The sequence below is a fragment of the Homo sapiens genome, chromosome 6, assembly GCF_000001405.40.
Source record: "Homo sapiens chromosome 6, GRCh38.p14 Primary Assembly".
Lineage (NCBI taxonomy): Eukaryota > Metazoa > Chordata > Mammalia > Primates > Hominidae > Homo > Homo sapiens.
Window position 1 is genome coordinate 86,910,599 of NC_000006.12, and position 144,179 is coordinate 87,054,777.

The 144,179-nt window shown below is 38.8% G+C and overlaps 1 protein-coding gene and 2 pseudogenes across 2 annotated transcripts, besides 4 other annotated features; 2 read left to right on the forward strand and 1 right to left on the reverse strand.

Moving 5' to 3' along the window:
• Window positions 26,714–27,269: an enhancer, noted in NCBI's record as "H3K4me1 hESC enhancer chr6:87647030-87647585 (GRCh37/hg19 assembly coordinates)". NCBI's record gives its function as "activates a minimal SCP1, AML or CMV promoter by ChIP-STARR-seq in primed H9 embryonic stem cells {active_cell/tissue: H9 hESC(primed)}" and the evidence as "EXISTENCE:reporter gene assay evidence [ECO:0000049][PMID:30033119]".
• HTR1E (5-hydroxytryptamine receptor 1E) lies at window positions 26,930–106,081 on the forward strand. Of its 2 annotated transcripts, none has more exons than XM_011535789.3 (2): window positions 26,930–27,286; window positions 104,552–106,081. In XM_011535789.3, exon 2 carries the CDS (start codon window positions 104,737–104,739, stop codon window positions 105,832–105,834), a length of 1,098 nt encoding a protein of 365 aa, XP_011534091.1. In that variant the 5' UTR covers window positions 26,930–27,286; window positions 104,552–104,736; the 3' UTR covers window positions 105,835–106,081. The 2 variants fall into 2 exon arrangements, with proteins under 2 accessions (XP_011534091.1, NP_000856.1); NM_000865.3 differs by having other exon boundaries at window positions 26,930–27,225.
• Window positions 27,270–27,824: an enhancer, noted in NCBI's record as "H3K4me1 hESC enhancer chr6:87647586-87648140 (GRCh37/hg19 assembly coordinates)". NCBI's record gives its function as "activates a minimal SCP1, AML or CMV promoter by ChIP-STARR-seq in primed H9 embryonic stem cells {active_cell/tissue: H9 hESC(primed)}" and the evidence as "EXISTENCE:reporter gene assay evidence [ECO:0000049][PMID:30033119]".
• Window positions 58,698–59,897: an enhancer, noted in NCBI's record as "P300/CBP strongly-dependent group 1 enhancer chr6:87679014-87680213 (GRCh37/hg19 assembly coordinates)". NCBI's record gives its function as "activates an origin of replication core promoter dependent on BRD2, BRD4, P300/CBP, MED14 and CDK7 cofactors, with strong dependence on P300/CBP, by STARR-seq in HCT116 cells {active_cell/tissue: HCT116}" and the evidence as "EXISTENCE:reporter gene assay evidence [ECO:0000049][PMID:35650434]".
• On the forward strand, window positions 59,836–60,660 carry RPL7P29 (ribosomal protein L7 pseudogene 29; annotated as a pseudogene).
• Window positions 89,447–89,693, reverse strand: MTHFD2P2 (methylenetetrahydrofolate dehydrogenase (NADP+ dependent) 2, methenyltetrahydrofolate cyclohydrolase pseudogene 2; annotated as a pseudogene).
• Window positions 127,840–128,364: an enhancer, noted in NCBI's record as "NANOG-H3K4me1 hESC enhancer chr6:87748156-87748680 (GRCh37/hg19 assembly coordinates)". NCBI's record gives its function as "activates a minimal SCP1, AML or CMV promoter by ChIP-STARR-seq in naive H9 embryonic stem cells {active_cell/tissue: H9 hESC(naive)}" and the evidence as "EXISTENCE:reporter gene assay evidence [ECO:0000049][PMID:30033119]".

The following is a 144,179-nucleotide window of genomic DNA, read 5'->3' on the forward strand; positions in this document are numbered from 1 at the left end:
AAAATACAACAACAAAAAAATTAGCCAGGCGTGGTGGTGGGCGCCTGTAGTCCCAGCTACTCAGGAGGCTGAGGCAGGAGAATGGCGCGAACCCAGGAGGCGGAGCTTGCAGTGAGCCAAGATCGCACCACTGCACTCCAGCCTGGGCGACAGAGCGAGACTCCATCTCAAAAAAAACAAACAGGAAAAAAAATTAAAAAACAGGCAAAAGACATGAACAGGTGCTTCTCAAAAGAAGACATGCAAGTGGGCAACAAACGTACAAAAAGATGTTCCACATCACTAATCATCAGAGAAATGCAAATCAAAACCACAGTGAGATACTATCTCACACTAGACAGAATGGCTATTATTAAAAAGTCAACAAATAACAGATGTTGGTGAGGTTGCAGAGAAAAGGGGATGCCTGTACATTGCTGGTGGGACTGTAAATTAGTTCACCCATTGTGGAAATCAGTTGGGCAATTTCTCATAGAAATCAAAGCTGAATTACCACTCAACCTAGCAATCTCATTAGTGGGTCTATAGCCACAGGAAAATAAGTCATTCTACTGTAAAGACACATGCACATGTATGTTCATTATAGCACTATCCGCAATAGCAAAGACATAGAATCAACCTAAATGTCCATCAGTGGTAGGCTGGATAAAGAAAATTTGGTACATATGCCACATGGAATACTGCACAGCTATAAAAAAAGAATGAAATCATGTCTTTTGCAGCAACATTAGAGCTGGAGGCCATTATCCTAAGTAAAGTAACATAGGAACAGAAAACCAAATACCACGTGTCCTCACTTATAAGTAGGAGCTAAATATTGTGTACATGTGGGAGGAAGGGAACCGCAGACACCAGAGTCTGCCTTAGGGTGAAGGGAGGGAGGAGAGTGAGGATCGAAAACCTACCTATCAGGTGCTATGCTTATTACCTGGGTGGTGAAATAATCTGTACACAAAACCACCATAACACATAATTTACCTATATAACAAATCTGCATGTGTACCCCTGAACCTAAAAAAAAAAACTGTTTTTTTAAAAAAGTTTAAAAAAAAACAGTTGCTAGCAAGGCTGTGAAGAAAAGGGAATATTTATACACTGTCAGTGGGGACGTAAATTAGTTCTGCCACAGAGGAAAGCAGTTTGGAGATTTCTCAAAGAACTTAGAACTGCCATTTTACCCAGAAATCCCGTTACTAAGTATATATCCAAAAAAAAGTAAATCATTCTACCAAAAGGACATATGCATTCACATGTTCATCATAGCACTATGCACAATAGCAAATAAATGGAATCAACCCAGGTACCCATCGGTGGTGGAATGAATAAAGAAAATGTACATACACACCATGGAATACTATGAAGCCATAAAAAAAGAATGAAATTGTGTCCTTTGCAGGAACATGAATGCAGCTGAGGGCCTTTATGTTAAGCAAATTTACACAAGAACAGAAAACTGAAACCACAGGTTCTCACCTATAAGTGGGAGCTAAACATAAAGATCAACATAGTAGTCATGGACATAAATATGGCAACAATAGAAATTGGGACTATTAGAATGGGGAGGTGGTGAGAGGGGCAAGGATTGAAAAACTATTGTGCACTATGCTCAGTAACTGAGCAATGGGATCATTCATACCCCAAACCTCAACATCATGCAATATACCCAAATAATAATACTACACATGTACCCCCTGAATCTAAAATAAAAGTTGAAAAGAAAAAGCATCACAGCTAGGCAGAGGCAAACAAGCTCAAAAGCTGGTGACCTTTATAATGGAATAGCACAATACTGGGTCAATACTGCCTCTGCTTTTTGGAAGAATGTCCATGTACTACGAATAGAGGCTCTAGTGTCAGGGAAAATAGCATATTAATAATGGTCAATTTCTTGGCTCTTTCTTGTCACTTTTAGCAAAATCTGTGAGGGAGAAATAAACTTAATAATTATCAAGTCTGCAAACTGAAATTAAAGAGAACACAGCTTTAAATCTGTTCTCTGCCTGTGGGCTGCAATCAAAGTTGAAAGAGAGAACCATTTTGAAGCCTCCAAATTACAACAGCAACCATTGTTTTCATACTTTGGACAAAAGCAGTAATAAGAGGTGTCTGTAAAACGACCAGATCGAGATTATGACTTCCCACTGGAACCATTATTTCAAGTGTCCTCAAGAGATCAGCCTTGAAGCTGAATTAAACCATTGGAGAGAACACCAAAGCCAAAACTTTTTTAAAAATGAGACTTTTCAGGCTTTAGAATTATGTATCTATAGAAAAGCCAGAGTACTATCATCGTTTTTGAAATGCATATAAAGCTACTGCAGCAGCCCAAGACTACAACCTTGAAAAATGTCCCTGCCCCCTTGACTTCTATCTTAGAGAGAAAAAACCAGCTGCTCACTAGCACTCAATAGTCTACCCTAAAGCAGTTATATCAGAAGTGCTGAAAGGGAGGAAATCTGTTGTTGGTTTTCTTTCTCCTTAGGAGGTCTAGCTGCTGTTGGCTAGACTAATGACAAGTTAATTCAATCAGAAGCAGTCTTCTGGGTTACCCTTCTGACCAACATAATGTTACCTCATAACCTTTAATACTTTCTGAGTCAAAATATTTTAATGCTGGTCTTTGATACTTGTCAAGGGAAGAAAAAAATGTAAAATACGTCTATGTCTTTTCAAATAAATTACTTAGGTTAGATAATCACAAAGCTAGAATTCAGAGATAGCTCTTACATACCTCATGAAGGAGGTGAAGCTTGAGGGATAGGTAGAATTTAAATTAACTGAAGATTATTTCAAGCAGTATAAACAGCATACACAAAAGGCTGTGAGAAGTCCTGTGGCCTGTGCATAGAAAGCTGGACTGGTTTCACTGAAGCTTCAGGCATAAATGAAGGGACATGTTGGGTAGGGACTTGAGTACAAAGTAAAAACATTCTAACTTTGTCCTATAAGTAACAAGGGTTCTTAGAGAACAATGGGTGATGTTTGAAAACACTGTTTTAGTAAGAGTTATATAGCAATGCCCCAAACTAAACCAGGGAGTCAGCCAGGACTCAAGAAACAGCACAAGTTCAACTAAGGAGAGTGAATAAGCAAAATGCAGTAAGTTGATGACTAAACTAGCAAGCCCCTTTAGTGCTCACCAGCAGTCAGGGATGGCAGGGGTAAAACGGAGTCAACTCTGCTTGTTTGGAAAAACTCTTCTATTTGTATTTCTACAGAATTAGACTAATACCAATTTGAAGACTTAGGTCACATATGATGGATTATCCTTGCCACTTGAGAACTTTTTAAACCTTTCCTTTTTCCTTTCCCTAATTGTTTCATGGTAGATCATGAATGCATCAAGGAGCAACAAGAGTCAGATCTGTGACTCATCCATCGAGATTAAAATCTGCCCAAATACATAATTAAGTGACTATGAATGTGTTGAAAATGCCAAAATAAACACAGACAGAGGCTCTTCTAAGCTTCCTAAGCAACTTTGAATTTTTTTCATCAATTTGTATAATATACTCTCTGCAAGCTTTAATAGAGACAGGACACAAAACATTGTCTTTACTCATTCTCATTTATGTCCATCAGATTGCGTTACCTTGCCTGGTAATGTACTAGAATTTCCTCTGAATTTTAGACAAGGTGATCGTGAAATGTGGTACAGTCTCAGGTGGTTTAGCAAACAACCTTCCACATCAGTGCAGTTATCTCAGCCTTTAAACCATCAGCTCTGGATTATAAATTTGATCTGCCAGCTTATGAACTTGAGTCAAAGACAAAGAACATTATGCCTTGCTTTGAAAGGGGATTAGAAGCAAAAATGAACTCAAGTGTTAAAAAAAGTACTAAAAAATAATGAAACAAAAAATATATTATCAGTACCTCTCTAAGCAACAGGATATACTAACATGAATACAACAGCAATGTTACTATTTGCTAGGATTTCTCTCTCTCTCTCTCTCTCTCTCTCTCTCTCTCTCTCTCATTCTCTCTGTTTATCTCTTACCTTTCTTTTCTTTGGTACACTATATCCTTTTAAACTATGTTTGCCCAAAGGCAAAGATAGTTTTTGCTGGTATTTTTCTACCTCTGAAGAGAAAACAAGGGTGAGTGTCATTTGAAGATGGACAGTATCTTATTTGTTCTGTTGGAACTCCTGCACACTGCAGAGACTTGGTAAAAGCTTAAAAATAAGGAGGAAACCTTTCAGTGGTACCATCAAGATCAATGTCCAAGGTTATACTAAGAACAAGAATTTTAACTCCACAATTCCTGCATTTGTATTCTCATAGATATAGAAAAACCCTTCTGAACTCAGGCACTTAACCAACCTGGTCCTAGCTTATAAAGAAGATGATAATTCTGATTATCATTTTTCCTCCTTTTTCCTACTCCTAAAAAAAAAAAGCATAGCCCTCAAGCAGAAATTAACTGGACATTTTCTTTTTTAGTTTAAAGATTTATTTGACTAATAACGTTGTCTAAATTATGGGACCGTTTTCTTAGCAGGTTACCATGCTGTGTTAACAAGGAGACAAAGACGATTGTCTGGTGCAGAACCCTAGGAGCTCTTCCTGGGTTGCCAAGTGTTATTGATTGAATTGTGTCCCCTACAAAGATATGTTAAAGTCACAGTGTCTAGCGCCTGTGAGTGTGATCTCATTCAGAAATAAGTTATTTGCTCATGTAATCAAATTAAGATGAGGTCATTAGAGTGGTCCCTAATCCAATATGACTAGTGATCCTACAAGATGAGAAAAATGCCGTGTGAAGACAGAGATACATAGGGAGAATGTCATGTGACAACAGAGGCAGAGATTGGAATGACACAGCTGCAAATCAAAGAATGTCAAGGATTTTTGGCCACCCTACAAGCTAGGAAAAGGCAAGGAAGCTTCTGCCCAAAGTCTCGGAGGAAGCATCATATGAAAATGCCTTGATTTGAACTTCTGGCCTTCAGAACTGTGAGAGAATGAATTTCTGTTGTTTTAAGCCACCCATTGTGTTGCTTTGTTATAGCACCCTGGGAAACTAATACAGTCAGCAATGAGCTAGTTGAAACCAATAGCTTTCCCTTTTTCCAGTCAGAGGAACTGCACCAGAACTTGACTTCTCATGGGACAGATACCCCCAATAGTCTCTAGGTTCTGGGCAGCTGACAATTCCCAACATGCCTTAAACAGCCATTTTTCTCCTATTTTACCAGGCATCTCATACTCTGTCCCCATTAAAACGTAGAGCAATGGGAAGTAGAGATCCCCTGCAGAAGCATAGGCCAAGCACAGAATACTAGAAAAATAAGAGGAGTGTCACAACTGCTGACTTGCCACTCATTAGTGCCACCTGCACCGAGTGACACACTGGAACTTGCCCCATGCCCTTTGCAGCACATATAATGCACTCAATAAAATCTGACATTCCATTTACATATTAAATGACATTTGGAATATGCATAGAGCTCGTATTCTAGAGTCATGATGTCTGGCTTTGAAAGCTGTCTCCTGCACTTACTAGCAATATGACCTTGAGCAATGTATTACCCTTTTTGGCCTTGGTTTCCTTATCATAAAATGAAGTTAATAAAAGATAACAAGAATTTCCTCTGGGTGTCCTTGGAAAAGTTAAATGGAAAAAAAATCCATGTGAAGTGGTGCACACACTTAGAATACAAGTTCTATATAAGTTGCTTTGGTTGGTACTTCTTTTGCCTGCTGTAAGCCTAAAGTAACAGAAAATTTATTTCTCATGACTGATGAAGCATTACCAGTCTCCTAGAGTGCCAGGCCTCTATCTTCTTACAACTATCACACTGACAAATTTCACTGGCTCATCATTTTCTCTTTCATGAAGTCATTCTTGGGTTTCACGTCCTTAAAGACAGCTATGATTCCTGTTTCGATTATTACTTTCCCTAAATCAATAAGCAAAACAACTACTTAAATTTTTGTACTTAAGAACAGATCTGTCTGAAGGCCTCCAGGCCCTATCAGATGCATACAAATGGTGATTGATGAATGTCAGGTATGACCATCACAGTCATTCTGTTGCTTTCTTACTGAACTGAAAACAACTAGCCACCATATCCCAAGAGAGTTTTAAATTGTCTTTAAGTTTTTTCAGATGCATAGTTTGCACTCATCTAGCCATCAAAATGTCTATAATGTAGCAAAAGCTAATGTTTGAACAAGAAAATATTGTGATATTAAATTCATTTTGATCCCTCACTTATTGGGAATAACCACTCTCACAGCATTGAGTTATTTGCAGAGAAAAGCGTTGCACATAACAGCCTAAACCTTTCTTTCTATCTCATTATTAAGATGCAAAACGCCCCCGTCCACACACACACACACACACACACACACACACACACACACACATGCATGCACAAAAATATAAGGGAGTTTTTTTTTAATACAAATGCAAGAATTCCAACATCAATCATGAAAGCCTTTGGGATCCATTTTTAGGTCACAACATATAGTTAAATTTTAGTCAATATTTTAAACCAAGCATAACATAATATGTCATTATAAAATCCATTTCAACAAATCATGCTTTCTTTACATAATTAACTTAAAGAATTAAGTGGTGACTCACTAGCTAAAAGAAAACAAGTCACAACTTGTCCTTATAATGTAAACCTATGTTACGCATTTAATAGCGAAAGAGAGTGGAGGTCTCATTCAATAACCTAAATAAATACATACATGCATAATAAACAATAAATAAAGCAAAAGAAGTCCAGAAGAACAGTCCTTTACTTTTGTGTTCCCACTCGAGGTCCCAGGGAGTATTTGGGAGGCATGCCTCCAAATTACTCAACTTCTCCATTGGAAGCTTCTCCATAGACCTGGTAGGAAGAGGGAGCTTTCAGTTTAGAGCCTCTAAGCCACTTCAAATAGCCAACTTCTTCTCCTCAGTAAGACAACCCATCTGTTTTTGAACTTCTCATTCTTTTCCTCTCCTTTAAATCTCAAAGTCCATTTACCCCCTTTTGCTTACCAACTGTACCAGGTCAAGCCTATTTATACTCTTCTTAGTTTTCAAAGCAGTTTTGCCCATCTCTTTTCTCATCTGCATCTCCAGATATGAGAGAGGTGGGGTGGGATAGGGTGGGAAGAGCTCCATTTAGGGTCTGGCCCAGACTGGGTTATCTATGAGATAAGATGAACCTTCAAACTATTCAAGCAGACCTTCTCTTGACATATCCCATTTATAATTATGCTTCAAAACAAAAGGAAGCCTCTGTCTCTTTTTTTAGCACCTTTTAAATTGCTTTTAAAAGGCCTCCTTAGTTACCCATAATTTGGTATATTTTAAGCTCCTGAAATTGGGTGAGGCACGAGAAGGAGGAACCCAACCCTATGACATGTATATTACGGTTATTATTAAAAAGAAATTCATAAAATAATCTTTAATTATATGCTAATTTTAAAACATTTTACTTGAATTACAAAATGACAACTTTAATTACTAAACAAATTATAAAAGTATATAGGTCTGTGAAACTGTCCAAGAGTCAAAAGGCAGTCGATCTACTCCATTATTCTAGACTACTAGGACTTCTCTGATATGTCCTGCTCAACAATTGATTGTATCACTTTGACACTTTTTAAAGACCACTGATTCTTGATGTTATTGATTTTTAAATTTTCCCTTTGAAAACTTTAAAACAATACTAAGAAAAGAACAAAGTAATGAAGAAAACAGTAATGAAAAAAAGCTAGAAAACACTCTATGTGTATGTGTGTGTCTTATTGTTATTGTTGTCGACAATCTCATTTGTTGACAGCAAGATTGGCTTTGGAGACCACCGTTATAGACTGAATTGTGCATGCCCCCCACCCCAAAATTCATATGGTGAAGCCCTAAGCTCCATGTGACTATATTGGAGATAAGGCCTTTAAGGAGGTGACTAAGGTTAAATGAGGCCATAAAAGTGGATCCCTGTTCCAATAAAACTAGCATCCTTATAACAGAGGAAGAGATACCAGTGAGCTCACTCTCTGCCATGTGAGGACACAGTGAAATGGCAGCTATCTAAAAGCTAGGAAGAGAAGCCCTCACCAGAAACTAAAGCCTCCTGGAACCTTAATCTTGGACTTCCCAGCCTCCAGAATTGTGAGAAAATAAATTTCTTTTGTTGAAGCCACTCATTCAATGATATTTTGCTATGGCAGCCCGAGCACATTAACACAACCACTGAATGTTTGACAGAGTAAAGGAAGGGCTGCATAATATGAACGGTTTGAGAAAACCTGTCCTAAGACAAAATCACCATTTTGAAAACACATTGCATGTGAGTCTTCAGCAATCTTTTGATTTTCTTTTTAACAGATTAAGGAATTATTTGGGCGAGCTTCAAAAACTACAAATTCCTGGGCCACAGTCTCAGGAATTTTGATTCAGTAAGTTTAGGGTGGGCTCTGATTCTGTTTTGTCTCATTTCATTGTTTCATATTCCCCAGATGATTCTGATGCCTAGCCAGGTTTAGAAACCACTGCTCCAGGGTATCCAGAAATAATAGAGGGTAGTAAATGAAATCCCCTCCTCAAGTGTTTTCTCCTCCTCCTCCCAAAGCTGCCTGTTCCCTATCCACCCTTTTTCTTACAAGTAAAATAAATTTAAAGTAGTCAGGCTGTTGAATTGAAATCAGTGTGTGGAAATTTTCTGTTGAAGAACAAGAAACTCCCCCCCACCACCCTCCAGTCAATCAGGTGATATGCACGAGAGCAAGACAAAACCCTTGGTAAGTCACTGCATCCATTCTCAACAGGTCTGTTATAGATCTTCAGGTATTTGTATTCAAACTTTCTTTCTGGATTAATCTATTTACTTTTTTTTTACCTTCACATTTGAAACCCATAGTTTTCATGAGTAACCCAAGTCTCTGAATAGGCCTTTCCTTCATAAGAAAAGAATATGGGAAGGTCACAGCAATCCCATTACTGGGTATATACCCAAAGGATTATAAATCATTCTACTATAAAGACACATGTACGTGTATGTTTATTGCAGCACTATTTACAATAGCAAAGACTTGGAACCAACCCAAATGCCCATCAATGATAGACTGGATAAAGAAAATGTGGCCACAGAATACTATGTAGCCATAAAAAAGAATAAGATCATGTCCTTTGCAGGGACATGGATGAAGCTGTAAGCCATCATCCTCAGCAAACTAACACAGGAACAGAAAACCAAACACTGCACGTTCTCACTCATAATTGAGAGTTGAACAATGAGAACACATGGACACAGGCAGGGGAACATCACACACTGGAGCCTGTCGGGGGTGGGGGCAAGGAGGGGAGAGCATTAGGACAAATACCTAATCCATGCAGGGCTTAAAACCTAGATGATGGGTTGACGGGTGCAGCAAACCACCATGGCACATGTATACCTATGTAACAAACCTGTGCATTCTGCATGTGTATCCTGGAACTTAAAGTATAATTTTTAAAAAATATTTTTAAAATGGAATATGAGAAGGTCAAAACCAAGCCTTGAATTTATGTCTCTGGAGCCTGGGATGTCAAGCAATCGGCTGAAGCTGGGGTGTATGTGGAGCCTGGAGTTTGGGGAGAGGCAGCTCTGCAGCCTTTGTTCCCTACCAGCAATCTCTCCCAATCCTGGGTGGTGTACACACCTCCCTCCATATGCAACACAGCCCTGAGGCTTAAACCATATCCCAAGGCTGGGACCATTTCAGCTATAACACCAGGGACCCTTCTTCACAAGGTGAGGAGAGAGGAAGGAGTCATTAATTCAAAGAGAAAGGTAAAATACTGCAGGATTCCACAAACAGCACTGCAATTATGATCACTGAAGTTCCTAGAGCTAAAATTTTGAGAGAAGCTCTCATGGGAAACTCACTTGATCCATTTTCCTTCCAGAGACTCACTTGAGGAAGTACTTGTTGATAATCGTTTTCAAAAGCTGAAACAGCTAAATTTAAAAACCTCTTTTTTTTTTTTTCAATGCCAAGCCTTTTTGGAAAGATTGTGGCCAATTCCCTCTGTACAGACACAGAATCTATGTGGAATTCTCATACTGGCCCAGTCACCTGTGAATCCAAGGATTTGTTGCAACAGAAGAAAGTTTGGGCCCTGTCACACATGCATTTTTTGCACACCAAGCTCAGAAAAAGCAAGTATATGTCTTTCATGCTTCTTCCCATTTCAGTGCCCTCCCCTCAATACAGGCTCATCCCTTTTCTCTCTCCCAGGATCCTAAATATGCCCATTATATTTGGTATAAATCTTTGTACAAGGTTTTGCATAAATCTTTAAGAAGCAAGCTAATGACAAAAGTACTAACTTTGGAGACAGCAGAACTGGATTCTAATCCAGGCCCTATCAATGACCAGGCATGTGACTCTGGACCATGCTTTTCTCAGTCCATATCTGTTCATAAAGAAGTACACTGTACATTAACCCTCATCTGTACATAAAAAAGCTCTCATCCTTCATCTGTACATAAAGAAGTACATTGTACACTAATGTCTATGGTGTCTAATTTCTCTAAAATTTTCTGGGATCTGATGAATAAATTTAGAAATTTCATTTAGGGAGGGAGCCAAGATGGCCAAATAGGAAGAGCTCCGGTCTACAGCTCCCAGGGTGAGCGACACAGAAGACGGGTGATTTCTGCATTTCCATCTGAGGTACCGGGTTCATCTCACTAGGGAGTGCCAGACAGTGGGTGCAGAACAGTGGGTGCAGCGCACCATACACAAGCCAAAGCAGGGCGAGGCATTGCCTCACTCGGGAACTGCAAGGGGTCAGGGAGTTCCCTTTCCTAGTCAAAGAAAGGGGTGACACACGGCACCTGGAAAATTGGGCCACTCCCACCCCAATACTGCGCTTTTCCAATGGGCTTAAAAAACGGCGCACCACGAGATTATATCCCACACCTGGCTCGGAGGGTCCTACGCCCATGGAGTCTCGCTGATTGCTAGCAGAGCAGTCTGAGATCAAACTGCAAGGCGGCAGCCAGGCTGGGGGAGGGGGGCCCGCCATTGCCCAGGCTTGCTTAGGTTAACAAAGCAGCCGGGAAGCTCCAACTGGGTGGAGCCCACCACAGCTCAAGGAGGCCTGCCTGCCTCTGTAGGCTCCACCTCTGGGGGCAGGGCACAGACAAACAAAAAGACAGCAGTAACCTCTGCAGACTTAAATGTCTCTGTCTAACAGCTTTGAAGAGAGCAGTGGTTCTCCCAGTACGCAGCTGGAGATCTGAGAACGGGCAGACTGCATCCTCAAGTGGGTCCCTGACCCCTGACCCCGGAGCAGCCTAACTGGGAGGCACCCCCCAGTAGGGGCAGACTGACACCTCACACGGCCGGGTACTCCTCTGAGACAAATATTCCAGAGGAACGATCAGACAGCAGCATTCGTGGTTCACAAAAATCCGCTGTCCTGCAGCCACTGCTGCTGGTACCCAGGCAAACAGGGTCTGGAGTGGACCTCTAGCAAACTCCAACAGACCTGCAGCTGAGGGTCCTGTCTGTTAGAAGGAAAACAAACAAACAGAAAGGACATCCACACCAAGAACCCATCTGTACATCACCATCATCAAAGACCAAAAGTAGATAAAACCACAAAGATGAGGAAAAAACAGAACAGAAAAACTGGAAACTCTAAAAAGCAGAGCGCCTCTCCTCCTCCAAAGATACGCAGCTCCTCTCCAGCAACGGAACAAAGCTGGACGGAGAATGACTTTGACGAGTTGAGAGAAGAAGGCTTCAGAAGATCAAACTACTCCAAGCTACAGGAGGAAATTCAAACCAAAGGCAAAGAAGTTGAAAACTTTGAAAAAAATTTAGACGAAGGTATAACTAGAATAACCAATACAGAGAAGTGCCTAAAGGAGCTGATGGAGCTGAAAGCCAAGGCTCGAGAGCTACGTGAAGAATGCAGAAGACTCAGGAGCCGATGAGATCAACTGGAAGAAAGGGTATCAGTGATGAAAGATGAAATGAATGAAATGAAGCAAGAAGGGAAGTTTAGAGAAAAAAGAATAAAAAGAAACGAACAAAGCCTCCAAGAAATATGGGACTATGTGAAAAGATCAAATCTAAGTCTGATTGGTGTACATGAAAGTGACGGGGAGACCGGAACCAAGTTGGAAAACACTCTGCAGGATATTATCCAGGAGAACTTCCCCAATCTAGCAAGGTAGGCCAACGTTCAGATTCAGGAAATACAGAGAACACCACAAAGATACTCCTCAAGAAGAGCAACTCCAAGACACATAATTGTCAGATTCACCAAAGTTGAAATGAAGGAAAAAATGTTAAGGGCAGCCAGAGAGAAAGGTCGGGTTACCCTCAAAGGGAAGCACATCAGACTAACAGCAGATCTCTTGGCAGAAACTCTACAAGCCAGAAGAGAGTGGGGGTCAATATTCAACATTCTTAAAGAAAAGAATTTTCAACCCAGAATTTCATATCCAGCCAAACTAAGCTTCATAAGTGAAGGAGAAATAAAATACTTTACAGACAAGCAAATGCTGAGAGATTTTGTCACCACCAGGCCTGCCCTAAAAGAGCTCCTGAAGGAAGCACTAAACATGGAAAGGAAAAACCGGTACCAGCCACTGCAAAATCATGTCAAATTGTAAAGACCATCAAGGCTAGGAAGAAACTGCATCAACTAATGAGCAAAATAACCAGCTAACATCATAATGACAGGATCAAATTCACACATAACAATATTAACTTTAATGTAAGTGGACTACACACTCCAATTAAAAGACACAGACTGGCAAATTGGATAAACAGTCAAGACCCATCAATGTGCTGTATTCAGGAAACCCATCTTACATGCAGAGACAAACATAGGCTCAAAATAAAAGGATGGAGGAAGATCTACCAAGCAAATGGAAAACAAAAAAGGCAGGGGTTGCAATCCTAGTCTCTGATAAAACAGACTTTAAACCAACAAAGATCAAAAGAGACAAAGAAGGCCATTACATAATGGTAAAGGGATCAATTCACCAAGAAGAGCTAACTATCCTGAATATATATGCACCCAATACAGGAGCACCCAGATTCATTAAGCAAGTCCTGAGTGACCTACAAAGAGACTTAGACTCCCACACCATAATAATGGGAGACTTTAACACCCCACTGTCAACATTAGACAGATCAATGAGACAGAAAGTTAACAAGGATACCCAAGAATTCAACTCAGCTCTGCACCAAGCGGACCTAATAGACATCTACAGAACTCTCCACCCCAAATCAACAGAATATACATTTTTTTCAGCACCATACCACACCTATTCCAAAATTGACCACATAGTTCAAAGTAAAGCTCTCCTCAGCAAATGTAAAAGATCAGAAATTATAACAAACTGTCTCTCAGACCACAGTGCAATCAAACTAGACCTCAGGATTAAGAAACTCACTCAAAACCACTCAACTACGTGGAAACTGAACAACCTGCTCCTGAATAACTACTGGGTACATAACGAAATGAAGGCAGAAATAAAGATGTTCTTTGAAACCAACGAGAACAAAGACACAACATACCAGAATCTCTGGGACACATTCAAAGCAGTGTGTAGAGGGATATTTATAGCACTAAATGCCCACAAGAGAAAGCAGGAGACATCCAAAATTGACACCCTAACATCACAATTAAAAGAACTAGAAAAGCAAGAGCAAACACATTCAAAAGCTAGCAGAAGGCAAGAAATAACTAAAATCAGAGCAGAACTGAAGGAAATAGAGACACAAAAAACCCTTCAAAACATTAATGAATCCAGGAGCTGGTTTTTTGAAAGGATCAACAAAATTGACAGACCGCTAGCAAGACTAATAAAGAAGAAAAGAGAAAAGAAGCAAATAGACACAATAAAAAATGATAAAGGGGATATCACCACTGATCCCACAGAAATACAAACTACCATCAGAGAATACTACAAACACCTCTACACAAATAAACTAAAAAATCTAGAAGAAATGGATAAATTCCTCGACACATACACCCTCCCAAGACTAAACCAGGAAGAAGTTGAATCTCTGAATACACCAATAACAGGCTCTGAAATTGTGGCAATAATCAATAGCTTACCAACAAAAAAGAGTCCAGGACCAGATGGATTCACAGCCGAATTCTACCAGAGGTACAAGGAGGAACTGGTACCATTCCTTCTGAAACTATTCTAATCAATAGAAAAAGAGTAAATCCTCCCTAACTCATTTTATGAGGCCAGCATCATCCTGATATCAAAGCCAGGCAGAGACACAACCAAAAAAGAGAATTTTAGACCAATATCCTTGATGAACATTGATGCAAAAATCCTCAATAAAATACTGGCAAACCAAATCCGGCAGCACATCAAAAAGCTTATCCACCATGATCAAGTGGGCTTCATCCCTGGGATGCAAGGCTGGTTGAATATACACAAATCAATAAATGTAATCCAGCATATAAACAGAACCAAAGACAAAAACCACATGATTATCTCAATAGATGCAGAAAAGGCCTTTGACAAAATTCAACAACCCTTCATGCTAAAAACTCTCAATAAATTAGGTATTGATGGGACATATCTCAAAATAATAAGAGCTATCTATGACAAACCCACAGCCAATATCATACTGAATGGGCAAAAACTGGAAGCATTCCCTTTGAAGACTGGCACAAGACAGGGATGCCCTCTCTCACCACTCCTATTCAACATAGTGTTGGAAGTTCTGGCCAGGGCAATTAGGCAGGAGAAGGAAATAAAGGGTATTCAATTAGGAAAAGAGGAAGTCAAATTGTCCCTGTTTGCAGATGACATGATTGTATATCTAGAAAACCCCATTGTCTCAGCCCAAAATCTCAAGCTGATAAGCAACTTCAGCAAAGTCTCAGGATACAAAATCAATGTACAAAAATCACAAGCATTCTTATACACCAATAACAGACAAACAGAGAGCCAAATCATGAGTGAACTGCCATTCACAATTGCTTCAAAAAGAATAAAATACCTAGGAATCCAACTTACAAGGGACGGGAAGGACCTCTTCAAGGAGAACTACAAACCACTGCTCAATGAAATAAAAGAGGATACAAACAAATGGAAGAACATTCCATGCTCATGGGTAGGAAGAATCAATATCATGAAAATGGCCATACTGCCCAAGGTAATTTACAGATTCAATGCCATCCCCATCAAGCTACCAATGACTTTCTTCACAGAATTGGAAAAAACTACTTTCAAGTTCATATGGAACCAAAAAAGAGCCCACATTGCCAAGTCAATCCTAAGCCAAAAGAACAAAGCTGGAGGCATCACACTACCTGACTTCAAACTATACTACAAGGCTACAGTAACCAAAACAGCATGGTACTGGTACCAAAACAGAGATATAGATCAATGGAACAGAACAGAGCCCTCAGAAATAACGCCACGTACCTACAACTATCTGATCTTTGACAAACCTGAGAAAAACAAGCAATGGGGAAAGGATTCCCTATTTAATAAATGGTGCTGGGAAAACTGGCTAGCCATATGTAGAAAGCTGAAACTGGAGCCCTTCCTTACACCTTATAAAAAATTAATTCAAAATGGATTAAAGACTTAAACGTTAGACCTAAAACCATAAAAATCCTAGAAGAAAACCTAGGTATTACCATTCAGGACATAGGCATGGGCAAGGACTTCATGTCTAAAACACCAAAAGCAATGGCAACAAAAGACAAAATTGACAAATGGGATCTAATTAAACTAAAGAGCTTCTGCACAGCAAAAGAAACTACCATCAGAGTGAACAGGCAACCTACAGAATGGGAGAAAATTTTCGCAACCTACTCATCCGACAAAGGGCTAATATCCAGAATCTACAATGAACTCCAACAAATTTACAAGAAAAAAACAAACAACCCCATCAAAAAGTGGGCGAAGGATATGAACAGACACTTCTCAAAAGAAGACATTTATGCAGCCAAAAAACACATGAAAAAATGCTCACCATCACTGGCCATCAGAGAAATGCAAATCAAAACCACAATGAGATACCATCTCACACCAGTTAGAATGGCAATCATTAAAAAGTCAGGAAACAACAGGTGCTGGAGAGGATGTGGAGAAATAGGAACACTTTTACACTGTTGGTGGGACTGTAAACTAGTTCAAACTTTGTGGAAGTCAGTGTGGAGATTCCTCAGGGATCTAGACCTAGAAATACCATTTGACCCAGCCATCCCATTACTGGGTATATACCCAAAGGACTATAAATCATGCTGCTATAAAGACACATGCACACGTATGTTTATTGCGGCACTATTCACAATAGCAAAGACTTGGAACCAACCCAAATGTCCAACAATGGTAGACTGGATTAAGAAAACGTGGCACATATACACCATGGAATACTATGCAGCCATAAAAAATGATGAGTTCATGTCCTTTGTAGGGACATGGATGAAATTGGAAATCATCATTCTCAGTAAACTATCGCAAGAACAAAAAACCAAACACCGCATATTCTTACTCATAGGTGGGAATTGAACAATGAGAACACATGGACACAGGAGGGGGAACATTACACTCTGGGGACTGTTGTGGGGTAGAGGGAGTGGGGAGGGATAGCTTTAGGAGATATACCTAATGCTACATGACGAGTTAATGGGTGCAGCACACCAGCATGGCACATGTATACATATGTAACTAACCTGCACATTGTGCACATGTACCCTAAAACTTAAAGTATAATAATAATAAAATAAAAATAAAAATAAATAAAATAAAAATAAAAAAATAAAATAAATTAAAAAATAAATTTCATTTACTTATGTATGAAGAGAAAAAGAAAATAAAACCACTTAAAAGGGCTTCAACATGTCATCTTCTAACTTCTCTAGGCCTCGATGCTGGTTCCAGATTGCCTGGTTTCAAACCCCAGTTTGCCACATACTGGCTGCAGATTTGGGAAAGTTACTTAACCTCTTCATAACAGCCTACCAATATAAAAGATGATGACAATAATAGCCTTTTCCCCACAAGGATGATGCAGGGACTAAATGAGCCAATACATGAAACATGTTTATAGCAGTGCTGCAAATAGAAAGAGTTCAATAAATGCCAGGCTCTATTATCATCCTATTGTCATAACGTGAGAATAACAACCTGTCTTCACTTCTTCCCATGGTTCGTGAGGATCAACTAATATAATGAATGTCAAAGTGATATGTAAATTACAAAGTACTATTTAAAGGGAAAGAATTATACAAATGTTCACAAGCAGATGAATGATTTTTAAAAGTATGGCATATCCATAAATGGAAAACATTTTGGCAATTGAAAAAAAGGAACTACTGATACATGGTTCATATGGATGAATCCAAAGACATTTCACTGAGTAAAAGAAGCTAGACGCAAAGACTGAATATTTATATGAAATGCCTAGAAAAGGCAAATTTATAAAACAGAAAACAGGTGGGGCGCGGTGGCTCACACCTATAATCCCAGCACTATGGGAAGCCAAGACAGGCGGATCACCTGAGGTCGGGAGTCTGAGACCAGCCTGACCAACACAGAGAAACCCCATCTCTACTAAAAACACAAAATTAGCCGAGCGTGGTGGTACATGCCTGTAATCCCAGCTACTCGGGAGGCTGAGACGGGAGAATCGCTTGAACCCGGGAGGCAGAGGTTGTGGTGAGCTGAGATCGTGCCATTACACTCCAGCCTGGGCAACAAGAGCAAAATTCTGTCTCAAAATAAATAAACAAACAAACAAATAAATAAATAAAACATACCAGTGGTTGCCTAGGATGGTTTTGGGAGTAGAGAGTCACCAAAAATGGGCATGAGGAAACTTTTTAGAGTGATAGAGACATTCTACAACTAGACTGTGGTGATGGCTGCACAATTCTAGAAATGTACTAAAATCATTGAATTGTACATGCATAATGAGTGAATTTTATGTTATATAAATTATCCCTCAATAAATTATTAAAATAAATAATAAATAACTATAAAGTAACAGTGTTATCATCACCTGATATGTTATTTCATAAACAGTATGTTTCTTAGAAAATGATTTGGAATTGCCAGATTTTATGAAGATAGGGAAAGTGCTTTGAAAATTCTAAGTTTCTATACAAACTAACAATATTATTAATAAAAACAAATAATAAACCCATTTTAAAGAACTCTGTGATTTGTCTACCCCACATGTACTCACCCTGCCAAATACTCCCAGGTCAGGAAGCTGCTCCTTTAGTGACCCTGAGTTCTTCCTTCCTCCCACGTGCAGTCCACTCACTCCCATAACCCAGCTTTCCCTGGAGCTCTATTAGCCCATCCTGGAACACACTGCAATGGGATGGAAAAGAACAGGCCTTAGTACAGACACAGGTTCAAGCCTCAGCTAAGCCACATTCTACCTGTGTGACATCAGGCGAAGTATTTACACCTGCACTCCTCCTTTCCTCTGTCTGTAAAATGGAAATGATAATGTCCATCTCCTAAACTTGTTTTGATTGTGATGATTAAATATAACATATGTAAAGTACCTAGTATTTGCTCAACATGTTTTTTTCTCCTGTAGGAAAAAAAAACTCTACCATGTTTTGTTAATTCTTCAATATTTATTGTGTACCAAATGTGTTGGGGAAGTTTAAAAGAAACAAAGGTTTAAATAATTCTCCAGCAGAAGCCAAGTCTGACAGATAGCAGATGTTTTTCTGGGGCTTTGGTAAGAAAGTGCACTGCACATGGTCATTACAGCTGCTAAATGACAAGGCCTAAAGAGCCAGGCCAGTGGGAGCAGTGTCTTGGCAATACCGAAGTCTCCTTTTTCATACAAGAGGGAAAACTTCCAAGGCCAAGAAAAAGAGTGGAGCATCTTTTTCCCTCATACAGGTCAGCTAGAAAAAGCCACAAGGGATTAAAGATCAAAGGAACATTTTTCTTTCTCTGAGTTGTGAATAGCTTTGGGTGAGTAATAAATTGAAAAGATTTAAGGGCAAACAAGGCCCAAAAAGAAAAATTAAAAATATGTTAAAGAACAACAAAACTCAGAGAGATGAATAAAAGAATATCCTGGGGATAATCATGCTGATATGCAGCTTGAGGAGCTAGACCACAAAATGCACATAAGGGCCAATTCCTAGGGACCCCCCCCCCCGCCAAAAAAAGTTATCTCTAGCTCCAGCTGCTGACCAGATACTATGCTGGGTGGCCTGCAGCATCCTCAAATTTAAGAGGTTCAAAATTTAACTCTAGTACTTCTTCTATCTAGTTGTCTAAATCAGGAATTATACTTAACCTTTTTCATGATCTCTGCTACCATTACTTTAATGCAGCTCTCCATTACTTCATGAATAAAAGAATGAACAAAAGAATAGCTAAAGAATAATACTTGAAAGCCCATTTTTTGGCAGGTGGTTAATTTTATTTTTTAATCAACAAATAATACTTGTACATATTTATGGGGTACATAATGATGTTTTGATACAAACAATGCATAGTGGTCATATCAGGGTAATTAGTATATCCATCATCTCAAATATTTATCATTTATTTGTGGTTGGAAATATTCAGTATCCTCTTTCTAGCTATTTAAAACGATATAATATATTATTGTTACCTCTACTCAAAGGCCAATTTTTTAAAAAATGATTTTAAAATATGGTTGGAAAATTCTCATTCAATAAGTATTTATTGAGCACCTCCTGTATACCAAGCACACTGCCAAACAGTAAAGTGTATAATATAGTGCAGCCTATTGTAGCATATGAATGGAGGGAAAAGTTAGAGGTGACAATGAATAGGTATTTTAGGGCTGAAAGTAATCAGAGAAGAGAAATCTCCAGAATAAGAATCAAGAAAAGGGAAGTGATGTGGCTAGCAGAAGAGAAACAGCATTTTCTACTTTGCCATCCTAGAGAGACAAGGGAAACAAATACAAGCTACACTGGAGCTTTGGAGGAAGAACTTGAGACTAGTATAAAATAACAAAGTATTCTCGTGTGTTTTGCCTTGAGATTATGATGAATATGATTAAAATTCTATAATTCTGGATGCTAAAGGAGAAAGAATTACTGATCCAAATGTCCTTAAATACCAAGCCTAGTGCTTAAAAGTTCTTCCTTATCAAAATATTGGAGAATATATACCCAAATGTTTCTCTATTGTTGTCCTGAATTATTTACATTTAACTATTTCACCCTTTGGATTTTGTTGTAATTTACATATGATGTGAGGATTTTGAATTGTTTTCTTTTTTGTTAATTTCTTTTTTTTATTATTGAAGTTCTGGGGTACATGTGTACAACGTGCAGGTTTGTTACATAGGTATACATGTGCCATGGTGGTTTGCTGCACCCATCAACCCGTCATCTACGTTAGGTATTTCTCCTAATGCTATCCCTCCCCTAGCCCTCCATCCCCCAACAAACCCCAGTGTGTGATGTTCCCCTCCCTGTGTCCATGTGTTCTCATTGTTCAACTCCCACTCATGAGTGAGAACATGCAGTGTTTGGTCTTCTCTTCCTGTGTTAGTTTGCTGAGAATGATGGTTTCCAGCTTCATCCATGTCCCTGCAAAGGACATGAACTCATCCTTTTTATGGCTGCATAGTATTCCATGGTGTATATGTGCCACATTTTCTTTATCCAGTCTATCATTGATGAGCATTTGGGTTGGTTCCAAGTCTTTGCTATTGTGAACAGTGCCACACAATTTATTATTCTTTTCACTGCTTTGTGTTACCTTACTATCCTGGGTTAAGTTTGTCTATATTCAAGACCTCTCTTTGTGCTATCTTTTCTATGCTTTTTAGATGTCTTTTTATGGTAATTTTTTTTTTTTGAGATGGAGTCCCGCTCTGTCGCCCAGGCTGGGGTGCAGTGGTGCGATCTCGGCTCACCACAACCTCTGCCTTCCGGGTTCAAGTGATTCTCATGCCTCAGCCTCCCAAGTGGCTGAGACTATAGGTACACACCACCATGCCTGGCTCATTTTTGTATTTTTTTTTCTTTTAATAGAGATGGGGTTTCACCATGTTGGCCAGGCTGCTCTCAAACTCCTGACCTCAAGTGATCTGCCTGCCTCAGCCTCCCAAAGTGCTGGGATTGCAGGCGTGAGCCACCAAGTCCAGCCAGTATTCCCTTTTAAAAATTACTTTATTCTTATAATAGATTATACTACTTCACCTAAGATAATTATCCTCCAGTTAATTCCTTTTTCAAAGTTTTCTTTACATTTCTACTACATTTATAATGTCAGATAAACATTAGAACCTTCTGTCCAATTCTCTCCACTAAAAAAAAAGGAAGAAGAATGCTTCAGTCTTCTTATCCAGGCACTTACCTCCATTTACTCGTTTGCTTTTTACTCATTATTAGTATTGGCTGGGTCTGCTGAATTTTTGACATTAGAGGTTCTAGGTATAAGCAGCAATACCTAAATTAAACTCAAAGAAAGAAAAGTCAGGAAAGGCAATTGAAACATAATGGTACAAGAGATAGAAATACCAGCAGAGGTGCATTCTACAAAGGTAGAGAGAGTTTAAGAAAGACTTGTGGTAAGCAATGCTAAAACTGATGAAGGGGACAATAACTGAAAATCAACCTCTGAATTTGGGAGTTATTATACAAAGTCACTGATGATTTTCCCAAGAAAAATTTGGTAGCATGACTAAGTCAGAAGCTATATTCAGTTTATTGAGGAACGAGTGAGAGGTAAGGAAGAAGAAATGCTGACCAAGAATTCTTTTTCTTTTCATGACATTAAATGGTAATGGTAAATAGAGGCAAAGATAATATAGATGAGAGAGAGATTCAAGGAAAAGCGGGGAGTAGAGAGGGGTACAGGGAATATTTAGGCTAGAAAAGCTCTATATGCAGGCTGGAAGAAAAGAGCCAGAAACCAGAGGCACAGACATTAAAAATAATCTGAGAAATGAATCTACTTCTTACACAGTAAATAAAAAGGAAAAGATCATAGTAATAGCTAACACCCATTACTTACTGTGTGCCAGCCACTGTGCCATGAACTTTAATGCACTGTCTCATGTGAGAAACCCTCGTACAAGACTTATCATCCCCATTCTAGAGATGTTGCAAACTGAGACAAATGTACAATAAGTTGGCCTAAGGTCACTCTGCTGTAAGTAGTGGAGCTGGTATCTGAACCCTGAAGTTTCACTCTAGAGTCAGAATGCTTGATGAACAGCCTACATATTGTCAAGCAGAACGGTGAAAGCAGGGCGCTGCCCTAACATCGACGAATCACCTCCCAAATCACCAAATGCCACCTATGAACACATAACAAGGACTGACAGCTTTGACTAGGACTCAAGAGTGGCAGAAACAAAGGAGTTCTCCATTACAAGAATGCCTATGCATGAATAGATGTGTCACTTTCAAAAGCAGCCACCCCTGTCCTTCACACCAGTTACCAAACCTTGATCTACACACTGCTTGTTTTTTGTGTCTTCATGGTTTCCACTTGTAAGTTATTTATTTAATAATACAGGAACTTGGGTACAAAAAAACAGAAAGAGTGAATAAGACCTACTATTTGATAGAACAACAGGGTTACTATAGTCAATAATACTTAATTGTACATTTTAAAATAAAGAGTATAATTTAATTGTTTGTAATTCAAAGGATAAATGCTTGAGGGGATGGATACCCCATTCTCCATGATTTGCTTATTTCACATGGCATGCTTGTAGTACTCATGTACTCCAAAAATATATATACCTCCTATATACCCACAAAAATAAAAAATTCATAAAACTGAAAAATAAAAAAGAACACAGGGGCAAAGGGACATAATTGTTTAGCCCACATGGTCATAACACAGGGCTTCTGGCCTGTCCATTTGAGAAAAGGGTTAGGCTGGTGAGTCCCCAGATGCACATGCATGGCACATAGTGATAGCTCCCTGGAGCAAAGAGAAGCATGCACTGGAGGGCAGGAAGACAGAAAAATTAGCCCTACACCAAGAGGGCCTACTCAGACTCTACACATCTTTCCAAAGCCCCAATTCCTCCGTAGAGGCTTCTCTGCTCCTTCAGCTCTTTCATGTAGTCATTCATGTAAATGCCTTCTCCTACCTTGGGTTTTTAGTTCCTTTAGAGAAGGGACCAAGTCCTATATCTCTTTCAAACTTCCAGGTTGGAGGTGTTCAAGAAATAGTTATCGAAAATGTATCAACTATTTCTACTCATGAGTAAGTGAGCTGCTTCTCATGATTACTTTTGATGAAAAAAAATGTGTTGATCATGAACCACTGTCAAGACCACTAGAGCTTGAGGTTTTATTCTACCAAGTCTGCCTTAATTATTTCCTCCTGGGAACAAATATTAGCACATGCCAACAAGGAGTACGAGCCAGTTTTCGGCCAGAGAGTAGAGCTTTTTCTCAGTGCAAGGCCACCTTGCCAACTGTTCCCTGAACAGTTTAGATCTAGATGATGTATTCTAACCAATTAAGCTATATTCTAGTTGATTAAGCTAATAAACCTAAATTCATTATTTTGCTCCCTGTATCGTGAGGTCGGTGAACACAGCGAATAGTATCAACAAATAAAACATTTTATAGTGAAAATGCCTTCATTCAAAAGCATTGCTGGAGATTGTTGTCAATTTAATAATTTATTCACAAAATATTGTGACTCCCAGGCCCATCTTTACAGAAGCCCTCCCTGGAATCCTTCCTAGTGGAGGAAACCTGCTTTTTATTCAGTTGACATCTGGCTTAGCCATATGATTTGGGTTAGCCAATGGAATGTAAGCATAAGTGATTTATCTTATAATTCAGCTGAAGCTTTAAGAACCATTGTGATGTTCCCCCGTTACTCTTCCCTCTACCATAAAAATGGCCTGGCTTCATCAGTCTGGATCCCCAAATGGAGCTGCAGACAATCCACAGCTAATACTTTTATTAGCAAGCCACTAACTTCTACCATAGCAAGCCACTGAGATTTGGGGGTTATGCTTGGTTACTATAGCATAACTTCCTGAAAGCTGACAAATGTTGAAACCTACCTATAAACATTTCATTCTCTCCCTCTAGCCTCTGTCACACCACAGACATAAAATGCAATTTGAAGCTCAGTCTTTGAAATCAACAGTAAAATGAGAGAACCATGTCACAGGGTTGTTGAAATTGTTTAGTGGAATCATGTATGGAGAGCACCTAGGATGGTGTGAGCTCAGAAATGTGAGCTCCCTCGCCACCATAATGCCTTCCCTTCATGTTTCATTCCCACTTCCGTGGTGGAGGTAGGAAATGACAGACAATGTCAACCAGAATCTTGATTCTTCTCTGTAATCGTGTGATGAACAAGTTATAAACAGCTCCTGCCTCACAAAACTTGTAGTCTTACTTCTAGCAGAAAAATGTACCATGTGCATGCTTGCTTCCTCATCTATTAATGTGAAGTTCCAGCATCCAAGTGAAAAATTAACAAATGTAATTAGGATTGTCTTGGAGATAGAGGGAATCCATTGTTCATGATTTTTCCCTCTCCCAACCACTATCAACCACCCCACCATCTATACACATCACCACTGTCAGTACCACTTCCAGAAATTACTCCCTGGTCCTAAAACCTGGATTAGATTGCCCTCCTCTGTGCTCCCATAACATCCTGTACTTACCCCTTCTCCAAACTGTTACTCTGGAATGGATTTACTAGTTTGGGAATTAGTCTTCCCACTGAGAGAATAAACTGTTCCTTCATTATTTTAGTCCTAGAAGTTGCCCCATGCCTCAAACGTGGTAGATATTTACCAACATTTTTTGAATTAATGAATGAGTGGATTTGATAAGTTAATTTCTTCATAGTGACTTTTGAGTTCCCGCTGCAAGTTGATGACTTTTTTATGCCAGATGCCCAGGGCTCCAGGCAATCCTTATAGTTTTTCTAACTGACAAGGAATTCTCTATTATGAAATGGGGATGTGATTTACATATACCTGCAATCTTAAAGCACTCATAGAGGCCACTGGAAACTCAAATGGGTAATACAAATTGAATTAGCAGCTCTTGATTAAGAGAGCATTGATTTTATTAAAACTGGTAGAATATATGCCAGAAGTTAATTAATAGCTTGAAAATAATCAGACACTTCATAAAGCTGAACATCTGCCAAAAAGCGGGTATTCTGAGGTATGTTCAGGAAAGTTTCCAAGTGTATAATATTTGTTTCCATAGTTCCTTATGTTGTAATAACCAAAAAATAGGTAAATCAATTTTAAATAAAGCAATTTAACAAACTCATATTTCCTTTATATTTTGGAGGAACTCCAAACTTGCAAGAGTAGAACAATGTCCTTACTTACTCTCTTGGGATATCTAAAATATCTTCAGTCCTATAAGATTCTTTTTTAAAATGAGGAATGATTCTTGTTCTGCTTATTTTTACATAACACCTTTATCATCAAACAAACTTCAAGATGTGTCATCTTTAGTAGGAAAACATATTTCCACCTCATCCTCCTGTTAGACTTCAGTCTACTTAAGCCTATTCTCAGTTTAATGGGATTAACAGAAGCAAATCACAATTTAAGACTATAGTTTACCAACCTTCCTTTCTCTTGTTCAGTGAAATTCCCCTGATAATCCATCAGTCAACCCCTGCTGGCCTTGAGAGGCGCTCTAGAAGGCAGGAGAAGGGCACACAGGCTCGCTTTTTGAACTGAAGAAGGGTTTCATTTGGTTTAGAATTGTCAAACTTCAAAAAATAAATAAATAACTTAAAGTGTTTTTCAAATCAGCCATAAGGCTACAAACCAGAAAGAAAAGTGTGAGGCAGGTGTTTGGGGCAGCTACCCAAGTTGCCTACATGGTTTCCAAGGTCCTTTCAACTCTAAGGTTTGTGTATCAGGCTGTCTACAGATCATACTGTCTCCATAAGATTGTCTAGTTCATTTTATGGCTAGTTTGAACAATCTGATTTTCTTTTTTACAATGGCAGGGGCTCAATCCATGTTAGGCTTCAATGTTGAGTCACCCAAGTTCTCCACAGAGAATAACCAACCAGCCGTAAGGAAGCTTCTTTTAGCAATGCCAGGATTCTGCAAAGTCCCTCCCAGCTTAACTTTTCTGACCTTGCGGCAGCAGAACAACAAAAAGAACAGCCCCTGGCACCCTCAGAAGAGCACAAAGCCCTCTGACAACCTGAGATGGCGCCCAGGTAGACTTCCCTCAAAAAAAAAAAAAATGGCAAGGCTGCTTCAGCAGGTCTTTCAGCCCCAACCACTCCACTCTCCGTCTCCTTTTCTTCACTGCTTTCCCCACCTCTCTTCCCCCCTTCCACTTTGACCCACCCCAATTTTCGTCCACTTCTCCCTCACCCCTTCCTTGTAATCTCTCTCCTTGAGGCATCCTGTGGATGTTGACTGTAATCTCCCCTGGAGGAGGGCTAAGAAATGCACCTCCAGAGGGTCTGTTTGCCATTGGAACCGCGTAGAGAAAGCGTGCAAACCCGTCAACTGCTCCCGCCGTTCCTCTCCCTCCTCAACCCAGGCTCGCTACAGAAGAAGGGAGTAGGGTCTGCCCCCTTGTTGTATCTATTTTCCCCTTCTCCGCCAGGGCTGTGGCCGGCAAGGGGCTCAGGAGGTGAGTCCCTTGCCCACACCTCCAACCCCGCTGGCCCGGTTTATAACATGGACAGCCCTGCCCTCTAGTGTCTGCAACCGGGAGCCCTAAGGCGCCATCAGCTCCAGAATTTCTCTTTTATAACCTAAGCAAGACCTGGAGTACCTCGGAGCTGCGACCTCCAGTTCACAATACCACCTGCCTCACACCCGGGCTCATCTTTTCATCCCACACCCACCACCCCCCTCTCCGTTCACGGTGTCCCGGGAGGCTGCGACCTGCGTAGATGATTTAGCAGACTGCCCCTGCCCATGCTCCTGCTCCTGCTCCTCCTCCTCCTCTTCCCCGCTCTCTCCCTCTCGCCTCCTCTTCCAGTCCAGGCGCCCAGACTCGGCGAAGCGCAGCGCCTGCCACCAGCGGTGCCTCGGGCTGCCCGGCGCGCCGCGCTCCCAGGTTCTGTCTCGCCGCACCCCGGCGGGCACTGGCGCGGGCAAGGACGCTGGCGGGGAGAACGCCCTGGGCTCAACGTACTCCAGAATCGAATGTTGAGAGAAGCAGTGCTCTGATCCAGCTCAGGAGAAAAAGGAGCGGGTTCCGAGTGAGACTTCTGGAGCCAGCTGGACGTGCCGGTTTGCCCAGTGCGGCGCGGCTGCACGCACCGTCCACAAGGTGAGGGGCGCACACCTTCCGGGACGACCTTGGCTTCCCTTCTTACCCCCACCCACTCCAGGTACTCCAGCTCTGGCTTGGGGATGTTTGCCAGCTTTGAGGCGCAAAGGCGGCGGGAGTTGGGATGCGGGGTGTCGGAGGGAGACTGAGGGTCGCCCGGGCACCGTGCCTGCACCCTGGATTATAGTACAGAGAGCATTTCTTGTTCAAACAATTCCTCAAATGTGTGAACCTGAGAATCAACATTGTGTATAACTGTGGTTTGAGCATTTCATCCTGCTTCCTTGCAAAAGGATTAGAGGCAGCTTAAAGATTAAATAGGTATGGAACGGGTGCTGGGGGGGGCCAGGGAAAACTTGAGTAGAAATCACAGGGAGGTGGTGTGCTCCAGGGACCCCGGAAGAACTGTGTGATTTCAAAGCCAGCTGATTAAAAAACCTTTGATTAGAAAGGACTGCACTGTTGCTCCAGCCCTCAGAAAATAATACTGTGCTCAGTCCTGATAAACAAAATGCCCAGGTGTGGAGGTAATGAGGCAGGCTCATTTTTTTTAAAATACAAAATAAATCTTGGAAGTAAGAGTTAAGATGAGAAGTTTGGTCTTAAGCCATCTCCACCCAATACTGCAAGGTGAGAGGCTGACCCCCTACCTAACGAAAAGGAAAGGAAATTGAGTCTAAAGGGAAGTGATTCCAGCTCCTATCACAGGATCATAGTGGTTTTGCATCTATATGTATATTTCTGCCTGTGCCCAGTTTTGGAAGAAAGGACCTTGTATTCAACCCAACGCTGCTTGTCCTTGAGTTAGAAGGATAAGGCAGATGGTGTCAGCATCCCAAGGTGTTTCTTCCTAACCTTTCTTATTGTCCTTCCTTGCCTCCTGCACCAAATCTCTTGGGGAGGGAGCAGCCCAGGAGGAAATAATAGATCGTCAAATGGGTTGGGGGAGCAGTGTTTTTTCCAAAATAATTTAGGCTCATTTTATCATTCTTATGTTTTCCCTCAAAGCTCTAAGCAGTACATCGTCCTAAGCTGAATTTAACATTGCTCCAGAATATATATTTATCATAGTTGTACATTCAGACACAATATGCATAACCTTAAACAGCCAGGATGCACTTGTGAATCAGGGGCTTCCCTTACTTAATCCTGCGCAAGAGAGGCAAAGCAGGCACGTGGGTCTGATTCCCTGTGCGGTCTCCTTCATGAGGAGCATATGTGAAATACCTTTGAAATACAGAGAAGATTGAGACAGCTTTTCTCTTTCTGGTACAGTTGCTTTCCTGCTGAATTAAATGAGATGACCCTGTCTTCAACAAATAAATGAATGGAGGCATTTGAGGCCCATTTAACAAATGCACAAAATATGCCTGCCTCTGTTTTTCCTCCCTTCAGAGCTTTAGCCTCCAGCCCACGGAGTTGTGATGATGAAGCCCACCTCCTAAGTGGGACTCAGCTCAGTTTCTGTATCATATTTAAAACAGAGTATGTTGCTTATTTCTAAAATTGCATAGCACCTCACCACTAACTATTTTGCTGCATAGAGGTATTTCATCACTAAGAGAGCTATATAGAGAAACTCACTCAAATCCTGATTCATCATTGTTGATAGAACTTAACTATTGTGTCATCATCACCTGACATGGGCTGCAGAAGCTCCAAGGATTGCTATAGATCTCAATTGAGACTTCTAGTAACAGAGCTAGAAAGGAGCCTTTTAAAGTGTAGCCATGACTCTGGTCATTAGGTATATGCATGTTCAAATATTCCCTTACGTGCTTGTTTTCGCTTTCATAACAATTTCCAGGGATGAAAACTTAGCAGATTATTTTTATAATGAAGAGTATTCAAATTAACAATGTGTATCCACCAGCTAACAAGTTTTAAATTCCACAGAAATCAGCATCACAAGCATAGTAAAATCAAGTTTTCATTCTTTCCTCTTCTGCCATAATGACTTCATTCAAGGCCTAGTCCCAGACCAAGTGCATGGAAACGATGGCTCATGTCTCTCAACATTTGCCCAAGGGAATGGTGCCTACCTTGCAACTCAGCGTGATGTCACCTTTATTAGCCATTCTGGTGTCTATACAAAATATTTGCTCCCCATTTCTTCTTATCGATGCCTGGTCAGCAACAATCATGTAAATAAGTTTCCATTCTTTTGAGGAAGATAACGAAGTCAGCGTTTTTCAGAAGTGGTGCCTAGGAAGAGACAAAATCCAGGACACACCTCTAGTTCAGGTAACACTGCAATATATTTCAATTTCCTGCTGCGTGATGGGGTTATTATTGAAGAGGGAAGTAAGGTATATCATTCACAGCACATTGTCCCCACCTGGCTCAAGCACCACCCATTCCCCAGGTGGGCTCAATATGCTACCCCCACCACCACCAAGATACCAAGGCTGCAAATGAAAAGTAGATCTCAGCCAGGCATGATGGGTCACACCTGTAATTCCAACACTTTAGGAGGCCAAGGCAGGAGGATCACATGAGCCCATGAGTTCGAGACCAGCCTGAGCAAAATAATGAGAACTCATCTCTACAAAAAAATTTAAAATGAGCCAAGTATAGTGGTGTGTACCTGTAGTCCCAGCTACTTGGGAGGTTGAAGTGAGAGGATCGCTTGAGCCCAGAAAGCCAAAGTTGCAGTGAGCCAAGTTTGTGCCACGGCACTACAGCCTAGGTGACAGAGCAAGGCCTTGTCTCAAAAAAAGAAAAGAAAAGAAAGAAAAAGAAAGTAGGTCTCTTTGCAGAAAGCCTCAGGCCCTGAACTTTTGTGTCATCTTCTCATTACTCAAGTCTAATTCCCTACATCTCACTTTTACACACAGATCATTTTTTTCATGTTTGTTTTGATTGCCCACCCTGGAATTCTATTTCTGCACTACCCTTTAAAAGTGAAAGATCAAATCTAACGCTCTAATGTGGGAAAGCATTCCCTCTATTTCTACAAGCTTATTTACACAAAAAAATAAGCTTGAGACTGATCAAAAGCTGAATTTCTACCAAATAGGAACTTACTTTTTATGCCGTAAATTATCAAGGCCATCTCAAGGCAGAGGTGAGTTTAGCATCTCATGCTTTATGCTCCTTTCTTCTGCACCTACCAGATTTTTATTACATGTGAAATTATATGAACATAAACCCCAGGGAAACATTGAAGATGAGTGTGCCGTCACAAGTGACGAGGGGACAGATGAACAGGGAAGAGAAATGGGGCAGCAGCACTTTAGAGTGACTTACTTCTCTCTTGTTTTCTCCTCCCTGAATCATTTTCTAGAACCAGTATTGTGGCCCCTAAAATTTGGGGCTTAGGTCAGTCAACTTACCAAAGTTCATCTTCCTGGTGATGAAAGGACTTTCATCAAAATCCCAGCTACTTTTTATTCGTTCCCACATTTTGTGGATTAAGAAACTGAGAACCAGAATTTATAGAGATCACTCAATCAATTGGCATATTCCCGGATCACAACAAATTGATAAAATTCTTGAGAACCCTCTTTCTAATACAGATTGACTATAATTTTGTCTTTCATTTTTAGTTCTCTTATTTTGTCTCATGCACTGTGGATTATCTGGTTTACTGCAGTCCTTACCTGAATAGATGTCAGTGTTTTGATCCCATTGTTGTATTCCCCTAAAACACGTCAAATGAAAAACTGGACACTTTAATAGGTTTATTGTTAGCACTCTCTCATGCTGATCAATTCTCAACACATGCAGTTGTAGGATTAGGAAGACAAAATCCTTTAGAAGAAGCTATGAAACCTAATCCTTCTGCATCTGGATCATTTTAAACTACAAGTTGTAAGAGGAATGAGCATCTCTGGATTCTAGTTATCAGTGCAGACCAGATGGAAGGTCTTTATGAAATCTGGTATGAGAAGGAAAGCATTTTATAGCAAGAAGAAAATATTTTGAGAAATAGCTACCAGCAGCAGCAGCTAGCAGTTCTAAAACTCTCAGATCCTCCTAATGACCCCATTAGGGAGGGAGGAAGGGAGCAAGGAAGGAAGGAATGAAGGAAGGAAAGAAGAAAGGAAGGAAGGAAGGAAGGAAGGGAAGGAGGGAAGGAGGGAAGTGTTATAAATATTGGTCAGGGAAAAGTTTTATTATTAATGACAGATTAAATAATTAGCTACTAGGAAAATTCAAGGGGATACATAAAAATGCCATTAGAAAGAATAAGAGAACCCAGTAAGGTGGCTAGCTACAATAGCTTGCCTGGTTAGCGACAATATAATCATAGGGATTTATATTACGCTTGTACACTGTTGGGCAGAAAACATGCCTGAGAGGTATAAAAGATGCTGTTAGCATCCAAGAAAAATGGGAAAGGAAAGCCCACCTCATCTGAGGAAGATGGAGGAAGAAGAACCTACAGAAAAGGATTCCACATTCCAAACTCATCCCTCTGAATTCAGTAATATTTATCCTTATATGATTTCTGACAGTGTAGTTTGTCATTGTAATTAATTCTTTCCTGTAAGTAAACAAGAATTGTATACTTACTTAAGTACCTTACATTTTAAACTTTATTACATAGTCCTAATTTTAATGTTGAACTCTGCCCTAGTCAAGGAAGTATTTGTTACCTAACACAAGAATTTGATATACAGTCATCCATAAACACTATCCTACCATATAGTTCATCATAATTTAACATTCAAAGAAAGAAGCATGATTTCCTCTTTTATTATGCTTTCATTTGAGCCATTTTAACTTTCTTACCATTCTTTCCTTCTGAACCTAATTCAATTCCTTACACAATGCTCTAAAAAATCAAGGATTAAATATGTAACTTAATTTATAATTAGCAAATACATCATTTACAAGATGCATTCATATTGGCAAGCATATTTTATTTCATAGATTGTAAACTGGTAAAACAATGTAATCTCCTCACCCTCTCTGCAATACAGTAAGCCTGTTTCTAAGACCATCAAGGTTTTACTTTATGTCCGAGGCATTGGAGAACCAGACTGTACTGACCCCAGGGTTTGGTGACTTACATATAAATGAAGCATCTTACCAAGAAGGGATGAAAAATGACTTTAGAGGAAGCAAAAGTCTCAAAGCTCACAAGACTTGATTACTTTCAGCTTGGTGACAGAGGCAATGCTCTTGTGATGCAGATGGAGTAATTTCTCCAGCACAAAAGATGTCCAGCCGGGTCCCATTGGCTTTGAGATAATCTCTCACATTGCATTAAGTGTACTGAGTACCCTTTCTCAGACTTATGTACCATTAGCATGCATTTAATTAACAGTTAATGATTACATAGTATTGTTACTATTACCACATAGTCCTGTTATATTAAAATACATGAAATTTGTAGCTATGTTTTGCCTGTTTAGTAAAATGAGTCTGAATCTAAGGGTGAGAGGGTCTACACACAGCCAAGAGGATGGGGTATTAACCCAGGCCTGTGTGAAGATATTTGCATCTCATGGAATGCTCTCCAGAGAACAAACTGACCTACCCTGTGCATGTCAGCTAAGCTCCCGCCAGCTTCCTCAGGGCTTGCTGAATGTACAGTGAGTGCCACAGTGCCAGCGTGGCAGTGAAGCACAGGCCCAACTCTACGGACCTGGGGTCAGAAGGCCTGGGTTAATACCCCATTCTCTTGGCTGTATGAGCTGCATGGTCTGTCATCGTTACAATGGGGACAATAATACATGCCCTGTCTACCTCAGCCTCCTTTCAGGGAAGTTTCTCAAAACAGAATATGCTATTGTGATTCATTGTCACCTGTGATGTCAAACTGCACCTTGTGTTATACTACTAGGGGGTAACACAGCATGGGGCTCAAGCCCAAGCTCTCGAGTCCAGAAAGCCAGGTTCATATCCCAGCTCTGCCATTCATTAACTGCTTTCACATCTCTAAACCTCAGTTTCCTCATTTGTTGGGGCTCACATAACAGTACTATGTCATAGGGCTATTTATGAGGATTAAATGTGTGTATTCATTATTGCTAAATAATAAATTACCCCAAAACCTAATGGCTTAAAGCAACAGATTTTTATTATCTCTATGATCATAGTTCCATGGGTTGGGAATCTGGGTATGGCTTAGCTAGGTCCTCTGGCTCAGGTCTGTCACTCACAGGCTGCAAAGTTTCAGCCGAGACTGCAGACATCTCAAGGCTCAACTGGGGAAAGGTAACGCTTCCAAGCTCGCTCACGTGGCTGTTGACAAGCCTCAGGTCCCAGCTGGCTGCTGGCTGGAGACGTTCTTTTGCTACCACATGGACCTCTCTATAGGGCTACTAACAAAACAGAGTGCTTCATGCAGATGTTGCAGCTTGCTGTCCTTGGAGCAAGGGCTAAGATTGAAAGATAGCAAAATAGAAGCCAAGGTCTTTTTGTAACCTGATATCAGAAGTGATATCCCATGGCTTCTGCTGTGTTCCTCATTAGAGACAAGTCACTAGTTTCAGCCTAATTCAAGGGGAAGGGATTACACAGTGGGAGGAATACCTACAGGAACCAAATCATTGAGAGCCACCTGAGATACTGCCTGCCACAATATAAGACATCAGAAGCTGTTTGATAAAGACTCAATTCAGTATCACCTCGTGGTTTTATCTCATAGTAATGTTCTCAGACTGAAATTAGATAATCTGTCAAAGAATTTGTAAAATATAAAGCTCTATACAATATCAAGATTTTATTAGTTTTATTAATGCTGAGAATCCAGTTCCACTTTATAGATAGTGATATAAGAACAGCAAATCAATGATTAAGAGATGTGAATTTTACACCTTGCTGTGTGTGTGACCTTGGAAAAGCCATTTATTTGTTTCATACCTTAGTTCTCTCATGAAAGTGATGATAATAACAGACTTACCAGGATAAAATAGATAATAGACAGCCATGCAGCACATTGACAATATTTTGGTCACCCACAAACCACATATATGACAGTGGTCCCACAAATTATAATGGAGCTGAAAAATTCCTACAGCCTAGTGACATCATCGCTATTGCAATGTTGTTGTAGCACAATGTATCGCTCATGTGCTTGTGATGAGGCTGGTGTAAGCAAACCTGTGCTGCCAGTTGTATAAAAGTATAGCACATACAATTATGTATAGTATATAATACTTGATAATAAACAACTGTTACTGGTTTATACATTTACTGTACTATACTTTTTATCATTATTTTGGGGTGTGTTCCTACTTAATTAAAAAAAAAAAGTGAAAAGAAGTTTAACTGTAAAACAGCCTCAGGCAGGTCCTTCAGAAGGTATCCCAGAAAACAGCATTGTTATTACAGGAGATGACAGCTCCATGCATGTTATTGCCCCGAAGGACCTTCCAACGGACAGGATGTGTAAATAGATACAGTGATACTGATAATCCTGAGCCTGTGTAGGCTAAGGCTAATGTGTCTGTATCTTAGTTTTGTTTGTTTGTTTGTTTGTTTGTTTGAGACAGAGTCTCAGTCGCCCAGGCTGGAGTGCAGCAGCACAATCTCACCTCATTGCAACCTCCGCCTCCCAGGTTCAAGCAATTCTCCCACCTCAGCTTCCTAGTAGCTGGGATTACAGGCACTCACCACCATGCCCAGCTAATTTTTTGAATTTTTAGTAGAGACGGGATTTCACCATATTGGCCATGCTGGTCTTGAACCCCCGACCTCAAATGATTCGCCCGCCTCAGCCTCCCAAAGTGCTGGGATTACAGGCGTGAGTATCTTAGTTTTTAACAAAAAAGTGTGAAAAGGAAAGAAAAAATTTAAAGTTTTAAAAATAGAAAAAAGTTTATAAAATAATGTTATAAATAATGAGAATATTTTTGTATAGCTATACAATGTGTTTTAAGCTAAGTGCTATTACAAAAAGAGTCAAAAAGGTTTTTTTAATTTAAAAGTTTGGGGGTTTTTTGTTTTGTTTTTGTTTTTGTTTTTGTTTTTTTGAGATGACGTTTCTTTCTTGCCTCCCAGACTGGAGTGCAGTGGCGTGGTGATCCCAGTTCACTGCAACGTCCGCCTCCCCAGTTTCAAGCAATTCTCCTGCCTCAGCCTCCCAAGTAACTGGGATTACAGGCATGTGCCACCATGCCCAGCTAAATTTTGTATTTTTAGTAGAGATGGGGATTCACTATGTTGGCCAGGCTGGTCTCAATCTCCTGACCTCAGGTGGTTTACCTGCCTCGGCCTCCCAAAGTGCTGGTATTACAGGCATGAGCCACCACACCCGGCCTAATTAAAAAGTTTATAAAGTAAAAAAGTTATAGTAAGATAAGGTTAACTTATTATTGGAGAGAGAAAAAATGGTTTTTACAAATTAGGTATAGCTTAAGTGTACAGTGTTTTTAAAGTCTACAGTAGTGTACAGTAATGTACTAGGCCTTCATATTCGCTCAACACTGACTCACTGACTCACCCAGAGCAGCTTCTAATCCTGCAAACTCCATTCATGATAAGTTCCCTACACAAGTATCCCATTTTTTATCTTTATACCATATTTTCACTGTACCCTTTCTACGTTTAGATACACAAATACTATTGTGTTACATTTGCCTACAGTATTCAATACAGTAACATGCTGTCTGGCTTTGTAGCCTAGAAGCAATAGGCTATGCCACATAGCCTAGGTGTGCAGTAGGCTACACCATCTAGGTTTGTGGAAGTACACATCTTGATGTTCACACAATGATGAAATGGCCTAACAATGCATTTCTCAGAATGTATGATGCATGGCTATATATAAAATTATGCTGAAATCTAAAAAAATGAGATGATGGTCATAATGACAATGATGAAGATGACTATATGTTTCAGCTTCTACTCCATGGTCCTTTGAGGACAACTGAAGTAACTAGATATGATTTTTGTCAGTTGTGTTTTAAGTGTATGTATCAAATCCAGCTACCCCAAGTTTTACAATAACTTTATATGGTTTAATCTTATCTTGCTGAACACATTAGATATGCTGCCCTGAAAAGTGGCTTGCAAACAGAATTTTTAGAAACTGAACCATAATTAAAATGCACAGAGGCCGGGCACGGTGGCTCACACCTGTAATCCCAGTACTTTGGGAAGCCAAGACAGGCGGATCACCTGAGGTCAGGAGTTTGAGACCAGCCTGACCAACATGAAGAAACCCTGTCTCTACTAAAAATACAAAATTAGCCATGCGTGGTGGCACATGGCTGTAATCCCAGCTACTCAGGAAGCTGAGGCAGGAGAATCGCTTGAACCCAGGAGGCGGAGGTTGTGGTGAGCCGAGATCGCGCCATTGCACTCCAGCCTGGGCAACAAGAGCGAAACTCTGTCTCAAAAAAAAAATGCACAGAGAAGGTTTCCATGTATCTAGTGGAATTGTACAATGCTTATGTGATCTTGTGATATCATTAATATTTTGTAATATAAATAATTATCCTCATTATTTTAATTTTCTGGCATTGTAGCAACACCTGTATAAATATTTATAGTTACTTAAGAACTCACAAAACAACCTTTTGAAGTAGGCAAATAAAACCAACTCTTGGTTATCTCAAAGAGTTCTTTTTGTTTGATTCTTGTGTTATCTACATTTCTTCTCTCACTGTAAATTGGCATAAATTTGGCAGATACAAAACAAGTAAAGTTCAAACTCCTCCACTCAACCACTTTAAGGGATTTTTTTTCCTGCTTATAAGTATATCACATGTTCATTGTAGAAAATTTGGAAATGCAGAAAAGTATAAAAAATGTAGTTAAAGTTACTCTTATTGCCACCACCAAGAGGCAGCCACTATTGATACTTTGATGAATTTCTGCCTTAGTGCTTTCCCTCTCTATAGGGAGAAAAGAGTGGTTTCTTTTTCAATGAAATCAGGAGTATGTTATATACTTTTCTTGTGTTCTGCTTTCTCTAATTAACATTATTTTTTAAATGATATTTCCATTTATTGATTCAACAACATAAATTAGTAAATATTGACTATATCCAAAGTGGAATTTGGATGAACTGTAAGAAATATAGTTAATAATTGAATTCAGATTTTTTAAATCAATTCCAACAATTGTGAAGTAGTTTCTTTTCCTTTTTTTAAAAAATTTTACTTTAAGTTTGGTGATACATACGCAGAATGTGCAGGTTTGTTACATAGGTGTACATGTGCCACGGTGGTTCACTGCACCTATCAACCTGTCATCTAGGTTTTAAGCCCTGCATGCGTTAGGTATTTGTCCTAATGCTCACCCTCCCTTTACCCTCCACCCCGCGACAGGCCCCAGTGTGTGATGTTCCCCTCCTTGTGTTCATGTGTTCTCATTGTTCAACTCCCACTTATGAGTGAGAACACGTGGTGTTTGGTTTTCTGTTCCTGTGTTAGTTTGCCGAGAATGATGGCTTCCAGCTTCATCCATGTCCCTGCAAAGGACATGAACTCATTCTTTTTTATGGCTGCAAACATTATCTATTTAATAAGTTTCACATGTAATTATTATTTGAAAACATCATTTCTAATAAGTATATAATATTGTTGTATGGATATACTATATCTTATTTAACCAGTCATTACTATTGGACTTTTAGGTGGTTGTCAGTTTTTATACTGTAAAATTATAGCATGAAAAGAAAATTTTTACATAAGTCTTTGTCATTCATTATTCTAGTTATCTTAGTAAAAGTAGCAAAGGAGTCCTTGAAGTCACTAGGGGGAAATGAGGTTTGGTAATCCAAGTATAAATATATACACCACAGTCTTCTCTTCCCTCTTCCCTACCACTTCCTCTCACCTCCCACTGGCAGAAATTTGCAGGCTTTTAATGCTGGAAATTGCTGAAGTAACAATCTAATTGGGGTGGCCATCTGTCGTTTTTGGCCCATATCGTTCAGGTCACACTGAATGCACCCTTGGCTCCAAGAGTGACATGGGACCCAGGCCCATCCAAACATCTTGTTCTCCAGGGCACTGTGATTGGTTCAGGGATAGGCCGTGATCCAAGCAGACCAATTGGAATCAATGAGGCTCAGTTGAGAGGTGTTCAGGTGCCATCACCTACATTGGATTTGGAGATTTAAGGATACATGCCAGGAACTGCAGGGACCCAACATAAGGGGAGTGCCTCCTGAGGATAAAACTTTACATGGAGGAAGGAAGAGCCCAGAGATGGAGAAAGATTCTTGGGTATATTATTTAAGTTTCTGGATCCACCTGTGCCTGATCTACACTTGACACTGAAGTTTCATGAGCAAGTAAAGTCTCCTTCTCACTTATGCCAATTTAAGAAGATTTCTGTCATTTGTCTTTTAAAAGGTCTTTAATAATCCAGAGATTTTTACCCTCTCAATTGATGAAAATGAGTTGTAGTTAAGACAGATTCTGGAACTGAATCCTAGTTCCATCACTGACAGTGTAACGAGGGAAGGTTATATGACCTTTCCCCAGTCAGCTTCCCTACCTATAAAATGAAAATAATGCTAATACTTATCACCTCAGAGAGGTTTTTGCAGGGTTAAGTAAGTTAATATGTGAAAAAGTGCTTAAAACAGTATCTGGTATATTTTAATTACTACGTAAGTGTGTCCCTGCTGCTGCTGCTGCTGTTGTTATTTTGAAGGCAGAAAGAAAATGCAGGAGAGTAAATGACCTATTTCACTCATGCAGAGATTTAGCAGCCAAGCTAAAATTCAAATTTAGGTCTTCTCTTTTCTCTGCTTGTTGTTCTTTCTCAAGAGCTAAGCCTATCGTCATCTTTATGATATATTTGAGTATTAAGCTTTCAGAAGTTTCCATCCACATAATTGAACATTTCTATCAAAAGTTTTGAGGTAGACCAGGAGGCCAGAAAATAGATTTAAGTTACTAGCAATAACCAGATGCTACTGTAGGATTATAGGTTATCACAACTTGTAACTAAAAATTATGATTTTTATTATAATAAGTTTAATTACATTTATTTAATTTTAATTAAAATTAAAATACATTTTATTATTATAATTTCTACTTTAACAAGTAACTATACCTTTCACTGTGTTTTATTTAGCACCTTTCACAGTGTTGTTGTCTTTTTTAATATACCTTCCTATTAAACCAGTTGCTCTTTGCAGAATGCTTGAATCATTTGGCTCTTGGTTAGTAGGCTCCCGTTACCTAACCAAGCACTGAGTGAACGTATTTACTGGGGAGGCAGCTGGTCTCTCCCAAATGTAAATCAGATTTCATCATGTCTGGCTTGGAGAGAACGTGGCATATGGCAAATGAAGACACAGCTGCATAGTGAAATTTTCCATCACAAGTTAGTCTAATACCTGAATGCAGAGTGAATAAAACATTTTCTAAACAAGAATATTATGTTCAAATTCATAATCATTGTTAAATATTAAGAGTCAGGTTATTTCCCTTGAATTATACAAAATTTCACTATTCTTGAAAAAGTACATGTTATCTTATATTTAATGTCATACTATTCACATCCAGGCTGCCTTTCAACTTCTATTATTTAAAAATATTTTCAGATATCTACATTGCCTGTTATTAAAATGCAAACTGTTCTTTGAGTAGAGAACCTTTGTGTAAGGCCTTACAAAGTTCTGATAGAGATGAAGTGCACGGAAGGAATGACAGTGTGGTGGGAAGGTCCATGGCCTTAGGGGAATGGGTGGGAGCCTAAGCTTTGGAGCAGTTAGGTTGGAATTCAGACAAAGCCCTGCCACTTCTAGGCTGCAAAGGTATTGAACAAGGTACTTAACTACCCTCTGCCTCAGTTTCCTTATCTGTGATAAGAATAATATCATGTAATGATAATACAAACATCATAGGATTGTCAGAATCAAAATGAGAAAATGTATGCAATATTCTTAGCATAGTACCTGCCACATAATAAGCACTCAAAAATAATAAGACCTGCTTCATCACTGGCTCTAAAGTTGTGTCCAATTGGTTTCATAACCCTAAGAAGGCTATCAAATCTTCCTGGGCCTCAGTTTTGTCATTAGATGAGTAAATTGGACCAAATTCTATAAAAAGTGCCTTTGGGGGTTAAAATGCTATGACAATGCCCATACACATTGGGGTAAACCAAAAATCTATAACAGGGGCAAACTTGGGAAGATTTTTTCAAATCTGTTTTTCTACACTGAAATTGAGCTGCATCCCTTCTCCAAAGGTGATCATCTTCTCTAATAATAAAGCAAGGTTTGTCTATTTTTAACTTTTTATTGATCCAGTGCTCAGATTTTTCAGCACCATTTGGGGAGGAGTGTTCAATGCCTCATTGCAGAACCTTCCTTGTCATGATGATTTTGATAATATTATTGACATTCTTTCAGATTCCATAGTGAGTCTTTGTCATGATCAAAGGGCTCATGATGCTGATAACACAAACAAGAGTAACCAGTTCAAGAATTAATTTGGTTAATGAGGATCACTAATACGGATAATTTCTTCCTAACTGTTTTGGCGGGATGCATTATTTGGTTGAGTGTATTATCTTGTCTACACTGATCAAGCTAGCTTGAAACTCTTCTTATCAGCCTTTAACTACGTACTTTACCAACACAGCCTTTGAAATATTTGTTTTCTTTTCATGAAGAGCTTTTAAATTTTTTGCCTAGATTCCAAAGTAAGAAATCAATTTAAATGGCATAACTTTCAAACTAGACTTCTGAAAGACTTTATGCATCATCAGTAAATCTAAATTGATATTTTTCTTTAAAAGATGCAACTTTTCTATTTCCTATGTAAATAACTGTGACTCTATTGATTTATAAACTCCAAGAACAATTACCACTAGGGAAAAAGACAGGATAAAGGAGCATTTGTTGTCAAGCAGATATAATATTTTGAACTGATGATAATGTTTCCCTTACAAAACATGCTTGTATTAACTGATATTTATACTCATTTTTGAAAACTGAATTACAGATTTATGAAGGATATATTCGAAACTTAATTCACTAAAAGAAAAAAATATATATGTCTATTGAAATATCCCCTAAGAAGCAGAAAAATATTTTTGTTCTAGTAGTATAAATGAATAATGCAAATAAGAATGTCACCTGAATTTTAAGTAACACACAGTATATTTGGACCCCAGATTGACAATTGGCAACAGTACCAGAAAATAAACTAGAAGCTAGATGCAGCCAGGCCTTGGCAAATATATTTTTATACTGTTGTTAAGAAACTCATAATAACTGCTTCCTCACTGATGTGAACTTTCCTTAGTTGACACTCTCTTGATTACAAGTACACGATGCCTACTTTAAATTATCCTTAATCATGAAGGGAATTTGTTAGAAGATGCCAGGATATTTGGTGAAACTCAAGAGCTAGAGTTAGCTACTAGGAAATTATCAGGAATCTAGAACCTTATTTTTCTCTTCCCTTTTTTCTCTCCAAGACTGGCTTTGAATATTTCTACACACATGTGGCTAAATGTGGGTGTCCCATAGCTCCTTAGTTTCAATTTCGAGATTCAAACAACTCACAGAGAAAACCAACAAGCATCTCTCACTCACAGTTCAAATTCCTAGAAAAAAAGGGAGTTTGGCCCAGCTATAGTTAGCTGTCTATCCCTAGCCCATCAACAATGGTGCAAACATAGGTGCTGGGAATCTAGTCTTAGCAGGAGGGGAACAGTATGCAGAAAAAGGGGGATCTGTGTTGTACAGACACCCCAAAAAAGTTGTCTTTTCTTCCTTTTGGCTTACACATACACACACACAGACACACACACACACACACACACACCCCTACCATTCTTCCCATTTATTAAAAGGTCTCCCTGCCATATATGACTTAACCATCTTACACTGAACTACACTCTCATTCACCCCCTTCCTAAAGGGGATAATCCAATCAATCATATCTAGCAACTGAATCCTAAAATGTCATCAATGGGCCCCTCTTCTCAAAGTGAATGATCCCCAGAATAGTCCATCTTTTCTGTAGATTAGGCTTCATTTTGTTCAGAAAAATAGCTTTCTCTTTTTATTCTGCAACATAATGATTGAATGGTAAAATTAGAAAGTTATCAGTAAAACCACAAACATTCCCACTCAAAAAATGATTACAAGAAGCAAAAATCTTCACAGCAACATCATACATTGGTTACCAGACCAGAGAATATATTGCATCCTGCAAGACAAGGATTGCAAGAAAGGTGAAGAGTAGGATAAATAGGTTTTATGGGCTTCCATTATTGTTGGGATGGGTTCCTTCCTAAATCAAGTACTTCACTACAATATAATGCAAATAAAGTGAACCTCTCTGCATGCTGCCTTGACTGACTCAGCCAACCAGTTTCATATTCTTTACATAGCTTTGTTAACTGTAGCTCTCTCTATTGATGCAATTTCTCTCTTAGTCGAGATCCTTTTGGTTGTGAGTAAAAACATACACAGATACAAAACCACAGACTTTAAGTTAGCTTAAGGAAAAAATATGTTGGGAGGAGTTTACTGGAAGGGTTCCAGGATACATTAATTCATAACAAATGACCCCAAAACTTAATGGCATAAAATGGCACTCTTTATTTAAGTCAGTTTTGGAGATTATCTGGGTAGTTTTCTCTTTATTTAAGTCAATTTTGGAGATTGTCTGGGTAGTTTTCTCTGCTGAGATTTTTCCTGCCTCTGCATGAGCTGGCAGGTCAGTTACAAGCCAGATGATCTACTGTGTTCTCACATTTCTAAGGGTCGGCAGGCTGTCAGCTAGTGCAAAGGAATCAGTGGTTAGAAGGGACTAGGCCATGTGGCTCTCAACATCCGGGATGCTACACTAGGCATCTTCACAGGGTTCCTAAAAGTACAGTGAAGAAAGCAGCAAAGTCCTTGAGACTCAAACTCAAAACTCACATGATTCCATTTCTGTCACATTCTATTAGTCAAAATAATTCATAAGGTCAGCCCAGACTCAAGGAACAGAAAACAGATTGTATTAGTCTGTTCTCACATTGCTATAAAGAACTACCTGAGACTGGGTAATATATAAAGAAAAGATGCTTGATTGACTCACAGTTCCATAGTCTGTACAGAAAGATTGGCTGGGGAGTCCTCAGGAAACTTGCAATTATAGCAGAAGCAAAGGGGAAACAGGCACATCTTACATGGCTGGAGAAAAAGCAAGAAAGTGAAGGGGGAGGTGCTGCACACTTAAACAACCAGATCTCGTGAGAACTCACTCACTACCATGAGAACAGCAGAGGGAAATCCACCCCCATGATTCAATTACCTCCAACAAAGCCCCTCCTCCAACATTGGGAATTACAATTCAATATGAGATTTGGGTGGGGACACAAATACAAACCATATCATAGATTCACCTCTTGATGGCAGGAGCTGTAGTAGGGACATTTTTGCAGTCTACAACAAGGGATATTATGAAGAAGTCAAAGATAATTTGTATAGCCAGACACCACAAGGGGCTAGAACTGTGAACTGTAAAGCTGGCAGAGCCTGAGATATTTCCATTTTTATTCAGGCTGTCTGTCTGCCTCTCATCATATGGCCTCTTACTCTGCTTCTCTCACTAAGACATCTTACTTTATTCAATTACTTTATTCAACTTACTTTATTCAAGGTATGTATATAAGACCCTAGAGGCCTGCCCCACAAATCCCCAGTGTGCATGTCTTCAGTTCAAGTGATCTGCTCAGACAGCTGAATAGTATCTCTTAGCACCAATTTCAATTCCCAAAACAGAGGATTTGATTGTCCCAGATTTGGGGCAGTGATTCATCCCAATTCATCCACTATTTCTGGATGGGGAGCCACAGAATAGATACGTGGTTACTGTGAGGCCCCTCTGCAGAAGAGAGCGGTGTGGGACCCTTCTCAGAGGATGAGAGACTCAGGAGATGCTTTCTATCACAGAATGTAATGGCAAAGCCCGTATGCCCTGAAAAATTCAACTCTCCAAATGAAGTCAGTATTCTGTTACCAAGTCAGTGCCAGGAAAATGCAAGAAAAATTGAAAACAAGCTTGTCATTTTCTTCTATTTTTTTCTGAGTCTGAAGTGCCCGTAGATACTCTTAATTCTTCTAGAAAGCTTGAAAGCAATATTTAATGGAAGTCAAATTTGGTCTGCAGCAGATTTCTTTCTCATTTGATTTTCTCCTTCTTATCTTGGAAACAACCTCTAATGAGAGAAATATTCCAGAGCACCATCTCAAGATGTATCTGGGAAAAGAACCCATTGTACCCCAGAGCAAATCGACCCTCTGCTCCCTGACAATATGCTTGGTTTTCAACAGCTTCCCTGATCCCAGTTCTTATGACTTTACCACACTTTTCTACACTTCCCAGAGGTTCAGCAAGGCTTCCGTCTCCCTGCCGGTCTTGTCAGGGCAATCTCTTCACTGGCACCATGGCTTATTTTCTACAGAACCATTGAAAGCAGACATGGTTCCCATGCAGATTATCTTCCCATTTGCACTTACCAATCATGTGAACTCAGGCAGGTCCACCTCCCTGTCAGCTTGTCTCCTGCAAAATTTAGACTTCATGTATTTTCTGTCACTGCTATTCTGTATGTTTGTTATCAGATCAAATGAGACGCCTGCATGCGGTAGCACCTTAAAAACGTTAGAATGCTCTGTACATGTAGAGAAATGGAACTTCTCTCACAGATACTTGATAGTGAGATAAAGTGGCACGGGTCATTTCATGTCCAGTGTCATCATACAGATGTAAAATCCCACCTTGGAAATGTAGGTGACCACATGTAGAATTTTACCTCTGCCTGCTCATGAGACCCTGTGCAAAGGACTCAGCTAAGTCATGCTCAGGCTTCTGATCCACAGAAGCTGTGAGATAATAAATTTATGTTGTTTAAAGCTGCTAAATTTGTGGTAATTTGTTACACAGCAATAGACAACTAATACAGTGTTCAATCTCAAATGTAAAATAACATTTTACATAACAGAATGCTATGTGTAGGCTTGAGTGAGTGAGAGAGAGTGTGTGTGTGTGTATGTATGTGTGTTCCAAAGGAAACGTATTTTAAAATGAAATACATTTTAACATATGGTTTTCAAAAAGCTGAGAAACTGATGATAAATTTACACTTGTTGCTGCAACATCTCAATATTGTAAACCAAAAATAAAATTCTAAGACCCCCCCAACCAATTGACTGAAACCCCCTCTCAGTCAAGGGCATTCCAAAGTAAACCTGAAAAACTAGTTCAGGCCATGATGGGAATGGGGGATTAGACACACCTCATTATACCCTTCTCTCTTTGGAATTGGGGCACAATGGACCAGCATTAACACTACAACAGAGATCTCAAGACTGACCAAAGAGATTCTTTGTGGCAATAAGGTATATCACAAAATCATAGATAGCAGGCCCTAAAAGAAATAGAAAGTATTTTACCCTGAAATATATTTCTTTGATGTATTTTAAAATGGCCCTGCAAAGCTGTCTCTTGTGGGAGAAATCTACATTCTATAAAGAATCCTCTTCCCTTTCCAGGTCTTTTTCTGATCCCAGAAAGACTAACTAAAAGTCTGGAACCTTTAAAAGTCTGATAAGAAATATTTACCATCTAATCTCTCTGAAGCCTGCTACTTGGAGGATTCATCTGCATAATAAGAACCCTGGTCTCCACAACCCCTTATCTTCATTCAGACATTCCTTTCTATATTGATTCCAGTTCTTTAGATAATAACTTAACACTTTCAACCAATTGCCAATCAGAAAATCTTTAAATCCACCTATAACTGGAAGCTGCCCTGCCACCATCACTGCTTTGAGTTGTTCTGCCTTTCTGGACCAAACCAATGTACACCTTATATGTATCAATTGATGTCTGCTTGTAACTTCTGACCCCCTAAAATGTATAAGACCAAGCTGTAACCCAACCATCTGCGTACATGTTCTCCGACCCTCCTGAAGCTGTGTCATTGGCATGCCCTTATTCTTGACAAAATAAACTTCTAAATTGATTGAGAAAAAAAATTTAAAAAAATAAAAACCTGATTTTCTTGGTCAGAGCTGGGCTACTACTTGCTTGCCATATGATCTTGCACACATTATTTATGGAGTTTTTTATGTTTCACTTTCTGTTTTTTAAATAAGAACAACTCCACTAACTTCAGAGTCTTATGAGAATAAAATGATAAAAGGTATGTGAATATGCTTAGCATACTATTTGGCCATGCTAGAAGACTATAAGGTTAGGTTTTGTTTATTTGTTTGTTTGCTCCTTTCTTGGTGTTCACTGGGTTCAATGGCTAAGTTCTATTACATGTTAACCTTGTCGTTTAGTATAGAAAACAATGTGAGATTTAGCATGATTATTGAAACAGCAAATCTTCAGAAATCCAACAAACCTATGGCACTCAAACAGCTTAGTAAAACCTACCCAACAAAATTTAAGAAGTCTTGGAAGCAGATGGTTTGGGGCATCTAGGCTCCAGCCCAGGGGCATTTTTGCTGGCATTTGTGAGACTTTTCAAAAACAATAAGCAGTCAACATTGTTCAAGGCTCATTTTTTCCCTGCCTTCTGAGGTGACTACTTGAGCAACATCTTTCAGATAATTCTAATCTAAGAAGAATTTTTTATTTTAACCTTTTAAAAAGGCAATAAAATAAGACATCTATTTTTTCTCCAAATAGCTTTGTACGATAACCTCTATTTATTAGGACATTTGAAAGTTTCTTACCATATATTCTAGCCAAGGCCATCTTTTTTTTATGAAACATTGTTAGAATTAAATCCCAGAATTTCAGATGAGCTTTCCCTTACACTGTCATATTTCACCTTACCTCTTAACTTTTAAGGGACTGTCCATGAATACCTGAGCCCCAACATCTCAGTCACTTGGCACTGGAGAAAAATCATAGTGCCACCCACCTATCTTCTGAATCAATGTATCTGAATGTTTAATATTTTCCATTTGTTTTACAATTTCTTACAAAATAAATTATTTTCCCATTGAGGAAAAGAAAGATTTTTATGCATTTGCATGAAAAGGTTTCAAAGATATTGTTAAATGGAAAAAAAGGGCACAGTAAAGTAAAAAATAGCTTGCATATCGAGATCTCATGTGCATGGAAATGCATGGGCAAAAGCCTACAGGAGCACAGTGGTGGATGCTGGTAACCTATGGAAGGTGAGTGGAGTGTGAGCAGAGAGGGGGCCTGTCACCTTTAGTCATATATACTTCCATAATAGTAAAATTTTTTAAACTCAGGCTATATCCCCACACTATTTAATTTTTAAAATTGTTTTTAACTGGGCGTGGGCAGGAGGCATGCATTCCTTGACCAATAGAGGCATTTTTTTTTTTTTTTTTTTGAGACAGAGTCTCGCTCTGTCGCCCAGGCTGGAGTGCAATGGTGCGATCTCGGCTCACTGCCAGCTCCGCCTCCTGGGTTGACACCATTCTCCTGCCTCAGCCTCCCAAGTAACTGGGACTACAGGTGCCCGCCACCATGCCCAGCTAATTTTTTGTATTTTTAGTAGAGACGAGGTTTCACTGTGTTAGCCAGGATGGTCTCGATATCCTGACCTCGTGATCTGCCCACCTTGGCCTCAATAGAGGCATTTTTAATTTACGAGCCCATGGGAGAAGCCCATGTGCCTATACTCAAATGCCAGCTCCTCACAATGACCCCAAACATTCTGTCTAAAGTGCCCTCTCATCTTCCAGTCTGTTCCTGTTTCTGTTTTTTCCCTCATGATACTTGCTACGATCCAAAATTAATAAGTATCTGTTGGCCTCTGTTTTCTCCCAGCTAGAATACAGGCATTATGAGGGCAGGAGTCTCATCAATCTTGTTCAGTTTTCATCTCCAGTGTCTAGAGGAGAATCGAGCATTGAGTAGATGCTCAACAAATATTTGAATAAATATAAGAATGAATGAGACAAATGCCCTTGTGCCATTATTGTCTGCTATAAAACTCTGAAGGAGCAGGGGCTGCAAGCAAAAATGGCAGTGGGCCCAAGTTTTACATCTGCTTCCAAAGTACTATTTCTTATTTGTTAGAGAAGACATTTGTTTCAAGAGATCTAAGAGAAAATTTGCCTGGTGGAAGATCCTAGCAGCCCCAGACTCTGAACAGGAAGTGTCTACCAACCAGATATTGGCCCAGCTCCCACACAGCATAAGACAATGTATTAATCAGGGCTCTCCAGAGAAACAGAACCAATTGCACGTGTGTGTGTGTGTGTGTGTGTGTGTGTGTGTGTGTGTGTGTGTGTACAGAAAGAGAGAGATTGATGTTAAGAAATTGGCTCACACAGTTGTGGAGCCTGGCAAGTTCAAAATCTGCAGGGTAGGCAGGTAGGCTGGAGACCCAGGGCAGAGCTGATATTGCAACTCAAGTCTGAAGACGGTCTAGAGGCAGAATTCCCTCTTCCTTGGGGAAACTCAGTCTTTTTTCTCTTGAGGCCTTCAACTGATTGGATGAGGCCTACCACATTGTGGAGGATAATCTGCTTTACCTGAAGTCCACTTTGAATTTAAGTGTTAATCTCATCTTAAAAAAAGAAAAAAAGAAGAAGAAAAAACACTCAGCTGAGCACTGTGACTCACACCTGTAACTGCAGCACTCTGGGAGGCCAAGGCAGGTGGATCACCTGAGCTCAGAGTTCGAGACCAGCCTGGGCAACATGATGAAACCCTGTCTCTACAAAAAAAAATGCAAACGTTAGCCAGGCGCCATGGCACCTGTATGTAATCCCCAGCTATTCAGGAGGCAGAGGCATGAGAAATGCTTGAACCCAGATGGTCAAGGCTACAGTGAGTGGAGATCCTGCCACTGCACTCCAGCGACTAGTGTTTTGACTAATCTGGGTACCATTGCCTAGCCAGGTTGAAACACAAAATTCATCATCATGGGCAGGATGACGGAACCTCAGCTGGAGCCTTAGCTGTGTAGGTAACACAGAGAGTATCCTGTGGTGAAAAAATTAGAAACAGACATTGTGTGAGAAAGAAGGGGCAAGTTTTGTGTAACATCCTGACAAATTTTGAATCTCTGTTAATCCTCTTTTATGCAAGTATCAGAAGATCACTTCATGTTCAGCCATAGGAGCCCTTTCCTCATAGCCCCATATCAGCCAAGCGCATATAGATAAAGCTGCAGGCAAAGATAAGGCGTCTCTGAATCCCCAGCTGTGTCTGTAGGGACACTCTTCCTTAGTGCCACTATATTCCTCATACTAGTAAGGAAGTCAGCCAATTCTACTCAATGTACAAGTAAGTACATTGAAATGCAGACTATCTAAATAAGCAAACTGAAGAGGCACACTGGGAAAGTTATCCAGATAATTCAGGATAAAATTCAGCAGGTGTCTTGGTCTGTTTTGTGCTGCTTTAACAGAATAGTGAAGACTGGATGATTTATAAAGAATAGAAATGTATGTCCCACAGTTCTAGAAGCTGGGTAACCAAGATCAAGGTGCCAGCATGTAGTGACTAGTGAGGGCCTTCTTGCTGCACCATCCCAAGGCAAAAAGTGGAAGGACAGAAGGGGGATGAATGCTGTGTCCTCACTTGGCGGAAGTGCAGAAAAGAGCAAACCCACTCCCATAACCCTTTTTATACTGACATTAATCCATTCATAAAGGCAGACCCCTCCTGACCTAAACACCTCTCCAAGGCCCTACCACCCAACACTGTTGCATTGGGGATTAAATTTCCAACATATGAATTTTGGGGACACATTCAAACCAGGCAAGTTTGAAAAGCTTATATTTGGGGTTTACATTATTCCACCTGGTGAACTTCACCAGTTAGACTCCATTTATGACACAGCTCAGGTGAATGTTCTGTTATCCCGGTTGTTCAATCAAGATCCATTGAGCTGTAGTGGGTGGGGGAAGTGAATCAGGAGCAAACACTTCAGGAAAGTGAGGTTAAATGAAAGAAAGGCTGAGCTAGGCACGGAGAACCTGAATTCTAGATTTTAACACCTCTCTTGATCATTTGGGACAAGTCACGTAACCCTAAGCCTCAGTTTCCTCTCTGATTCTCCTTTAGCCCTATAGTTTCATGGGATGTCTAATCTCAGACACTCTGCTGGCCATGTGGCCTCAGATCCCTCTCCTAATGCCTAATATGTGTTAGCACCCTTGTGCTTTCAAATATCTGCTACTACTGCTAGTTTTATTTCTACCACTTAAAGAATGGAAAACCCATATTTAAAAAAAATTGATTTCCCCCACAATAGTGTGTCTGAATACAGATTCTGAATTGCTTTACACATATACTGTATGTTTATCTAATTATAAGTAGAAAATAATATTGTGCCAGTGATAAAAATGAAGCTAGGAACTATCAAGAGAGCCTGGTCCTATTTCCAAATACCATTATATGCTTTAGTATTTTGGTTTCAAATCAGCTTCCAATATTTGGGGAGTCAGTTTTTCTTTTTTGATATTTTTTCTGCTCAACTGTTTCAGAAAATCTCTTGTTGCTATGGAAGTCAAATGGGATTTTTCATCTGTTTTAAAATCATCTCCTCATGCCTTTACAATTAAAAGTCATAGCTAATTATAATGCTTACCTACTGAATGTGGATCCCATATTAAACAAAAGAAAATATATGTTCATAATGTCAGGTTCGTAAGAAAAAGAATTTTTTTAATTTAATTATTTTACCAGACTTTAAGTCTTTCCCATTCTTACACATCCCATTTGAATGACACTAAAATGTATAAAATCAATTATATGAGTTTAATTTGCCCAAGCTTGGTATAAAATTTTATTATTCCCTTCCTGAGTATCCGGCTATTCTAATTAATTTTCTCCTCCTTATCAGCGGATTTAATGATTCACTTCCATGCCCCTCTTTTGCCAAGTGCGTCAGCGTGTATTGTTAGCCAGAGGTGTCTCCATGGCTGTTAAGAAGCTCTGACTCGGTGAAGAAACAGAAGCAGTGTGCTGAGCAGGAGAAGAGGGATGAGGTCATGCCTTTGAGCACCGACTATAACCTTTATGTTGCTCTTGGTTTTTGTAATGCACACATATGCACATGCAAATATACATGTGCACACAAAAATGCATGCCTAGCTATATGAATTCTCATGTCAGAAATGAGTGGCGAGTGAAGATCAGAACAGATTTCACATTTTTAACCTAGTCTAAATTCAGCTCCTTTGCAGAACTTCATCTGAGTAATCCCTTTTAAATCTGAGCCCTCCAGTTACTCCAGATTTTCTTAGCACTTAGTTAGTTACGTGCATGCCTCTGCTGTCATAGCAAAGTCACAGGCTGACATCCACAGCAGGGAAGATAAGTAACAAATGCATGAACTTGTGGCACAAGATCAAGCACTGGGTGTACAGCTCATGACTGGCATTGAGGAACATGGTAAAAAAGGAAGGGAAATAAAGCAAGTAAGATTTTTGTTTGAACATTAAGGAGAATTTTTTGGTTAGGTACAGTGGAACAGTTTATAAAATGTGGTAGTATGATCCCCAATCCTGGAGCACATAAAGAAGAAAATAAAAAAACATTTTCCTGGAGTTGCTTGGGTCAGAAATGTCAGAGATGCAGTGCAAATCATCTTATCAGCTATTTGAGAATGGTCAGATGTAGACATGAAGAGATTAACATAATTATTCATTCTATAAATACAGTCATACACCACATAATAATGTTTTGGTCAACAACAGACCACATATACAATGGTGGTCCCATAAGATGGAGCTGGAAAATTCCTATTACCTAGTGCCATCCTAACATCATGGCACAATGCATTACTCATGTGTTTGTGGTGATTTGGTGTAAACCTACTGGGCTGCCAGTCATATGAAAGCATATCACAGGCTGGGTGCTGTGGCTCACACCTGTAGTCCCAACACTTTGGGAGGCTGAGGTGGGCAGATCACTTGAGGCCAGGAGTCTGAGACCAACCTGCCCAACATGGTGAAATCCTGTCCCTACTAAAAATACAAAAGTTAGCCGGGTGTAGTGGTGCATGCCTATAGTCCCAGCTTCTCAGGAGGCTGAGGTGGGAGAATCACTTGAACCTGGAAGGCAGAGATTGCAGTGAACCAAGATTGTGCCACTGCACTCCAGCCTGGGTGACAGAGCGAGACCCTGTCTCCAAAAATAAGATAAAAAATAAAATAAAAATAAAAGCATACCACATACAATTATGTATAGTACATAATACGTGATCTCTGTTACTGGTTTATGTATTTACTACACTATACTTTTATTGTTATTTTAGTGTGCTCCTTCTACTCATTAAAAAAATGTTAACTGACAAACAGCGTTAGGCAGGTCCTTCGAGAGGTATTCCAGAAGAAGGCATTACTATTATAGGAGATGACAGCACCATGCATGTTACTGCCCCAAAGACCTTCCTGTGGGACAAGATGTGGAGGTAGAAGACAGTGATATTGATCATTCTGACCTTGTGTAGTCCAAGGCTAATGTGTATATTTTTGTCTTAATTTTTAACAGAAAAATTTAAAAAATAAACAAAAAAATTTACATAGGAAAAAGCTTATAAAATAAGGATATAAAAAAAGAAAATATTTTTGTACAGCTGTACAATGTACACCACTGCACCTGGCTAACTTTTGTATTTTTAGTAGGGACAGGATTTCACCATGTTGGTGTTTTTTTATCAAGAAGTTAAAAAAATTTAAATACTTATAAAGTAAAAATGTTACAATGAGCTAAGTTTAATTTATAATTGAAGAAAAGAAAATATTGTTTATAAATTTAATGTAGCCTTAGTGTACAGTGTTTAGAAAGTCTACAGTAGTGTACAGTAATGTTCTAGGCCTTCATACTCATCCACCACTCACTCGCTGACTCACCCAGAGTAACTTTCAGTCCCACAAGCTCCATTCATGGTAAATGCCCTATACAGATGTACCATTTTTTTATCTTGCATACTGTATTTTTACTGTACTTTTTTATGTTTAAATACACAAATATCATTGTGTTACAATTGCCTACATTATTTGGTACAGTAACATGCTATACAGGTTTGTAGCGTAGGAGCAATAGGCTATATCACATGGTCTAGGTATGTAGTAGGCTATACCATCTAGATCTGTAAGTACACTGTGATGTTCACACAGGGACAAAATTGCCTAACGACACATTTCTTAGAATATGTCCCTGATGTTAAGCAATGCAGGACTATACTTATTAAGCACCTATTATATGCCCAACTCTCTGTTAGGCCCTGGAGACACAATAAACAGACTCTATTTTCAAAGCCCCCATGGTCTTAGGGGTAGGACAAACAGACAAGCAAAAATTACTCTACAGTTCAGGACATCATTCTAGAAAACCCTAGAAGAGAAGTTGCACTGGGTGCTATGGAGAAGAAGAGAGGCACCTTCCCTGGAGCAACGGTATGCTAGGGAAGTCTTCCTGACAATATCCAGTCTTCTAGTTTGAAAAACAAAATCATCATGTGACCGTGAAGAAAGCTCATATAGCCATTTGCATGACTGAAAAAATATGCGTTGGAATCGTATCTGGGGGCATGGGGCAGATTGCATTACTAACACATAAGACAAATCAGGAATATTTACAATTATCCTTAAAAATCCTACATATTGCTCATAAAGTACTAAGTGCATGAATATGTGCATAGTTTTATGTTGTGGCTATATTTAGTAAGTAATATATATGCCTAAATATGCCATCCATGCAATAAATGTAAGAATCACACTCTGTGGCAAGATGCTCTCAGTGTGAGACACAAGGAAAATGTGATAGCAGGTGATATACTCATTTAGTGATATAGCAGAACTGTCTGCAGTACTTAAATTCTTTCTCTCTTTCTCTGCCTTTATATTTTCTTTCAAGCATGGGTGGTTACATTTGTCTAAGTTAAACCTCTCTTTATAACAGTAAAGTTGTAAACTTTGTCTAAGCTGTAAACTTCTCCTTACAACAGAAATAAGTTACAGTTTGAACAAAGTTTTTGAAAATTTTTTAAATCATCTTAAAATAATGATCCACAGTACTGAAGAACTCAATGAAAGAGTAATTACAAATTGCTAATGTTTATTAATTCTTAAGGTTCCTTATATTTTAATGCCTTGCAATAATGAATTATTTAAATCATAGGAATTATAACTTGCACATAAAATTATAGTCAATAATTTTAAATTAATAAATGAAACAACATAGTACTAGTAAAAGAAAGAAAAAGGAACATATTTAGAGATATATTCTTCAAATTTATTGAACTTCATTCACCCACAGATTTTGTTGTTCGAGCTGTTGCTTCAGAACCAAATCTGCTCAATGAATATCACCTTCTGCCTCATTTCCCTCATCTTTATAGGTCAAATTCCCTATCACTGCCTCCACTCCATGCCATATGTGGGCTTCCAGACCAAATCTGACTTGAGGGACTCAGCATCCCGGGGCTTTCCACCTCCTTCACTGAAGCCACCTGAGGGGCTCCTCCGTCCATCCTGGGCATGCTCACTGCTCCTCTGACAGAGCAAGCCATTGACTTGAAGCAGTTCTCAGAGTCTCACCGTCTCTGCAGGAGTGTTCCTACCTGATAATGAGGCTCTCACTCCTGGCATGGAATCTATCCCACTCCCCCGACTTTCTATGAGTTCCAGTTCAGAGGTTCTCAATGATTCTCAACTGAGAACACTAGAACTTCTTAGTACAGTGGTTCTCAAATTTGGTTTCACGTTTTATTCATCTGGGAAGTTCTGTATTTTTTTTTAATACCGGTGCCTAGCCATCACCCACATAAATTCTGATTTAATCGTTCTGGAATAGGTTTGAGTCATCAAGAGTTTGTAGAAATTTCCCAGGTGGTTCTAATGTGCAGTCAGGGCTGAAGACCACTATCTTTGCAGGCTTCTTGCAGGCCTCACCTTCCCAGTCAATGCCAAGAGCCAAACCAGTCCATCCAGGGGTCTACATACACACACACAGACACACACCAAACTTGCTATAAGTAAATAGCTCAAGGAATGATAGCAAATATATGGTCTTCCTTATTCTAAGTGAAGTAACTCAGGAATGTAAAACCAAACACTGTACGTCCTCACTCATAAGTGGAAGCTAAGCTATAAGGATGCAAAGGCATAAGAATGATACAATGGACTCTGGGGACTCGGGGGAAAGGGTAGGAGGGGGCTGAGGGATAAAAGAATGCAAATTGGTTATAGTGTATACTTCTCAGGTGATGGATGCATCAAAATGTCAGAAATCACTACTAAAGAACTTATTCATATAACCAAACACCACCTGTTCCCCAAAAACCTATGGAAATAAAAAAGAAATAGGAATTCTCTAACACCCACAAAAAAAAATAGATGGTCTTCCCCTATATCTAAGTTGTTCTAGTTGATCCAGTCTTTCTTGGAGGGTGGTATAAAATGAAAGGATGGGTGGTTTCAAATTTTTCAGACTCCGAAAAAAAAATGAATACAGGATCTGGGTGGGAAATAATATTACTAAGAAGAGGGAAGAAGGAAAACAGCTGAAAATAAAGTCAGGTTAAGTGATTGAGTCCAAGGTAAAATGTTATAACATAAGAAGAAAGAGAAAAGTAAGAAGGAAATAATTGAGATATTTTAGGAAAGTTAATGTTATTTAAATGAACAGACTTACAAATAAGGAAACTCTCCATCCAGTTATTAGCATCATCCAATGACTGAGGCACTGTGGATAATGCAAAGTATACAGGTCCTGAGCCAAAGTGGACAGATGGAATCTCATCTCTACCTCTTTCCAGCTCTGGAATCTTGGGCAATTGTGGGAGACTTTCCAAGATTCCCACAGCAAGATCTTTTCTCACACATTATCTTCTTACAATATGAGATTGAATCTCCTCCTGTTTTGAGGTAGGATCTGTCCTTCCCATCCCTTGAGTCTAGGAGGTAAGTACAGGGGTGTGTAAGACGGTGTGGGAGCTGAGAAGGAACTTGCTGACATGTGTTTGTTGGGGACTGATTCAGAAAAGAGGTGATGCTCAGTCTGAGTATGGAATGCTGAGATGGAGTTTGCCAGGCAGAGAAAAGGTATTTCAAGTAAGGATAACCAACATATCTGAAGGCTTGAAGATACAAATGTGCGTTTTCATTACACCAGGGCTTCTGAAACTCAGCTGCATGGACATATTCTTAAAAGATTTAAAGAATTTTTATTATTTTAAAGGGTTAATATTTTATTCAAGTTTATTGAACAGATATAATTCTTCATAACCAGAGACAATACAAGGCACATAAAATGCACATATTTTCTAGAGAAACACAGAGCTTCTGAATTGAAGGGGACCTCGGGATCTTTTATCTCAGCCCCCATGTACCCATGTGCCATGGCTGAGTGATATAGTATAATAAGCAGAAAGACTGTGAAACCAGACACATAGCTAAAGAGCAAGTGCAATTAAAGGTTAAAATTAGATTATTATTCCTTTTGATGCCCTTCCCCCATGGCATATCACAAAACATAAAAGCAAAGGCAAGGGAAAAAAACAGCAACTGGGAAGACTATACCCTCTAGCCAACCTATCACAATTATAATGTGGTATTTGAAAGAAGAAAAGACATTTCAAAAGGGCACCATTATTAATGCCACCAAGAAGGGATTGGAAAGTTGCAGTTTAAATCATTGATTTTGTGCCAGTTCTCTTGTTTATATAAATATCAATTCTCACTGTGAATTATTGCACCTTTATTTAGTTAGGAATACATTTTTAAAATGCCTTGCTAAAAGGTGTGATTCAATGGAGAGAAAGTATTATCAAGTAGTGCAATGATCCATAAATAGCTATTATTATTATTATTTAACATTCGTTAAACACCCACAGTGAGCTAAGCACTGTACCAAACTTTGGGAGGATGTGTTTCTTACTCTGACGAGGACAGATTAAATATGCGAAAGAGAGGAAAGCTTAGGATCAGGGAAATTTATTTTTCTACTCCAACATTTCCATGTCAAATTTCCACTTGTCAAATTAACAAAATTCAAGATATTATAATAGTATTAATAATAGTTATTTCTTGTGTTCAGTGTTTTTTACATTACGAAGTGTTTTATAAACCTATCTCATTATATAACTTGGCATATAGTCTCTGGAAGATGTGAGAATAAGAGAGGTAATTTTATTTCAAGAGAAGCATCAGCTGATTTGTTGGAGCATGAAAGGGCAGTCATACTGAAGGAGAGGGGAGAGTTTTTTTGGATAGGTAGTATATGCAAAAAAGAATTGTTCCTCTCACCTGGCTTTCAGCTATCAGTTTCCCTCCCTGAAAGCAGTCACTGTAATCATGTTTTTGCATATCAATCGAGATAATAAATGAGTTTACTAACATACAGTTTACACATGTGGTATCACACTATGTTCACTGTTCTGCACCCTATTTTCTCTTACATTTTGGAGATTATTTCATGCTACATTATTATTTTTAATGGTTGCATCCTATTCCATATATAAGTGTACCACAATTTATTTAACTGGTCTGTTATTAAAGCATATTTATAGAAATTTTGTCACAATTTTTGTTTCTGAAAAATTCTGCTATTACAAACAATAATTAAATAAGTAGCTTTGTAGAAACACCTCTGCAAGTATATATGTAAGATAATTTCCTATAAGTGGAATTGCTGAGCCAAAGTGTATGTGCCTTGGTAATTTGGTAGTTGCTGCTAAATTCCCTCTGGAAAATGTATACTGGCTGCAATTCCTAGCAGCAATGTATGAGTGCCTGTTTCCCCACACTGTCACCAACACAATGTGTTATCAAAATTTGAGATATTTCATAATCTGATGAGTGAATAGCAGAATCTCATGGTAGTTTCATTTGCATTCCTTCTAAGTATAAGATTGCTTAAGCATTAGTTCATAGTTTAACAAAAACATTAGTGGTTCCTTTTCTGTGAACTCTATTTATATTTTCAGTTCTTTTATAGGTGGGTGTTCTTTTTTGAATTGGTTTTTGGCAACTCCTTTAATATTGATGAAATTAGTCCTTAATACATAATCTGAATTGCAAATATTTTTCCTAGTGTGGCATTCGTTTTCATTAATGGTATTTTTACGTTACAGAGTTATCTAGTTTTAATAACTTAGTGTATTAATCAATCTTTTGTGGCCTCTAAGTTTTGTTTCATGTTCATAAACATCTCTATTAACACAAGATTATTTTTTAAAAAGAAACTTCCTAGTTTTCACTTATGATTTTTTATGTAAATTGTTAATACCTTTGGTATTTATTTTATTATGAGGTAGGGATCTAACTTTATTTTTTTAATAGATGACTATTAAGTGGTCCCAACTCTATTCATGAATAATTCAACTTTCTTCCATGAGTTTGAAATACTTCTGTCATATACTAAATTCCCTTGTAGGGGAAGTGCTTTGTAAATGCCATCATTATTCAGTTTAGAAACGCAGACATTCCCCTAGGTTAATTCACTAGAGTTGATGGTTGATAATAACCTACTGAATCCAAGCAGATGTGTGGGGCAAGAAACACAGAAACAGCAATATGCAGGAAGCAGGAGGGGTGCCTAGTTGGAATTAAGAGAGCAAATAGGAACAGAGGAAAAATAAGATTAAAATGTCAGAGAAAAAGTAGGGACAACTCCAAAACAAATACTTTCATGATATAAAAGGTAATGAGAGGACACCTACTCCAACTGCCCTCCTGATAAAGTTCAAGCTGCATCACATGAACTCCAGGACTTTTCTGGTCTGGTCTCTACCTACCTCTCTAGCCCAGCGTAGATTTCTCACTAATTATCTTTCAGGTTTCAGCTTGAACATTATTTTCCGCCATGTACTTCCAAGACTTGGCAAAGAATGAATCAAGTGTTCCTTTTTTGGTCCCTGCAGCATTCTGTGCATTGTATTGTCTGGTCTCTTTCACCTCTGTTGTGGACATTTTTCTTCACTCCCAGCTTTTAGTCATCTCTGTCAGTTACCAAGTTTCTCTCTGGATGACTTCTTCTCTTACACTAAGCCCACGTGCTTCTGATGGCACTGACTTGACCCCATCCCTGAGGTCCCACACGTGACCTAGGCAAAGCTGCTTGATACGAGTCACTCTCCACACCCCAGCCACACCCCAGTGAGTGGTTCAGGGATTGGCATGTGCCCAAGGAGAGCTAATGTGACACAGTGGAACTTGGCCTGGGGAGCCTGAATGAAAACTCAAACCAGAAGTCATCTTACAACAACGGGGGTCTACAGAGTGGACCAAAAATGAAGTAGAACCAAGAAATGGAGGGACAGGGAAAGCCATCTGAAGCCCTGGATCAAACTGGAAACCAATATCATCCCTGGATTATTTCATTACTAATAAATTCCTTGGTTTTCTTCACATTGTTTTAAGCTCAATTTTCTGTCACTTCTAGAAAACGACTGCAACTTCTTAACAGCTCCTGAAGGTTGTTTCTTAAGGGAAGAAACTGTGTCTTAATGCTATTGTATTCCCAGGGCTCCATTCCTGGAGCACAGCAACATTCAATAAATATACAGGGAAGAAAAAGGAATAAATAATACGACAAAGTTCTTTTAAATCCTAAAGTAACAACTGCTTCCAGGTATGGATATTCTACTTATGGAAGATCACTGAGTTGACTGATGGCAGAATCTGGATTCAAATCTAGGCTGACCCGGGCCCAAATCCTTGGTTTGCTCACCTGTAAAATGGCAACGCTTTGTGGTTTGATATTAAAATGGTGATGATACCCTCTTTTATTGCCGGAACCAAGGAGTGTGCCAAAGAGAAGAAGGTTCCTGCTTTGCCAAAAACCCTCAAGAAAAAGCAAAGAAGTTTTGCAGAGCTGAAGATCAAGCACCTGAGAAAGAAGTTTGCCCAAAAGGTGCTTGTAAAGGCAAGGAGAAAGCTTATCTGTGAAAAACTGAAGCACTTTCACAAGAAATATACACAGATGGACAGAATGGAGATTCGAATGGCCAGAATGGCAAGAAAAGCTGGCAACCTCTATATACCTGCAGAATCCAAACTGGCATTTGTCATCAGGATCAGAAGTTCCAATGGTGTGCACACAAAGGTGTTCTGAAAGGTATTATTGCAGCTTCTTCACCTTTGTCGGATCTTCAGTGGAACCTTTGTGAAGCTCAACAAGCCTTCAGTTAACATACTGAGGCTTGTAGAGCCACATATTGCATCAGGGTACCCAAACCTGAAGTCAGTAAATGAGCTAATCTACAACAGTGGTTATGGCAAAGTCAATAAATTAATCGCCTTGACAGATAACACTTTGCTCAATCTCTTGGCAAATATGGCATCATCTGCTTGGAGGATCTGATTCATGAGATCTATACTGTTGGAAAACACTTCAAAGAAGCAAATAACTTCCTGTGGCCCTCCAAATTATCCTCTCCATGAGGAGGAATGAAGAAAAGACCACTCATTTTGTAGAAGGTGGAGATGCTGGCAACAGAGAAGACCAGATCAACAGGCCTATTATGGGAATGAACTAAGGTGTCTACCATGATTATTTTTATAATCTAATCCATTAGTAAACAGTAACTGTTTTCAAATTGAAAAAAGTAAAATGATAATAATATAACAGCACATATCAAATACTTATTCTCTGTTAGAACTGATTATTTCACACCTTTTCTCCTGTAGCCTCACTGTTCTTCAGAAACTTTATGGATTATAAAAACCATGAACTCTCTAAACTCTAAAAGAAAGGCATCATGGATATGAGCAATTACTCTGATTTCCGCAAATAAAATTGTTTCATTTAGCTTCCAATTGCCTCTGCTAATGAGAGAACGTAAAATTGTGGATAATCAAAAGTCATTGATATGTGTTTGGAGACCTTGTTGTATGATGAGTTCAGCAGTAAATTTTCCTTGCTAATTTCATTTTGCCTCCAGTGGCAAAAAAAAAAAAAAATGAGTTTGGATTGTCTGAGCATATGTTAACTGGGTGATGAAAAAGATAATTATTGTGCTGGACATGAACAGAAATCATTTTATTTTTTAATTTTATTTTATTTTAGATTCAGAGGGGATGTGCAGGTTTTGACATGGGAATATTGCATGATGCTGAGATTTAGACTCTAGAGATTCCATCGCCCAAGTAGCGAACACAGGTAGTCTTTTGGAATCCCCAGTGTCTATTACTTCCATCTTTGTATCCATGTATACCCAATGTTTAGCTCCCACTTATAAGTAAGAACATACAGTATCTGGTTTTCTAGAAACCATTTTTAAATGTCCTTAAAATTTACTTAGTGTAATCTACAAGGCAGATAACCCACAAGCAGATAATTGAGGGGTGAATGTCAACTGAATATAAGAAAATGTTTGTTCTATTGCATTATTATGATTTTAAACAGAGCATTATAATTTTTTATTTTGCAATAATTAAAAGCAATCTTACCTACTTTAGTTGGTGGGATTTTCATTAAGTGTAAAATTTTATATCACTTGAATATTCTCATGTTTCAATTGCCATCTTAAAATAGCACAAATAATGGCTGAAACATTATTCATTCTATTCATAAGTTAATGCTGCTTAAATTCTGTCAGTAAAATGTATTAAAAATTCTTTATGCATTTTTTCATCCCTTACATTCTTAGCTATGCAGGGGTTAAAGGTCATGCAGAATACTTCAAGGTATTGTTTGGGTATTTTCAGGGGAAAAAAAAGGTTACCTAAACTGAGTGAAGTAACCAACTTTTACAAGGCTCTTCTCATCTCATTACAACTGGTGGTTGTACACATTGAAATATTGTTGTATGGGGCAGTTTTCCAAGTTGTATGAAAAGCCTTGAAATATTTAGCATTTTACTCTATTACAATTTGAGAAATTATATTAAAAAATAAAGAAACAAAACGATATATGTCATTGCAGCACTATTTATTACAGGTGGAAAAATTCTAAATTTCTAATAATAATGGCATATCTGTGACTTTAAAAATAATATTTCAAAGATTATTTCATAGCCAAACAAGCTAATTATAATATAATTGTTTTTAAGTCTTAAAAAAGGCAGGGAATTATCCCAGATATCTGTATGAGTGTGTATGCGAGTTGGGGGAACTCTGGAAGAAAATCTGCCAGTGATTACTGGGGTTATGCCATATAGATGATTTTTACTTCTCATTTTCAACCTGCCAAATCATAATGAGTTTCTGTAATAAATCTGTATAACTTTTATCAGAACAAATTCTGTTTTCATAACTAGATCCTAGTTCCCAGAGCAGGCAGATTAGGTAAACAGCCCTCTTTACAAGATGGTTTCTAAAAAGAGGCTTGAACACAGAAGCACGTTCTACCACTGCTGTTTCTAGTTAGCTAGTTCTTTATTACAGTTGTATTTCACAGCTTAGTCTATAATATAGAAATTCTCTAGCAAGGTTGGATACCTCCTTACTATTTAGTAGGAGGATTTACTTTCCTGGGGGGTAAAAACTGTATCTTCATTCTACCCTCCACCTTCTCCTTTTAAATCCTTGGCTTTTAACTCCACTGTAGGTTCTATGCTCCTTGTCTGGAAGCTGGAAGACCTATTAGGAGGCTGTTGCAATAGTCTGAGCAAGAAATAATGAGCCAGAACAAAGGCAGTGGCTGTGTGTGTGTGTGTGTGTGTGTGTGTGTGTGTCTGTGTGTGTGTCTGTGTGTGTAGCTGAGTGGGAAATTCAGTAAGTCTGAGGCTGACAGGGAACGCAGGAGAGGGGATCTCTCCCCACTGCTGTGCTGATTACAGCTATACCCCGCTCCATAACCTTGCAGCCACCAACTCTCATAAAATCTACCAATCAGACCTAAAAGAGATAGAGCACTGTAACCACAAATGTCCTGGCCATCAGCATAGAGACTTTCCAAAAGACCCGCCCCAAATACATATGTTCTGTAGGGTCTTAGCTCACCCTAACTTAACATTTGCTTCATTTTAATAGTAAAAATCACAGCCCAGGAAGGAGATTTAAGATACTAATGAGACATAGGACATATAAAGAAGCATGACAAGAGACCGCACAGGTGCAGCCAACAGACCACTGCAAACATGCAATAATGTTACCTGGAAGAGAGCTTAGAAAGAATACAAGTTCAAGCTAACCCACTTTCAGGCAGCCAACAGCAGATCTCTTTCTGCTGTAGTTTCCCTTTCTGCTCCAGGTGAAAGCCGCAATAAACTGCCTTGCTGAAGCCCATCTTAGACTCTCCATCAGTTTCTATTTTCTGAGGGTAGAGAACCGACTGGCCAGTCACAAGTCCACACGGCCCATGTGTATTCTCTGCCTAGAATAAGTCTCCTTCACCTCTGGTTGACCAGATCCTTCTATCCTTCAAGTTCCCATTCAAACATCTCCTTCTCCACAAAACCCTTCTATACCCACAGCTGGAAGTAATTTTCCCTCCTTTGATTTTTATGTTTTTACCTTTTTCATGTATGTATATATTTTTTTATTTTGAAACAATCAAAATTGCAATACAGAGAACTTTTTTAAACCACTTGAGAGTAAATTGCCAGCCTAATGCTCCATCACAGCTGAATACTTTTGTGTGTATTTCCTGCAAGAAATGAGACATTCTTTACATAACTACAGTACAAACTTCAAAATCAGAAAATTAATATTGAAATATTAATGCCATCTGTTCCTCAGTCCAGTAATGTTCTTTATAGCAAAAGAATCCTGTTCAGAATCAAGTGTTGCATTTAATTATCATCTCTTTAATCTCATTCAATCTGGAATGGGGTCTCAGTCTTAAATTTCATGACCTTGACAATTTAGAAAATACAGACTAACAGAGTACTCATCAATTTGGGTTTTCTAGTGTCTCCTCATGACTAGATCCAGTTTATGCACCTTCAGTAGAAATATCACAGAAGTGATGATTTGTTCTTATTAAATGGTGCATGATTGCAATTTGTTCTATTATTAGTTATGCTCACTTTGATTGCTTGATTAAGATGATTTCTTCCAGTCTTCTCAACTTTGAAGTTATTCTTTTCCCCTGGGTAATTAATGATATTTTGTAGAGATATATTTTGAAACTTTTAACTTATTCATTCACTTATCTTTTGTCAGTATGGACTCACTGTTTATTTTATTCTATAAGCTCTAATCCATTACTATCATTATTTATTTTTAACCTGAAATTGACAAGATTTGGCCAGCAGAAACCCCTTCAAAGTGGTTCCTGTGTACTTTGATACATCCTCACCATTCTTTGAGCATTTCTTTGCTTTATGTTACAAGATGTTCCAAGATCATTCGCATTTTCTCTTCCCCCAACCTGGACTCATCCATAGTTCTACAAGGACTCCTGGTTCCCTGAAGAATGGTATTTAGAAACCAAGGTCTGAGTCCTAGGAGTTTTTATTGCATTTGGGGTGGTACTGCTCCGAAGACTGCTCAGTGCACAAAACTTAAAATCATGGGAATGTATGGAAGTGCACACATGTATAAATCCACACGTTTACATCAATAGTTATTATCTACCTGTAGATACTGAAAATCATGAGTTCACACTCAAAGGTTCCAACTCCATTGAGTTTATTCCAGCTTTCTCCCTTTCCATATATGCAATTCCTATTTCCAATAGTGAAAAACCTGGCTCCCATTATCCTTAACATAGTTACTTACTTAAACACTTCCATATATGTCTCCCATCTTTGGAACTATCAACTTCTCACATAAATATCCTCCTTATTCCACTCAGGTCATGATTGCACATGGACATCCTCTCCTGTATGTTCAGTCTCTGAAACCCATGTTCAAGTCACTCTCCCCTACCGCTCCATCTATATATTCTCCTAAGCCTGTGCATTCCCTGAAAATTCCATGCCAGGCCACCCACCCCCTGTGATATCCTTGTCACCCTGCTTGGGCTCTGTTACCCACTTTGGACTATCCTATATGTGTACCCTCCTCACTCTACCAGGATGCCCGTACATGGACATCCTCTCACTCTGATTACAAATAATAAAATTTTTTAGTTAAAGAAAAAAGAGATACTGGTAGGATTTTTAGTCTAGGAACATCCTAATACCTTAAGGTCCTTGGCCAAACCTTAATTTATTAGCATACGTGAAACACACTCATGGAAAAGTGATTCCTTTCCTTCTTTTCTGCCTGTGAGACCAGACCAGTCATCAATATAATCATTGTTTAAGGGAAAAAGTGTATTAGTTTTTTTATTAAATCTCACCTTCTCTCTTTCTCTCTCTCTCTCTCTCTGAGACACACACACACACACACACACACACACACTCTCTCTCTCTCTCCCATTCCTTTACCATGAAAGCTTATTTCACTGTTGCTCAATCCTCTGTGGATCAAAATCGGCAAAGGATACTAAAAGTACTAATATTTTTCATGGAAAACACCGCCTATTGTATTCTGTTGCTGGAAAGATTCTTCCACAAGACTGATGACAGAAACAAAGGAAATACAAGGAAGAGGTTATGGAAAACAGGAGGGAGAGGGATGAGTAAATAAGAAAAAGAAAAGGTGGGAATGAGGAAAGTAGCAAGAAGGGAAATGGAAAGAGGTGATCTGGGAGAGAAAAACCACAGGTGGGATGCTAAATGGGAGAAATGTGAAAAGAAAGTAGTGGGAGTGGCATTCAGGAGAGTCTGACTTAGCCACCAAATCCCATGGCAAAGAGTGCCAACTTTATTATCAGCCCCAAAGCAGTGCTACTGTCAAAATAAAAAATAAAGTTACCTACTCCAAAATCACTGACATGTCTAAGCAAGTAATGGAGAAACTGTTGGTTCATACACTTTTTGAGAACCAAACTTCTGAATTTTTGTCTACATACTTGTTTCCTGACATCTTTAAAGAATTGCTGTTTGGAGCATCAGTTTTGGACACCACACATCAACATCTCCAAGATGGTGAAAGAGTTCTTGGTTGACCAAAACTTTGTTGAAGAAAAATATTGATATGTGTATAAATGGAACGCCTGCACTATTAGCATCACATCTGATTTTGCTGCTTTTATAAAGAAAGAAACTACACATTTCATCACGTCAATGTGTCTGACTCAATCCCCTACCAACGATCCAGAAAAATGTCTTGTCTAATGCTAGGATCTTGTCAAATCCAGGTTATGAAATCATTGCCTTTTTATCACTTTGAATTCAAAAACATACTTTAATATGAAGTTATTCTCTTCGTATTCTTCATTATAGACCTAAGTTTGCTGGATTTCCAAAAAGTAGTTTTTGAAACACAATAAAACTTAAGGGAAAATTTTGCTCCTTTTACAGAAAAAGAATATCACTTCTTAGAACAATTTTTTTAAGATGCTCTATTAACTACCTTTATTGTGACACTTTTTAATACTGTATGAAAACCTCGGTATGGTGCCAATTTCTTTTTTTCCCTCTTAACTTTTATTATAGGTGTGGGGTATACATCTGCAGGTTTGTTACATGGGTATGTTACACTCAGGGAGTAAGCTTAGTACCCAACAGGTAGTTTTTCAGCCCATGCCCCCTTCCCCCTCTCCCTCCTCTGGTAGTTCACAGTGTCTGTTGTTCCCACGTTTGTGTCCGTGGGTACTCAGTGTTTAGCTTCCACTTATAAGTGAGAACATATGGATTTGGTTTTATGTTCCTGCATTAATTTGCTTAGGATTATGGCCCCCAGCTCCATCCATGTTGCTACAAAGGATATTATTTCATTCTTTTTATGGTTGCATAGTATTCCCTGTATATGTAACACATTTTCTTTACCCAATCCACAATTGATGGGCACCTAAGGATGATTCCATGTCTTTGTTATTGTGAATAGTGAGGAAATGAACATATGAGTGCATGCATCTTTTTGGTATAGTGATCTATTTTCCTTTGGTTTTATACCTAATAATGGGATTGCTGGGTCTAATGGTAGCTCTAAGTTCTCTGAGAAATCTCCAAACTGCCTTCCACAGTGGCTGAACTAATTTACATTCCCACCAACAGTGTGTAAGCGTTCCCTTTTCTCCACAGCCTCACCAGCATATGTTGTTTTTTGACTTTTTAATATAATAGCCATTCTGAATGAATGGCTGAAATGGTGTCTCAGAATGGTGAGATGGTATCATATTGTGATTATCATTTCGATTTGCATTTCTCTGATGATTAGTGATGTGGAGCATTTTTCCCTATGTTTGTTGGCTGCTTGTATCACTCCCTTTAAGAAGTGTCTGTTAATATCCTTTGCCCATTTTTTAATGGGGTTATTTGTTTTTTGCTTCTTGATTTGCTTAAATTCCTTTATCAGATGCGTAATTTACAAATATTTTTTCCCATTCTGTAGGTTGACTGTTTACTCTGTTGATAGTGTCTTTTACTCACAGAACAATTTGATGAAGATTTATTCCATGATTAGTTTAATTAGCAGATCTTTTTTGCTGAAGTAAATCATTCTATATGCTTCCTACAGATGTTATTATAGATACTACTGAAAATATCAGTAGGGCACATTAGTTACTTTCCCAACATTCATTTCACTTTATTCCTTCCTAATGAAATCCTGATTTTAGTTTGTACATTATTTCCCCCACTCACCAAATGACTGAGGAAAACAAATCTCATTGCCAAATTGTCCCTCCTTAGTTGAAACCAGTCAGCACATGACACTGTTCTGGCTACTGTTATATAGGTAGAGGAGAAATTACATGGCCTGCATCGGTCCAATCATAGTTAGGGGAAGAACTCTCTTTTACAATGTTAAGAACATACGTTACATCAGATTCTCCTGGTAGGTGACTTGTAACCATAGGAGAACCAGTCTGAATTCCAGGCTGTCTAATGGAGCAGAAATATGGAAAGCATTTATGTCTTGATAACATTATGGATCACTGAGTCACCACCCTGACCAAAGCTGACTCTACTTCTGGACTCTCTGTTATGTGAGATAATAAATTTCTTTACTGTATAATTTGTCATTGACTTGGGCTTTTGTACTTGCAGCCAGAAATATCCTAATTGATCAAATCAAGTCCAACCTCCTGTCTGAAAACTGAAATTGCAAGCAGACATGCATGCCAACTTTGAGGTGCTGGTGAAAGTGTTTCTGCAGGTTAGGCCTTCACAGCTTCCCTGCAGAAAGAAATCTGAAAACACTGAATAGTTCCCATGCAGGTTTCTTCTGCTCAGATAATTTTAAAGCTTAAACATGACCTCATAATCCTTTCCTTCCTGGCATAGAGAGAATTGGTAATGCCAGCTTTGCAAGGTAACCTCATTGATTTGAAGAAAAAGGAAATGATGCTACACAAATTAAACCCAAGAGAGTCTTGGAGAATTCTGATGTTCTTTGACAGCAATGTACCTTTGAGTCACGGGTTTTAGTACCAGCTGCCATCAAAATAAAAATGTCAAAATCAATTGAGTGTCCAAGATAATTTTCACATTGCTATGTCAGTCTCTTTTTCAAGTTTAACATCAGATGGCTTAATTTGTACAGAGTTAATGTTTACTCTTAGGATTTTATTTTGATTTTTTTGCACAGTTTAGATTCATCTTGATTATTTCCTGAAAATCACCACTAAATTTACATGGCTTTTCCCATGAAGAAAATATTCTTTGAACAAAATCAACTTCCAGTTCAATAGGAGAAACCATAATCATATGCAAATTTGTTATGTATGTGTATATACTTTTCTGAAAAGGGGAATTATATTTTCATCTGATTCACAAAGGAGTCCATGACTCAAAAACTATTTCTGAAGGCCAAATAGTAACTATAGATGGTCAGAGAAATTACCGTGAAAGAGGAAAAGAGAAGAAATGAAATAAGACGTATTTTTTAAGTTTTGGCCTGGTTGAGAGGACAGATATAAGGTGACTGCCTCTTGGATATGGCAAAGTGGTGGTATATATATTTGAGTCTATTACAGTATAGTTGGAAAACATAACAAGTAAATAAGAAGTCCCTGGAGACTTTAAGACATGTAATGACAATATATTGCTGTGTGGGTACAAATTAGGTGCATGCCTGGATCAATCAAAGTACTTGTAGGAAACTTAAGACACAATCCAAAAAAAAGGTAATTGAAGAGATTTTAATGAAAGTACTATTTACAAAAGAGTAAAAGATGGGATTAAGGGAAGCCACAGGGATGGTGAAAGAGCCTAGGATTGACAACAGGAGAAGCCATTACCGCTTCTATGCCGAAGCTAGCCTATTGAGAGTCATGGTGGTAGAAGGATGCCTGACAGGAGCTATGATCATAGGTGGAAGGTTACAGAAACGGTCCACCTGCAGCACCACAGGAAAGGAGCCCCGGAAATAAATACCCCATTCTCACTCTCTCCCCATAATCTGACCGCCTGCCAAAGCCTCTCACTGACCAAATCCAAACAAGAGCTGAGGGGGTGGAAGCTGGATTATCTTAGCTGACAAGATCAGTCCTTTAGAATCAAAACAGGGTCGGCCAGGCGCGGTGGCTCACGCCTGTAATCCCAGCACTTTGGGAGGCCGAGGCGGGCGGATCATGAGGTCATGAGATGGAGACCATCCTGGCTAACAGGGTGAAACCCTGTCTCTACTAAAAATAGAAAAAAATAGCCGGGCATGGTGGCGGGCGCCTGTAGTCCCAGCTACTCGGGAGGCTGAGGCAGGAGAATGGTGTGAACCCGGGAGGCGGAGCTTGCAGTGAGCCAAGATCGAGCCACTGCACTCCAGCCTGGGCAACAGAGCGAGACTCTGTCTCAAAAAAAAAAAAAAGAAAAAAAGAGAAGAATCAAAACAGGGTCATGGATGAAGAGGGACGTGACAAGGCAAACAGGCACCACCCAACTCAGACACGGCCCATATAACAGTACAGGAGGGACTCTCAATAAGAAATAGAGATATTTAGTTCCACAGTAGCTCTGATACACATTTTTGGCAAAGATGTGTATTTCAGAATCCTTTCCGTTTAGTTAATGCTAGTTTTTAGTCATCATACTCTATGTTGACAACTTTACGGATATAAACAAATACTTATTTTATAATCATTAAGTTTCTGATAGTAAAGCTAATTTTTCCCCTCAGGCAAAAATATTCTTCTAGTTTCATAGCTTTGGCAGTACTTTATTCCTCTTAAAGAGTAAAGTGTTTATGTAAACTGGAAACAATTGTTTTGATTCCATCTCCAAATTATACTAATTCCTATGAGATTCACAGTTCCCTTTTGAGTTGTTATGAACCTAAACTGTGTCCAGGAGTATGTGTGGGTGGGTGTGTATAATGTACTGAACTGATCAATTGACAGTCCGTGTGTACATGCACCTGGAAGGCCACCACTAGCTCATCATGTCTGTGTCTTTTCAGGGATGGACTGCATAGGTTGTCTGGTGCAGTGGAAAGAGTTCTGAAGACACTGGTCATGATCTGTCTTTTCACTAAGCAGCTGTAGGTCTTTTGGCAAGTCCCTCACCCCTCCAACTACTCTTCAAAGGAGTAATGGGTTGAGGCAACAGAGGCTCAGATATCCACCGACTTTAAGTTCTGTGGTTCCCATGCCTGTGCCTGATCAGCATAGCTAATGGGAACATCCACTTTGCTGCTTACTGACTGCTCTGGTTTGAAAAGAGCTTTGTTTTAAACTTATCTAGAGTGCTAACTACTCTACTTTAAATTAAATATTAGATAAGGAAAGCAACAGATGACATTAAAATACAACAAATCCTCAGTGACTTTCTGTGGGTCTAAGAGTTACAGCCTCACATGAACCTTAGGATTTCCGTGAATTGCATAAATTATGCTTACCATTTCGCAGGTAAATATTTACATGTCCAAGTAATGACTCCACAAAGCTGTGAGAAAGGAAGAAGATAATTCATGCCCTAGAATAGATCTGTACATTGTAATTCAGGTCCACTGGAGAAACTCTATTTACTATCATCTTCAATGTCCTGGAATGGAGGAAGGAGCTATGGAGCCACTGCTGAGGCCAAGGTATTCCATGCCAGCTGTCACATGGGTATTTGTACAACATTCTTGCATCATACAAATAAATAATTAGCTACGTATTTAATACCTACTGCACACTGTGTATTACATATATTGTTTAATTCTCATAACTGTCCTTTGATATTATCTCCAATTTACTGGTCTCAAAGAAATCAAGTAAATTAACCAAAGACACTACCTAGGAAGGGAAAGAGTCAGGATTTCAACCTAAGATTCTAAAGCTGATGCCTCTATCCTTGTTACCCTAGTGTCTCCAGCAACTCTGGCCAGACATATTCACTATCTCTCAAACACTTCCATTGGTTTTTCACAGAAAATGAAGCTGTTCACTTAACTTTGATTTCTCCCTTGAGTGATGTATCTGAACCCTTAGCCCTCCACATGTGCCTCTAGCAATATCTACTATTCCCTGGAGAATAAGAACCAGGTGGGCTGGGCCTGGCCTCAATTGCCAGTATTCTCCAGCTCCATAGCAGGGCAAGCAACACATCCATGTGACCTGTCTTTACGCACTAGAACTTCTATCTCTTGTCTTTCTTCTAAATTATAGACCATATTTTCCTGTAGGCATCTACCTCCTCTTCCCTTCCACCATAATTACCCAATTATCTAAACACCCTACTCCCTACTTCAACTGTCTCTAGAGAACATTCACCTTCTAAATGTGCTTTAGATAATTTTATACCTTTACTGGGCTTTGAGAATTTTTTTAAGGGGAGGCACTGCCCTAACCCACTCTCCTTTTGTCTTAGGTTGGGTTTCTTGGAAATAGATTCTAAGATGGAGAATTGTGTGCAGAATTTTGGTTGTGATGTGCTCTCAGGCGATACACCTGCAAGGAAGTGACAGAAGAATGCCTGAGGAGGAGTGAGAATCCAGGAATGGGTCAGCCCTGAAGAGGGGTCTGGGGCAGGCACTGTGGTGTGCACTGTACCTGCTCAGATTGGTGGGCCTGACTTGTGTCTTCAGCTTAAATTACCTATTCCTCTTCCAGACAAAAGATCTTTAAGGTCCTAAACACCAGTCTGGAATCTGACTATGCAAAAATGAAAAGATCCTGAGCTCCCTCTCCAGAGGAACTAAGTGAAACAAAGAACGATTATAAAGTAGGAAAGTTCTAAAAATAGTAAGATGAGACTGGGTAATTTGAATGAAAGCCAGTCAAGTCTATGTGGAATATAGCATCTTACTGATTCATTATCAGCCCATATAATTTAATTACATTCTACTTACCATGCAATTTTCACATCCTAAACCATCCAGCGTGAAGTCTATGTTATCTGATTAAAGAAAGAGGAAAGGGAGAGAAGGGAGTGAGAGAAAAAGAGAGCTCCTGAAGCCATGCAAAAGAGGAGCTTCCTTAAGGATGGCAGAATGCATTGCAAATTCAGAAACATATTTAACATATAAAAGAAATAATGTAAATTTATCTCTTGTTTTCTATAAATAAGCCAGGTTTGATTATCTTAAGCTATTAATACAAATATTCTTCTCTTTGTCTTTCTTAACTTGAGCCATTTACAATTTGTAACACAGAGAATCATTTTTCAGATCTAACTTAACATGTAACTCTTCATTGTTTCAACTGAAATTAGCAAATCCCAGAAAGAAAATTCTTCCCTAAGAAATCATTTCTTCAAAGTGATTATTTAAGAGTTGCTAAGTTAGAAACATACATATCACTATCACTATCTTCTGATCATGGTATCACTATCTTCTGATCAAAATTTAAAGATATTCATTTGAAGAACATTTATACCTCAAGTTCTAGGAAAAGGAGGTTTTAGTGACTGAAAGATGTTGAGGAAAATGTGAAGCTCTTAATTAAAATTATTGAGTCACGTGAATATACTGAATAAAATGGTGGTTCCCAGAAGCTGGGACAAGTAATGAGAAAGGGGAAATGACGAGGGGTTGGTTAATGGGTACAAAAATACAGTTAGTAGAAATAACTTCTAGAGCTTGATACCACAATAGGGTGACTATAGTTAATAATTTTTATTGTACGTTTCAAAATAGCTAGAAGAGAAGATTTGGAATGTTTCCAACACAAAGAAATTATAAATGTTGAAGGTGATGGATATCCCAATCACCCAGATTTGATCATTATACATCATATGCATGTATCAAAACATCACATGTACCCCATAAATATGTACAACTTATTCAGATCTTTTTTTCTATTTATAACTGATTGAATAAACCTATTCATTTTACTAAACAATTAGTTTTCAAAAATAACCAATATATAAAACTGAAGAAAGTCAAAGACCATATCCTGAATTACAAAAATAATATTTTAAAATATATATACTCCTAGAATTATTTGACTTTCACTTAACTAATACTCTTTGTGATCAATCCCCCTGATTAAATTCAAATTTATGTTAACCTATATTTACATTTATTTTTGGAGGTACTCTAGAAAAGTTTTCCAAACTGCATCCTAGTTGCTGTGGCCTTTGGTTTGATGGCTTTCACTTTTGAGTTCAAACCTCATTTCCCAAATACATTCTACAACTAGGCATATTTATTTAGAACTCAAAAGGCCACCATCTTCAGACTTAAGAAACAAAAGCAGCAGTGGTTTCATTATATTTCATATATTTCATTATATTTTACCTGTGTGTAAAATATAATACTGTCTTCTTGGGCGAAAGGTCATATAATTCTACTCTCATGTGGATGTTTTCCACAAAATGAATACATAGATTTAAACTGATCAATCCACATTCTTTCAATTGACCTCTCTTAAAAACCAAAGCACAGCCATTTGAGCTTCAGTGCTTAGAGCAACTCTTTCTGGCCTGTGTAAGGAATTTACCCATGACTTGGGTTTTAATACTGTACTCTAACCAGCAGCAAGAGAGAGCCACCAACAAGAAAAAACAGGGATGCTGATTTTAAGAACTTAATTACAAGAATTTATCAGTTAGAATAACCCTAAGTACTGTAACAAATAAACCCTGAAATGTCAGAGGCTTGACAGAGCAGAAGGTTATTTCTTACTCAGATAATGGCCCAACTCTGGAACTCCTAATTGGGAGGTAGCTTTTCTCTACATGGTGATTTGGGAAACAGACTCCTTGCCTCTTGTGGTCCCACAGGGTCTCATAATCTTCTGCATTTTGCCAGTGGAAGAAGAAAGCATGGAGAAACATCCTGTTTCTTAAAAACTGTGGCCCAGAGGTAACACACATCACTTTTGCTCACATTTCATTGATGTGAAATAATCATAAAATCAAACTAAGATGCAAGGTGGTGGGAGGGGGAGTGTGTAGAAAATATACTTAAACCTAAACTATGGGACAAGGAGCACAAGTTTTGGTCTACAACTATTCATCACAACCACAAACACCATCAAGCAAGAATTTATCAACACCTATTTTATTCTGGATGCTGTGGTAATAATCAAAGACAGCATAGGCCAAGTGACAATAAAGAACTATAATGTATTCACGCTGTCATTCAGCAAATGCTTACTAAACATCTACCGGCTGGCACTTGCTGGGCCGTAAACTAAGGAAATGAAGATGGTGCTCTCAATCCCATATAGGAGACAGGCCTGAGCAGTGCTGGGTTACCTCAAAGCAAATCAAGTATATTTTTAGGATTCCAATGTAGGAGCGCCAAAACTAGAGACAGAAAAAAAAAGAAAGTTTTTGAAACAATTTGATCCCTGATGTGTCCTTAAATAGCATTAAAATGTTCATCAAAATAAAGGTAAGAACTTTGTAGGATTTCTTTATACTTATGATTAACATTTTTTAATTATGTGTATAGGGAACATCAAAATATTTTTATAATATCCTAGCCCTTTAAGGTATCAACTTGGTCCAGATATTTAATTAAGTGTAAGGAATGTCCCAAAAGACCTCACAAATGGGATGGAATTTGAGTGCCTTAGAAAAAAAAGCAAGGCTCAGATAAGCAGAAGATATGAGGGAAGGTGTTCCAAATCAAAGGAACTAGGATAGCGCTAGTCAGCAGAGACAGCATCAGGACAACCACTATGGCTGTGAAAGATAAATTAACTGGGTGATGGGTCCTCTTAACAGCCCAGCTTCACTCAGATCTGCCTTCCCTGTTGAATGTGAGCACCTCAAGGGCAAGGACCATGGCCATCCTTTAGCCCCAATTACCAGTATCTACCCAGGTTTGGAGAACTGAATAAAATTCAATGTGTGCATCAACTTGCTTCTTTTAAATGCTGCAGGATACATTGCAACAAGGTGAAATTTTTAAAGCATATCTTGACTCTGGAAACCATATGTTGTCAGGTCAAGATGGGAGGCATGCAGTGCTCTTATCTGTCTCATATTTGAATGCTTCTGACTTTTATCACAGATTAAATTTACTGGAATTCATTTATTTCTATACATTTCTCCTTCTGTCATCCCCTCTTACTTTGTGTAGTAAATATGAGATATTTTTCTCCACAGACTCTTCACCTCAGAAAACTGTCATTATCTATTCTGTCAGTCCTAAACATCTGGAGAATTGGCAAAACTATTAGTTCAAAATTTATGATGGCATTCTTCACATTTTACAGAACAAATTCTGGTAATGTTTACTATTTCCAATATCTGGAGGACTGTTATTTACTATATATGCTTTTTTTCACAGGAGAAAAGTTTATATCACTACCTTGCTATGCTTCTTAGAAACATTTTTAAAGTATTATATAGGGTCACAATTCTATCAGTGTTTTTGTAAGAGCTTGAATTCATACTCATGGTGTTTGAAAGAATTTGTTTTTCTCTAGGCAGAGCTAAGATTGAAATTAGATTTCACGAAGATGACAGTTTTCAAGACATTTGAAGGCAGTCTTTTTAAATTCTAGGAAAATAAAATATCTTAGTTCTGACATTCAGATATCAATGTAGGCTAGTTGCTAGTGAGTGAGCACTAATCAGTCGTAACTTTCTTCTGCTGAATCTGAACACCACCTCCAAATACTCAGCCCAGCACTCCATCAGTAAGCACCCATGAGTTGAAGTTTATATGAGGTGAGACTATTCGCATTTCCCATTATATCTGAAGTACCTCACTTGTAGCAGTTAAGAAAAATAAATATAATCCTATAATATTTACAGAGATATTAGTACCCTATCAAATTCTGCTTAGTGCTACTAATCCCCATAGACCCTTTCAACACTTTGTTAAGAAATAGTGAAATTTGATTAACCCTATTCTAGAAGGGATTGTAGTTAATGAGAGCTTAGCAACTAAGAAAGTTCACGGGGGGTAAGAAGAAACATAGCAAAGTCCCCTTGGCCTCTTTCATAACCATACTATTGAGGAAGGAAAAAGAAAAGGAGGCAAAAATTGACAAAGTAAATATTGGAAACTTGGAAGTCAGAAAATATGTTTATACAAAGGGAAAGCAAAACACATTTACTGTTGAGGCAAGACAACCAAATACAAAGTAAATAAACACATATAGAACAAATATGGCAAATATATAGAATGCATGCTCCCCAACCCCTTTCCACAGCCATGGCAAATACCAATTATCAATTCACAGCAATTCTCATGCTGAGCCCATGTGCAATCTTAGCCCAACACAGTGTCAGTATAATCACTGAAACATGAGATGAGATAAGGCTTAGTTGTCATTCCCAGTCTTGCATCTGTTGCTAAAGCTTTCTTAGGTTTTTTACTATACTGTATATAAAAAGCTAGGGCTCTCCAAGGCACACAAGTCTTAAAACTTGCCACAAGTTAGCAGTGAGGCAGATAAGCTGATCTCATCCAACCTCCCTTCAATAGCAAAGGAAAAAGAAAACTAACTTATATTTCTCTAATGCTCCGTAATGTATAAGGAGCTTTATCAGCACTACCCAACAGAATTTTGAGCAATAATAGAAACATATATATATATATATGTTCAATCCAATATGGCAGCCACTAATCACATGTGCCTATTGAGCATTTGAAAATTAGCACTAGTATAACTGAGGAACTGATTTTTACTATAATTAAGTTTAACTGGCCATGTGTCTTAGTCATTTTGTGCTGCTACAACAAAATAGCAAGATGGGTAATTTATAAAGAACAGAAATTTATTTTCTCATAGTTCTGGAGCCTGAGAATTCCAAAATCAAGACATTAGCAGGTTTGGTTGTCTGGTGAGAGCTACATCCTCCACAGGGTAAGAATACAGTGTCCTCACATGGCAGAAGGCAGAGAGGCAAGCTCACCAAATGTGTGAAACCTTTTATAAGGGTCTTAATCTCATTCATGAAGGAGGAGCCTTCACGGCCCTATCACCTCTTAAAGGCTCCACCTTTTAGTACTAACACATTGGCAACACCTGACTTTCGGAGAGGACATAGTTAAACCATAGCACTATATATGGCTGCTATATTGAATAGCACAGGTATCCATATTATCTAATTTGATCTTCACAATAACTTTGTCAAGTAGGTCATCTCCATTAAAAAGAGAAGGTAAAGAGACACAGAAATATTGACTTGCCAACATTACAAAGCTAGAGAGTGACCAAATGTATACTTGAATCTCATTCTTTCAGAATCTAAGTTATCAGACCCTTCTTTGGTACCACATCAAACTTGAGGTAGGTATGGATCAAAAGAGGACCATGCCCTGAAACTAGTGGTTCTATGCAGCCCACTATGAGTTTACCACGGGAAGTACACTGCAAAGAACTAACTCTGAAAATCTGAGATTTTACCCTATTTGTAAGCTAACAAATTAGCATGCCAATTTCATGAAAGCCAGCAGAACACAGAAGACTCCTGGATCAGAGTAAAAGGACTTTATTACTCACAGTAATAGCAGTAGACAGGGTATGAACATTTTCTTACAGCAACTTCCCAAGCCCGAATTCCCACAGAATGATGGATGCAGAGGGCCGGATGACTCTTGTGCATGCAGTGGGTTGCATTACAGTTTGCAAACTTACCTTAGAAAACCTAAATCATTTATAGTAGGCAGAAAGCATGCCTACTCCTTATTCCAAAGCGGAGTATTATCTTTATCATAATAAACAGTAAGCATGACTCCCTTTCTCTATATCTATCCTCCAAGGATGCTGTCTATACAAGCATCCTTGAAATGATAACCTGAAATGAAGGAAGTCCCAAAACATGCATAAATGTGAGAAACCACACACCACTTCTTCTCCTGTTTGGTGAAAAACTATTTTCTCCTGTTTTGTCACCAAAGAGTAGAAAATAAGCCAAGAAAAGAGAAAGATGACTAAATATCAACATAAGAGCCAAGTTGAGGTGTAAGTGTGTATGTTTGATAGAAAGACTACGTGTTCAAAGTTAAAACCAGGAATTAATGTTAAGCCAGGAAATTAAAGTGAAAGTAAATTTGGGAAATAATAGTGCCATATAAGTGTGATGAATCACTGACATTTTTATTGGGCATTAACAACACGTTTTTAAATATAATTTCCCCCAAACTAGAGGCTACTTCTTTCTTGGAACTGAATGATAAATACATGCACATACCCCTTACCCAAGGCAGCCATCTGTTCTAAGGGATCCTCCAGGTTACTGTCCCTACCCCGACACCACACTGCCTCCCAGATGTCCTTCTCCCTGAAGCCAGCCCCAGATCTTCTCTCCCCAAGCAGCTCTCCTTTTTGCCTGTCTTCCTGAGTACCGGTCCCCAAATCACCAAATTCTACCTTGAACATATTGAATGAAAGTGTGCAGTGCCTTATGCCCTGATGAGAAGTGGTCTTGGAAGATGTTTTCTGCACCAACTTAAGAAGCTATCACAAAATCATGATAAAAAAAATGATGAGCTATTTATACTTTGCAGACATAGGTGGTTGTTGGAAGAAAAGAGTGCCTTAGGAATCAAATAACTGGTATTGGAGGATTCCTGTGACTTTGTAAAATTCAATTAAATATCCAGGGGAAAATAATAGACAACATTGTCACCTGAGGATACATTATTGGTCCTTGTTGAAAAAGCAGTAGTTTCTAACCAGTTCCTTCCTAACCTATTTGCCATTAATTTCTGGAAGTTACAAACTGTAATAACAATTACCATAACACTGACTGTAGCATAAAAACCATAGGATGTTAGCCCCAAAAGATGGTCAGAAATAATGAGGTGCTAATTTTACAGATAGGGAAACAGAGACCTGAAGCAAGGAGTGTCTTTTTCAGAGTCACACAACCAATCATTAATGTATCTAAGACACATTTGCAGGAGGATTCTGTTCTTCACTCCTCCATTTTTATACAACATACTATCTCTTGCTTTTCAACCTACAGTAAGTTGAGCCAAAAAAAAAAGATACCTACAAATCTCCTTCTTGAACATGCCCTTTGAGGTGGCTGGAACAGTATCAAGTGGTCTGAGATAGCAATGCACTAGGTGGAAGCTTAGATAGATGGCACTAAGTGGAAGCCTAGTAGGAAACCTCAGCCCTGCAGGCAGCTTCCATGTGTATTCCCTTGGGTCTGCCACAAAAGCATGTTGCACTACAAAAGATTCAAAAGGCAAATGTGTGCACAGCACAGGAGGGAGCCCAGTTCTTCTCTGAGGAGTTTCCTACTTCAGTGGTGTTATTAAGCTGGGTCAAAAGAAAGTCATTTCATTTTTTTAAAATATGCTAATACAACCTCAAGCACCAGCTAGCTTAAATGATAGGCATTTCATAAAGTTCATTTTTATTATTCTCAGCTGAAAAGTAAATAACACCCTACAGGTGTCCTTCATATAAAAATGATGTATTTGCCTTCAATGGAGACTCTGTATTGACTAAAACCTTATCTGTATTTCACAAGACAGATCATTTTTCCCCATCACCTTTCAAAGAGGTGTTGTTGCCAGTCTATACAGGACAAACGAAAACAGTCTAATAAAAGAAATGGTTCAGCAGGAACTAACTGAAAGAGTTCCCAGTGACCAAAACTGGAACAACTTGAGCAATAAAATAAATAACCTAGTATTGGATTATAACCCAAAGAATAAAATAAATAGCCATGAGTTCATACTTATATAAATAAACATAAATAGGCATCAATAGTGTATTTATAAAATAATTTCCCCAGAACTAAAGGCTACTGCCCCCTTGGGACTGAATCATAAATATATGCACAGTAAATATCAATATAAATAAATGACTGAACAAATAAAGTAGGGGAGAAGAGATAAATCTTCCTTTCAGAATTCCATATAATGTATGTTCATATTCTCCCTCTCCAAAAGGCAGAGCTTAATTCCTCAGTTTTGGAGGTAGACTAGACTTAGTGATTCACTTCTTAAAAAATAGAGCAGGGAAAGGGAAAAATAGTAACTTTATAGTGGAGAATCATGGCAAATGCTACCTTAACCAAATGATGACAGTTAACACCACCAGTAATGTCAAGTGAATATCATGTTCTCTAATATGATCTAATGAGAAGGGCTTGACTTCTGAGATACTCTTCACCAAAACTTATAACCCCAGTCTAAACATGAGGGAAAACATCAGATAAACTGAGATCAGGGGGACATTTTTTTCTACAGAATACCTGGCCAGTATTCCTTAAGACAGTCAGTCATGAGAAACAAGCAAAGATTAGAAAGTCACAGACCAGAAGAGACTGGGGAGATAAGAAAAATTAAATACAATGTGGTGTCCTGAATTGGAACAGAAAGAAGACATTAATGCAAAAACTATTAAATCCAAATAAAATCTGAAGTTTAGTTAATAGTAACGAGCCAATGTCTTTTTCTTAATTTTGAAAAATGTACCATGGTAATACAAGAAGTTAACAATGGGTAAAACTGAATGAGGGGTATATATGAACTCTCTGTACTTTCTTTACAGCTCTTCTATAAATATAAATTTCTACCAAAATAAAAAGTTTATTTCTTAAAATAGATGGTGCAAATGTATCTTATTGCATGCTCTTCCCTGGAGCATGGTAGAGTTTTATAGTGAATGCATTGCCAAATCCAAGGAAGACAGAAGACTTGAGAAAACTAAATACTTTCAGCAGCCAGGGGTGGAGTGGTGACAACAAGCTGTAGAATAAAAGGAAAAGTGATGTTTGTTCAGTGAAGAACAAACTAAGTCTTATTTGTGTAGTGGTCTCAGAAGCAGAATATGTTCTAAACAAAGAGTTAAGGAAGGTAAAAGCTCAAACCAACAAGTAAACCAGATTTCACAGAAACACAAATGTGTAGCGGCTGTCCAATAATGATTATGTTTAATAGTAGAATAGACTCCAGTTGCAAACATATGTTTTATACAAACTCTTCAAATTGGAGACATTTCTCTAAATTTTCCTTGTAAATTGTGCAGGATATTACATCTGACTTTCATATTATCATCTCAAAAGTGGTGAAACCATTTTGCCAATCACTTGCATCACCTTTCTGCCACCCTGCCTTCTAAATTACTTCCTTTTCCCACTCAGGCCATCCTCTACTTTCAATTCCAAAGGTTTCAGTTCCTACCCAAACTGTCCCCCTCTACCCATCCCACTTACAACCCTTAGTCTCATTAGAAAAATCTCAACCACCCGCTTGCCTTTAACACCTTTTTCTGGATTTGCCTTCTAAACAATAATCCCTTCGAAATGACTTTGTGAATGAATGCAACTGATTTAAAGGGTAAAGAGAAATGTATCTGCTTTCTACAAAAGCTTTATGTAGATAGGGAAAATTACTTGTATAACTTGCCCTTTTTCTCCTCATCTTTCTATAGAAACATAGAGTTGTGTTTCCAAAAATTCCAAGGAAGGCCTGGGCATAGCTTGTAATACATGTGGTATGGAGGTTATTAAAAACAGTTTTTCAATTCAAGTTCTCAAGCCTACTATGAATGTTTACCAAAGAACGACGTGAACTGGACTGACAAATGCATTATACTTTGGTCAATATATATTAGGTTCACATTTTGTTTTATCACCTTGATGGCTGAAGAATAAATTTAAAAGGGATGGACTAAACATTCAAAGACGCAAACACGAGTAAATACTTCAGAGTTCAATATGTAGATAACAAATCCATCAGCATATAAACATGTTCAGCAAACAACAGACTGAACAAATGTTTATTGAGTATCTCTTAGGTGTCAGGAAATGTGCAAGCACTTTGGCAAATGCTGTCCCATTTAATTCTCTCTATAAATGTGTAAGGTAGGTATAATTATCCTCATTTTTCAAATTGTAAAACCAAGCTTCCAAAGATTAAGTAACTTACCCAAGGAGAATTGATGTGTTACTTAAGTAATATTAGTTCCAAAATATCAGTGGCTTAACACAATAAAATATTGAAATGTTTCTCACTCATATCACCATTCAATGCAAGTCAGTGGTGGGTGTGGCTAAGAATATTCTATCCCACTCGTCCATTCAGGGACCCAAAATACTTTCATCCCATGTCTCTGCCCTCCCCTAGGTCCCCAGAGACCTCTCCATCCAATAGCTAGATGGAGATTAAGAGCACATTAAAGGTTTTTTTGTGCAAGACCTGGAAGTAGCACATACCACTTATGCTCAAAGTTCATTCTCCAAAAGAAGAACCAGAAAAGGAACAGCCAAGCAAGAAGAAAACTTTCAGACAATGGGTAAAACTGGGTGACAGTATATAAGAACTCTCTGTACTATCTTTACACTTTTCTATAAATATAAAATTTTACCAAAATAAAAAGTTTATTTAAAAAAAAAAAGATGGTATAAATGTATCTCATTGCAAGCTCCTGCCTGGAGAATGGTGGGGTTTTATAACCAATGCATTGTGAAATCCAAGGAGGACAGTTAAAGAAACCTTGGGAAAACTAAATGCCTTCAGCAGCCAGGTGTGGAGTGGTGACAACAGGCTGCAGAATGAGAGGAAAAACGATGTTTGCTCTTCACAGAGCAAGTGAACTATTATTCGTGTAGGAGTCTGAGAAGCAGAATATGTTCTAAATTTTACTAACTGTAGCCACTATATTTCTACCAAGCACTACCCAAAAAAAAAAAAAAAGTGACTCTATCTCCTCCCCTGCCAGAAAAGGCCAAATTTGCTTTCCTTCTACCACTGCATGGCAGCAATCATCCAGCACTCCTCTTCTCTCCCTGGAGCAACGTCAGAGGAAGACTGCTACAACAGAAGATTCAAAGAAGATCCAGAGTCTCATAATATAATACCCAAAATGTCCAGGTTGTAATAAAAAGTCAGTCATCATATCAAAGACCAGGAAAATTTAACTTAAATGAGAAAAAAAAAATCTGCAGACGAAAAGGATTTTTGAAGCCCATAGCAAAAACATCTCAGTGAAGAATTATGAGCACACTTGAAACAAATAAAATAACAGAAAATCTTGTCAAAGAAATAGAAGACATAAAGAAGAACCAAGTTGACATTTTACAATGGAAAAAAATACAATAACTGAAATTAAAGAGCTCAGTTTATGGACTCAAGAGCAGCATGGAAAACAGAGGAAAAGATCGGTGAACTTAAAGATAGAAAAATGGAAATTACCTAATCTAATGACAGAAATAAAATAAACAGAAGAAAATCAACAGAGTATTGGGGACTTGTGAGATGTAACAGAAGATCTAACATCCATGTCAGTGGAGTCTCATAAGGGAGAAAGAAGACGGGGCTGAAAAAGTATTTTTTAAAATAATGGCTAAAAATGTCCCATTTTGGCAAAAGATAGAGAAAAAGATTCAAAGAGTTGAGCAAACCACAAATATAATAAGTCAAAAAAATCACACCAGACATATCGCAGTTAAATTTCTGAAAATTAAAGACAAACAAAAAATCTTGCAGCTGTGAAAGAGAAATGACACCATACCTATCAGGAGAAAAAAAAATTGAATGACAAGGTTTTTCAGCAGAAACCATGGAGACCAGAAAATCCTGGCACAACATTTTTCAAGTGCTCACAGAAAAGAACTGTCAACCCAGAATTCTACATGCAAAGAAAATATCCTTCACTAATGAAGGATTCAATACAGTCTTAGGTGAAGGGAAACTAAGGGAATTTGCCTGAAGATCTACACTAAAAGAATAGCTAAAGAAAGTTCTCTAGACAGAAATGATAAGGAGAAATCTTAGACCATCAGGAAAAAAGGAAAAAAACAGAAAGAGTGAAAATATGAATCAATGAAATATGCTTTCATTTTCCTCTTGTTTTCTAAATTATGTTTGATAGTTAAAGCAAAATTGTAACAGTCTGATGTGGTTCTCAGTGGATGTAGAGGAAATATTTAAGATAATTTTATTATAAATGGAAAGAGGGTAAAATTATATAAAGGAAGTAAGGTTTCTATACTGCACTTGAACTGGAAACTGGTAACACCAACAGATGGGATAAGTTGTGTATATATCATATAATATCTAGAGCAACTACTAAAAGAGCTCTACAAAGAGGTAAATCCAAAAACACTAAAAGTAAATTATGATGAATTCCCTTTAAAATGTCCCCAAGTAACCCACAGGAGCTGAGAGAAATAAACAGAAAAACATAAACAGTGAAAACAAATGAAAACCAAAAAATAAAATGGCATACTTAAGGATTAACATATCAATAATTACATTGAATTTTAAAAGGTCTACATACCGACCCGGAGCCGTGGCTCACACCTATAATCCCAGCACTTTGGGAGGCCGAGGCAGGAGGATCACTTGAGCTCAAGACTTTGAGACCAGTCTGGGCAACATAGCAAGACCTCATCTCTATAATATAATAAATAAATAAATAAATAAATAAATAAATAAAGGTCTACATACGAATGAAAGACAAAGATTGGAAGAGTGGATTAAGAGAACATGACCCGGCCAGACACAGTGGCTCAAGCCTGTAATCCCAGCACTTTGGGAGGTCGAGGTGGGCGGATCACCTGAGGTCAGGAGTTCAAGACCAGCCTGGCCAATATGGTGAAACCCCATCTTTACTAAAAATACAAAAATTAGCCAGGCGTGGTGACAGGCACCTGTAATCCCAGCTACTCGGAAGGCTGAGGCAGAAGAAACGCTTGAACCTGGGAGGCGGAGGTTGCAGTGAGCCAAGATCACACCACTGCACTCCAGCCTGGGTGACAGAGTGAGACTCCATCTCAAAAAAAAAAAAAAAAAAAAAAGAAAAAAAAAAAAAAAAGAAAACATGACCCAACTATATGCTGTCTGCAAAAAACTCTAAATGTAACTAGGTAGGTTGAAAGTAAAAGAGTAGAAAAAGATATGCCATGAAAAGATTAATCAAAGGCAGTAGGAGTGTCTATATTAATATCAGATAAAATGGACTTCAGAGTAAAGAAAATTACCACAGAAAGAGAATGACATTACATAATGATAAAAAGCTCACTCCACCAAGAAGACATAGCAATTCTAAATGTTCATAAACAAAATAGCACCTGCAAAATACGTGAAGCAAAATTTAACAGAACTGCAAAGAGAAACTGGCAAATCCACAACTAGAACTGGAGACTTCCATACCCCACTCAAAAACTGACAGAACAAAATGACAGAAAATCAAAAGGAGTATAAAGGAAACCAAAAATACCATCAACCAACAAGATCTAATCAATATTTATAAAACACTTCAAACAACAGCAGAATAATCATTCTTTTCAAGGCCCCATGATAAACCTTATCTTGGACCATAAAATAGACCTCAGAAAACTCAAAAGAACTAAATTAACACAAAGTATGTCCTCTGACCACAATGGAACCCAACTAGAAATCAACAACAGAAGTATAACAGGAAAATCTCTAAACAGAAACTAAACAACACACTTCTAAATAATTAATATGCCAAAGAAGCAACTCAGGAGAAATCTTTAAATACTTTAAATTTTTATAGAGAAAATCAATGAAAGGTTGTTTTTCTTTAAAAGATCAATAAAATTGACAAACCTTATAACTGACATAGAAAAATAAAAGATTGTTATTTTGTTATCAAATTATTGATATCAGTAATATCAGTAAAATGTTATCAAATTATTGGTATCAGTAATGAATCAGGGAATATCATTACAGGCCTGCAAATATGAAAGAGATAAGAGAATACTAAGGACAATTCTGTACATGTAAATATAACAACTTAAATGAAATTGATCAATACCTCAAAAAGCGTGAACTATTACAATTCACCCAAACAGTTTAAATAGGCCTATAACTACTAAGAAAATTGTATTAATAATCTTAAAACTCCTGAAAAAGTAATCTCCAGGCCTAGATTGTTTCTCTAGAGAATTCTATCAAAAGATTAAAGAATTAACACCAGTTACACAATCTCTTGCAGAAAATAGAAAAGGAACACTTTCCAACTCATTTTATGAAGCCGGTATACCAAGCAAAGGCAGTAAAAAAAAAGTTAGAGATCAATATCTTCCATGAATATAGACATTCAAGTCCTTAACAAAATATTATCAAAAGAATTCAGCAATATATAAAAAGAATTATACAGCACAAACAAGCGAGATTTATTCTAGAAATGCAAGGCTGTATAATCCACCAGATTAACAAGCTATAGAAGAAAAATCACATGATGATATCAATCAACACAGAAAAATTATTTGACAAATTTTAACATTCATTCATTATAAAAAAGATTCACATAAAAGTAGTAGTAGAGGAATACTTCCTTAACTTGATAAAGAACATTGACATGAAACCTAAAGTTAACATGATTCTTAATAGAGAATAACTAAATGCTTTCTCTCTAAGATAGGGAATAAGATAAAAATGTCTGCTCTTACTACTAATATTCAACATAGTACTGGTAGATCTAACCGCTAAAATAAGACGAGAATAAAAAAGAGAAGACATACATATGAGAAAGAAGAAATAAAAATGTTCATATTTCAAATGACATAATCATTTATGAAGAAAATTTCAAATAATCTACAAAAAAACTCATATCTAATAAGTTAGTTCAGCAAGGTAGCATAATACAAGATCAATACCCAAAATAAAAGATATTTTTATATCCTAAAAATATATATGTGAAAACCGAAATTTCAAACACAATGCCATTTGCAATTATTCTAAAATAAAATAAAATACTTAGGTGTAAATCTAACATAACATATGCAGGACTTGTATGCTAAAAATTACAAAATGCTAATGAAATGAATCAAAAAAGGCTTGGACAAATAGAAAATAAGTTAAAAGATGGTAGACTTAAACCAAAGCATACCAATAATTACACTAAGTGTAAATAATGTAAACATCCCAATTAACAAGCAGAGGATGTCAGACTGGATAAAAATGCGAGATTCAATTACAGGCTATCTATAAGAAACCTACTTAATATAAAGATATAAATAGGTTAGAAATAAAAGGATTAAAAAAGGCATGTCATGCAAACATTAATCAAAAGAAAGTTGGAATGGCTATATTAATATTATACAAACTAAACATCAGAACAGAGAATATTATCAGGGATAAATGGAGATTTACATAATGTTATAAGAACTATTCATCAAAAAAAATCTTAAATGTGTATGTATATATCTAATGACAGAACTTCAAAATACATGACTCAAAAATTGACAGAACTAAAGGGAGAAATTGACATACCCACAATTATAGTTGGAGATTTTAACACAATTTCCTCAATAATTGACAGAACAAGCTGACAAAACACTGATAGATGTATATAAGATTTGAACAAAACTATCAAGCAAATTATCTTATAGAACATTGTGTGGAACAATCACAGAATACACATTATTTTGAAACATAAGCATAATATCACCAAGATAGACTACAAGCTGAGCCATAAAATAAGTCTCAGCAAACTTCAAAAGATTAAAATCATGCAGAATATATTCTATGAGCCTGAGTACAATAGAACTAAAAATAAGTTTTGAAAGAATCTATAAAATCTCTAAAAATTTTAAGTTAATAAATGCCCTCCTAAATATTGTGTAAGTCAAATAAGGAATCATGAAATTAGAAAACATTTCTTACTAACAACGAAAATACAACATACTGAAATTTGTAGGATATAGCTAAAATAACGCTTAGAGCAAATGGATAATTCTAGGTGCTTATATTGTTACTGACAAAATGTTTTAAACTAATTATCTTAGCTTTTACATTAAGAGACCAGGAAAAGGGTGGTGAATTAAACCAAAGTAAGTAAAAGGAAGGAAATAATAAATATAAAGACTGAAAGGAATAAAATAATAGGTAATAATAGAAGAAATTAAGTCATTCGAAAGCTGGTTCTTTAAAAAGATCAATAAAATTGAAAAATTATTACTTAGACTGATCAAGAAAAAAGAGGAAAAAACTGAAATTACCAAGATTAAGAATGAAAGAAGGAATATTACTATAGATAGTATAGGCTAAAAGGATATGAAAGGAATATTGTTTTGGGGGGGTTGTTTTTTTGTTTTGTTTTCACTTATTTGTTTATTTTCAAACAGAGTCTCGCCCTGTCACCCAGGCGGGAGTGCAGTAGCGTGATCTCAGCTCACTACAACCTCTGCCTCTTGGGTTCAAACGATTCTCATACCTCAGCCTCCCGAGTAGCTGGGATTACAGGAACAGGCAACAACGCCAGGCTAATTTTTTTTATTTTTAAGTAGAAACGGGGATTCGCCATGTTAGTCAGTCTAGTCTCCAATTCCTGGCTTCAAGTGATCTGCCCACCTCGGCCTCCCAAAGTGCTGGTATTACAGGCATGAGCCACCATGCCGGGCCAGTTTTGGGGTTTTTTTGTTTTGTTTTTCAAAAATAGGTTTTAAGATATACCAAATAAACTATACAGATATCCTCTAACAATACAAAAAAATTAAAAATGAGGTTAAAGTATATAGCAAAAGCCAAATATGACAATACACATGAATAATTTATAAAACAAGGCTTTTAATCCTAAATAACTAAAATGGGGAGACCTCACTGAGGGCTAACATACATAAAATGAGGACTAATAGCAAGGAACAATCCTAAACATTTTCCCATGTGACTGACTAAGCCACAAAAAGCACCTTAGAAAAACTATTAGAGTAATTTTTTTCTACTCAGTTACCACCATCTTTTCCTTTTCACCTTTTCCCTGATTTTCTCTACCAATGGTTTTTCTTTGGTTTGATCAGTTGAACCCAAAAGATTTGGAACCTAAAATGAGTATCAACTCTTATTGGAATAGCGCTTGGGAAATGCAATCCTAGAAAAGGCAAATTTTTACCTGAGGTAGCTTGAGAAAGTTCAGCATCCATTCTCAGTGTGAGAGCATCTCCCATGTTAATCACTAGGTTAATAGCTGTGCTTGGCTAGATTACATGACCCTGCATGATACTGGAGTGCTCCCTGGTGAGGTGCTACTATCTACACAAACACCTGCCCATTAAGCCTTCAATAAATACAAAGCACCATTTTAAACCATTTCACTAGAATAAATTTTTAAAATATATCATTTCTTCTGGCCTAACTTGCTTCTTCAGATGGGCTGGGGTGCTGCTCATGACACGGAAGACATAACAGCTAATGTGTGGCTATTTCAAGCTCTTTAGACTTCAGCACTTCCCACTTATCAAGCCTCAGTACTTTTTTGCAGCAATAATGGTATTTTCCATTAACATTCCCTCTGTCATGGGACCAACACCCCCAGTAACAGGAATGATGTAACTGGCTTTTTTCCTGACTCCTTAAAATTCCACATCTCCAACCAACTTGAGTTTGCCAGTTATGGGACCTTGACCTCTCTTTTTTCCCAGATCAATGACTGCTGAAAAAGGGGTCAATTCAGCTAGAAGATAAAACAATTGTAATATAAAATTATTTTTAAAAAGAACTTCCAAAACCTAGAGTAATAAATCAATATTCAAGTACAAGAAGACGATTAAACACCAAGCAGGTTTAACCCAAATAAGACCACCTCAAAACATTTAATAATCAAACTCCCAAAGGATAAAGATTTTTGAAAGGACTCTAAAAGCAGGAAGAGAAAAGAAACAACAAACAATGGAGCTCCAATATCTCCAGCAGCAGACTTTTCAGTGGAAACCTTAGAGGCCAGGAGAGAGTGGCATGACATATGTAAAATGCTGAAAGAAAATAACTTTTATCCTAAAATAGTATATCTAGCAAAAATATCCTTCAAACATGAAAGAGAAATAAAGACTTTCTCAGACAAACAATAGCTGAGGGATTTCATCAACACCAGACCTGTCCTGCAAGAAATGCAAAGGAAGTTCTTCAATCTGAAAGGGGGACATTAATGAGCAATAATAAATCATCTGAATGTACAAAATGCACTGGAAATAGTACACAAACAAACACAATATTATAACCCTATAATTGTGGTGTGTAAACTATTCATATCTTGAGTAGAAAGATTAAGAGATAATCTATCAGAAATAATAACTACAACAACTTTGCAAAACAGACAGTTAATAAGCTATGAATAGAAACAACAAAAAGTTTAAAAGTAGGGGGATAAAGCTAACGTGTAGCATTTTTATTAGTTTTCTCTTTGCTTATTAGTTTATTATTTATGAAATTAGTCTGTTTTAAGTTATCATCAGCTTAAAATAATGGGCTGTAAGGGATTATTTGCCAGCCTCATGGTAACCAAAAATCAAAAAATATATAACAAAGACACAAAAAAGAAAACACATAAAATTAAAACATACCACCTGAGGAAATCACGTTTGCCAAAAGGAAGACAGAAAGAAAAGAAGGAAGGAAAAGAAGACCAGAAAGCAACCCAAAACAAATCAAAAAATGGCAAGAGTAAGTCCTTACTTACGGATAGTAACACTAAATGTAAATGGACTAAACTCTCTACTCAAAAGACATAGAGTAGGTGAACGGATTTAAAAAACAAGACCCAACAATCTGGTGCCTACAAGAAACACACTTTGTTACTGAAACACCAGGGCTTCTGTCTAGGTCCTGCTGCTTGCCACAGAGAAAGTCAATCACTGAGACCATGAGTATTGCCAAGGAAGAAGATTTTAATTGGGTGCTGCAGCCAAGGAGATGAGAGCTCAGTCTCAAATCCATCTCTCTGACTGACTGAAACTAGGGGTTTATATAGCAAGGAAGAAATGTAACAATGTGTAAGAAAGCAAGAATTAGAGAGGGGCAAGGAAGCAATCATGACAAATGAAGCATCTGGCATCTTATTGTCTGGATGTAGTGATCTGGTGAGTTTCAGTTCTTTAATACTTTTTGTGAGAGGCCTGAAGGTCATTTCCTGAGGAAGGAACTCAGACAAAAATAAATACAAGTTTCAAGCTTTAAGACCAGAAGGATCAATTTTTATGTCTATCAAAAAAGAACTATCTATGAGACTATTGGGTCAGTTTCAACTTCATCTATAAGGATGCATACACACTGACAATAAAGGGATGGAAAAAGATATTCAATGCCAATGGAAACCAAAAAAGATGAGGAGTCACTATAGTTATATCAGACAAAATAGATTTCAAAACAGAAACTATAAGAAGAGACAAAGAAGGTCATTATATAATGATTAAAGGGGTCAATTCAGCAAGAGGATATAACAATTGTAAATATATATGCACCCAACACTGGAGTGTGTTCGGAATTTATTCCTTCCGGTAGGTTCTTGGTCTCCCTGACTTCAGGAATGAAGCCATGGACCTTCACAGTGAGTGTTACAGTTCTTAAAGATGGTGTGTCCGGAGTTTGTTACTTCAGATGTTCAGATGTGTCTGGAGTTTCTTACTTCTGGTGGGTTCGTGGTCTTGCTGACTTCAGGAGCGAAGCCATGGACTTGGTGGCGAGTGTTACAGCTCTTAATGGTGGTGTGGACCCAAAGAGTGAGCAACAGCAAGATTTATTGTGAAGAGCAAAAGAACAAAGTGTCCACAGTATGGAAGGGGACCCGAGGAGGTTGCCACTGCTGGCTCGGGTGGCCAGCTTTTATTCCCTTATTTGTCCGCACCCACATCCTGCTGACTGGTACATTTTACAGAGTGCTGATTGGTCCATTTTACAGGGTGCTGATTGGTGTGTTTACAATCCTTTAGCTAGACACATAGTGCTGACTGGTGCATTTTTACAGAGTGCTGATAGTGCTAATTGGTGTGTTTACAATCCTTTAGCTAGACACAGAGTGCTGATCGGTGCATTTTTACAGAGTGCTGATTGGTGTGTTTACAATCCTTTAGCTAGACACAGAGTGCTGATTGGTGGGTTTATAATCCTCTAGCTAGGCAGAAAAGTTCTCCAAGTACCCACCTGACCCAGAAGCCCAGCTGGCTTCACCTCTCAGGAGCACACAGATATATAAAACAAATATTATTACAGCTAAGGAGAGAGATAGACCTCAATACAGTAATAGCTGGAGACTTCAACACCCCACTTTCAGCATTGGACAGATCATCCAGACAGAAAATCAACAAAGAAACATCAGATTTAATCTGCACTATAGACCAAATGGACCTAATAGATATTTACAGCACATTTCCTCCAATGGCTGCAGAATACGTATTCTTCTCTTCAGCACATGGATCATTCTCAAGGATAGACCATATGTTAGACAACAAAAAAGCCTTAAAACATTCAAAAAAATTGAAATGATATCAAATATCTTCTCTGGCTAAAATGGAATAAAACCACAAATCAATAACAAAAGGAATTCTAAAGACCATACAAACACATGGAAATTAAACATGTTTCTGAATGACCAGTGGGCCAATGAAGGGCCTAAGAAGGAAATTGAGGCCAGGCACAGTGGCTCAAGCCTGTAATTCTAGCACTTTGGGAGGCCAAGGCTGGTGGATCACCTGAGGTCAGGAGTTCAAGACCAGACTGGCCAACATGGCAAAACCCCATCTCTACTTAAAAATAAAAAAATTAGCTGGCCATGGTAGCATGCACCTGTAGCCCCAGCTACTTGAGAGGCTAAGGCAGGAGAATTGCTTGAACCTGGGATGCAGAGGTTGCAGTGAGCTGAGACTGCGCCATTGCACTCCAGCCTGGGCAACAGAGAGAGACTCCATCTCAAAAAAAAAAAAAGAAAAAAGAAAGAAATTGAAAAGTTTCTTGAACAAATGAAAATAGAAACACAACATATCAAAACCTGTGGGATACAGCAAAAGGTTACAGGAATAAGTGCCTACAAGAAAAAAGTAGAAAAACCTCAAATAAACAACCTAATAATATGTCTTATACAACTAGAAAAGCAAAAGCAAACCAAACTCAAAATTATTAGGAAAAAAAGGAAATAATAAAGATCAGAGCAGAAATAAGTGAAATTGAAACAAAAAATACAAAAAAACAAAGAAACAAACAGTTGGTTTTTTAAAAAGATTAACAAAATAGACAAACTATTAGTCAAACTAAGAAAAGGGAGAGAAGATCCAAATAACATCAGAGATGAAAAAGGAGACATTACAACTGATGTCAGAGAAATTCAAAAGATCGTTAGAGGCTACTGTGTGCAATTATATGCCAATAAACTGGAAAACCTAGAAGAAATTGATAAATCCCTAACCACATACAACCTACCAAGATTGAACCAAGCATAAATCCAAAACCTGATCAGACTAATAACAAGTAATGAGATAAAACCTGTAATAAAAATTCTCCCAGCAAAGGAAAATCCAGGATGTGATGACTTCACTGCTCGATTTTACCAAACATTTAAAGAAGAACTAATACCAATTCTAGTTAAACTATACCAAAATATAGAGGAGGAGGAAATACTTCCACATTTATTCTGTGAAGCCAGTATTACCCCCCAGACAAAGATATCAAAAATAGAAGACTACAGACCAATATCCCTAATGAACATTGATGGAAAAGTCCTCAGCAAAATACTAGCAAGCCACATTCAAGAACACAATAAAGATTACTCATCATGACTAAGTGGGATTTATCCCTGGGATGCTAGAATGGCTCAACATTATGCAAATCAATGAATAGGGTACATTATGTCAACAGAATAAAGGACAAAAACCATATGGTCACTTCAGTTGATGCTGAAAAGCACTTGATAAAATTCAACATCCCTTCATGATTGATAACCCTAAAAAAAATGGGTATAGAAGTACATACCTCAACACAATAAAAGCCACATGACAGACCCACAGCTAGTATCATAATGAGTGGGGAAAAACTGAAAGTCTTTCCTCTAAGATCTTGAACCCAACAAGGATACCCACTTTCACCAATGTTATTTAACATAGTGCTGGAAGTCCTAGCTAGAGCAATCAGACAAAAGAAAGAAAGAAAGGGCACTCAAATCAGAAAAGAAGTCACATTATCCTTGTTTATAGATAATATGATCTTATATTTGGAATAACCTGAATACTGCACCAAAAAACTATTAGAACTGATACACAAATACAATCAAGTCAAGGATACAAAATCAACAAATAAAAATCAGTAGCATTTCTATATGCCATCAGTGAACAATCAGAAAAAGACATTAAGAAAGTAATTCTATTAACAATTGCTACAAATAAAATAAAATACCTAGGAATAAACTTAACCAAAGAAATAAAAGATCTCTACAGTGAAAACTATAAAACATGATGCAAGACATTGAAGAGGACACAAAAAAGTGAAAAGATATTCCATGTTTATGGATTGGAAGAATAAATATTGTTAAAATATCCATACTACACAAAGCAATCTATGGCTATAAGGCAATCCCTATCAAAATACCAATGACATTGTGCACAGAAATGGAAAAAATAATCTTAAAATTTACATGGAACCACAAAAGACCTAGAGTAGTCAAAGCCATTCTGAGCAATAAGAACAAAACTGGACGAATAACATTACTTGATTTCAAGTTATATTACAGAACTATAGTAACCAAAACAGCATGGTGCTGGCATAAAAACAGACACATAGACCAATGAAACAAAATAGAAAACCCAGAAATAAATCCGTACGTCTACCATGAACTTATTTTTGACAAAAGTGCTGAGAACATACATGAGGAAAGAACAATATCTTCAATAAATGCTGCCGGGAGAACTGGCAGCATTCCATATGCAGAAGAATGAAATAGACCCCTATGTATCACCATATACAAAAGTCAAATGAAAGTGGATTAAAGACTTAAATCTAAGACCTCAAACTATGAAACTACAACAAGAAAACATTGGGGAAACTCTCCAAGACATTAGTCTGGACAAAGATTTCTTGAGAAATACTCCACAAGCACAGGCAACCAAAAGTGAACAAATTGGATCTTGTCACATTAAAAAGCTTCTTCACAGCAAAGGAAACAATCAACAAAGTGAAGAGATAACCCACAGAATGGGTGAAAATATTTGCAAACTACTCATCTGACAATAGAATAATAACCAGAATATATAAGGAGCTCAAACAACTCTATTGGAAAAAAATCTAATAATCTGATTTTAAAACAGGCAAAAGATTTGAATACACATTTCTCAAAAGAAGACATAAAAATGGTATATGAAAAGGTCTTCAATATCACTGATCATCAGATAAGTGCAAATCAAAACTACAATGAGATATCATCTTACCCAAGTTAAAATGGCATTTATCCAAAAGATAGGCAATAACAAATGCTGGTGAAGAATTGGAGAAAATGGAATCCTTGTACACTGTTGGTGGGAATGTAAGTTAGTACAACCACTATGGAGAACAGTTTGGAGGTTCCTCAGAAAACTGAAAATAGAACTATTATATGATTCAGCAATCCCTCTGCTAAGTATATACTCAAAGGAAAGAAAATCAATATATTGAAGAGACATCTGCACTCCCATGTTTATTGCAGCACAATTATAGCTAAGATTTGGAAGCAACCTAAGTGTTCATCAACAAATGAATTGATAAGGAAAATGTGGTAGCAAAGAGATACCATCTCACACCAGTCAGAACAGTGATTATTAAAAAGTCAAGAAACAACAGATGCTGGCGAGGATGTGGAGAAATAGGAATGCTTTTACACTGTTAGTGGGAATGTAAATTACTTTAACATTGTGGAATATGGTGTGGCAATTCCTCAAAGATCGAGAAGCAGAAATACCATTTGACCCAGCAATCCCATTACTGGGTATATACCCAAAGCAATCTAAATTATCCTATTATAAAGATACATGCATGTGTATGTTCACTGCAGCACTATTCACAACAGCAAAAACATGAAATCAACCCAAATCCCCATCAATGATACACTGGTAAAGAAAACGTGGTACATATAACCATGGAATACTATGCAGCCATAAAAAAGGAATGAGATCATGTCCTTTGCAGGGACATGGATGGAGCTGGAAGCCATTATCCTCAGCAAATGAACCCAGGAACAGAAAACCAAACACCACATGCTCTCACTTATAAGTGGTAGCTGAACAATAGAACACATGGACACAGGGAGAGTAACAACACACACTGGGGCCTGCGGGGGGAGTGGAAGGAGGCAGGAAGAGCATTAGAAAAAAATAGCTAATGCTTGCGGAGCTTAATAACTAGGTGATGGCTTGATAGGTGCAGCAAATCACCATGGCACACGTTTACCTATGTAACAAACCTGCACATCCTGCACATGTACCCTGGAACTTAAAATAAAAATAAAAATTAAAAGAAAATGTAGTGCATATGTACAATCAAGTACTGTTCAACCATAAAAAAGAATGAGATCCTGTCATTTTCAACAACATGAATGGAACTGGAGATCATTATGTTAAGTGAAATAAGCCAGGCACAGGAAGACAAACTTCACACAGTCTCACTTATTTGTAGGAGCTAAAATTTAAAACAATGAATTCATGGAGGTAGAGAGTAGAATGATGGCTACCAGAGGCTGGGAAGGGTAGTTGCAGGGGGTGGAGAGAATGGGGATGGTTAATGGGTACAAAAGTATAGTTAGATAGAAAAAATAAGATATTGCATTTGATATCACAACAGGGTGACTATAGTCAACAATAATTTATTCTAAATTTTAAAATAACAGAGTACAATTGGACTTTTTGTAACACAAAGAAAGAATAAATGCTGAGGTATTAAATACTCCATTACCTTGATGTGATGATTACTTGTTGTATGCCTGTATCAAAATATCTCATATACCCCCTAAATATATGCATCTACTATGTACCCACAAAAAATTTAAAATTTTTAAAAATTAAACTCTTCTGGCTGGGCATGGTGGCTCACACTTGTTATCCCAGCACTGTGGGAGGCCGAGGTGGTGGATCACTTGAGCTCAAGAGTTCAAAACCAGCCTGGGCAACACGGTGAAACCCTGTCTCTATAATAAATACAAAAATTAGCCAAAGGGGTGGCACATGTCTGTGGTCCCAGCTGCTCAAAAGGCTGAGGCAGAAGGATCGCTTGACACTGGAAGGCGGAGGTTGCAGTGAGCCAAGATCATGCCACTACACTCCAGCCTGTGTGAAAGAGTGAGATTCTGTCTCAAAAAAAAAATTAAACTCTTCTACTTGTCAAAAAGCAACATTAAAAAATACAAAGGCAAACCACAGAATGGAAGAAATGTTCACAAAACATTGTGACAACAAAAGACTTGTATCCAGAGTATATAAACATCTCCTAAAACTCTATGCACTGTTTTGAGATTATAAAATGGTAATGTTTTCTTGTTATTATGAATATAATAACCTTGTAATAATCACATGTCATATTCCAATCACAATTTAAATAAATAAAAAAAGAAAAAGAGAATAAAGAATCCCACGCTGCAGTATCTCCTCTACATCCTCCCACTGCTTCTACTGAAGATCTAATTGGGAAACAGAGTATCCACCCTTCCTTTTCCCTGGAGAGGCAAAGAAAAGTATTTTCAAAGACTGAGAAAGTAAATTTAACAAACAGAAAGATAAAATTACTAATATGAGGGCAAGTTGACATTCCTGAAATAATAAAAAAAAGAAGAAATTGGTACATGGTACATATTGAAGACTTCTTTAAATAATTGGAAGTAATTTGGGCAAAATGAGAACAATCAAAGAAGAGACGAAAGAATATTTATGGTGAATTAACAATTATTGAAAACCAATAGATTAGCTAAATTGGTGAAATTAAAAATGAACTGAGCATGCCATGTACATCAATGTCCAAAAGCAGCCATTCTCTGTGGGGAAAGGTGAGTGTTGGCTCTTCCTAGAGACAAGAGGTCCTTCATAATTAGGTTCACAGGCACTAATTTTAGAGTATAAAATGCAGCTTGCTGATTAACACATGAAACAGAATTCCAGGCTGAATTATTATTTACATTTAAAAGCACCTTTTTAAACCTCTTAAATTAAAATAAATGTATAGTTTATTAAAATATTATAAGATGATCACCCCTGCAAACCACTACCCAGATCAAGAAGTATAACTTGACAAAACACAGAAGCTGTGTCTCAATCACAATCGTGTCTCCTCCTCTAAAAATAACCACTCTCCTTATGTTTAAGCTTCCTTGAAAGTTACATCACTCAAATATATACCCCTGATAATGATAGTTTTGGTTTGCTTGTTTTTATTTTTATGTGTCTTTTGAGTCCCTTTTAGTCTATACGCCACACTTCTTTTTATTTTTTTTTTTTAATTTATTTTTTTATTGATAATTCTTGGGTGTTTCTCACAGAGGGGGATTTGGCAGGGTCATGGGACAATAGTGGAGGGAAGGTCAGCAGATAAACAAGTGAACAAAGGTCTCTGGTTTTCCTAGGCAGAGGACCCTGCGGCCTTCCGCAGTGTTTGTGTCCCTGATTACTTGAGATTAGGGATTGGTGATGACTCTTAACGAGCATGCTGCCTTCAAGCATCTGTTTAACAAAGCACATCTTGCACCGCCCTTAATCCGTTTAACCCTGAGTGGACACAGCACATGTTTCAGAGAGCACAGGGTTGGGGGCAAGGTCACAGATCAACAGGATCCCACGGCAGAGGAATTTTTCTTAGTGCAGAACAAAATGAAAAGTCTCCCATGTCTACTTCTCTCCACACAGACACGGCAACCATCCGATTTCTCAATCTTTTCCCCACCTTTCCCGCCTTTCTATTCCACAAAGCCGCCATTGTCATCCTGGCCCGTTCTCAATGAGCTGTTGGGCACACCTCCCAGACGGGGTGGTGGCCGGGCAGAGGGGCTCCTCACTTCCCAGTAGGGGCGGCCGGGCAGAGGCGCCCCTCACCTCCCGGACGGGGCGGCTGGCCGGGCGGGGGGCCGACCCCCCAACCTCCCTCCCGGACAGGGCGGCTGGCCGGGCAGAGGGGCTCCTCACTTCCCAGTAGGGGCGGCTGGCCGGGCAGGGGGGCTGACCTCCCCCACCTCCCTCCCGGACGGGGCGGCTGGCCGGGCGGGGGGACTGACCCCCCCCCACCTCCCTCCCGGACGGGGCGGCTGGCCGGGCGGGGGGCCGACCTCCCCACCTCCCTCCCGGACGGGGCGGCTGGCCGGGCAGAGGGGCTCCTCACTTCCCAGTAGGGGCGGCCGGGCAGAGGCGCCCCTCACCTCCCAGACGGGGTGGCTGGCCGGGCGGAGGGCTGACCCCCCCACCTCCCTCCCGGACGGGGTGGCTGGCCAGGCGGGGGGCTGACCCCCCCACCTCCCTCCCGGACGGGGTGGCTGGCCGGGCTGAGGGGCTCCTCACTTCCCAGTAGGGGCGGCCGGGCAGAGGCGCCCCTCACCTCCCGGACGGGGCGGCTGGCCGGGCGGGGGGCCGACCCCCCCACCTCCCTCCCGGATGGGGTGGCTGGCCGGGCTGAGGGGCTCCTCACTTCTCAGTAGGGGCGGCCGGGCAGAGGTGCCCCTCACCTCCCGGACGGGGCGGCTGGCCGGGCGGGGGGGCTGACCCCCCCCACCTCCCTCCCGGACGGGGCGGCTGGCCGGGCGGGGGGCTGACCCCCCCATCTCCCTCCCGGACGGGGTGGCTGGCCGGGCTGAGGGGCTCCTCACTTCCCAGTAGGGGCGACCGGGCAGAGACGCTCCTCACCTCCCAGACGGGGTCTCGGCCGGGCAGAGGCGCTCCTCACATCCCAGATGGGGCGGCGGGGCAGAGGCGCTCCCCACATCTCAGACGATGGGCGGCCGGGCAGAGACGCTCCTCACTTCCTAGATGTGATGGCGGCTGGGAAGAGGCGCTCCTCACTTCCTAGATGGGATGGCGGCCGGGCGGAGACGCTCCTCACTTTCCAGACTGGGCAGCCAGGCAGAGGGGCTCCTCACATCCCAGACGATGGGCGGCCAGGCAGAGACACTCCTCACTTCCCAGACGGGGTGGCGGCCGGGCAGAGGCTGCAATCTCGGCACTTTGGGAGGCCAAGGCAGGCGGCTGCTCCTTGCCCTCGGGCCCCGCGGGGCCCGTCCGCTCCTCCAGCCGCTGCCTCCCGGGCGGCGCTCGCCGGCCTATACGCCACACTTCTTATCGCCCTCCTTGTCTGCAATTTATTTAAGAAACTGGGTGATTTAACCCGTGAATTTTTTTACAGTTTGGATTCCAATGATTGCATAATCAAAAGGTAGTTTAACATGTTTCTTGATTCTCTGTGGTTTCTTTAAAGTAGTTATTGGTCTAAGATGCTTAAACTTTTAATACATTGACTTTAGACAGCTTCAACTCCATTTGCAATAGCTACTATGTGACCTCTGAATTTTTGGTAGGCAAGAGGTAAAGCAATTGCAGCCCAGAACATCATGTGGAGCCAGGAAATGCTGCTAGGAGAGAGGGTGGCTAAGCTGACAGAGTTGAGGGCAGTTTTCCTGGATCAGTTTAGAGGCCATGTGCAAAACAGAAACCTTGCAGCAGGAGGGAATGACTTATCAAAGGGAAGTGGTATCTGGAAGTGTCTAGGAATGGACAGAAGTCAGTACTTAACACAGGTTGACTGGGAAAATGCTGGGAAGTAAATAGAGAAAGGCAAGTATACCCTGGGTTCCTTCAAAGCAGTTCAGGAAAATATTCTCTAAATGATGGTGGTTACATGCAACGTAAATGAGTTGATCAGGAATGCTCCAGGTCCACCAGCATGTTAAACTTTTAATGGTTGAGACGTTATATAATATTTTCTGGTAATTCAAAGTCTTAGCAAAACTTTGTGGTAAGGATATTTGTCCCATATTTCAGATAACTCTAAGAATGCTAGGAAAGGGGAATATGTCAACAAGAAATGTTACATGTATGGCTGGATGCTATTTTCTATTTTTTCCCTTTCCTTCAGTCAAGCATGTGGCCTGGTTTATGCTTCCTTACCTCACAGATATTTCAGAAAGCGGAAGTATCAGACAGTAATCCCTATTTATGTTCTCAAAAGCCAAGCCCATAGGAGATTTATTAATAAAAGATTTGTAAATAAGTAAAAAAGGAAAAGAGAGCTTTTAATAGGTGGCTGAAAGGGTTAGAAAAAAAAATGAAGGAAGAAAGGAATTTCTCCAATGGTCTACATACCTTTCCCGCGCAAAATGGAGGAACAGAAAAGATCCTGGGGGTCTAAGACTTGGGCCAGAAGTTCTGGAAGTGCCTTGAAGAGTCTATAATATTTTAAAAAGGGATACATGCATGGTGTGGCTAGGGACTTAGGGGCTAGGCATGGGGTTCCCAACCTTAGGACATTTCCTAAGCGTGTTACGGAAGCAGTCTGGGGATCTGAAAGAACTGTAGGAGTGGGGGACAGTAAATATCTTACCAGGGACTTTCTCTGTGCATGCAACATCTGAAACCCCTCTCCCCAACCAAACCTCAATGCCTTGGCCCTAAATAATCCTCCAGAGACTTGGGGGTGTGGTTGGGGTTAGAGAAAGTCTCAAGCATGAGAAGTGAGAAGCTTAGAAGCAGCAATTAGGTTGACACATGTTCTCACTTATAACCGGGAGCTAAATATTGAATAACACATGAACACAAAGAAGGGAGCAATAGATACCAGAGCCTACATGAGGGTAGAGGGTGAGTGGAGGGTGAGATTTGAAAAACTACCTTTTGGGTACTATGCTTATTACCTAGGTGGTGAAATAAGCTGTACACCAAACCCTGCAACACACAGTTTACCCATGAAACAAATCTGCACTTGTACCCTCAAAACCTAAAATAAAAGTTGGAAAGAAAAAAAAGAAAGAACAAAATTAAGTTGACTTATTTTTAATAGGCTTTTATTACACATCAGAGTTTGTGGGATGAAATCTGTCTCCATTACCCAATGCAAAAATCACTGGGAAAATTAGTATAACAAATGACCGCAAACACTTACATAGTACTTACTATGTATTAGGCGTTGTTCTCAGCTTCTACGTGTATTAACACATTTGATCTTCACACTACTTACTTTAGAGAAAGATGTCATTATTCCTGATTTAAAGAGGAGGAAATTGAAGCAGGCTAACGTTAAAGAACATGCTTAGGATTACACTGCAGCTGACAAGTGGCAGGGTCAGCATTCAGAGTCCATGTGGGTAGTCACCACTCCAAGCTTTCTCTCCAAAACCGCTGACTCAGGCACACTTTTTAGGTTAAAGTAAATCAGGACTTATGAAGTGAAATGTCAGTTTTCTAATGGAGGAACCAGATCCAAAATATAAAACCCTCTTTAAGATAATTTTTAAGATGAGCAGGTGCCAGCTGACTCCTCCTTCTTGATAATGCTTAGGTGCTTTGGAAACTCTTCCTGGATGAGAAAGAGATTCTTGTCCCTCTTCATCTGCTGCAAAGGACAAAGCCCCAGAAGAATAATATGCCAAAGTCGGCCTTAACATCTATCATCCCTATAACCTCATCTCCCTGGTGCTCTGACCTTCACTGGGATGGTATAAAGCAGAGGCTCTAGAGTATCCCTGGAAATGAGGAGCAGCGTACACTAACCAGTTTGGTTTAGAGTAATTCTCTCCTATTTGTAATTTTTATGAAAAACAATTTAAATATGGCCTTGGACTCATGATATTTTTTATGTCACAATAAAGTGGAAATTTAAAGTTACAAATCCCCAAAAAGGTCCTCCATCAACTCCTCATAGGATGTATCCATTTTTAGCTCTGATTATTGCAGTTAACTTTCCAAAGTGCTGGGATTACAGGTGTGAGCCACCACGCCAGCATATTTACTGTGAAAGTTTAAAATCTGATTTGAAAGCTGCTTATTATAAGCAATATAATTTTTTCTTTAACGGCCCCAGAATGTTTAATGTTACATAATATGAATATATATTTTCAAATGTAAAAAAAAGCCTTTTTATATATAAACATGTATAAAAGAATAAATATAAATAAGAAATTAATTGGGGTGGCAAAGTACATTTAAAATTTTGTGATGTTTTTGTCAAAAACGATTTGAACAAATTTATAGGAAAAAAACAAACAACCCCATCAAAAAGTGGGCGAAGGATATGAACAGCCACTTCTCAAAAGAAAACATTTATGCAACCAACAAACATATGAAAAAAAGCTCATCATCACTGTCATTAGAGAAATGCAAATCAAAACCACAATGAGATACCATTTCACGCCAGTTAGAATGGTGATCATTAAAAAGCCATCATTCTGAGCAAACTATCGCAAGGACAGAAAACCAGACACCACATGTTCTCACTCATAGGTGGGAATTGAACAATGAGAACACCTGGACACAGGGCAGGGAACACCACACACCCGGGCCTGTCGTGGGGTCGGGGGACGGGGGAGTGATAGCATTAGGAGAAATACCTAATGTAAATGACGAGTTAAAGGATGCAGCAAACCAACACGGCACATGTATACATATGTAACAAACCTGCATGTTGTGCACCTGTACCCTAGAACTTAAAGTATAATAATAATAATAATAATAATAATAATAATAATAATAAGGCAGGAAGCAACAGATGCTGGAAAGGATGTGAAGAAATAGGAATGCTTTTACACTGTTGGTGGGAGTGTAAATTAGATCAACCATTGTGGAAGACAGTATGGCGATTCCTCAAGGTTCCAGAACCAGAAATAACATTTGACTCAGCAATCCTATTACTGGGTATATACCCAAAGGATTTTAAATTATTCTACTCTAAAGACACATGGACATGTATGTTTATTGCAGCACTATTCACAATAGCAAAGACTTGGAACCAACCCAAATGCCCATCAGTGATAGACTGGATAAAGAAAATGTGGCACATATACATCATGGAATACTATGCAGCCATAAAAAAGGATGAGTTCATGTCCTTTGCAGGGACATGGATGAGTTGGAAACCATATTCTCAACAAACTAACACAGGAACAGAAAACCAAACACCACATGCTCTCACTCACGAGTGGGAGTTGAACAATGAGAACACATGGGCACAGGGCCGGGAACATGACACACCAGGGCCTGTTGGGGGGTGGAGGGCTAGGGGAGGGATGGCATTAGGAGAAGTACCTAATGTAGATGATTGGTTGTTGGGTGCAGCAAACCACCATGGCACATGTATACCTATGTAGCAAACCTGCAAGTTCTGCACATGTATCCCAGAACTTAAAGTATAATTTAAAAAAAAACAGTTTGAAAACTTCCCTGAAGTAAAAAAAGTATCCTTTGAGGAACAATGTAACGATGAGCTCAAGTTCCACAGGAAAGAGAAAATTAAAATTTATAAAGAATTTATAAATATCAAACTATTTTCATGTTTTCCAGGAAAAGTGTGGCTTTCTCATTCATTAACCAATAGCATAATATTTTCCAGGAACCTTCACTCAGAAGAAATGCTGTGGCCCTTCCCTTTACCAACAGAAAATGGAACACAAGAGACCACATAGCTGAACAAATTATAGCCTCCTTACAAGTGAGAAACCTTCGAGGCTACATAGTTTTCAGCCAAAGGAAAATAACCAACAGCTTCTCCACAGTGTAGACTGAAACAAGGGAAACATGAACATCACAAACTGTACCACAGAGGCCAGCATGGCTATAAGACCCAAGACCATCACTGAGAAGATGCTCATTTGCATGACTCTGGTGGTCATCACCACCCTCACCACGTTGCTGAACTTGGCTGTGATCATGGCTATTGGCACCACCAAGAAGCTCCACCAGCCTGCCAACTACCTAATCTGTTCTCTGGCCGTGACGGACCTCCTGGTGGCAGTGCTCGTCATGCCCCTGAGCATCATCTACATTGTCATGGATCGCTGGAAGCTTGGGTACTTCCTCTGTGAGGTGTGGCTGAGTGTGGACATGACCTGCTGCACCTGCTCCATCCTCCACCTCTGTGTCATTGCCCTGGACAGGTACTGGGCCATCACCAATGCTATTGAATACGCCAGGAAGAGGACGGCCAAGAGGGCCGCGCTGATGATCCTTACCGTCTGGACCATCTCCATTTTCATCTCCATGCCCCCTCTGTTCTGGAGAAGCCACCGCCGCCTAAGCCCTCCCCCTAGTCAGTGCACCATCCAGCACGACCATGTTATCTACACCATTTACTCCACGCTGGGTGCGTTTTATATCCCCTTGACTTTGATACTGATTCTCTATTACCGGATTTACCACGCGGCCAAGAGCCTTTACCAGAAAAGGGGATCAAGTCGGCACTTAAGCAACAGAAGCACAGATAGCCAGAATTCTTTTGCAAGTTGTAAACTTACACAGACTTTCTGTGTGTCTGACTTCTCCACCTCAGACCCTACCACAGAGTTTGAAAAGTTCCATGCCTCCATCAGGATCCCCCCCTTCGACAATGATCTAGATCACCCAGGAGAACGTCAGCAGATCTCTAGCACCAGGGAACGGAAGGCAGCACGCATCCTGGGGCTGATTCTGGGTGCATTCATTTTATCCTGGCTGCCATTTTTCATCAAAGAGTTGATTGTGGGTCTGAGCATCTACACCGTGTCCTCGGAAGTGGCCGACTTTCTGACGTGGCTCGGTTATGTGAATTCTCTGATCAACCCTCTGCTCTATACGAGTTTTAATGAAGACTTTAAGCTGGCTTTTAAAAAGCTCATTAGATGCCGAGAGCATACTTAGACTGTAAAAAGCTAAAAGGCACGACTTTTTCCAGAGCCTCATGAGTGGATGGGGGTAAGGGGTGCAACTTATTAATTCTTGAACATACTTGGTTCAGGAGAGTTTGTAAGTATGTGTGGTCTTGTTTCCTTGTTTGTTTGTTTGTTTTGTTCTGTTTTGTTTGAGGATTGTTATTTGGCGTGCTGTTTTCTACCTCTGGTCTTATCTGTGATACATAATTTCAAATAAACATTATCATACAAAAACAGAAATTTTGTAGAAGTAATAATAAGATGAAATACTAAATACCTTTTATGGGTTTTTTTTTTTTAGCCATTTCAGTTACCCTGCAATTAAAGAATGCCAAAAATATCTTTATTTGCAGAATTTCTTATTACTTATAAATTAAATACCTGATAATGCCCTCCATGGCATTAAATCTGAGATTATGGCTCTATCTGCGTACATATTCCAGTGGGAATTGCATGACTACATAAAGAATTAAAAGAAAGTGATGTGCTGTCATCTACTGCTTGCAGACCTGAGCTAAAGTCGTTTGCTGTAGCACTGTGACTACATAGCCTATTCATTTCAGGTAAAAATAGTACAGCTGGCTTGTCCTTTTTAGTTCATGATTAAATAAACTTCCTCTTTTTCTAAAATGGAAATACCTGGAATAAATGCACTGGCACTTTTCTATGTCTTTTACTATGAATATAAAACATAAAGCAAATAACAAGTCATCTAAATCTACTTTGGTCAGTGTGTTGCAATATTACCTGACAGACACATTGGGCCTCCTCCAATTCTAAAATCTATCCCAGCTAAGCCACCCATATACACTTTCACTGTAGCAGGACAAAGGTAGGAGTACATGTCAAATTTGGGAAACTTTTTAAGAAGCTTAATGAGGTGCAGTGATCAAATGACAGAATATATTATCTGAAGAACTTCATTGGAGACTATTACTCATTAAATTACCAGTTGCAGCCGGGCGTGGTGGCTCACGCCTGTAATCCCAGCACTTCGGGAGGCCAAGGCAGGTGCATCACCTGAGGTCAGGAGTTCGAGACCAAGCTGGCCAACATGGTGAAGCCCCATTTCTGCTAAAAGGGCAAAAATTAGCCAGGCATGGTGGCACGTGCCTGTAATCCCAGCTACTCAGGAGGCTGAGGCAGGAAAATGACTTGAACCTGGGAGGCAGAGGTTGCACTGAGAAGAGATCATGCCACTGCACTCCAGCCTAGGCAACAGAATGAGACCCTGTCTCAAAAAAAAAAAAAAAATTACCAGTTGTGCTCTTGGGGAAAAAAAGTAAAAGTTGAAAAACTGTGTTTACACCAAAGGCCACTCATCAGGATATGAGAATGAAATTGCGTCTCCCAGAATCCCTGTGGCTTCTGTGCCAGACTGTACCCTGGGGCCAGGAGGCTGCAGGTGGGACCTGAAGCCCTGGGTGTGGCCTGAGAAGGAGTGATTGCTCTAGTCACATGGAGGAGTACACCATTACAAAATCAAGAGTGATGGTAGGAGGACTGAAAGTTTGTACATTCTTGCATACTCCTAAGTAGGTGACCGTTCTCAACCTCTGCTCCTAGTCTGTCATCCACAGCCTCTCCCCATCTCTTCACTCTTCTTTGTAGGGAGAAGACATTGATTTGCCTCCTTTCCACCTCCGTGTTTTTAGTCCTTCAATCTAACCCCTCTCAACGTTTCTAGAATCTTGCTTCTTACACCCAACCTCCCTCTGCAACTTCCTTTCTCCCTCCCCATCCCAACACTTTTCCTCCTCATTCCTCTTTAATCTCACCTATTACTTTGCTCAAGTCCCTTGGACACAAAAATCAACTTCCTCTGGCCCTACTTCCCCATCAAGCTCCTACTTCATCTCTCCCTTAACTCCCTTACCTGGGTTTCTCCAATCATTAATCCACTCATTCTGCCTCCACTTTTCACCTTCCACTGACTTTTCTATCCTTTTCCATCTGAGTATGCCCTAGTTCTCCCCAAACTTATCTCCCAAAGGTCATTGGAGACTTGCCCATAGTCCTTCTCTGCATCTCTACCTGTCATTTTCTCATGAGTTACAACAGCTAACCATCCCTTTCATGTTTAAGCCCATACCTTCCAGGATATTTTGCTCTCCTGGTTCTCCAACTAACTCCTCATCTATTCTTTGTCTCCTTTCCTTCCTCCTGAGGTTTTGTCCTCAGCAATCACCTCCTATATCTCCATATTCCATCCCAACTTCGGCCATTTCAACAATTAGTTTCATGCCTGTGGCTCCTAAATTTGTGACTTTAGTCCTGATCTTTCTCTTTCTCAAACTGCAGACCCATGAGTTACATCTGGTGAGCCTCTCCCTATGAATATTTCTTTAGTACCTCAAACACAGCCTTTCTATACTGAACTCAAGATAATTTTCCCACACTCAAGCCTTCTCCTCTTTCTACCTTCTCAGTCTCAGATAACAGAATTACCATGCTTTTTATCATTCCTATTAGATGAATGTAATTCTCTCTCTTTGCCTCAGGTCTCCAACATCCAGATAGTCCTGAAGTCTTGTCCATTTACCTCACAGAAACATGTGTTTAGGCCACTTGCTCTCCAATAAGTTGGTCCTCTCCCCTAGATCAAATGTTATTTGATCCACCTGCCTCTGGATTCTCCCACCTGCAACTCGGCCCCCACACATCTCCCAGTGTGAGTTTCTCACTGAGGCATCTCCAGACTAGCAGCATTAGCAGCACCTGAGAATTTGTTAGAAATGCAAAGTCAAGGGCCCCATTCAAGACCTACTGAATCAAAAACTAAGAGTGGAGCCCATTAATCTCTGTTTTAAGAAGCCATCCAGGAGATTCTGATACAAGCTAAAGTTTGAGTCACTATTTTAGAGCATACAGTAGATTTTTAATTGCATTGTTCAAAATCCTTTACTCTTTCCCTATCAATATAAAATAAATTAATAGTCCATAGTATAGCATTCAAGGCCTCTTACTTTGTGGCCCCAAACTATCTTTGCAGAGTTATATCTCACCACTTCTTTTCACCTACTTCATGCTCCAGAAAAATGTGAGTATTACCTGTGCTTTCTAAACTCCCCTAACATTTGATCCCATTGCTTCAGAAACCTGGCCTCCATGGCTTCACATCTTTCTTCCACCAAATCTTCATATGCAGCTCAAATGCAGTCTCTTCTAAAAAGTCTTCCTGAGATACTTCTTCCTTCCCTGTCCCTATGGAAGTCTTCTCTCCCAGCTCTATGCTCCCATATAACTTCACTTGTATCTCTAATACTATATGCATCCTATCTTCTAGTGCATTTGTTTGTGTATTTGTGCTGTCTTCCCTAGTAGATTGTGAGCTCCTTGAGGGCAGGGACTGTGTCTGTTTCCTCTCTGTATCTCTAGGGACTCATACCATGTTTTACACACAGTCGGCACTCAGTGTCTGTTAATGTGAATGGAATTAAGTCCCTGGAGGAGAAAATATAAATGTGTCATCTTTTCTCAGTGAGAAAACAAAACTTCCAAAGTCCATGATGCAATACTGACCTTTTTTTTTTTCCAAATCTTACCCTGACATTCCAGGTTTGTTTCGAAAAATTCTGGGAAAAACTTATGTATGGAAAGAAAATAAATTTCTCATTGAATATAAGTGAATATTCTTTATTAATTAGGATTCCAGATAAGCTGTTCTCAAAAGAGGGAAAGGAAAAAGGAGAGATTCGATACAAGGAGACAAAGAATAATCTCTGCCACAAGGGGATATTGGTTTCTGTATGAGCAACTCAAATATTACTGGGAAAGTCACATGGCTGCCCAGCTAAGGGTGATCTGTGTACAAGGATGTTGGCATCTAAATTACAGGTGATTTTACCAAGATTGTGCCTATGCTCAAAATTCAGTATTTATTATGACTGCAATATCTAGAAAGTATATGAGCCACTCACACTGCTTTCCCATCATCCTCCAGATGTTATCTTTGAAAATTCTTGGCAATTATAAGAGTTTTAAAGTTTTAAGAGTCTAAGTAAATAAAAAGCAAAAAGCAGATACATAATAATTTTTACTTGCTTATTTTCATTAACTCATTTCCTAATCACTAGGTAAATCCTAATTAAATACATTTATCTCACAGCTGCCTCTGCCCTTAGCAAAGAAGTTGCATATATTTCCTGGTATAAACCAAACCTGTTGAAAAATAATCTATTGTTTGCTTTGCTTATTGAGCCAATAGTGCCAGCTGCCACTGACTACTATTGTCCCCTTTAAACTAAAACTTGAATGAAGTAATAGTACCTTTTAATAAGATCAGTGTTTCTCATGCAAACATTAGTATGCTAAAAGTAAACCCTAGGGATGGCATTTTGATTGCCTCCATTAGAAATTAGGACTTCTTAGCTTTCTATTCTTGGTGAAAGAATTCTTGAATATAAGTCACTCCCTGGTAGAGCTGACAGGTCCTTTAGTTACAACAGGTGGCAGTAAGAACCCCCATCAGCATTGCTACCATGGTCTGCTTTGGGTAACACTACAGGCCTCCTATACTTTCGGACTTCAGTTTTCAAACTCTGATAATTACGTATGAGGTAAGTTCCTAAACAAGTTCCAGCAATTGCACTGGCTTCCAGCACAACGCATTTTAGCTTCAACCATCACACTGGTCTTGGTCTACTAATGTGTGTGTGTTGCCTTTGCTTAGTTTTTAAGGTCTTCTACACACAACTTTTAACTCCATTATGCACAGCATTTGCAAAAGCAGTGATAGCATTCAAAAAATTAGTGAAAAGAAGCATATGACTATGACAAGAATACAAATAAAGATAATTTTTTAAGTAAAAGTGCTGAGAAAATGACAACCATCGTATATGAGAATGGGATCAAATCTTGCTCGGTTTTCAAGGACTGCCACACATAACAGGTGAAGACCTCTGTGCCTAAGTATGGACTATAATTAAGGAGAAAAGAAGGAAAAGTGGTTAGAGATATAAAAGTGTCTGAGCACCACACAGTAGTTTTAAAGGGAGTTTGGGAATGTGTGTAGATATTATCAGTTGTCTCCATAGAGAATAGTAATGGCATTTTCGTGGTAGCATTCAGTAAGTCTAAACCCTGCAGTAGATAAATCAGTCCCACTCAATAAAGGATTGTCTCACCCAAAATACCAATATCACCACCTGCTGAGAAATTCAGGAGTATCAGCATCAATATGGGATGCTCAGAAGTCTAAGGTTAATTTAGAAGTTGACTAGGAGTTGTTTGAGAACTTAAAGGTGAAGCATGGTGAACGTTGCTTACAAAATTTCATTAAGAGCAATGAAAGGTTTCAAAGTTTCAAAGCCAATTTGAATTTACTCAACATTAAAGTGAGGGTCAAGCCAGCAAATGAAAACACCACAATGATTAAAGAGTTTCCCATGACACTGACAGAAGTAACTAAGAAAGGGGCCCAATAAAATGCCTATCAGCAAAGAGGAGTGTGTGCATGGTATTAATGCTTCAGAGGATTGACTCACATCCTTATTTGATGGAAAACCTTACAAAGACTATAAGTATAGTCTCTCCTAAGCCACCTCAGATTTAGAATTAAAAAGAATTGATGGACAACCTTCAGACCTTAACTAGTTTATACATTGGAGAGCTTCTCTTAAATTGGAGAGAAAGCAAGAATGTTATCCACTTCACATGTCCTCAAGTAATGGTGTTGAGGTGGAATCTCAGGCACTGGTCCATAAGAGAAGGAGACATTTCAAATGGTAGGAAGGAGAAACTGGATATTCTTGGGACCCTAAAATTATCCAAGGACATTTAACCCTAAAATTATGCAAGGACATAGGGAATAATTTTAGGGTTTCAGTAATATCCAATGTACCCGTAGAGGGATCCTCTAGGACCACACCCTAGAGAATATACAGTGGTTTTCAGCCTTACCACAAAAATGGTTTTAAATTATTTTCTTCAGAATAAATAGGGATCACTCTGAGGGGAAATTCCTTCAGTAAAGTCATCTTTTGGCTGCCTAGAAGCACCTAGCACAGAGCATGGTGGCATATAATTTATATAATATATCTATTGGATGAACTTAATTGGAACGGATACACTGATTATAGATTTCAAGAAGTTTAGAAGGAGGCTAGGCTCAGTGGCTCATGCCTATAATCCCAGCACTTTGGGAGGCCAAGGCGGGCAGGTCACCTGAAGACAAGAGTTCAAGACCAGCTTGGCCAACATGGGGAAACCTCATCTCTACTAAAAATACAAAAATTAGCCAGTTGTGGTGATGCACACCTGTAATCCCAGCTATGCGGGAGGCTGAGGCAGGAGAACCACTTGAACCTGAGAGTCAGAGGTTGCAGTGATCCGAGACTGCACCACTGCACTCTAGTCTGGGTGAAGGAGTGAGACTCTGCCAAAGAAAAAAAAAGGGAAGGAAGGAAGGAAGGAAGGCAGAGAGGGAGGGAGGGGAGGGAAGGGGAGGGGAGGGGGGAGGAAGGAAGGAAGGAAGAAAGGAAGGAAGGAAGTGGGGGAGGGAGGGGGAGGGAGGAAGGAAGGAAGGAAATAAATAAATTTAGAAGGAGAACTATGTAATGGGTAAGGAGGGCACCTTCTCATATGGAAGTGGAATTGTCAAATACCTACAATTTTTTAAAGGAAAGGGAGTATCCAGGACAATGATAATGATACGAAAGAAACAGCAAAGGGAGGGGCTGAGAGATGGCATCAGCAGAATTTTAGGTAATCGAAACACACTGAACACCTGCTGTAAGTTTAAGTACATTGTGAAATTTTTTAATTGAAAAAGAAAAATAGGAATAAAAGCAATAATATGAAGCAAGAGAGAACACAGCAACAGAAAGAGCAGAGGTTAGAATATATTAATAATATCAATTGTCGTTTGTTGTTAAAAATGTTAATTTAGCCTATGCTATGACTTTAGCATCATACTAGGCGCTGGGATCTCTGTAAGGAGATAAAAAAAAGTGGGAGTGGTGCAGCAGATGATCCAAGTGGAAAACCATGAGACCCAGATCTTACGAACAGATTTGTAGAAAGCTGATTATATTTATTTTCTGTATAAAATGGTATTTTAGAGAGAATTATAAGGGGGTGGGAGGGAAAGGAGGCATAGGAGAACATTTTGCACATACGAATCTTGGGGAAAATGAAAATGATCCTGGAAACTCTGGAGAATAGAGAAGGGATGGTTGTTCAAAGAAAATATATAAAGAATATCTATAAGCAGGAATACATATTCCTGTATTTTTAGATACAAGAAATAAGGTCATATGGGCTATCATATTTTTCCAACTTGTCTAGTATCCAACAATCATACATCAAGTAAAGACTCAAGAAAGCTAATATATGAAGACATCCAAAAGAAAGATGTTGGAAACAGATTACTGAGAAAAATTTAGACTTGTATGCAGTCTAATAATAAGCAGACCAGTAACCTCAAGTGTTTCCAGTTCATAAACACTCAATAAGAGATTGGCAAATGAATAAATCAGTTGCTCAGTTAAGAAATCAAGCCTGAGCTGGAAGTTGGATAACAAAGGAGAACAATTTGGCAATCTAGCAAAAGTATTTAGGTAAGTTAGTAAGAAAGATGCTAATAAAATATGCATTCAGAGGTATGAATTAGTCATATGAAAAAGCTGAGGCTGCAAGCTGAACATTTAGCCATCCTTTCTTCTTGTACTTTGGAGGGTGGGAGAAGTGTTTTATAGAGAACAATAATAATACTCAAAATGTAAATTGTTTTGACAAATACTATAAAAATGTTGAGGCAGCATGCAGGTTTTTACCTGATAGCTTTACCTGATTATTTCTCATTTATCACTTTTTTACTAATAAAAACTAAGACCTGACTTCCCATTCGAATCACACACACACACACACACAGAACCAAAAACAGTGTCCTCCACCTCAGTAAGGAAAGCAAAGATCAGGTTGATACAGGCAAGTGTCATCGGCTAAATGGTTAGGAGAGTGCAATTAGGAATGTAATATCGAAGCATAATATCAGATGTACTACATACATATTATTCTATGTATGATTGCTGGATGCTATACAAACTGTAATAGGAGAAAATGAGATATCAGCCTCAATAATCATGCTGAAGATAAATCATAATCAGAGTCTCCAAAATGTTTTCTATATTGAAAAGATCTTGCCATAGAATGCATGCCCTGACCACAAACTTCTTCTAAATGGATGATCAGGTACAGCTTCCATGAGAAAAGCAACCTTAGGTGGTTTCTTAAGCACAAAGCACCATGTAGCACTATGTGACACCTCCTGCCCCCACCCTTATTCTCTGCCTGCAGATGATTTTTTCGGGGGAGTTGAGCACCTGGCCCAAGGATGGCCATGTTCTATGACTTGGTCTGATACAAAAGGCTTCCCCCAAACACAAGGTGATTCGTTGAGATGGTGACATTCTTATTCTCTCAAGAATTTGAACTAAAAATATACAAAGGACATACCACTGTCAATGGATCAGAAGGAGAAAGATAAGCAAATAGAGGCTGAATAAAACCCCAGCTTACTCACATTCAATGCACAGGACAAGAAGGAACTCAGTTAATTCCTGCTGCTGAGAAACTAACAATTTCACTTAACCCCTAGAGATGCCTCTTCCAACACCAAACAGCCTTCCAGGTCCCAAACTATTCCCAGATCCTTAAGGTTTAGCTGTAAGAGTAGTCCAGAGATTCCTTTTACTCTTATTGCAACAGTTACCATTACAATAAACCAGAACAATAAGTGCAACTGGGCCAGATTCAAGTCATGATTTTCATTTCTATTGACCTTTCCATTGTGGAAATGTACAGAGTTTCTGTTACTCCCTGATACACTTCACTTCCCTCCATGAAATTAAATTCCTCCATTTACTTTTTACTACCTGTATTTCAATTCTATTTATTATTATTTGTTGTTGCTGCTTTCCTTTTTTTGTTATTTTTGCTTTGGCTCCTAGGATGAAGTGATGTAAGGAACAACTGACTTTTCTTAAGTTTTGGCCTTGAGAGTGAGAAAGAGCAGTGAAGGAAGGATGGGAGGGGTAGTGGGCCGAGAGATGAAAGTACTTAGAGGATCTGAACAAGGTTTGTGGACCAGGCTTCACCAGCCCCATTAGCATCCTCTGGGTTTTTCAAGGGATTTGGAGAGCACAGCCATGATATTAACCACCACCATGTGCTCAGCCAGGCTTAGCCCAGTCACAACCATCCTAGGGGACAGAATCAACTCCTCTTATCTTATAAATAGATGTTATATGCTATAGATCTATATGTTACAGATCTGAATATACTCCAGCAAATAAAGTGGACATATAGTTAGGGAAGTCTTTTCTGAAAAGAAATAACCAAGAAAAATTACTAAAATCCAGTGCGGGGAGGAGAGGATTCAGTCTACTAGAGAATAATTTGAAGATAAAGTTCAATCAACAAACATTTGTTGACTCTGTGTGTAAAGCTTTGCAACACATTGTGTTGTCAATAGGCACAGCCCCAGCCCTTAAGGAACATATGGTCTATTGGAAGAGAAAGCCGAGTAAATAAGTGATTGCAATAGAGTGTGACACATTTTATAATAGAGATATGTACAATGCATTATGTGAGCACAGAAGCCTAAATAAAAATTTCTGTGAGACATAGGAAAAAGGAGCCTGGAATAATCACATTTTAAGCTGGAACATGATATGAGTTTGCTAGGCTGACAATTTATTCAGATAAACAGCATGAACAAAGGCATGTAGATGCTGAGATATAAATGGTGTTCAGGGAATGAAAAGTGGCCTGTGGTGGCCAGAGTATGGGGTAAAAAGAGGAATGGCAGGAGAAGAGGCTGGCAGGGAGGAGTGTCCATGAACGGCCTCAAATGCCTTGCTAAGGACAATAGATTTATCCTGCAGACAGCAGAAAGTCACCCAAGGTTTTCTAACCAAAGGAGAACAAGATGAGGCCTGCAGTTTTGAAAGCATTCTTGAATGAAAGACAGAAGATGGAAGAATGAAGACCAGGTAAACAGGTGTTGGAAAAGCCAATGAGAAATAAGGGGGAGTCTATATTAAAGAAGAAGAAGAAAGTGAGGGGAGGGGGAAGGTGGGGAGATGCTAGAGAAATTTCAGAAATAAAATTGAAGGATGAAAGACAAGTAGATTTAACTAGAAGATAAACTCTTTAAATTGAAAGAGAGCAAAGTTTCAGATTGCAAAAAGGACCATGTAGTAATTTCAGAAGCAGAACATAAATCTCACAATCTGATAATATAGTAGAACAGAGCAAGTCACTATTGCCAAATGGATGAATTCTTTTTCTACTTTGCAGATTGTCCATCCTTGCTTAATCATAGTCAACTAGGCAGAAAATCTTTCTGTGAAGTAACAATATAATCAGAGGTGTTAATTACATACCTCATTTTCTCCACTTTTAGCACTACTCTTTCATTGAGTCTTTCTAAACACATTGGTTACTTAACAACATGGTTAAGCAAACATCCCTCACACCAGCAGATATCCATTCATGTATCATTCGACAAGCATTTACTGAGCACCTACTATGTCCCAGGAATTATGCTAGGTCCTAGATATCTAGTGGTGAACTAGACAATTGAGATCCCTTCCCTGACTGAGATTTCACTGTAATGAAAGTGAGAAGCAATTTAAGTAGCATTTTCAATACAGTGTGTTAAAGTGCAGTAAAGGGAAGTATTTCCTTTACGGTCTAGAGCAGTACCTGAGAGAGTGCATTTCTAAAAATCCCCAAGTAATGTTGATGTTTCTAGTCTAGGGACCACACGTTAAATGGCATAGATTCCCATAACCTAGTGTTAGTCATTCTCACTCAAAGTCACTTGAAGAGAAATTGGCAGGAGAATGAAATCTGCATTTCCTGCATATCATGATTTCAGCAATAGCAATTAAGAACAGAGAAAGAATGAACAAGCAAATACAGGCATACTTGCAGGACTCTGATGGAACTACAGCAGAAAATCCAACTGACCTTTGAGCAAGTTGGTTCAGAAAGACAGTGGAGATGAGTGTCCACACTTGGGACCTCAAGCAGATGTGTAGAACCAGAGCCATGAAGGTAGAAAACTAGGTCCAGGACAGAGTTCTCATTGCATCACTCATTTTGCCCACAGCCCAGTGCAGAGGGATTAGCATTTAATACCTGACCCAAAATTAAGTTATAATAATACTGCTTAAATAATTTGCTATGTGCATTTATGCTTCAAATTAAATATTTTATAAATGTCTTTCATCCTATGGGTTCATATATTTTCAACTAATTATTTTGTTGTCCTAACAAAGTTTCTGGATCTTAAACATCCTTTTCAGGCAAGATTAAAGAGAGTAACTGAGCTAGGAGAATTTAGCTGACTGGGATCCTGAGACCATCTACCTTGTCTTTCAAAGCAATTAAAAGGCCAAGAGAAGCAGAAAGGAAATGGGAAAGAGAGGAATCTGCTTCTGTTTATTTAGTTAGCCTCTGTCACACCTGAATTATAGGATACTGCAAATCCAGAGTCCTAACAGCTGCAACAGCAAGACACACAAACATAAAACAAGCAATAAAGAAACATCAATAAAAGACCCTTTCCCAACAAAATGTTCTTTACTTTGCATTTAATACAATATAATCTAAAATGTGTGCTTAAATTTCAGGATGTGGGTCTATACCATTAACACAAGATATTTAAATATGCACCTAAGTCAGCATCTGAAAAATGGCTCACCTAGCTTCCAGAGTTCCACCTGACTATATTCTGTGAGCTTTACACCTTGTTCCCCTTCAGGAAGCTAGAATTTTCAGGCCTGTGTGTCCTGATAAAAGCCTCAATACAGAAAGTCATCCCAGGTGAGGAGGCACATCACACCTCCTCATTTTGAGGATGGGCCCTACACTATCAAGAAAAGCCAGGAATCATAGTTTTGCTTTCCTTGGCTCTTGTTATATTGACAATCAAAAACTACCTTACAGGGTATTTCTGAAGTTTAACCCTTAACACTGTTATACTCTTTGGGCCTTTCCTACACTTGTTCTTGCTTGCATTCAGCCAGGACTGGATGCCAGTAAAGGAATTAAATAAGTGAAATTTGTTTTCTGTGCTCTTTACTCTTCTGATAACCATCAGACACCAGGGTCCTCCTGTTGCTCCCAGCTGCCCACAGACCTCTGTAGCACCCACCCTGGACCAATAGCCCATGGTCAGAAAACATTTTCTTCCTTTGGAAACAGCTCCGACAACAGCTTAGGAAATTTCCCCCCATCCCCATTTCATATGGCTCCAAGGAGGCTTTCCATCACAGAATGCCACTCCCAGCAAGGAGTGGGCACGTGACCAAGGTCTGCTCAATCCAGGTCCTTTCCTGGGACTATGGCTGGTGCCTAAGAATTATTAAAATGGGAGCCCAGAGCTGCCAGTGGCCATATTCTCTATTTGAAGGCACCAAAGCTAACGAGACCAACACAGAGACAGAAGATAAAACCAGAGTTGGAGATACAGAGGAAGCCATAGCATTTTTGCTAATGAGAAATCAGAACAGTTAATTCCACCAACTCTTATGCTTCTTGAAAATATATGCAATAATAATCATAGTTTACTAGGTTACTTCTCTCAAGTAATATATTTGAAATTAACTTGAGACACTCTGGTAGACTGAAAAGAATATTGAATATGCTGTAAGACAACCTATGTTTAAATTTCAATTCCAAAATTATTAGCTGAATGGTATCAGGAAAGTTTCTTCGTCTATAAAATATGGGTAAAAATACTTCCCAGATTGTTGTGAGAGTTAAATTATGTAATACTCGAAAAGTGCTTTCGTTAACTATAAAGCCAGAGAGAAAAATAGAAAGACAGAAAAAGAGATTGAAGGGGATGGGAATTAAAGTCAGAAAATCTTTAAAATTGCCTAAGATAATGCAATGATATTAAAAGGATTCTAATTTGATAAATAATGCTAAGAAGTCAGACATTTGATGTCTATCTGGAAACTGCCCAGCACTTTTAACCCAAGTTCTGATTTGATCTCAGAGCCCTCCAGTGTTTGATACACGATGCACCTAAATCCTCCTGTTTTCAGTGCTGTTCCCAGAAAAACAAATAAAAAATTATTGTCATATTATACTGAAACTAGACCTTGGAGAGCGTATATTCAATTCCCACATTTATGAGATGAGGAAGGGGCTATATATACAAACAGTATTTCAGAAGCCGAAATCATACTATTTATTTTGAAATTTCACCCTTTATATTTTTCCTGAGTGTCAAAATTCAGCAATTACCATTTTGATATAAATAAGATCCACTCTTATTTAAAATGTATAATTAAGGTGTATCTATACTGATTGGGACCAAATTATCACTCGGTAATGTAAACATGATGCTTTAAATATACATTTACATCTTGGAATTATTTTAGAACAGATGCTTTGGCAATTAAAATGCAAGTATTTTTTAATCAAAGCCTGTACTTATGACAATTCCTTGATGCCCCCTACTGGCCATAACATTATCATCCAGTGTACATATGAATTCTTTCTGCATGACCTTCTAATCTGCTTCATAATATGCCTGAACACTGGGAAGGCTGACTTGGGGAATAAAATAAGTAAATAAAGGGCTACACAAAATACAAAAATGCATCAAAAACATTAAGCCAATAATATAAACCCAAAACAAATCATTACTGGGTAAATTTTCAAATCATTACTGGGTAAACCAGTTTCACTTAATATTTAATTTACGAAGCATAATAATCATGAAGTGAATTTTGTTCTTATTTTTAAATTTTCCGATTGCATCAGACTCTATAAGAATGGTCTATTGAGAAGTGCAGGCAACATAAAAATATGAGTAAATGCCCTAACCAGTCAGATAACTTTAAGACCCAAGTGAACTTAACTAAAATACATTCCTAGTTCCCATACAATTTTATACACACACGTACTCATGCACACACACTGAACACCCTGCATGGCATAAATATCATACTTTTGACCCAAAGAAAAATCATGACCCCTACAATAAACCAAATTATGGTTAGCCTAATGCTATAACCAATTAAATCCCTGATAGCCCTCCATGACCAACTCCCACCACCACCAACACATCATCTCTGGAGCCCCTGGGTTTCCCAGCCTCTCATAGACAAGTTTATCAAAACATTCCCCATATGAAGACCCACCAGGCCCTACTTCCCAAACAACCACTTTTGAGACCCACCATCTACTCATGTTGAACACCCTAAAGGGCGTTCCTGAGCCATCTTTGCTGCCAGTCAGATCTGAGACCTTATGCTCCCTGTATCACACCTCTTCCTATCCCCGAGGACCCTGGCTCCTAGTCCCAGAGTTCTCTTTTGATTTCTGCACCCCCCACCCTTTTTCTACCTGTCCCTCACATCCCAGCCCAATGGCTGTATTCATTTCTAGGGCTACCATAACAAAATGCCATGGTCTGGTGGCTTAAATGATGGAAATGTATTTTCTTACAATCCTGGAGGCCAGAAGTTCAAGATCAGGATGTCAGCAGGTTTGGTTTCTCCCAAGGCCTCTCTCCTTGGCTTACAGATGGCTTCTGTCTCACTGCATCTTCATATGGTCTTTCCTCTGTGCACGCACAACTCTGGTGTCTCCCTGTGTGTCCAAATTTGCTCTTCCTGTAGGGACACCAGTCAGATCAGATAGGGCCGACCCTACCAGCCTCATTTAACTTAATCACCTCTTTAAGGACCTTTTCTCCAAATTCAGTCACTTTCTGAGGTGTGAGGCCTTATGGTTTTAACACATGAATTTGGAGATGCGGGGGCCACAATGTAGCTCATAATACCAATAGACACCTAATAACAGGCCTCATGGTGTAGAACCTCGTGTCCATGTGGTAAGCGTGGAGCCCCTTCCCCACTGCCCTGCCCATAGATTGAGTGCCTCCTATCTGGGATGAAAGCTGAGGTTGGTTGGTTGGTTGGTTGGTTGGTCGGTCGGTCGGTCGGTCGGTCGGTCGGTTGGTTGGTTTTAGAGACAGGAGTCTCGCTCTGTCACCCATGCTGGAGTGCAGTGGCATGATCATAGCTTACTGTAGTCTCAAACACCTGGACTCAGGTGATCCTCCCACCTCAGCCCCCTGAGTAGCTGGGACTACAGGCATACGCCACCTCGCCTGGCTAATTTTTTTTTTCTAGAGACAGGGTCTCACTATATTGCTCAGACTGGTCCAAATTCCTGGCATCAAACGATCCTCCCATCTTAGGCTCCCAAGGTGCTAGAATTACAGGCATGAGCCACCACACCTGGCTGAAAGCTGACGTTCTGATTGTTGCTTGGCTCTATTCAAAGTTTCCCCTTCCCCGAATGCAGAATCTTTTCAGCCTGGAAAATGTCCCCACAGTTAATGTAGACCATTAAATATATCCATTCCTCTGGTCTACTGGATGTGTCTCAGGCTGAATCACAGGTTCATCTACCTCACCTACACCATGTTGACAAAATATTACCACTAATTATAATAACGGTGTTAAAACCTTTATTGAGTTCTAACCACGTCCCAGACACTTTGACAAGCACTTCTCATGCATAATCGTCACTATAATCCTGTAGATTTGATGCATAATAGATGATCAATAATTATATGAAGAAATTAATGAATGAATGCTATCACTGTGCTTATTTTATGGTTGAGGATATATAGACTCATAGAAACTAAGTAGCTTGCTCATGGTCCTGTAGCCAGTAAATGGCAGAGCTGGTTCTCTTCACCATGCCTCATGCACTGCCATGCCTTGTGCACATCCCCAGAGTTGCAGCAGCCAAGCCATCTAGTGCCTTGTCTCCTTAGGACTCAATCTTGAATATTAGCTCATGCTTCAAAGATACGGGACAAGTAAAAATTGTTCTATGACATTCAAAATCAAAACTCAAGTGCTAGACAGGCACACTTACATAGACAGGGTAAGAGATATATTTAAGATTGAAAGCGTTTTATTGCTTTGGCAGTTTTAAAACATAGCTCTAAACTATATGATACTACTCCCATCTTGAGGTGAGAGCTATGTCTCTTTTCTTTGAATCTAGATGAGTTTATGATTGACTAGACCAATAAAATAAAACAAAATTATACTTTGACATCTGAGGCTAGGTCAGAAAAGACCATCAATTTTCCATCTGGTCTTCGAATGCTTGCTCTGGAAGAAGCCACCACCGTGTAAGTTGACCTACCCTGAGACCACCATCCTGGAGAGCCCAGGTGTAAATGCTCTGATTGACAGTTCCAAGTGAGTTCCCAGCTGACAGCCAGCATCTACTTCCATGGGAATAAGCCATCTTGTAAGCCAAAGTGAGCCTTCGGAGGACTGCAGACCTAACTGACATCTGATAGCAAATGTGTGAGGCATCCTAAGCAAAAACTGCCTACCCAAACTCTTCTTGATTGCTAACAATTTTGTGGGCAAATAAATGGTGGTTGTGAGCCAGTACATTTTGGAGTAATTTCTTATACAGCAATAGTAATCAGAGTATTCCCCCACCAAATATTTATTTTTCTTGTTACCCTAAGCTCCTGAACAGTATCCTAAACACCGGAGAACCCTAACAATCATATCCAACTGTGCTTTGGATGTTTGTTAGATAAGTTTCCAACAAAGGCACATAGAAAACAAAAAAATTCATGAAACTGAAACAGAAGTACATAGACACATTTCTGAAAATTTAGGTTGATTGATTTTTACTTTTTAAAAAGCAATAAATAAAATATTGTTGTTTGGAATGAACACACGGAAAGCATAAATGGACTCAGGGCAAATGCACTCCAGAAAAACATGGAAGAGAGCCCTTATCCTCAGACCATTCTCATTTTTCAGACTATATGGATGACTTAAAGATGTCTTGATCGGCTGTCTCTGTATTTCCCTGATGCCAAATTCTGCTGCGGAGAATTCTCCTGAGGTACCTAGTCCCCTACACTTTAAATAGAGTACCCACCCAGGTATCCCAAAGCTCCTGTCCCTACTAGGGTGCTACCCACAAGGAGGACACAAGACTCTAACACTCATGAAAACAATCATCTCTATACCCTCCGTCTCAGGAAACTCAATGCCTAAAGGTTAGAATGCATGCCACTTCTCCTCAAGGCAAAAGTCTCCACCCCTCATCCAGAAAAATCTGTCCTCATTGACTTGAAAGTCCTCAGCCTTTGAAACTTAAAACCTCTCTCAGATTGTGCTTTCCAGGTATTAGTGTTTTTGGAAATTTCTTCATTAATCTCTGGCCCAAACAGACAGATGCATATACACAACCCACAATTGTTATTGTTTACTTTTTCCTGATAGTATAGAAATTCCAAAGTTTAAAAATACAACTAGTCACCAGTAACAGTGAGCACACTCAGTGCTCAGATCTTGGTTCCTAACACCATCCTCCAATAAAGGGAACTGGGGTGCCTTTAAGAAATGGCTGGTTCTACGGCTGGGGAAGGGAATATATAAAAAGAGTCTGAAGCATCTTGTAGTTCCAGAAAACAAAATGTGCCAAAAAACACAATGATAGGTGTATGTCGATGGGATACTGGAGCTGCCAATGGCCAAACCTAGACCAGTTTAAGCAACAAAGAAAATAACATAGTATTGGATTATAGCCAAAGTATAAAATAACTATCATGAGTCCATAAATATATAAATAAATGATTAAATAAATAAATGGGGTAAATAGAAAAATCTCCCATCAAGTTCTCCAAATAATGTAGATACTGCCCCTTCAAGAAGGCTCCCACTTCTTTAGTGTGGGCTGTGAAAAATGACTTTCTTCCAAAAAGTACAATGCAGAAAGGGAGGAAATTTTGGCTTCTGTTGCCATTGCTTTTGGTGTTTTAGACATGAAGTCCTTGCCCATGCCTATGTCCTGAAAGGTATTGCCTATGTTTTCTTCTAGGGTTTTTATGGTTTTAGGTCTAACATTTAAGTCTTTAAACCATCTTGAACTAAATTTTGTATAAAGTGTAAGGAAGGGATCCAGTTTCAGCTTTCTACCTATGGCTAGCCAGTTTTCCCAGCACCATTTATTAAATAGGGAATCCTTTCTCCATTTCTTGTTTTTGTCAGGTTTGTCAAAGATCAGATGGTTATAGATGTGTGGTATTATTTCTCAGGGCTCTGTTCTGTTCCATTGTTTTGGTACCAGTACAATGCTGTTTTGGTTACTGTAGCTTTGTAGCATAGTTTGAAGTCGGGTAGCATGATGCCTCCAACTTTGTTCTTTTGGCTTAGGATTGTCTTGGCAATGCTGGCTCTTTTTTGGTTCCATATGAACTTTAGAGTAGTTTTTTCCAATTCTGTGAAGAAAGTCATTGGTAGCTTGATGGGGATGGCATTGAATCTATAAATTACCTTGGACAGTATGGCCATTATCATGATATTGATTCTTCCTATCCATGAGCATGGAATGTTCTTCCATTTGTTTGTATCCTCTTTTATTTCATTGAGCAGTGGTTTGTAGTTCTCCTTGAAGAGATCCTTCACGTCCCTTGTAAGTTGGATTCCTAGGTATTTTATTCTCTTTGAAGCAATTGCAAATGGGAGTTCACTCATAATTTGGCTCTCTGTTTGTCTGTTATTGGTGTATAAGAATGCTTGTGATTTTGGCACGTTGATTTTGTATCCTGAGACTTTGCTGAAGTTGCTTATCAGCTTAAGGAGATTTTGGGCTGAGACGATGGCATTTTCTAAATATACAATCATGTCATCTGCAAACAGGGACAATTTGACTTCCTCTTTTCCTAATTGAATTCCCTTTATTTCTTTCTCCTGCCTGATCGTCCTGGCCAGAACTTCCAACACTATGTTGAATAGGAGTGGTGAGAGAGGGCATCCCTGTCTTGTGCCAGTTTTCAAAGGAAATGCTTCCAGTTTTTGCCCATTCAGTATGATATTGGCTGTGGGTTTGTCATAAATAGCTCTTATTATTTATTGAGGGTTTTTAGCATGAAAGGATGTTGAATTTTGTCAAAGGCCTTTTCTGCATCTATTGAGATAATCATGTGGCTTTTGTCATTGGTTCTGTTTATATGCTGGATTATGTTTATTGATTTGTGTATATTGAACCAGCCTTGCATCCCAGGGATGAAGCCCACTTGATCATGGTGGATAAGCTTTTTGATGTGCTGCTGGATTCGGTTTGGCAGTATCTTATTAAGGATTTTTGCATTGATGTTCATCAGCAATATTGGTCTAAAATTCTCTTTTTTTGTTGTGTCTCTGCCAGACTTTGGTATCAGGATGATGCTGGCCTCATAAAACGAGTTAGGGAGGAATCCTTCTTTTTCTATTGATTGGAATAGTTTCAGAAGGAATGGTACCAGCTCCTCCTTGTACCTCTGGCAGAATTCGGCTGTGAATCCATCTGCTCCTGGACTTTTTTTGGTTGGTAGGCTATTAATTATTGCCTCAATTTCAGAGCCTGTTATTGGTCTATTCAGGGATTCAACTTCTTACTGGTTTAGTCTTGGGAGGGTGTATGTGTTGAGGAATTTATCCATTTCTTCCAGATATTCTAGTTTATTTGTGTAGTGGTGTTTATAGTATTCTCTGATGGTAGTTTGTATTTCTGTGGGATTGGTGGTGATAACCCCTTTATCATTTTTTATTGCATCTATTTGATTCTTCTCTCTTTTCTTTATTAGTCTTGGTAGCAATCTATCAATTTTGCTGATCTTTTCAAAAAACCAGCTTCTGGATTAATTGATTTTTTGAAGGGTTTCTTGTGTCTCTGTCTCCTTCAGTTCTGCTATGATCTTAGTTATTTCTTGCCTTCTGGTAGCTTTTGAATGTATTTGCTCTTGCTTCTCTAGTTCTTTTAATTGTGATGTTAGGGTGTCAATTTTCAATCTTTCCTGCTTTCTCTTGTGGGCATTTAGTGCTATAAATTTCCCTCTACACACTGCTTTAAATGTGTCCCAGAGATTCTGGTATGTTGTGTCTTTGTTCTTGTTGGTTTCAAAGAACATCTTTATTTCTGCCTTCATTTCGTTATGTACCCAGTAGTCATTCAGGAGCAGGTCATTCAGTTTCCATATAGTTGAGTGGCTTTGAGTGAGTTTCTTAACCCTGAGTTCTAGTTTGAATGCACTGTGGTCTGAGAGACAGTTTGTTATAATTTCTGTTCTTTTACATTTGCTGAGGAGTGCTTTACTTCCAACTATGTGGTCAATTTTGGAATAAGTGTGATGTGGTGCTGAGAAGAATGTATATTCTGTTGATTTGGGATGGAGAGTTCTGTAGATGTCTATTAGGTCCACTTGGTGCAGAGCTGAGTTCAATTCCTGGATATCCTTGTTAACTTTCTGTCTTATTGATCTGTCTAATGTTGACAGTGGGGTGTTAAAGTCTCCCATTATTATTGTGTGGGAGTCTAAGTCTCCTTGTAGATCTCTAACGACTTGCTTTATGAATCTGGGTGCTCCTGTATTGGGTGCATATATGTTTAAGATAGTTAGCTCTTCTTGTTGAATTGATCCCTTTACCATTTTATGTAATGGCTTTCTTTGTCTCTTTTGATCTTTGTTGTTTTAAAGTCTGTTTTATCAGAGACTAGGATTGCAACCCCTGCCTTTTTTTGTTTTCCATTTGCTTGGTAGATCTTCCTCCATCCCTTTATTTTGAGCCTATGTGTATGTCTGCACGTGAGATGGGTCTCCTGAATACAGCACACTGATGGGTCTTGACTCTTTATCCAATTTGCCAGTCTGTGTCTTTTAATTGGAGCATTTAGCCCATTTACATTTAAAGTTAATATTGTTATGTGTGAATTTGATCCTGTCGTTATGATGTTAGCTGATTATTTTGCCCGTTAGTTGATGCAGTTTCTTCCTAGCCTTGATGGTCTTTACAATTTGGCATGTTTTTGCAGTGGCTGGTACTAGTTGTTCCTTTCCATGTTTAGTGCTTCCTTCAGGAGCTCTTGTAGAGCAGGCCTGGTGGTGACAAATCTCTCAGCATTTGTTTGTCTGTAAAGGATTTTATTTCTACTTCACTTATGAAGCTTAGTTTGGCTGGATATGAAATACTGGGTTGAAAATTCTTTTCTTTAAGAATGTTAAATATTGGCCCCCACTCTCTTCTGGCTTGTAGAGTTTCTGCCGAGAGATCAGGTGTTCGTCTGATGGGCTTCCCTTTGTGGGTAACCCAATCTTTCTCTCTGGCTGCCCTTAACATTTTTTCTTCATTTCAACTTTAGTGAATCTGACAATTATATGTCTTGGAGTTGCTCTTCTTGAGGAGTATCGTTGTGGCGTTCTCTGTATTTCCTGAATTTGAATATTGGCCTGCCTTGCTAGGTTGGGAAAGTTCTCCCGGGTAATATCCTGCAGAGTGTTTTCCAACTTGGTTCCATTCTCCCCGTCACTTTCAGTTACACCAATCAGACGTAGATTTGGTCTTTTCACATAGTTCCATATTTCTTGGAGGCTTTGTTTGTTTCTTTTTACTCTTTTTTCTCTAAACTTCTCTTCTCGCTTCATTTCATTCATTTGATCTTCAATCACTGATACCCTTTCTTCCAGTTGGTCGAATCGGCTACTGAAGCTTGTGCATTTGTCACGTAGTTCTCGTGCCATGGTTTTCAGCTCCATCAGGTCATTTAAGGACTTCTCTACACTGGTTATTCTAGTTAGCCATTCGTCTAATCTTTTTTCAATGTTGTTAGCTTCTTTGCATTGGGTTCGAACTTCCTCCTTTAGCTCGGAGTAGTTTGATCATCTGAAGCCTTCTTCTCTCAACTCATCAAAGTCATTCTCCATCCAGCTTTGTTCCATTGCTGGTGAGGAGCTGTGTTCCTTTGGAGAGGGATAGGTGCTCGATTTTTAGAATTTTCAGCTTTTCTGCTCTGTTTTTTCCCCATCTTTGTGGTTTTATCTACCTTTGGTCTTTGATGATTGTGACGTACAGATGGGGTTTTGGTGTGGATGTCCTTTCTGTTTGTTAGTTTTCCTTCTAAAAGTCAGGACTCTCAGCTGCAGGTCTGTTGGAGTTTGCTGGAGGTCCACTCTAGATCCTGTTTGCCTGGATATCAGCAGCAGAGGCTGCAGAACAGCGAATATTGCTGAATAGCAAATGTTGCTGCCTGATCGTTCCTCTGGAAGCTTCATCTCAGAGGGGTACCTAGCCATGTGAGGTGTCAGTCTGCCCCTACTGGGAGGTGCCTCTCAGTTAAGGTACTCAGGGGTCAGGAACCCACTTGAGGAGGCAGTCTGTCCATTCTCAGATCTCAAACACCCTGCTGGGAGAACCACTACTCTCTTCAAAGCTGTCAGACAGGGACATTTAAGTCTGCAGAGGTTTCTGCTACCTTTTGTTCAGCTATGCCCTGCCCCAGAGGTGGAGTCTTCAAAGGTATGCAGGCCTCCTTGAGCTGCAGTGGGCTCCACCCAGTTCAAGCTTCCCGGTTGCTTTGTTTACCTACTGAAGCCTCAGCAATGGCGGGCACCCCTCCCCCAGCCTCACTGCCTTGCAGTTCGATCTCAGACTGCTGGGCTAGCAATGAGCGAGGCTCCATGGGTGTGGGACCCCCCGAGTCATGCATGGGACAAAATCTCCTGGTGTGCCATTTGCTAAGACCATTGGAAAAGGGCAGTATTAGGGTGGGAGTGACCCAATTTTCCAGGTGCCATCTGTCACTGCTTCCCTTGGCTAGGAAAGGGAATTCTCTGACCCCTTGCGCTTCCCGGGTGAGGCGATGCCTCGCCCTGCTTCGGGTCATGCTCAATGGGCTGCACCCACTGTCCTGCCCCCACTGTCCAATAAGCCCTAGTGAGATGAACCGGGTACCTCAGTTGGAAATGCAGAAATCATCTGTCTTCTGCATCGCTCATGCTGGGAGCTGTAGACTGGAGCTGTTCCTATTTGGCCATCTTGGAACTGCCCCCCAAATGCTGTACTATTGATGTGAACACTTTGCTAAGTTATACTCTCTAATATGTTTCCTGTAGATTGTCGTTTCATATGCATACCCTATAAAGAGCTCATATAATAAAATAGATGCCTAAGATAGCATTCGGTGTGTTTATTATCTGTGCTTAACTGTCTGCAGTATCTCACATTGCAATGCTCACAATTATAAAACATATTTTCCTGTTATGCTTTTCTACCTTGATTGTAAGTTATTGATGACACATTTACATTTCATTTTTATTAATTCTATGAGATTTCTTTCCTCTTCACAATTCCAATTATTCTTCTTACAATTGAATATTAAATGGGACATTTCCTAATCTAATCTAGTTTCAGCAGAAACTAACAGATAACGGGTATCTCTACATTTTAGAGAGGCACCAAATACAGGACTGGCTAAAAAGCATCCAAAAAATCAAGATTATAACCCTTAGCACATCACCAGGATATAGGAGAGAAAGCTAAGAAATGACTTAAAGTTATTGGTGAGTCCTTCAAACAGAATTGTCAAGAGTGTCAGGCATTCCAACCCCAAACTCCACTCTGATTAGATAAGCACCTTCCCCTACCACTAGCTCAAGGACAGGGCTTTCAGAGGAATGCTCAGAGAGAAAGGTGGTGTTTTCTAGGAGGATAAAAGGTGAACAATGAGGAAGGGAACCCCCAACTGAACATGTACTGAGCTGCAGGCTTATGTTACTCTGTCCTGGCACAGCCATGAGAGAAAGTTTAACCTGCATCCTACAGAATTGGAGAGTAGGTACTGGGGCCTACCTTTTATATAGAAATTCTTAAAATGAGAAGCTGCCTGGAATGGCTTTAGGAGCCAGGAGATAAACCTGGGATGTGAGAAAGCTGCACTTGCACCCATCAGATGAAGAATGTTTCCAAAGGCCTGGGGTGAGTATGGCAGCAGGTAGTCAGGCTTGAGTGACCTCTAAGGGCCCTTACCCCAGAGGACTCCCTGAAGAGATACAGTGAGCCCAGCAGAAAGAGACTGCATAGTGTAGACTAGAAGGGACATCAGAAGGCTTTGGTAAGGGAAACGAAGCTGGTGTTCCTTAAAAGTCCATAAAATGCTCCATGAGAGAAAGAAACAGCATTTGGGCATGAGCCACACAGAGAGCACCAATTCCAGATTACAAGCCTACCAGCCAATGCAGAATTGCTTCTGCTAGCCATGACCAGAACTGATGTTGAAACTACAGCAACTATCCTACTAAAAGATATTTTTAACCTGAAAAAAAAATCTTAATGGGTTCTGTTTGAATTGATAGATTTTTTTCTATGACAACAAGGTTAGAAACAGGTAGCATTTTGGAAGAAAGGGAGGGAGGAAAGAAGGGAATATTATTGTTATTATTGCACATCCTGTGGCAAAAAATAGTGTCTGGCAGACCAGCTTTAATTTTAGAGTCACATTAATTGATATTTAAGAGAATGCAAATCCTAAAAGAGTCCTAGAAAACCTAAGTCAAAATCATATTGATTCTGCCTGGAAACCAACTATTATATAAATACACATTGCAACACAGGATTATTCAGGAGAAAGAGCTTGTTGGCATAGCGTTAAATAATGCTCAGCAACCAAATGACAATCTACTCACTACACAAATACATGTGTCAGTCCCTGCTATCGTGAAGAGTTTGGTCACTCACAAACTTCAATTAGAGTTCATGAATCGATGCTCTGTATTAAGAAACACGACTACTCTTATCAGCACAACAGTGTAGATTTCTTTAGGAAATTGTCTCCCAAATTTCTTATCCATGACCACAATTTATAATAGTCCTTGCCAAAGTATTGCCAAGAAACTCCTCCCTAAAATTTGAGAACGGCATGTACACCATGATGACAAAAGTCAAGATCTGAGACCTCACACTTTTAAAAGTAATTTTATTATAAATTTTAAAGTTATTATTAAAATTTTATCAGAAATTCTGAAGTAATTTTCTTAGCAATTTTATTAGAAAACCCTAGATACTTCCCATGCGTAGAACTTAGTTATAGACAACAAGGCAAATTAGGCAGCTCTAAGCCACAGCCCAAATGACCTAATGTCTTTCATTTTGAAGGTTACTGTCTGAATGAGTCTGCTCAGGTTGCCATTGCAAAATACCACAGACAGCCTGGATTAAACTACAGAAATGTATTTTCTCATAGTTCTGGAGGCTAGAAGTTCAAGATCAAGGTAGTGGCAAATTCTGTTTCTGGTGAGGTCTCTCTTTCTGGCTTGTAGACAGCCACCTCCCAAGTCCTCACACAACCTTTCCTTTGTGTTTGGGTGGAGGGGGAGAGAGCTTTCTGGTGTCTCCTTCCCTTCTTATAAGGACATCCCTCCTATTGGATTAGAGCCTCATGCTTATAACCTCATTTAACCTTAATTACCTCCCTAAAATCCCCATCTCCTAAATGCAGTCACACTGGGGCTTAGGGCTTTGACATATGATTTGAAAGGATCATATTTTAGTCCATAATACTAACTTTTATAGAATAACAGAACCCTGATTAGTGTAAGAATGGCCAGAATAAAAATACAGAGTTTAATTCTCTTCTCTAGCTCTAAGTTGTTCTAAGTTCTCTGAGTTCTAAGACACCTTTCTTCAAAATAATGTATCATTTATTCAGATGCCATTAATTTGATATTGGTGTTATCCCAAATGGAGAATCTGAAACTTCCATCTGTACCATATACCCAAAAGGAATAATTGCAAGCATTACCATGAGTGCAGCAGAATTCGAGTACCAAAAGGAAATAAATTTTGGCTAGGTATGGTGGCTCATGTCTACAGAGATTACAATCCCAGCACTTTTGGAGGCTGAGGTGGTCGGATTACCTGAGGTCAGGAGTTCAAGACCAACCTGGCCAACATGGTGAAACCTCATCTCTACTAAAAATACAAACAAAAAAAATTAGCTGAGCATGGTGGCAGGCACCTGTAATCCCAGCTACTCAGGAGGCTGAGGCAGGAGAATCGCTTGAATCCAGGAGGCGGGGATTGCAGTGAGCTGAGATTGCACGATTGCACTACAGCCTGGGCAACAAGAGCGAGGCTCTGTCTCAAAAAGAAAGAAAGAAAAGAAAGAAAGAAAGAAAGAAAGAAAGAAAGAAAGAAAGAAAGAAAGAAAGAAAGAAAGAAAGAAAGAAAGGAAGAAAGAAAGAAAGAGAGAAAGAGAAAGAGAGAAAGAGAAAGAAAGAAAAATAAATCAGCTGCCACCACTGGTATATAAGTAATGAGCTGGTTTCCAATTATTCTGATCTGGCCATAAGAGCAGGTTGGCAGGCTCTTCCTTCAGGCACCATTCATCCTTAACCAAATAACTAAAAAAATAGTGTTCAGTCCTCAAATCTTAAAAAAAATAAAATTCTTTTTTAACATTTCTGGGTCCCTGATGTGCACAAGTCAAACCCAAGTCTCTTTATAGAAATAAAGAGTAGAACAGAGGCTACTAGAGGTTGGGAAGGGTAGGGGGTAGGGAGGGATAAGAAAAGATTTGTTAAAGGATACAAAATGACAGCTAGATAGGACCAATAAGTTTTAGTTTTCTGTAGCACTGTAGGATAACTTAACAATAATGTGTTGTGTATGTTCAAAGATCTAGAAGAGAGGATATTGAATGTTTCTAACACAAAGACTGATAAATATTTGAAATGGATATGCTAATTATCTTGATTTCATCATTATACATTGTATCAAAATGTCACCATGTACCCCATAAATATATACAATTGTTACATGTCGATAAAAATAAATAAATAAATGTTTAAAAAAAAAAAAAACAAGATCTTCATTTGGATAGCCAAGGCCCTCCTTAATCCATCTTTATTTAAGAACTTGGCACCAGTTCCCATTACTCCCAAGTATGACCCCCTGGTCACTCTTCTTTTGGCTCTGGGCATCCCATGAAAGTTTGATTCCTGGATTGCTCCTTTTGTTCTTGGTACCTCAGGACCTTGCACTTTGGAATGAATTTTAACAAAGCAGAATCTAGAAATTAGAGACTCTTCAGTGCTTAAGACTCTATCTATGATTTAGAGTCTCAATTCCTTAGTGACTTCCATTTCAAGAGTTCCCACTTCCTGTTTTACCTCATGTCCCACCTCCTTGAAGAACTCCTATTTCTTAGCCATTTTTGTGGAATTAACTCTTCTTTCATTTCAAGATCCATGCTACCCACTCTAGCTATGCAGTACAGCTCTTATTTCTAGTACTTTTTCATAAGCAGGTCTTAAAATGAAGTATAAATTCCTACAACGGAGGCACTATTGACTTTTAAACATCAAAAGAGCTCAACACTTTGTGGAATCATAATTCAATAAATATTTTTCTCATCAAAGTGACTTGAATTCAATTCAAATCAACCTTCCCAAATAATGTTCTCCTTCAAATCAACCTTCTCAAATAATATTAATTACTGAAGCTGGTCTGCATCTGGAAAATTATTTAAGCTTGACATCACAGTCAATTCTGGAACAACAAGTACGTGACAGTGATAGCAACAGGAGGCAGAGAAATTTTAGGCAGACAGGGGCGGGTCCCTGACAAAACCCCACCTTCAAACCAAAAAGCCTAAAACCCACAGCCCAAAGTGAGAACTTCTATGCCTGTTTTCTTGCTCAAATGTTGCCTTTTCCTAAAGTACTCATGGCCCACCCTGCCCCCTATCCTGTGCCTATAAAGACCCCAGACTCAGTCAGAGAGAAGGGGTGAAGCAGCTGGACATTGGAAAGAAGTGATTTGAATTCAGAGGAATGGCTTGACAGCTTGACTTTGGAGAAGAGTCTGGCTGGAGACAGCCAGACTTGAGAGGAAGGTTACCTGCCCATCCCATCCCCTTTCCAGCTCCCTTTCCCATTGAGAGCCACTTTCAGCATTCAATAAAATCCTCCACATTTACCATCCTTCAACTCGTTTGTGTGACCTCATTTTTCCTGGACAGTAGACAAGAACCCAGGAGCCATGACTGTGGATACCCAAAAAAAAAAAAGAGGTTGTCACACTGGCCCTTTACCCTAACTAGTGGAGGACAACTGCCCCATGTGACAAGGCAAAGGGCCCACTGAGCTGTTAACACTTAAGCCGTCCATGAATGGCAGAGCTGAAACAGCACTGTAACATGCCCTCTGGGGCTTCAGGGATCACAGGCACCCCCACCTGGATGCTGCCATGGGGCCTGCACAGAATTTGCACCTGCTGCCACCCAAAAGTGGTTGGCTGGTTCCCACACTCTCTCACTACAGTTCCTGCACTCATTTGCTCATACACTCCCTCCCACTAGGAATAGACAGGGGCGGGCTGAGTAAATGAGGCATCCCTGTCCTGAGTCCCACAAAGGGGTCAAGAAAATATCCTGCATCTATCACAAGAAAGAAACATAAAAGGAGTCTGAAAATTAGTAATTTCCTTAAAAGACATAGAAAGAATCACTAAGCAGTAGTCTAAGAGAGAGTCCTTAGGAAAGTTTTAACATAGAACAGAAAGTTCTTACTTGAAATATTAAGTACGAAAACAATTTGACTTTAGTTTATATACAGTGGTGCTAATTATTTAGACAAGAAAAAAATTAGGTGATTTTCTTAAAACTAAATATTATTGTATCTTGAATTTTCTGAAATACCAAAGCTAAGCTTTAGTAGAACAGACTGAGTAGGATAGGGAGGTGGGGTGATCGTATTTTTTTTACAGATGAATCCTATCACTTCTGTCGTCACTCTAATATTAGGCAGTGATGAAAAATTGCCTCTTTCAGCTCTGTGAATCAACAGTTCTCAACCTTTTAGAATGCAGTATCTTATTCCAACTTGCCTTTACAACTACCATTCCACTAAAAGTCATCCATGATATAATTACATACATATTAACACATATTAGCTAAAAATACATAATTTTACTAAAACTATAGACACATAAGGATTGGGTGGATTTCACTGAATTTTCTAAGGTAACCATGTTAGAACCTAAGCAAAAGTTCTCAGGACTTTCTAATGTGGATCATAGAAACTTTAAGCACAGAGGGCTCACGATTCCCTCTGAAATCCATAAAGCCTGATAATCCAAATAGCATTACCAAAAGTCTTTATATAAAGTGTTAATTTTAGCTGAACATACCTGTTATTTGCCACTAAGCTTATCTTTGAAACATCTCTAATATTTAAAAAAACAGTAACATCTTTTGGGTTGTGTCACAATTATACGACCAGGATTCCCCCACTTAATTCAATAGTTGGTCTTAATAAACCATATGCAGTAAGCTGAAAAAATAGTCACACATGCTTCCTCTCCCTGTATCCATCATCCTCCTCGTCATGTAAGTTTCAATGCCTTCAAACTTGACGCTCAGCTTGGTCATGTGACATATTTTAACCAATGGGATGCTAGCAAACACGATGCAGGCAGAGACTTCAGAAGTACTTTTGTATTGGGACGTCCCTTCTTGCTATTATTAGGACCCCTGCCACCAGCACTACTATGTGAAGAAGCCCAACTAGCCTAAGGGATATGAAAGACATGTGGTCAGCCCTGCCACCCAAACTTAGAGCTAACCAACCCCTGGAAGCAGAGCTGACAGGTGCCAGCTGAAACCAGAAGAATCACCCAGCATGCATCTCAGTCCAAACTGCTGATGTAAAGAATTGTGAGCTAAATAAATGGCTGTTGTTTAAAACTACTACATTTTGGGGTAGTTTCTTATTCAATAAAAGCTAAATGACATGCCTTGTGAATCCAAATAATAGCCTATCATTCCCCTAGTCCCTTGACTTTAATTCCTAGGATCCCTTGTTTAAATTGGTCATTTATAGAGCTTACATTTTTTCTAAGTACAGGAGGATTATGGGATGGCAATCCGGAAATCAATTCCAAAATTTAAGAGATTGTCTCATAAAATGGGAGCATGGGAATGTAATTAGTTTTCACCAGCTGGGTTTTACTAGTTTTCTGCTGTCCTAGCTCTATAATGTATTTCAAATGGCTGCAATACAGGCACCAAAGTCCAGCATCTCTTACTTCCAAAGTTACTTGAAATCTAGTGAAACAATGAAAGATTTCCAAACAGAACAAGAAGTGTTCTTTGGTTTTTTAAATACACCAAACATGCAGCATGCTATAGCCACAAAAAGAGTATTCAAATCTCAATCCATTTCAACAGAAATATGTTGGACAGTTATTTGGGTTAATCATGAACTCAAGTCCCCAAATATCTCTAGTTCTTGCATAAGAGATTCCAAAATTGAACCAAGTAGGAACCATAAAACTAAGTGTAACACATGCAAAATAAATCATTCATTTTTGTCATTGATGAAAAGTATATTTTAATGCTATTACAGTATAATTATTATGGCATTTATTTTTTGTCTCCTATCAAATAATATAATATTTTTGAATTTTGCATATTTGGTCAGTTTTGCTTAGCTTTAAGGACATTTAAATACATTTCTCCAAAAATTTCAAACAGGTGAAATCCACCTTTATATCAAAACTTATACTGAAATATTTTTCTCATCAGCCAATGAGGATGCAAAAACTGACAACCTAAGTAGAGATTAATCTCAAACAAATAATGCTAGAGAAAATCCTTGTAGCATTTTCAGAATTAAATCTTTTGCCATTTTTATGCTTGGAGGAAACTGAAAGATAAAAGAGCTTTGGTAGTCTCAGTGGAGTCTTAGGTGAGATACTGGACATATTCTCTGAAGAATGCATTTCCACCAGAGCTTCAGAAACTGCTCGTGTAATGCCAAAATGATCTCAAGTAAGAAAAGCCACCTTTAAAATGCACATGTCTGGTAGACAGGCCAGTTAGATGTGGTAGATTTCTGACTATAAGCCAGCTATTTATTTGGATTTTGTGAAACCTAGAAGTTTCATAAAATAACAACAGAATTCACATTCTCAAGATGAACAGACCAGACTAGAAGACCCTTAACTTTGTAGCTGTAACTCATATTTAGCTAGTTTATTTGGTCCATAAAGAGAAACCAGGAACAGTTGACTGGCACCACAAATAAACCCATGCAATATATTAGATCTGACCCCTAGAGATATTTTCCTATGTGCCCTTAGTCACTAAGCTTTGACACTCTTAATCAATGGAACCATATGTCATCTGGGTTTTTTGCGTATGAAAAGTACCCAGGAACAAACAGGAGAAACAATGTTGTTTCTAGGAGCAAGTGAGAGATTATTGATCATGATACATAAGAGTTCACTCAGCTGCTTTTCTGTAGATGAGTGAGTGGGAGAAAAGTAAAACAGGTTGGTGAAACAGAGCTCACATAAAGAAGTGGATATCCTCCACTCTTTTGGCATACCCAGCTTATGACTATAAATTTGTGCCACAGAGCTTTCCACCCCGCAACCATACAAAACCATCTGTACTCACCTGGTAACTGCTCAGAATAACTTAATTCTCCTGGTTTTAAAGCTAATGTAATGTGAAACACAAAAAGAAAACAGGGACTTGAAAGAAATTGCAGTGAGGCGGAATTTTTGCCAATCCTGGACTTGGCATTCTAGCAAGCTTATTCTAATGAGACAAAAATCCTATCTACAGAACATTTTCCAGGATAATTTTTAATATGCCATTATTTTTAATAATGATAGCTTATAACTTCATTAACTAAAGAAACCTAAATTTTATCTGCTCATGGAGGGAGGCGATTGGACCATTGGGGCAGTTTCCCCAGTGCTGTTCTCATGATAGTGAGTTTTCATGAGATCTGGTGATTTTATAAGTGTTTGGAAGTTTCTCCTTTGCACTTTCTGTCTCCTGTTGCCATGTGAAGAAGGTGCCTGCTTCCCTTTCTGCCATGATTGCAAGTTTCCTGAGACTTCCCTAGCCATGCAGAACTGTGAGTCAATTAAATCTCTTTCCTTTATGAATTACTCAGTCTCAGGGAAGTTCTTTATAACAATGTGAAAATGGACTAATACAGAATTGCATTAAATTCATTTATTAGTTTTGTGAGAATTGACATTTTATAATATTGTCCTTCAATTCAATAAGAAAATATTAATTTCCATTTGTTTGCATCTTAACTCCCTAATCTCTAAACTCTGCCAATAAAATAAAACCTTTAAAATATTTTTAAAGGTTTTTCCTTTCTCTCCCCCTCCTCTATGACATCCCCAACTCTAGGTGATATCTTGAAAAAAATGAATTTTTCTAAAATATTAAAGTATTTTTTAATTTTTAGAGCATTATCAGCACTCTTACCAAAATCATTTAGTCACTTACCAAACATTTACTGAGAGTCTACCACATGCTCTGCATAGTTTGAGGCATGAGGGAAAAATCTCTGCTTTTATAGAGTTTATGTTCTAGTATGGGGAGACAGATGCTAGACAAAATGAATGAGTAAATTACATACTATGTTAGAAAGTGATAAATGGAATAGAGAAAACCAAAGCATAGAAATAGGATGGAATGCTACAGCCTTGAGCATTGACTGAAGTGTGCATTAAAATGTTAAATAGCGTAATCTTGGAAGGCCTGAAGGAGAATGTAGTGTTAGAGAAAAGACTTGAAAGAGATAATGGAGAGAGCCATATAGATGGCTAACGAAGAGCAATCCAGGCAGAGGAACAACAAGTAAGAAGGCACTGAGGTGGGATCATGCCCAACCTATTCAGAAACAAGAAGTGTGAAGTGTGATTGACATGGAATAGAGAGGCAGCATCAGGGGATGTCAGAACAGTTATAATAGTGAGAGATGAGGTTTTAGGGATTATGGGAATCAGATCAAATAGGGCCTTGCTGCATAATATAAGGACTTCAATTTCACTCTAAGGGAAATGGGGAAGCCATTGGACAGTTCTTAGAAAGAGAACCATGATCTGACTTAATGTTTAACAGAATGATCAGTCTGATTGCTGTGTTAAGAGTACAGTGTAGGGAGACAAGATGAGTTAGGAAGCTATTGCAATAATCTAGACAAGAGATAATAGTCATATGGTCCAGGGGACTAGTGGTGAAAAGTGGTCAATAAAGAACATATTTTTCAGGACAGTAGAGCCAATGAGGTTTAGTGAGGGATTAGATGTGGGGTGTGTGAAGAAAAGAGAGGTCAAGAATAACCCTAAGGATTTTTGCCTGAACAACTAGAAGGACTGAATTCCATTAACTGAAACAGAGAAAACCATGAGAGGAACAAGATCAGAGAGGGGGCAGTTTGATTTTAGACTTCTACTAGACTTACAAATAGCTATGCTGAGATGATGTTTGGTTATATACCTGATTGGTATTGAGAAGGGAGGTCCAGACTAGAGAGATAAATTTAGGTGTTGTTAGAATATGATTGATATTTGGAAGTATATAACTGTGTAAAATTGTCAATGAAGTGAGTAAAAATAACAAAGCTTTTACCCTGGGAAATACCAAACTTAAAAGATTGGGAAGACAAGAGCAGCCAGCAAAACAAAATGGAGAAAAAGTGGCTAGTGGGGTTCCGGAAGCCAAATGAAGAAAGTGTTTCCAGGATGAAGGAATGATCAGCTCTGCCAAATGCTGCTGATAAGATGATGAAAACTTAGAATTGACCAGGGGATTAGCAACATAAAGGTCACTGGTGACCTCAACAAGAGAAGCTTTGGTGATGTGAATGGTACAAGAGAAGGTTTAAAACTATAAATAGCCCAGACTTGTGGGCAGCATCTGAAAAAGGAAGTGATATGTTTATTAAAGTTGGACCTATATTTACACTTGCATTATTAACTATAATTTTAGTTCTTTGTATCCATTTTTAAATGGTCAATTAGCAAGTAATAAAATACATCTTCATCTCATATTAAACACTCATTTTTTCTCACTAGGTGGTTATTGTATAAGTAGTTACGAATTTCATATTCTAACACTTTCTAGCAACCTCATTGAATTAACATGCTAACAGAATGTCAGGAGCCAGGAAGGCCCATGGTCTTCCTTAAACTAATAAACGATTATATTTTACAATGGTACCTCCAAGCTCTCAACTGATAACTGTGCCAAATGGTAAAGTGAAAAAACACAAATTCTAGTCCAGAGCCCTATCTCCAACTTAAATAATGTTTGCAAGTTTCTAGTTAGGCAGTGAGACAGAAAAAATGTGTCATGTATGACAGACAGCACTAATATATAATATTTTTATCAAAGAACTATCAGCCCCTTAAAACCCAGTTTTCAAAATTGATCTACATATAAAAAAGAGCAGTAGCAGGGAAATAATACAATCCAAATATTCCAGGTTTGGTAGAAAGTGTCTTCATGTCAGATTGCATACTAGATAGAGATCAAACACAAAAGAAGAAGAAGCAGAAGAAAATATTGTAAGAGATAATGTTTATAGTTTCACTCTAGTGGGTTTTGTGAATAAAGATACAATTGAGAATTCCCTTGAAAAGTTTCATGCCTCAAGCCATTATGAAAGGTATACAATACTTTTTTTCAAAAAGTGGAATTAAACTAAATTTCTCAAAGTTGCACCCATCTTGCCTCATGCATAGTTCCTTGATTACAGATTTAACCCCAAAATTCAGGTAAACATTCTCACCCACATAGTTTAAAAAGCACATCAGGGCCAGGTGCAGTGGCTCACACCTGCAATCCCAGCACTTTAGGAGGCCAAGACAAGCAGGATTACTTGAGGCCAGGAGTTTGAGATCAGCCTGGACAACATAGTGAGACCCCATCTCTAAAAAAAAAAAATTAAAAAATTAGCTGGGCATTGTGGTGCATGCCTTAGTCCTAACTACTCAGGAGGCTGAGGCAGAAGGATCTTTTAAGCCCAGGAGTTTGAGGTTAGTGAGCTATGATCATACCTCTGCACTGCAGCCTGGGTGACAGAGTAAGACTCTATCTCCAAAATAAAAAATTGCAAAATAAAATCTAACATGCAACACATTAGCTAGAAACTCACATACTAAATGGAATGTGATGAGAGAAAATTCTAATGACGAAGGTGCAGAATACAATCAAGGTGCTACTTTAATCCTTAAGGAAACGGAGTGTGATAAATGAGGGTAAAAAGAAGTTTATCGTTTATAAAGCTGTGAATTATTTGTTGTAAACCAAATAATTAAAAACATACACTACTGTTATACAGGCATTGAATGTCCTTGAATCTTCGGAGAATGATTATTTGACATTAAAAACAACAAGAGAAACTACTGATATGTTATTCTGCTCAGTTTTTCAGCTAACAGACAGATATTGTTAAAAAATCTCTCAAACACTCATAATAATAATAATAAGTTTAACACACACATACAATATACCCACTCTGAAAGTATGGAAAGATTATAAAATGTCAATAAATGGCTTTTATTTTTCCTTTTCTACTTATCTTTATTCCTAATTTTTCTACAATGAAACTGAATTACTTGTATAATTTTTGAGAGTTAAGTTTGTTGAAATATTTATGCATAGAAGAAGAACAGTTGCTAGCCAAACTTGTGGTACCTGAACTAAAAAAATTAATTAAAAAGTACTTCACCCAATCTTCACGTTATATATGAAAAAACTGAGGTGGAGAAAGATTATGTCATTTTTGCTAATAATGGGCTGAATGCATATATTATGTAACTCAGTAGTTCTCGATCCTGGCTCATTTAAAGGATAAAAACAAAAACAGACCTGACTGGACCCTATCCCAGAATTAGAATTGAATTAGAATTGGGGTTACTATTTACCAGAAGCTCCAAGTTCCCCACACTGTCGCCAAAGAATCTAAGAAAAATGGGGAGAGGGGACATCATTACATCAAAATAAATATGATGGCAACTTTAACAAACATCTCTGTAAGAATTTCCATTTCCTAAACATACGTATCCATTAAATGTGTGATCCAGCTCATTCCAAAACAAAGTTTGGCAATAGGAATGCTGTATCTATCTCTTATACTAAGGTTGTAATTGCTGCTTCTTTGCATCTTTTAGATAAATTTAGGTTTCAGACTCTGCAAAGGATTATAAGAGTAATATTTATTGAATGCTTACTAGGTGCCATGCATTGTTCTACATGTGTTACTCACTTAATTATCTCAATCCAATATAGTAAAACAGAATAATGTGCTCCATCTCACAGGCTAATGAGAAAAGGGAAAATATAAATGTAATAAATAAATGATTAAATTTATAACAAGGTAAGTTACGTGGTATCTCATTGGCACTGTTAAATGAAGGGTTCAGAGTGTTTGAATAGAGAATAAAAGTGGTAGAATTTAAGTATCATAAAGCACATTGAACATGCTGACAAAAACAACAACATTGTGACAGTCAGAATCATATTCACTCTGCTAGCCAACATACTGCTTATATACACCAGCTGAGATAGATCATTAGGATAAATGTGACACCTATTACCTACCTGTTTTTTGGTTGAAAGAAACTTTTTAAGCTGGGCGTGGTGGCTCATGCTTGTAATCTCAGCACTTTGGGAGGCTGAGGAGGGTGGATTGCTTGAGCCCAAAAGTTCGAGACCAGCCTGGGCAAAATGGTGAGACCCCCGTCTCTACCAAAACTACACAAAAATTAGCCAGGCATGGTAGCATGCACCTGCAGTCTCAGCTACTAGGGAGGCTGAGGTGGGAGGATGGCTTGAGCCCAGGAGGCAGAGGTTGCAACGAACCAAAATCATGCCACTGCATCCCAGTCTAGGAGACAGAGAAACGTTTTAAATCTTCAATATTGAAATATACCTTTATAAGTCCATTTAATAGATTACTGGTTTAATAGAAATTTATTTTTAAAGGCAAGATAATATCAATAATAATAAGGACTCAGATGATGGTCCACTATGTTCAAGATCAAAAGAATCAGATCTTCAAATGACATATAAAGCCCAAACATTTTTTATATTTTTGTATTAAATTCAGTATTATAAATTTTTAGCAAAATATTATGTCACATTAGTCTTAACCTTGGTTTTATAGATGTAAATATTTAAATATTATAAATAATGTAGGCCAATACAAAGGGCCCTAGAAATTTGCCCTTAAAAGAGGTCCATATTTTACTCCAGTCTGAGAAACACTGGATAATGTCTAGAATGTTTTCCAGCTGTACATTTTTATGTCTCTGATCTTTTTTTCATCACCATGTGCCCCATTGCCAGCCAGGCATCTTTCACAAGCATATGAATGGTGATCATAGGCAAAAAATGAGAATGCTGTTCAATCACGGAAAAGCTGTCATCACAACTGAGATGCTAACACAGAGCAATTGATGCTGAGACACTCAGGTCATTTTCAGATAGAAAAGACAGCATGCATATATTGTGTGAAATCTAATTCATCTACTTCATGCACAATGTATTATCCTAAAAGAACTATTTTATAAATAAAAATGAACAAAGTGAGTTTTCCTAAAATGGACTGAATGGAAAGTTAATGAATGCTATCTGTTCATGATACCAGGCTGCTTATCAAAGACCCACCATTGGAAAGAAATGTCCAGATCTATCTTATCTAAAATTTTCAGTAAGCCCAAGAAAAGTAGCAGGCAGCCTTCTGGCCTTGCTGGACATGATTGTTCATGCTGGTTCTATTTTCTTGGTATTTCGAGCTATTTTCATAGCTAGCAGTCAGTCTTAATGTAATTCACATTTCCAATGCTTCTAGCCTTGATCTCTTTGAAGGTCTTTGAAGACAGTTGGAATTTTTACTCTGAGATATCAGAATATTGCATATGTTTCAATATATAACTATCTTTTGAGTTTTTTAATTTATGATTCCTATTAATGCCAATACATTTATCAAGGTTTTACCAGTTTAAAAAAACTTGCATCAATTCTTCTGTTTAGGTGAAGTGAAAACATTGTGCAGAGAAAACTGCAGTTACTACCAACTGCAAGCTGGGGTGAATCAGCTTGTTTACAACTTCTAAATTTTTTAAACCAAAAGAAACGACAGAACAAAAGTTTCGTGAACTTCTGGGGTTGGGTTTGTCAGTCTGGCTGTATGCTGAGGGTAAGAAGCACTAAACACAAAAACAAAATGAAAAGGAACTATTTTAGTTTTAGTTTCCTCTTCAGCAAAATGGGGTTTTCTATTTCCTCCACAGGGATTTTCAGAGAATTATAATGCATGGCATAGATGAAACACCTGCCACAAACTACGCACTCAATGTAAGTTTTTCTCTATTTTCCTTTTTTTCTTTTACTTTTTTCTTCTTTTTCTGAGACAGGGTCTCACTCTGTCACCCAGGCTGAAGTGTAGTGGCACAATTATAGCTCACTGCAGCCTTGACCCCCTAGATTCAAGTGATTCTCCCAGCTCAGCCTCCCAAGTAGCTGGGACTATAGGCACTCACCATCACACCCAGCTAATTTTTTTTTTTTGTAGAGGCAGTCTCACTATGTTGCCCTCACTGGTCTTGAACTCCTGGTCTCAAGCAATCCTCCCACCTTGGCATCCCAAAGTGCTAGGATTACAGGCATGACCCA

Excerpts from the sequence above, each read along its gene's own strand:
- HTR1E (XM_011535789.3), top strand. The coding sequence starts at position 104,737 with ATGAACATCACAAACTGTACCACAGAGGCCAGCATGGCTATAAGACCC.